The sequence below is a fragment of the Engystomops pustulosus genome, chromosome 4, assembly GCF_040894005.1.
Source record: "Engystomops pustulosus chromosome 4, aEngPut4.maternal, whole genome shotgun sequence".
Lineage (NCBI taxonomy): Eukaryota > Metazoa > Chordata > Amphibia > Anura > Leptodactylidae > Engystomops > Engystomops pustulosus.
The window spans coordinates 39,400,339-39,544,517 of record NC_092414.1 but is presented as its reverse complement, the minus strand read 5'-3'; the positions used below and the strand labels follow the sequence as shown (position 1 = coordinate 39,544,517).

The 144,179-nt window shown below is 41.5% G+C and overlaps 4 protein-coding genes across 6 annotated transcripts; 1 reads left to right on the top strand and 3 right to left on the bottom strand.

Annotated features, from left to right (window-relative positions):
- Positions 1–36,139: 36,139 nt before the first annotated feature.
- LOC140128942 (securin-like) lies at positions 36,140–45,489 on the bottom strand. 2 transcript variants are annotated; one of them, XM_072150621.1, is made up of 6 exons: positions 45,374–45,489; positions 43,644–43,720; positions 43,441–43,565; positions 37,042–37,123; positions 36,695–36,844; positions 36,140–36,249 (listed from the first exon to the last, which is right to left on the bottom strand). In XM_072150621.1, exons 2-6 carry the CDS (start codon positions 43,714–43,716, stop codon positions 36,182–36,184), a joined length of 498 nt encoding a protein of 165 aa, XP_072006722.1. In that variant the 5' UTR covers positions 43,717–43,720; positions 45,374–45,489; the 3' UTR covers positions 36,140–36,181. The 2 variants fall into 2 exon arrangements, with proteins under 2 accessions (XP_072006722.1, XP_072006723.1); XM_072150622.1 differs by having other exon boundaries at positions 43,450–43,565.
- A 40,947-nt stretch (positions 45,490–86,436) lies between these two features.
- SLU7 (SLU7 homolog, splicing factor) lies at positions 86,437–104,606 on the bottom strand. The gene is made up of 16 exons (XM_072145769.1): positions 104,455–104,606; positions 101,367–101,539; positions 100,494–100,647; positions 98,281–98,361; positions 97,717–97,881; positions 97,542–97,610; positions 96,485–96,532; positions 95,267–95,398; positions 95,084–95,181; positions 92,996–93,063; positions 91,801–91,940; positions 90,874–91,035; positions 89,522–89,626; positions 87,606–87,674; positions 86,998–87,099; positions 86,437–86,786 (listed from the first exon to the last, which is right to left on the bottom strand). The coding sequence occupies exons 2-16, from the start codon at positions 101,525–101,527 to the stop codon at positions 86,607–86,609; spliced, it is 1,734 nt and encodes a 577-aa protein (XP_072001870.1). The 5' UTR covers positions 101,528–101,539; positions 104,455–104,606; the 3' UTR covers positions 86,437–86,606.
- A 3,654-nt stretch (positions 104,607–108,260) lies between these two features.
- C1QTNF2 (C1q and TNF related 2) lies at positions 108,261–122,390 on the top strand. 2 transcript variants are annotated; one of them, XM_072145767.1, is made up of 3 exons: positions 108,261–108,405; positions 118,338–118,595; positions 120,192–122,387. In XM_072145767.1, exons 2-3 carry the CDS (start codon positions 118,346–118,348, stop codon positions 120,842–120,844), a joined length of 903 nt encoding a protein of 300 aa, XP_072001868.1. In that variant the 5' UTR covers positions 108,261–108,405; positions 118,338–118,345; the 3' UTR covers positions 120,845–122,387. The 2 variants fall into 2 exon arrangements, with proteins under 2 accessions (XP_072001868.1, XP_072001867.1); XM_072145766.1 differs by lacking the exon at positions 108,261–108,405 and adding an exon at positions 111,470–111,586 and having other exon boundaries at positions 120,192–122,390.
- A 2,145-nt stretch (positions 122,391–124,535) lies between these two features.
- On the bottom strand, positions 124,536–132,529 carry SRA1 (steroid receptor RNA activator 1). Its single transcript, XM_072145768.1, has 5 exons — positions 132,425–132,529; positions 131,616–131,738; positions 130,028–130,239; positions 127,444–127,552; positions 124,536–127,087 (listed from the first exon to the last, which is right to left on the bottom strand). The coding sequence occupies exons 1-5, from the start codon at positions 132,447–132,449 to the stop codon at positions 126,888–126,890; spliced, it is 669 nt and encodes a 222-aa protein (XP_072001869.1). The 5' UTR covers positions 132,450–132,529; the 3' UTR covers positions 124,536–126,887.
- Positions 132,530–144,179: the final 11,650 nt, after the last annotated feature.

Here is a 144,179-nt window from a genome sequence, read left to right as displayed (position 1 = left end):
AGTCTCTCCTTCAAAACAAAAACACTGTACAGACTTTGTTTATGAAAAGACTATTGTTATGCATATTAAGTTTCTAGCACTTTTTGATAATTGAATTCGTCCACCCATTGGGACACAAAACCACATTAAGTATTCTTATGTTAGGGAAATGAAGGGAGGGGCACAAGACATATGATTGGTTTCAAGTTTTGTGGTTCAGCCATATAAATAGAGTTGCATTTCCTGATAATCAGTCACTTACAAGAGGGAAACCTGAAGGATCATATCTTTACATCAATGTAGGTAAGCCAGAATTTATATGCTTCGTGTTTGGTGAATGCAAAAGGCTGCTGTTTATGACACTGTGGGTTAAATTCTTAAAATGCTATAATGTCTTAGAATGGGCATTATGGATTTTGGTTATTTAACTTTAGATAGTAGAATTCTTTTTGATATGCCTTTGAGATGAGTAATATGGATACAGACTGACCAAGCTGGGGCACTCACTGTGACTTGAATTTGGGTAAGTGCTTCCTCTTTGGTCAGTCTGCATTTCGTGAATCTTCTTCGATTTAGACCTATTGAATATTTGAGAGACTATACTTTTATAGAAGAAATGGGTGTAAGTATAGGCATTTGGTCTGCTAGGGTTTTTATCTAAAGTTTAAACATAGCAAGTATTTGTTAACATTGCTTTTATCCCAAGGAGAATATCTCAACTACAATCCTGCTTTAATAAGTGTTAAATGGCAACGGGCAGACTAAACTAAGGCATTTCCTTGAATTTTCAAAATCAGTAAGTGCTTTCTGTTTAGTTCCTCTGAACTCCATGAATCAGCATCGTCATCACCCTTATTCTAATGTTTATAAATCATTTCTCATCCGTTCAAACATTCTGTGTTACCGGAATAAAGACTCTGTATTCTACATTTGAGAAAAATGGATCCAAACAAGCCAAACTAAGCCACTCACTTTTGTTTAAAGTTTGTTAAGTGCTTTTAGTTTGGTTGGTCTGCATTGCGTGAATCTTCCTCAAAGCAGACATTTAAAATGTAGGGAAAATCAATTTTGTAAATGAAAGATGGTTTTGAATAGAGTTGATATGCCTTTGAGATGAGTAACATGGATACAGACTGACCAAGCTGGGGCACTCACTGTGATTTTAATTTGGGTAAGTGCTTCCTCTTTGGTTATTCTGCATTTCGTGAATCTTCTTCGATTTCGAGCTATTGAATATTTGCGAGACTATACTTTTATAGAAGAAATGGGTGTAAGTATAGGCATTTGGTCTGCTAGGGTTTTTATCTAAAGTTTAAACATAGCAAGTATTTGTTAACATTGCTTTTATCCCAAGAAGAATATCTCAACTAAAATCCTGCTTTAATAATTGTTAAATGGCAACGGGAAGACTAAACTAAGGCATTTCCTTGAATTTTCAAAATCAGTAAGTGCTTTCTGTTTAGTTCATCTAAAATCCATGAACCAGCATCATTATCACCTTTATTCTCATATTTTTTTAAATAATATTTGATCCTTTCACACATTCTGAAATAGCGGAACACAAAAGACTATGCTTTACGCGTTCTGTGTTTCTTTCAAATAAAATGGATCCAAGAAGCCAAACTAAGACACACAATTTTGTTTACAAGGTATCTTTACTAAGTACATGCCAAAACAGGTAGGCCAAACCTAGACACTCACTTTTTACTGCAACACAGTAAGTCCTCCCTGTTTGGTTCATCGGAAAAATGCCATTCCTTTTCGGTTATGCCTTGATTCACTGCAATACACAAGGTGCCATTGTCAAGATCCAAGCAAAGAGCTCTAGTACTGTTTATTTCCTACTCTATTGTGCATTAATATCATTAAATCATAAAATAAAATACAGTGAAAATTAGAAAGGATGCTATACTGTAGCTGACATTACAAAATATGTTAAGAACCTTACAGTCTCTCCTTCAAAACAAAAACACTGTACAGACTTTGTTTATGAAAAGACTATTGTTATGCATATTAAGTTTCTAGCACTTTTTGATAATTGAATTCGTCCACCCATTGGGACACAAAACCACATTAAGTATTCTTATGTTAGGGAAATGAAGGGAGGGGCACAAGACATATGATTGGTTTCAAGTTTTGTGGTTCAGCCATATAAATAGAGTTGCATTTCCTGATAATCAGTCACTTACAAGAGGGAAACCTGAAGGATCATATCTTTACATCAATGTAGGTAAGCCAGAATTTATATGCTTCGTGTTTGGTGAATGCAAAAGGCTGCTGTTTATGACACTGTGGGTTAAATTCTTAAAATGCTATAATGTCTTAGAATGGGCATTATGGATTTTGGTTATTTAACTTTAGATAGTAGAATTCTTTTTGATATGCCTTTGAGATGAGTAATATGGATACAGACTGACCAAGCTGGGGCACTCACTGTGACTTGAATTTGGGTAAGTGCTTCCTCTTTGGTCAGTCTGCATTTCGTGAATCTTCTTCGATTTAGACCTATTGAATATTTGAGAGACTATACTTTTATAGAAGAAATGGGTGTAAGTATAGGCATTTGGTCTGCTAGGGTTTTTATCTAAAGTTTAAACATAGCAAGTATTTGTTAACATTGCTTTTATCCCAAGGAGAATATCTCAACTACAATCCTGCTTTAATAAGTGTTAAATGGCAACGGGCAGACTAAACTAAGGCATTTCCTTGAATTTTCAAAATCAGTAAGTGCTTTCTGTTTAGTTCCTCTGAACTCCATGAATCAGCATCGTCATCACCCTTATTCTAATGTTTATAAATCATTTCTCATCCGTTCAAACATTCTGTGTTACCGGAATAAAGACTCTGTATTCTACATTTGAGAAAAATGGATCCAAACAAGCCAAACTAAGCCACTCACTTTTGTTTAAAGTTTGTTAAGTGCTTTTAGTTTGGTTGGTCTGCATTGCGTGAATCTTCCTCAAAGCAGACATTTAAAATGTAGGGAAAATCAATTTTGTAAATGAAAGATGGTTTTGAATAGAGTTGATATGCCTTTGAGATGAGTAACATGGATACAGACTGACCAAGCTGGGGCACTCACTGTGATTTTAATTTGGGTAAGTGCTTCCTCTTTGGTTATTCTGCATTTCGTGAATCTTCTTCGATTTCGAGCTATTGAATATTTGCGAGACTATACTTTTATAGAAGAAATGGGTGTAAGTATAGGCATTTGGTCTGCTAGGGTTTTTATCTAAAGTTTAAACATAGCAAGTATTTGTTAACATTGCTTTTATCCCAAGAAGAATATCTCAACTAAAATCCTGCTTTAATAATTGTTAAATGGCAACGGGAAGACTAAACTAAGGCATTTCCTTGAATTTTCAAAATCAGTAAGTGCTTTCTGTTTAGTTCATCTAAAATCCATGAACCAGCATCATTATCACCTTTATTCTCATATTTTTTTAAATAATATTTGATCCTTTCACACATTCTGAAATAGCGGAACACAAAAGACTATGCTTTACGCGTTCTGTGTTTCTTTCAAATAAAATGGATCCAAGAAGCCAAACTAAGACACACAATTTTGTTTACAAGGTATCTTTACTAAGTACATGCCAAAACAGGTAGGCCAAACCTAGACACTCACTTTTTACTGCAACACAGTAAGTCCTCCCTGTTTGGTTCATCGGAAAAATGCCATTCCTTTTCGGTTATGCCTTGATTCACTGCAATACACAAGGTGCCATTGTCAAGATCCAAGCAAAGAGCTCTAGTACTGTTTATTTCCTACTCTATTGTGCATTAATATCATTAAATCATAAAATAAAATACAGTGAAAATTAGAAAGGATGACATTACAAAATATGTTAAGAACCTTACAGTCTCTCCTTCAAAACAAAAACACTGTACAGACTTTGTTTATGAAAAGACTATTGTTATGCATATTAAGTTTCTAGCACTTTTTGATAATTGAATTCGTCCACCCATTGGGACACAAAACCACATTAAGTATTCTTATGTTAGGGAAATGAAGGGAGGGGCACAAGACATATGATTGGTTTCAAGTTTTGTGGTTCAGCCATATAAATAGAGTTGCATTTCCTGATAATCAGTCACTTACAAGAGGGAAACCTGAAGGATCATATCTTTACATCAATGTAGGTAAGCCAGAATTTATATGCTTCGTGTTTGGTGAATGCAAAAGGCTGCTGTTTATGACACTGTGGGTTAAATTCTTAAAATGCTATAATGTCTTAGAATGGGCATTATGGATTTTGGTTATTTAACTTTAGATAGTAGAATTCTTTTTGATATGCCTTTGAGATGAGTAATATGGATACAGACTGACCAAGCTGGGGCACTCACTGTGACTTGAATTTGGGTAAGTGCTTCCTCTTTGGTCAGTCTGCATTTCGTGAATCTTCTTCGATTTAGACCTATTGAATATTTGAGAGACTATACTTTTATAGAAGAAATGGGTGTAAGTATAGGCATTTGGTCTGCTAGGGTTTTTATCTAAAGTTTAAACATAGCAAGTATTTGTTAACATTGCTTTTATCCCAAGGAGAATATCTCAACTACAATCCTGCTTTAAGAAGTGTTAAATGGCAACGGGCAGACTAAACTAAGGCATTTCCTTGAATTTTCAAAATCAGTAAGTGCTTTCTGTTTAGTTCCTCTGAACTCCATGAATCAGCATCGTCATCACCCTTATTCTAATGTTTACAAATCATTTATTATCCGTTCAAACATTCTGTGTTACCGGAATAAAGACTCTGTATTCTACATTTGAGAAAAATGGATCCAAACAAGCCAAACTAAGCCACTCACTTTTGTTTAAAGTTTGTTAAGTGCTTTTAGTTTGGTTGGTCTGCATTGCGTGAATCTTCCTCAAAGCAGACATTTAAAATGTAGGGAAAATCAATTTTGTAAATGAAAGATGGTTTTGAATAGAGTTGATATGCCTTTGAGATGAGTAACATGGATACAGACTGACCAAGCTGGGGCACTCACTGTGATTTTAATTTGGGTAAGTGCTTCCTCTTTGGTTATTCTGCATTTCGTGAATCTTCTTCGATTTCGAGCTATTGAATATTTGCGAGACTATACTTTTATAGAAGAAATGGGTGTAAGTATAGGCATTTGGTCTGCTAGAGTTTTTATCTAAAGTTTAAACATAGCAAGTATTTGTTAACATTGCTTTTATCCCAAGAAGAATATCTCAACTAAAATCCTGCTTTAATAATTGTTAAATGGCAACGGGAAGACTAAACTAAGGCATTTCCTTGAATTTTCAAAATCAGTAAGTGCTTTCTGTTTAGTTCATCTAAAATCCATGAACCAGCATCATTATCACCTTTATTCTCATATTTTTTTAAATAATATTTGATCCTTTCACACATTCTGAAATAGCGGAACACAAAAGACTATGCTTTACGCGTTCTGTGTTTCTTTCAAATAAAATGGATCCAAGAAGCCAAACTAAGACACACAATTTTGTTTACAAGGTATCTTTACTAAGTACATGCCAAAACAGGTAGGCCAAACCTAGACACTCACTTTTTACTGCAACACAGTAAGTCCTCCCTGTTTGGTTCATCGGAAAAATGCCATTCCTTTTCAGTTATGCCTTGATTCACTGCAATACACAAGGTGCCATTGTCAAGATCCAAGCAAAGAGCTCTAGTACTGTTTATTTCCTACTTTATTGTGCATTAATATCATTAAATCATAAAATAAAATACAGTGAAAATTAGAAAGGATGCTATACTGTAGCTGACATTACAAAATATGTTAAGAACCTTACAGTCTCTCCTTCAAAACAAAAACACTGTACAGACTTTGTTTATGAAAAGACTATTGTTATGCATATTAAGTTTCTAGCACTTTTTGATAATTGAATTCGTCCACCCATTGGGACACAAAACCACATTAAGTATTCTTATGTTAGGGAAATGAAGGGAGGGGCAGAAGACATATGATTGGTTTCAAGTTTTGTGGTTCAGCCATATAAATAGAGTTGCATTTCCTGATAATCAGTCACTTACAAGAGGGAAACCTGAAGGATCATATCTTTACATCAATGTAGGTAAGCCAGAATTTATATGCTTCGTGTTTGGTGAATGCAAAAGGCTGCTGTTTATGACACTGTGGGTTAAATTCTTAAAATGCTATAATGTCTTAGAATGGGCATTATGGATTTTGGTTATTTAACTTTAGATAGTAGAATTCTTTTTGATATGCCTTTGAGATGAGTAATATGGATACAGACTGACCAAGCTGGGGCACTCACTGTGACTTGAATTTGGGTAAGTGCTTCCTCTTTGGTCAGTCTGCATTTCGTGAATCTTCTTCGATTTAGACCTATTGAATATTTGAGAGACTATACTTTTATAGAAGAAATGGGTATAAGTATAGGCATTTGGTCTGCTAGGGTTTTTATCTAAAGTTTAAACATAGCAAGTATTTGTTAACATTGCTTTTATCCCAAGGAGAATATCTCAACTACAATCCTGCTTTAATAAGTGTTAAATGGCAACGGGCAGACTAAACTAAGGCATTTCCTTGAATTTTCAAAATCAGTAAGTGCTTTCTGTTTAGTTCCTCTGAACTCCATGAATCAGCATCGTCATCACCCTTATTCTAATGTTTATAAATCATTTCTCATCCGTTCAAACATTCTGTGTTACCGGAATAAAGACTCTGTATTCTACATTTGAGAAAAATGGATCCAAACAAGCCAAACTAAGCCACTCACTTTTGTTTAAAGTTTGTTAAGTGCTTTTAGTTTGGTTGGTCTGCATTGCGTGAATCTTCCTCAAAGCAGACATTTAAAATGTAGGGAAAATCAATTTTGTAAATGAAAGATGGTTTTGAATAGAGTTGATATGCCTTTGAGATGAGTAACATGGATACAGACTGACCAAGCTGGGGCACTCACTGTGATTTTAATTTGGGTAAGTGCTTCCTCTTTGGTTATTCTGCATTTCGTGAATCTTCTTCGATTTCGAGCTATTGAATATTTGCGAGACTATACTTTTATAGAAGAAATGGGTGTAAGTATAGGCATTTGGTCTGCTAGGGTTTTTATCTAAAGTTTAAACATAGCAAGTATTTGTTAACATTGCTTTTATCCCAAGAAGAATATCTCAACTAAAATCCTGCTTTAATAATTGTTAAATGGCAACGGGAAGACTAAACTAAGGCATTTCCTTGAATTTTCAAAATCAGTAAGTGCTTTCTGTTTAGTTCATCTAAAATCCATGAACCAGCATCATTATCACCTTTATTCTCATATTTTTTTAAATAATATTTGATCCTTTCACACATTCTGAAATAGCGGAACACAAAAGACTATGCTTTACGCGTTCTGTGTTTCTTTCAAATAAAATGGATCCAAGAAGCCAAACTAAGACACACAATTTTGTTTACAAGGTATCTTTACTAAGTACATGCCAAAACAGGTAGGCCAAACCTAGACACTCACTTTTTACTGCAACACAGTAAGTCCTCCCTGTTTGGTTCATCGGAAAAATGCCATTCCTTTTCGGTTATGCCTTGATTCACTGCAATACACAAGGTGCCATTGTCAAGATCCAAGCAAAGAGCTCTAGTACTGTTTATTTCCTACTCTATTGTGCATTAATATCATTAAATCATAAAATAAAATACAGTGAAAATTAGAAAGGATGCTATACTGTAGCTGACATTACAAAATATGTTAAGAACCTTACAGTCTCTCCTTCAAAACAAAAACACTGTACAGACTTTGTTTATGAAAAGACTATTGTTATGCATATTAAGTTTCTAGCACTTTTTGATAATTGAATTCGTCCACCCATTGGGACACAAAACCACATTAAGTATTCTTATGTTAGGGAAATGAAGGGAGGGGCACAAGACATATGATTGGTTTCAAGTTTTGTGGTTCAGCCATATAAATAGAGTTGCATTTCCTGATAATCAGTCACTTACAAGAGGGAAACCTGAAGGATCATATCTTTACATCAATGTAGGTAAGCCAGAATTTATATGCTTCGTGTTTGGTGAATGCAAAAGGCTGCTGTTTATGACACTGTGGGTTAAATTCTTAAAATGCTATAATGTCTTAGAATGGGCATTATGGATTTTGGTTATTTAACTTTAGATAGTAGAATTCTTTTTGATATGCCTTTGAGATGAGTAATATGGATACAGACTGACCAAGCTGGGGCACTCACTGTGACTTGAATTTGGGTAAGTGCTTCCTCTTTGGTCAGTCTGCATTTCGTGAATCTTCTTCGATTTAGACCTATTGAATATTTGAGAGACTATACTTTTATAGAAGAAATGGGTGTAAGTATAGGCATTTGGTCTGCTAGGGTTTTTATCTAAAGTTTAAACATAGCAAGTATTTGTTAACATTGCTTTTATCCCAAGGAGAATATCTCAACTACAATCCTGCTTTAAGAAGTGTTAAATGGCAACGGGCAGACTAAACTAAGGCATTTCCTTGAATTTTCAAAATCAGTAAGTGCTTTCTGTTTAGTTCCTCTGAACTCCATGAATCAGCATCGTCATCACCCTTATTCTAATGTTTATAAATCATTTCCTATCCGTTCAAACATTCTGTGTTACCGGAATAAAGACTCTGTATTCTACATTTGAGAAAAATGGATCCAAACAAGCCAAACTAAGCCACTCACTTTTGTTTAAAGTTTGTTAAGTGCTTTTAGTTTGGTTGGTCTGCATTGCGTGAATCTTCCTCAAAGCAGACATTTAAAATGTAGGGAAAATCAATTTTGTAAATGAAAGATGGTTTTGAATAGAGTTGATATGCCTTTGAGATGAGTAACATGGATACAGACTGACCAAGCTGGGGCACTCACTGTGATTTTAATTTGGGTAAGTGCTTCCTCTTTGGTTATTCTGCATTTCGTGAATCTTCTTCGATTTCGAGCTATTGAATATTTGCGAGACTATACTTTTATAGAAGAAATGGGTGTAAGTATAGGCATTTGGTCTGCTAGGGTTTTTATCTAAAGTTTAAACATAGCAAGTATTTGTTAACATTGCTTTTATCCCAAGAAGAATATCTCAACTAAAATCCTGCTTTAATAATTGTTAAATGGCAACGGGAAGACTAAACTAAGGCATTTCCTTGAATTTTCAAAATCAGTAAGTGCTTTCTGTTTAGTTCATCTAAAATCCATGAACCAGCATCATTATCACCTTTATTCTCATATTTTTTTAAATAATATTTGATCCTTTCACACATTCTGAAATAGCGGAACACAAAAGACTATGCTTTCCGCGTTCTGTGTTTCTTTCAAATAAAATGGATCCAAGAAGCCAAACTAAGACACACAATTTTGTTTACAAGGTATCTTTACTAAGTACATGCCAAAACAGGTAGGCCAAACCTAGACACTCACTTTTTACTGCAACACAGTAAGTCCTCCCTGTTTGGTTCATCGGAAAAATGCCATTCCTTTTCGGTTATGCCTTGATTCACTGCAATACACAAGGTGCCATTGTCAAGATCCAAGCAAAGAGCTCTAGTACTGTTTATTTCCTACTCTATTGTGCATTAATATCATTAAATCATAAAATAAAATACAGTGAAAATTAGAAAGGATGCTATACTGTAGCTGACATTACAAAATATGTTAAGAACCTTACAGTCTCTCCTTCAAAACAAAAACACTGTACAGACTTTGTTTATGAAAAGACTATTGTTATGCATATTAAGTTTCTAGCACTTTTTGATAATTGAATTCGTCCACCCATTGGGACACAAAACCACATTAAGTATTCTTATGTTAGGGAAATGAAGGGAGGGGCACAAGACATATGATTGGTTTCAAGTTTTGTGGTTCAGCCATATAAATAGAGTTGCATTTCCTGATAATCAGTCACTTACAAGAGGGAAACCTGAAGGATCATATCTTTACATCAATGTAGGTAAGCCAGAATTTATATGCTTCGTGTTTGGTGAATGCAAAAGGCTGCTGTTTATGACACTGTGGGTTAAATTCTTAAAATGCTATAATGTCTTAGAATGGGCATTATGGATTTTGGTTATTTAACTTTAGATAGTAGAATTCTTTTTGATATGCCTTTGAGATGAGTAATATGGATACAGACTGACCAAGCTGGGGCACTCACTGTGACTTGAATTTGGGTAAGTGCTTCCTCTTTGGTCAGTCTGCATTTCGTGAATCTTCTTCGATTTAGACCTATTGAATATTTGAGAGACTATACTTTTATAGAAGAAATGGGTGTAAGTATAGGCATTTGGTCTGCTAGGGTTTTTATCTAAAGTTTAAACATAGCAAGTATTTGTTAACATTGCTTTTATCCCAAGGAGAATATCTCAACTACAATCCTGCTTTAATAAGTGTTAAATGGCAACGGGCAGACTAAACTAAGGCATTTCCTTGAATTTTCAAAATCAGTAAGTGCTTTCTGTTTAGTTCCTCTGAACTCCATGAATCAGCATCGTCATCACCCTTATTCTAATGTTTATAAATCATTTCTCATCCGTTCAAACATTCTGTGTTACCGGAATAAAGACTCTGTATTCTACATTTGAGAAAAATGGATCCAAACAAGCCAAACTAAGCCACTCACTTTTGTTTAAAGTTTGTTAAGTGCTTTTAGTTTGGTTGGTCTGCATTGCGTGAATCTTCCTCAAAGCAGACATTTAAAATGTAGGGAAAATCAATTTTGTAAATGAAAGATGGTTTTGAATAGAGTTGATATGCCTTTGAGATGAGTAACATGGATACAGACTGACCAAGCTGGGGCACTCACTGTGATTTTAATTTGGGTAAGTGCTTCCTCTTTGGTTATTCTGCATTTCGTGAATCTTCTTCGATTTCGAGCTATTGAATATTTGCGAGACTATACTTTTATAGAAGAAATGGGTGTAAGTATAGGCATTTGGTCTGCTAGGGTTTTTATCTAAAGTTTAAACATAGCAAGTATTTGTTAACATTGCTTTTATCCCAAGAAGAATATCTCAACTAAAATCCTGCTTTAATAATTGTTAAATGGCAACGGGAAGACTAAACTAAGGCATTTCCTTGAATTTTCAAAATCAGTAAGTGCTTTCTGTTTAGTTCATCTAAAATCCATGAACCAGCATCATTATCACCTTTATTCTCATATTTTTTTAAATAATATTTGATCCTTTCACACATTCTGAAATAGCGGAACACAAAAGACTATGCTTTACGCGTTCTGTGTTTCTTTCAAATAAAATGGATCCAAGAAGCCAAACTAAGACACACAATTTTGTTTACAAGGTATCTTTACTAAGTACATGCCAAAACAGGTAAGCCAAACCTAGACACTCACTTTTTACTGCAACACAGTAAGTCCTCCCTGTTTGGTTCATCGGAAAAATGCCATTCCTTTTCGGTTATGCCTTGATTCACTGCAATACACAAGGTGCCATTGTCAAGATCCAAGCAAAGAGCTCTAGTACTGTTTATTTCCTACTCTATTGTGCATTAATATCATTAAATCATAAAATAAAATACAGTGAAAATTAGAAAGGATGCTATACTGTAGCTGACATTACAAAATATGTTAAGAACCTTACAGTCTCTCCTTCAAAACAAAAACACTGTACAGACTTTGTTTATGAAAAGACTATTGTTATGCATATTAAGTTTCTAGCACTTTTTGATAATTGAATTCGTCCACCCATTGGGACACAAAACCACATTAAGTATTCTTATGTTAGGGAAATGAAGGGAGGGGCACAAGACATATGATTGGTTTCAAGTTTTGTGGTTCAGCCATATAAATAGAGTTGCATTTCCTGATAATCAGTCACTTACAAGAGGGAAACCTGAAGGATCATATCTTTACATCAATGTAGGTAAGCCAGAATTTATATGCTTCGTGTTTGGTGAATGCAAAAGGCTGCTGTTTATGACACTGTGGGTTAAATTCTTAAAATGCTATAATGTCTTAGAATGGGCATTATGGATTTTGGTTATTTAACTTTAGATAGTAGAATTCTTTTTGATATGCCTTTGAGATGAGTAATATGGATACAGACTGACCAAGCTGGGGCACTCACTGTGACTTGAATTTGGGTAAGTGCTTCCTCTTTGGTCAGTCTGCATTTCGTGAATCTTCTTCGATTTAGACCTATTGAATATTTGAGAGACTATACTTTTATAGAAGAAATGGGTGTAAGTATAGGCATTTGGTCTGCTAGGGTTTTTATCTAAAGTTTAAACATAGCAAGTATTTGTTAACATTGCTTTTATCCCAAGGAGAATATCTCAACTACAATCCTGCTTTAATAAGTGTTAAATGGCAACGGGCAGACTAAACTAAGGCATTTCCTTGAATTTTCAAAATCAGTAAGTGCTTTCTGTTTAGTTCCTCTGAACTCCATGAATCAGCATCGTCATCACCCTTATTCTAATGTTTATAAATCATTTCTCATCCGTTCAAACATTCTGTGTTACCGGAATAAAGACTCTGTATTCTACATTTGAGAAAAATGGATCCAAACAAGCCAAACTAAGCCACTCACTTTTGTTTAAAGTTTGTTAAGTGCTTTTAGTTTGGTTGGTCTGCATTGCGTGAATCTTCCTCAAAGCAGACATTTAAAATGTAGGGAAAATCAATTTTGTAAATGAAAGATGGTATTGAATAGAGTTGATATGCCTTTGAGATGAGTAACATGGATACAGACTGACCAAGCTGGGGCACTCACTGTGATTTTAATTTGGGTAAGTGGTTCCTCTTTGGTTATTCTGCATTTCATGAATCTTCTTCGATTTAGACCTATTGAATATTTGCGAGACTATACTTTTATAGAAGAAATGGGTGTAAGTATAGGCATTTGGTCTGCTAGGGTTTTTATCTAAAGTTTAAACATAGCAAGTATTTGTTAACATTGCTTTTATCCCAAGAAGAATATCTCAACTAAAATCCTGCTTTAATAATTGTTAAATGGCAACGGGAAGACTAAACTAAGGCATTTCCTTGAATTTTCAAAATCAGTAAGTGCTTTCTGTTTAGTTCATCTAAAATCCATGAACCAGCATCATTATCACCTTTATTCTCATATTTTTTTAAATAATATTGGATCCTTTCACACATTCTGAAATAGCGGGACACAAAAGACTATGCTTTACGCGTTCTGTGTTTCTTTCAAATAAAATGGATCCAAGAAGCCAAACTAAGACACACAATTTTGTTTACAAGGTATCTTTACTAAGTACATGCCAAAACAGGTAGGCCAAACCTAGACACTCACTTTTTACTGCAACACAGTAAGTCCTCCCTGTTTGTTTCATCGGAAAAATGCCATTCCTTTTCGGTTATGCCTTGATTCACTGCAATACACAAGGTGCCATTGTCAAGATCCAAGCAAAGAGCTCTAGTACTGTTTATTTCCTACTCTATTGTGCATTAATATCATTAAATCATAAAATAAAATACAGTGAAAATTAGAAAGGATGCTATACTGTAGCTGACATTACAAAATATGTTAAGAACCTTACAGTCTCTCCTTCAAAACAAAAACACTGTACAGATGTTGTTTATGAAAAGACTATTGTTATGCATATGAAGTTTCTAGCGCTTTTTGATAATTGAATTCGTCCACCTATTGGGACACAAAACCAGATTAAGTATTCTTATGTTAGGGAAATGAAGAGAGGGGCACAAGACATATGATTGGTTTCAAGTTTTGTGGTTCAGCCATATAAATAGAGTTGCATTTCCTGATAATCAGTCACTTACAAGAGGGAAACCTGAAGGATCATATCTTTACATCAATGTAGGTAAGCCAGAATTTATATGCTTCGTGTTTGGTGAATGCAAAAGGCTGCTGTTTATGACACTGTGGGTTAAATTCTTAAAATGCTATAATGTCTTAGAATGGGCATCATGGATTTTGGTTATTTAACTTTAGATAGTAGATTTCTTTTTGATATGCCTTTGAGATGAGTAATATGGATACAGACTGACCAAGCTGGGGCACTCACTGTGACTTGAATTTGGGTAAGTGCTTCCTCTTTGGTCAGTCTGCATTTCGTGAATCTTCTTCGATTTAGACCTATTGAATATTTGAGAGACTATACTTTTATAGAAGAAATGGGTGTAAGTATAGGCATTTGGTCTGCTAGGGTTTTTATCTAAAGTTTAAACATAGCAAGTATTTTGTTAACATTATAGATTTTGGTTATTTAACTTTAGATAGTAGATTTTTTTTTTTTTTTTTCTTTCTTCATAAATTTTATTTAAAGAAAAAGAAAGCATTACAGTTCAGAGAAACAACATTGACAATCATAAACATGCCATGTTTAAACATCTGGTCTGACAGGTGAAGCAGTTAGTATTCATGTTGCCGTGGTAGATCTGTTGGAAGTTGAACATTGATGGTCAGTCCGCCTGTTATGTTAAGTTTCCACTGCTTTGGTGTTATAGTAGATAATCAGATCAAGTAAATTTAAATCATAATATAACATGTAACAAATAAAAACATAACCCAAAACAACCTGTGTCAGTAGGGAGTCTAATCGACTAATTATGTACTTAGGGGTGGTGTGCTTTTTAGCCAAATGTTTTGTTAGGCCAGATAAAGCTAATATCTTTGGTGCCAAACCGAATTTAGGGAATCATTGTCGTTGTTCCCTAGGGTACAGAGAAGGGGCTGTTTATCCAGCTCTGCCATGTATCTAAATATATGTTGTGCTTGTTAGTTTGAAGTGATATTTTTTCAAATGTGTTTGTAGTGTTTATGGTGTCAAGAACTTCCTTGAAGGGAGGGGCGGCCAACTCCTTCCAGTGCCTGGCAATGACTAGTTTAGTTGTCATCAACAAGTGTGCCACTACTACTCTCTGGGACATGGGGATGGACTCAATACCAGTAAGTAAGAGAGCCAGTTGAGGAGTGATACGAATGCTTTTTTGCATAATTTTCCCTATGACATTTCTAGTGGATTCCCATAAAGGGCCTAATACTGGGCAACCCCATAATACATGTAGCGTGGTGACTTTTGCTCCACATTCTCTCCAACAGTTTGGGGAAGCTGAAGGGTAAATATCTGTGCTAGTCGAGCTGGGGAGAAGTACCATCTCATTGTGGTTTTTATGATAGCTTCTTGATAAGCCGTACATCTGAATATGGAGTGGGTGTTGGCAAAGGCTTTATGCCATTGTTTCATGTCAAAAGTCTTGTTTAGCTCTACTTCCCATTTTAACATGCTGGAGGTTTTGCACAAATTGTCCTTTGTACCTAGTAGTTTGTAGAAATATGATATACCTTTTTTTGTCTTATCAGCGTTATCAAACCACTGGAGAATGGGGGAGGGAATTTTGGGTGTTGTATACAAATTCTTTAAAAGGAAATCTCTAATTTTAAGGTAAGAGTAAATTTCTTGAGTAGGAAGATCATATTTCTCTTTGAGTAGGGAGAGGGCTACTGGTTGATCATTTAAGACTAAGTCTTGAATAGATGTGAGACCTTTCTTGTGCCACTCTCTAAGGTTTAGATTGGGTAATTGACTTTAAGAATTCCATGGTCAGGTTCTCTAGTGGTATCTGAGCCATCTCTTGCTTATATTTTGTCAGTAATTGTTTCCATGCCCACTCTGAAGTTGAGAGTGCAGAGAAGCGTGCTGGGGGAGGGGTTAGCTGCCATATCTGGGCAAGAAGCCTATTTTTTAATGAAGTGTTCTTGTTGAGTATTCTTTCTAAGGAAACCCACGCCTTGTCCGAGTTGTCCCTCCACCAATACATTAATTGGTCTACAATTGCTCCAATATAGTAATCTGAAAGATCGGGTATTCCCAAACCACCTTTCTCTCGTTGTCTAGTAAGAACATGTAAAGCTACCCTGGGGTGTTTACCCTGCCAGATAAATTTGCGGAGTTGGGCATTGGCAGATGTAAAAAATGACCTGGGGATTTTGATTGGGAGGGTCCTTAAGAGATATAAAAATCTCGGTAGAATACACATTTTATAGGCAGCAATTCTTCCATACCATGATAGAGTTGCTTTAGAAAAGGATTCAAGCTCTTTGTTTATGTTAGAAAGTAAAGGGAGGAAGTTCTTTTCGTATAGGCTGGAGGTAGGAGTGGTGAGTTGCAGCCCTAGATATGTTATAGAGGAAGATTGACAGTCAAGAGGGAATAGTTTAAGGTGTAGTGACTGTTTTGAAGGAATAGCTATTTAAAGAGCTTGGGACTTGGTAGAGTTCATTTTATAGTAAGATATGTCTCTGTATTCTTTAACTATTGTGAAGATTGAAGTCAGGGAGGTTTGAGGGTTGGTGGTCATTAAAATAATATAGTCTGCAAACAACGCTATTTTGTGTTGGGCCTATATTGATTCCTGATATGGTAGGGTCGGATCTTATAAGTTCAGCAAGGGGCTCAATGGATAATATAAAGAAAAGAGGGGACAGGGGACATCCTTGTCTGGTGCCATTTGTCAAGACAAATTCCTCAGATAGTAAGCCGTTTGTGAAAACTCTTGCCGTGGGGTTTGAGTATAGGGATTTGATAGCTGTTTGGATGTTTCCCACTATTCCAAATTTAGTTAAAACTGAATAAAGATAAAGGTTGTTCACCTCTCTAGTTTTTGTTAATTCACTGAAATTGGGGAAAAGAGAGTGTCAAAAGAAAAATAAAATTTAACTTTTATTAGATAAGGATTAAAACGATTTTTTTCGAATGTGTTGAGGTAAAAAAGACCTCCGCCACAAAAGTGTATGTCTAAAACAATTATTTTCAACAAGTCTGGCCCCAGCTCAAGCAAAAATGTAGGCTGATCTAGACTGGGGACAAAACCGTCCGATAATCTCGGGGATTAATAGCTTGACTCAAAACATCAGTATATACGTGGACCAGATCCTCAGACCTTTCGTGACGAGCCTCCCCTCATATGTCCGTGATACTATGGATGTACTGAAACAACTCGAAGGGATTACCCTGGATGATAATACCTACCTTGCCAGTTTGGATGTGGAGGCTCTCTACTCCTCCATCCCTCATGCAAAGGGATGTGAGGCGGTGGAAGCCTTCCTGAGTATGAGAGGCACCCAATTCCGGAGTCATAATCAGCTAGTGGTGGACCTCCTTAAATTCATCCGGGAAAAAAATGTCTTCCTGTTCGGCAATAAGCTCTTCCACCAGCTGAGGGGTACCGCTATGGGGAGCCCAATGGCCCCCAGCTATGCGAATTTATACCTCGGCTGGTGGGAGGACCGAATAGTTTTCTCGGAGGAATATGCCAGATGGACCAGTCATCTTTCCATCTGGCTTCGTTATATAGACGATATTTTGATTTTGTGGTCATCTACCCCCTCGGAGTTCTATGACTTTGTCCAGGCTCTGAATGTCAATAATCTTGGCTTGAGGTTCACCAGTGAGATCCATGAGAGCTCTATTGCATTCCTGGATCTGCGCATTTCAAAAACTTCAGCTGGGCAACTCCAAACCAAAGTACACAGAAAAGAAACGGCTACGAACAGTCTCTTGTCGTGGGATAGCTGTCACCCTGTTCCTCTTAAAAGAGGAATACCAAAGGGACAGTTTCTCAGAATCCGCCGGAATTGTAGCCATACGGAGGATTTCCTGTCACAAGCGAAAGACCTGAGTGACAGGTTTGCACAGCGAGGATTTCCTAAAAAGACAGTCAAAAGGGCATTTCAACATGCTGCCTCCTCAAGAAGAGAAGACCTTCTTAATCCAAAAATGAGGGAGACTGATAACACCATACGTCTAATTGGAACCTTCGATACGAATGCTGAGGCTATCAAACAAAAACTTCATAAATACTGGCGGATCCTCAGACAAGACCAGGACCTGACTGAATTTCTATCACCCTATCCTGCAGTTACCTATCGGAGGGGGAAGAACCTGAGAGATAGGCTTGTTCATAGTCATCATGAACCCTCTCGGTCCCCCTCAACATGGCTCCCAGCGGGTCCAGGCACCTTTAGGTGCGGTAACTGCAACGTTTGCTCACTGGTTCTATTGGGCAACAGTTTCCAGGGCGCTAGCACTGGTGCAGTATACTCCATAAGGGAATATACCAACTGTAGGACAGTAGGAGCAGTGTATCTACTATCCTGCCCCTGTCCCTTAAACTATGTGGGCAAAACGTTTCGTCAGGTCAAGATCAGAATCCAGGAGCACGTCGGCGACATCAGGAATAGGAGGGATACCTCAGTGGCAAGACATTTTGCCAGATTCCATAATGGTGACCCTAACCACCTACGGTATCAGGTGATAGAGAGAATCAGACCCCCCAAACGAGGAGGCAATTGGGATAGACTGATACAACAAAAGGAGACCAGATGGATTTACACCTTGAATTCGATGGAACCCAATGGTCTCAATGAAAAGTTGTCATTTACCAGTTTTTTGTAATCTCCACCTATGGAAAAGTCTGCCACTATACACCCCAAGCACTGGGGGCTAGTACTATTACCACTAGGTACCTGCTCCTCATTCTAACTTACCATACATTTTGTTCCACCTCATTATGGCACTTTATTGAATGTCGCCTTTGTTCTACTCCAATTGACGTTTCTTTTTCCTCTTTATTTTCTTTATTGGACTTCCTAGTCCTATGTAATTTCTAATTCTCATGTCTCTCTCATTTACCTATGTGCTTTCATACTTGACCTTCCGTCCATGATGGCGTTAAGCTTCTTACAGATCTGACCTAGGATGCCAGGTGACGAGCATCCCCTTTTATTTCCCCTTTCTATATCTATGCCGACATATCCCCCGTATTCATGTCTTATTCTAGGGGGGAGTGGCTCCATATTGGTGTATCGCTACTTTCCTCCAGTCTACCTATTGCCACACACAGGGGCGCGGCCTGGGCGGTCCTTAGGCTCTCTCGGATTTCGCAACCACGTGACCTGCAGTCTGGGGGCGTGGTTCGCCCTCATACTCACGTGATCCGTGCCGTGATCACGTGACGGTGGGCGGCCCTTCGCCCCCGGCTCTGTCAGTGGCCGGATCATCGGTGTGACTGGGGGCGTTTCCTCTCTGTGAGGGCCTGACTCGTTCCGGTCCTCACGATTGGTCTCGAGCCACTCCTGCGTCATGAAGAGGTGGGACTTAGGCTTTAAATACCTAGCGTTCCCTCGCGCGCGCTGCCATCAATGCGGGGACACGCTATGTGAATGTGTACTCACACGCAATTAGTGTACAATCATTACTATTACATCTGATCCCTGATGAATGTGAAATAGTCAGGAAACGCGTTGGGTTCTATTATCTTAGGAGTGCGAGCTCAGGATAGTGTTATTATGACAGCTTGAGGGGTTGACTAGCTAGGAGTAACCAATTCAGACTCCAGTTAGACCTATTAGCAGTCCTCTATCCGTCATCATTATGAGCAGTTAGCCTCCGATACATCATAAAATGACTCCAGGTCAGGCCGTACACACGGCGGCAATACTGGTGTCAATCTTCTAGTTTTTCTGCATACTATCAATCCATCTGTGAGAGGGTTGGTTCTGTTACATAGGTCTGACATCAGCTATCAGCAGGACTTTTGCAAATAATTAGTAGCCTATACCCCCGTTTTTGTCTGTGGTTCTGTCCCCAGTCTAGATCAGCCTACATTTTTGCTTGAGCTGGGGCCAGACTTGTTGAAAATAACTGTTTTAGACATACACTTTTGTGGCGGAGGTCTTTTTTACCTCAACACATTCGAAAAAACTCGTTTTAATCCTTATCTAATAAAAGTTAAATTTTATTTTTCTTTTGACACTCTTTTCCCCAATTTCAGTGAATTAGTTAAAACCGAGAAGGCATAAGACCAATTAACTCGGTCAAACACCTTCTCGGCATCGACTGTTACAAATGTAGATGGTAAATTTCTTCTTTCATAGTATTGCATGAGGGTAAGTATACGGAGGGTGTTATCTGGCGCTTGTCTGCCCAAGGTAAATCCCACTTGATAATTTTTGATCAGGGAGGGAATGAGTTTCTGTAACCTTTGGGCTAATATTTTTGCATAGAGCTTCACGCCGAAATTAAGGAGGGAAATTGGCCTAAAGTTGGAAGGGGAGTTGGGAGGTTTCCCTGGCTTGGGGATAGTGACAATCAGTGCGGATAACATATCTTTGGGAAAGACACCTGTGGAAAAAGCTAAGTTGAATGCATTCTGCATGTGGGGTAGAACATTATCTATAAATTTTTTTAAATACACAGCTGGAAGGCCATCCGGTCCTGAAGAGGTAGATTTAATAGCATGTTTTATTTCTTCCTGAGTGATGGGTGTGTTAAGAGTATTTAGCTGCTCTGCTGAAAGAGTAGGTAGGTTAATTTTGCTTAGAAAATTGTCTATCATTTGTTGGGTGGGTTGTACCGTGTTGGGTCTTTTTTGAGGTTGTATAAATCCTCATAATACGTTTTGAATGCATCAGTTATCCCTCTGGGGGCTTGTATTTTTTTTCCAGAATGGGGATGTATTATATATGGGATCTTTCTTTTTTTGGTCCTTTGTTTAAGACTATGGGCTAGCAATGCACCGGCCTTTTGTCCTTGTGCATAATATTTGTTATTTAATATTCTATGCGTATGTGCATATTTTTGTTGTAGAAGGCTGCGCAAACGATCCCTCTCTTGTTGTAGCATTTTAGACAGATCAGGAGTTGTCTGGAGCTTATTTTGTTGTTCCAGAGTGTGTATCTTTTTATGGGATGAGAGAATCTCACGTTCCCTTTCTTTCGTGGCCATTATGTGCAGCTTGGTTAGTTCTCCGCCTATAAATACTTTGTGTGCTATCCACACTGATAACAGGCTAAGTTGTTCTTTGGTATTAAAGGCAAAAAATTCTGTCAATGCTCTTTTGATTCTGTCTGTGTATTTCGTGTGGTTTATAATGGAACAATTGGCTCTCCATACATAATCGCTGTGAGAGGATAATTTGTCAGACCATATCAAAGATACAGTTGAGTGGTCTGACCAGCTAATATCGCCAATATGTGTGCTAGTAGCCCTATCTCGAAGGGTTTTGTCCATAAGAATAAGATCAATTCTTGAATATGTTTTGTGTCTAGCTGAGAAAAAGGAATAGTCCCTTTCACCGCCATGTTGGAGCCTCCAAATTTCGTATAAACCATAGGACCATAATAGGGAGTTGAGAGTAAAAGTTCTATGTTTGGAGGTAGACAGTGAAGTAGTGTCAAGAGAGGGATCGTTTATTGCATTGAAGTCACCTGCTAGCAGTAGTGAACCTTTTTTTTCTTTGGCTATTAATTTTAGGAGTTTTTTCATAAATAGCCTTTGATTTGCATTAGGAGCATAGACTGATACAATAGTATAGTGTAGATTGTTTATGGTGCAGACTAGAATGATATAGCGACTTTCTGGGTCAATGATTTGTTTGTCTACCGTTACAGCTAAGGAGGAGTTGAATGCGATCATGACTCCTCTCTGCTTTTTATTGAAGGTGGAGTGTATGATGAAGGGAAATTTTTTGTGTGATATTTTTGGGAGATGTTTGCTGGAGAAATGGGTCTCTTGGACACATAGAATATCTGCCTTTTGTAGGATCACCTCTCTCCACAGCAAAGATCTTTTGTAGGGACTATTTAGACCCTTAGCATTAATTGATACCAGTTTAATCCCCATCTATATTGTAGTGACAGGTGCTGAGTTCACTATTGTAGAGGGAATATTTGTAGGGAACATGAGGAGTTGTGGGACAGCAACAGATGCCCTCACCTATTCCATTACTTGATGCATAAAACCTACTGATCACATAAAAAAACAGTTTAACAGTAACAATAGAAAAAAAACTGGTAAGGGTGACGTCGTTGGGACGCCCCTAGTAAGGTTAACCAGTGCACCCTGTGCATTCAACACTATAGGTGCAGTATTGGTGAGAAAATACACATTTGTGGACATGGAGAGTTTGGATAGTCTGTCACGTGTCAATATTATATCACATTAAGTATACATTACCACTTGGTTATAATAATTAAGGGTCCCCTACAGTGCGCCATTCACGGTCTATGCGCCGAGGAGGTCCTTTACAGATGGCAGTGACTTGATCGGTTATGGGTATTTGCCATGATGATAGTAGATCAAATCCTTCTGTAATTGATTTCACTGCATGGATGGTATTGTTCTTTCGAATAAGGATTTTCGTGGGGAATCCCCACCTGCAGGGAATTTCGTGTTCTCAATGCCGCAGTCAGGGGGCTGAAGGCTTTTCTAGCTTGAAGTGTTGCAGTGGAGAGGTCCACAAATAATTTTATATCTTCGTATGGAGGTGGAAGGACTTGCAGTTTCCTGGCTTGCGTAAGAAGCTGTTCTTTAACGTGAAAAAAAGTGAAGCGAGCAAGCACATCCCTGGGAACAGATTCAGGTAAGTTAGCCGGTTTGGGCACTCTGTGAGCTCTGTCTATACAGAGTTCATAATCTGTTAGATTCGGGAGTAAATGTCCAGGGACTAGTTCTGATATTCCTCTGATTTTTACATTATTTCTCCTGTCTCCATCTTCCGAATCTACTAATTTCGCTTGAATGGCTTGTATTTTTTCTTCCAAAACTTGGTGGGAATCCACTAGTTCATTGTGGGCAACAGTGATCTCCTCCATTTTTGTTTCTGAGTGCGACACACTCTCGCCAATGTCATTTATTGTTTTGTGCAGAGGCGCAATGAGACAGGAGTGGTCTTTATGTAGGGAGGAGCGGAGAGCTTCTAGCATAGCTTTTAACATGTCTTGAGACACAGCTTTGTTGGAGGTCTGAAATGTGGCAAATGCATCTTGATCTTCTGGTGATGCAGAAGCACTATCATTATGGACAGAGAGCTGGTCTGTTACTCTTTGACGCTGTTTTGCTGGGTTTGTAGAAGGGGATAAGGAGCTGTTGGTCGCCCTCTGCTGGTATAAAGTGGAATATGAGTTCTCCTGTAGCTGTAATGCTAATGGAGGCATGGTGTATTCTTCCTGCACTAATGGGGGAGACGGTTGGGGATTGCTGTGGGATTCATGTGCAGGTGAGTTTTCCCATCTGGTGGGGATTTGAAAGGGGGATCTCTCTTTGTGTGGCTGAGTGGGCTTACCTAGCCTTGGTGAGTACCCTGGAGTCTTAGAAGTGCTGCTTCTTTGCCTCTGTGTCAGAGCTTTGCTGGAGGTGCAGGGCTGTGATAATGAATCGTCGCCATCTTTGTGTCTTGCATCATCTCCATGAAAAAAAGCTTTAATAAGCATATTACCGGCTCCTCCGCCATTTCTCTTCCTCCCCACGGTGTTTACCGATGTTCCAGGCATGGTGGGGAACATCAGGGTTAGCTAGAAGTGTGGTATGCTGCTGTTATTCACGCTGGTGAGACAGAGCTCCTCTCTCATGCAGCCATTTCTCTCAGCGGCCAAGCCACGCCCCCCGTAGATTTCTTTTTGATATGCCTTTGAGATGAGTAATATGGATACAGACTGACCAAGCTGGGGCACTCACTGTGACTTGAATTTGGGTAAGTGCTTCCTCTTTGGTCAGTCTGCATTTCATGAATCTTCTTCGATTTAGACCTATTGAATATTTGAGAGACTATACTTTTATAGAAGAAATGGGTGTAAGTATAGGCATTTGGTCTGCTAGGGTTTTTATCTAAAGTTTAAACATAGCAAGTATTTGTTAGCATTGCTTTTATCCCAAGGAGAATATCTCAACTAAAATCCTGCTTTAATAAGTCTTAAATGGCAAAGGGCAGACTAAACTAAGGCATTTCCTTGAACTTTCAAAATAAGTGGGGGGCGTGGCCTGACTGTGCTCCGAGACGGACCCATGTGAGTTAGCTCCGTCTCTAGACTTGCCAGCAATTTCTCCTAGCGACTAAAAAAAAGCACCAGTTCCCTCTTAAACATCCACCAAAATACCCCATAACATGCTTACCAGGGGTAAGAGAGCGAAAGGTGGTCCTAAACGGCTCACAGACTTCTTTGCGGCCCGATCATATGGCCCGAGCATGCCACATGGTGGCGTCCCACCGCGATCAAATGTAGCTTCTCCTGGCTCGCGCGGCTCATCACCGGGGTCCCCCTCATCCAGGACGGGATCAGAAGAAATAGCAGAAACACCTGGTAAAAGCCCAGAGGCTGTTGTACTCCCACCCAGAGGACACGCTAATACCCCCAAGAAGAGGGATGGAGGATCTAAGATGGCGGCCGTCAGATCTAGGGAGCCCTGTACTCCAGGACAGAGCCCAGACAAACAGAGGCAGAGACTGTCTAATATACCGGAAGGTATGCTGTGCACAGGGAGGGAAACTTATAATTAAGCAGAGAACCGGCTAGAAGATCTTCCCTCTTCAGACCAACCTGCTTCTGAATCCTTTATAAAAGGCATTATATACTGGCACTCAAAGGGTCCCTACAGAAGGACGTAACCCAGCTTACCTCAGCCATACATACCACCATAGATGACCTAGGTGGTAGAGTTGATCACTTGGAAAATAGGATGTCTGAGCTGACTAGCTCTCACAACGAGCGAATTGATGCCCATTATGGTTTGGAGCAAATGGTGGAATCGCTGAAACTTAAGTTAGCTGATATGGACGACAGGGGAAGGATAAATAATATCAAATTTCGTGGTATCCCTGAATCAGTCGCCCCCTCTGAATTGAGAGACTATCTGAACCAATTAATAACCTCCACTCTACCAGATACTCAGTCTCCAGAATGCTTAATGGATAGAGCCCATAGGCTTCCTAAGCCCAAGAATATCCCTGAGGACCTACCACGTGATGTGATAGCAAGGCTACATTTCTGCCATGTGAAAGAGGCATTGATGCTCGCATCCAGAAAAAATCCATCACTTCCAGAGCCATTTTCAGAAATAAAGCTTTTCCCGGACCTGTCACAAGCAACTTTGCAAGCTAGGAAAAGATTTGGATCGATTACTGCAGCTCTACATGACCAAAAAATCACTTATAAATGGGGGTTCCCACTGAAATTATTGGTCCGTAAAGATGGGACGGCTCATGTTCTCACATGCCCAGAAGATGGACTGTCTTTACTAGCAAAATGGGGCATCGAAGAGATGGAGCCACCGAGGATAAAACATGCTCAGCAGCAGAAGAAGGTCCAAAAGGATTGGGATACGGTATGATTTCAAACAATGGGAGGAAAGGTTGATACCATATGTTAGCTGTTTGGTTGCAAGTCGAAAAGCTGCAGGCGGACTGTTACCCCCCATGTACCATCATGTTTTGTATTTTCCTGTATTTCTGATTTTGATAAACACACTGATTACTAGCAACTTATTAGCATATTCTAGGCAATGGCAGTAGGATCAACGTGTCCCCTCCATTGCCACCATGTTAGTTTGTTTAAAAGTTAATATTGTTTTAATTTTTATGGGCCATAGATATGTATATATCAGAGGTGAGCAGGCTAACCTTTACAAGATTCAAGGGTTAAAAATAGCATTTCACAAATAATTAAATGTCTCTTAAAATTCTATCATTAAACGTAAAGGGGCTCAACTCTCCGTTTAAAAGATCCTCCGTTTGGAGAGATGCGAACAAGGTAAAGGCCTCCAAGAGACGCACTTTGCTAAAAACAATTGGCCAAAATTCTCTAATAACTAATATCCGACGTGTTATCAAGCTAATGCAGACACAAAAGTAGCGGGGGTCCTTATTGCAATAAGGGATAATGTAAATCTTTGTGTACATGAGGTGTTAATGGATGATGGGGGAAGGTTCCTTGTTCTGGTTTGTTCCATCAATTCGGTGACTTTCACACTGGTAAACATTTACTGCCCGGACTCATCACAAAAGAGGTTTTTAAATAAATTGATGAAAAAGATACGTCGTATACAGAAAGGCAACTTGATCTTATGTGGCGATTTCAATCTCGTCCCAGACCCCCAGGTTGACTCGACTAACCAGAGCAGGGTAGCTCCTCCATCTTTGGGTCCATGGCTTATAAATGAGGGTTTGTTTGACTGCTTTAGGTGCTGTAACACAACATCTAGGGAATTTTCATACTTTTCTAATAGACAGGAGAGAATAGAGAGCTATGCTGGAATTCTTTAAGACAAATAACACAGAGGGCATAACTCCAGAAAAATTATGGGTTGCCCACAAAATAGGAATTAGAGGCATATTAATGCAAATAATCGCTCAGATGAATAAGGCTGAAGATAGGAAATTCAATGAGAGCATTAAGAAACTTCAATTCCTGGAAAAAGAACTCCAGAGGGGTTTTGATGCAAACAAATATACTGAGCTAGGGGCAGCTAGACAAAATTTAAGATCGGCCCTTATGAGTAGCTATAATAAGCAGTTGACTTCTAATAAAGCATCATACTACTCATCATTTAACAAGCCTAGCAGACTTATGGCCATAAAATCCAAACCCCGAAGAATAAAAACTTCTATTCCTTTCCTATATAGGTCCAAAAACCCTCCTATAAAAGAAACTCACCCTCAAGAAATAGGCAATTTGTTTAAAGCATTTTATGAAAAATTATACAAATCTAGAAGCCACAGAGGATACTCACGTTTCAAATCAGAAAGAAATAGATGAGTTTTTGTTGAAAGTCAAACTCCCATCAATATCTGAATCCCAATTAGAGGAATTAAACTCCCCCATCACTATGTCGGAACTGACCGATACAATAAAAGCAGCTAAAAAAGGCAAGGCACCAGGGGCTGATGGGTTCGGTAATGAATATTATCAAACTTTTTACCAAATATTGGGACCCTATTTGTTGGAGGTTTTTAACAGAGCTATGACAGTGGGTATATTGCCCGCTGAAATGTTAGAAGCTACTATTGTCATTCTCCCAAAACCGGGAAAAGAGCCTACTTCTCCCCCAAATTTTAGACCCATTTCCCTATTAAACTGTGACACCAAACTATACGCAAAAATATTAGCCAACAGGATACTTAAGATCCTCCCTAGTATAATTCACAATGATCAGGTAGGGTTCACCAGGGGTCGCCAGACCTCCGATGGTACGCGGAGGATAATAGATATAGTATCTGTGATGGAGTCCTCTCGGATGCCTTCTCTGCTCCTAACTTTGGACGCAGAGTAGGCATTCGACAGGGTCCATTGGGGGTTCGCCTTTTCCACTTTAAGGAAATTTGGATTTGATGGTAATATCCTGAGAGCTATTCAAGCTTTATATTCATCCCCGACAACAAGGATTCTAGCCAATGGGTACTTGTCTCATACGCTGAAAATAACCAATGGCACCCGGCAGGGCTGCCCCCTGTACCTTTTAATTTTTGTTATGCTGATGGAACCGATGGCATCCTTAATAAGAGAAAAGGAATTTATTAAAGGGATTAAGACTCCAAAATGCCAACACAAAATTGGCCTTTTCGCTGACGATGTAGTACTTATGCTGTCAGACCCTTTAAGGTTGTTACAAGAGGTTATGCAGATTTTGGATGACTTTGGAAAGGTCTCTTTCTATAAAGTCAATGCAGACAAATGCCTTATATTGGGTGTCAACATTCCCAAACTCCTTCGTCAACAACTAATGGAGAAATTCCCATTCAAATGAGTTGATGACGCAATCACTTATTTAGGGGTAAAAATATGCTCCCCCATCACTAGCTTAGCAAAGACTAATTTCCTCCCCCTCCTAAATGAGTTACAAAGAGAAGTAGATGCATTAAGCAACACTGAACCTTCGTGGCTTGGAAGAATAATTCTGTATAAAATGCTGGTCCTCCCGAGGATCTTGTATTTTCTGAGGGCTTTGATCATTCCTATCCCTAAATCTTTACTACAAAAATTTCAAAAGCAGATGTTGAGATTCATTTGGAAGGACCAGAAACCTAGAGTTGCCCAAGAAATCCTTTATTCTCCTAAATTTGAGGGAGGTATGGGGGTTCCAAATTTATGGTTATACCACAAAACAATAGTGACAACAATTAAGAGCATGGGGTGGATCCTTTCCCCACTCTAGTTGGCCAGAGATAGAAGAATATTTAGCAGGAAATCACTTGCTCATTCTATAAGGAATGATATTCCCCTTCCCCTAAAAAATACACCTACAATAAGAACATCAGTAGAAGCCTGGAAATCACTTCTTTCTCTTCAACCTATCTCCCATGCAACCAAAGTTAACAATATCCAATTGGAAGTCGTGAATATAATTAATCCTAGCTTAAAAGTTAAACACTGGGTTCTTAAAGGCATCCATACATTTAGCGACCTATACGAAGATGAAACTACATCCCCATTTCAAACATTAAAAGGGAAATGAGCTGATGCTGGAGCTTATTTTTGTTAGCGTTTTAAACTTTATAGCCGAAGCTGCTTTGGCGACCGTGTGCGCTGCTCTCCTTCACTTCCTATGCAGTCGCGCGCATGGTGCACCGAGCACGTACCTCCGTGCGCCGAAGCAGCTTCAGCTTTAAAATTTAAAAAGTGTTTTAAAACACTAACAAAAATAAGCTCCGGCACTAGCTCACCCTGAGCTGGTGCTCAGTATTTTCTTCTTACACCTACCACTTCAAGTGGTAGGCTTCCTTTAAGCTTCCTGCATCCATAAGGGGTTAACCGGTTAAGGACCATGCCTTTTGTTTTTCATTCCCCACAATCTATAACTTTGTTTTTACATGTAAAGAGCTAGGAGGGGGCTTGTTTTCTGCAAAGCAAAATACACTTTTTAGTGATGGTATTGAATATTCCATGCTGTGCACTGGTAAGTGGGAAAAAAAAATTCCAAATGCAGTGAAAATTGTGAAAAACCGTTTCTTGCAGGCTTGGATTTTACGGCTTTCACTGTGCGTCACAAATAACAAGTCTACTTTGTTATTTCTGTTGGTATGATTACGGGAATTCTAATTTGTATAGGTTTTAGAATGCTTAAATACATTTACAAAAATTAAAACATCCTGTACAAATTTTTAAATTTTTTTTTATTTTGCCATCTTCTGGCTCTAATAACATTTGCATACTTCGGGGAAAGGAGCTCCGGGTGATTTTTGACGCAGTTTTCAAGTTTTAGGACTGTATGACCTTTTGATCACTTTTTATATTTTTTAAAAATGGCAAAAAAGTGCCATTTTTTAATTTGGGCACCATTTTCTGTTAGGGGGTTAAATGGCATTTTCAGACAGGGTGATACCTAATGCGTTTATGATTTTTACTGTTTATATTTATATCAGTTCTAGGGAAAGGGGGTGATTTGAAGTATTAGGTTTTTTATTATAATTTTAAAAAATATTTATTTTTACTGTTTTTCAGACTCCCTATGGTACTTTAACCCTAGGTTGTCTGATCGATCCTACAGTATGGCAGTATATGGGGATTTTCCTTCTCATTAATTACTATGTGCTATTAGGGTTAAAACAAGAGCTTTGGGTCCAGAAGATAATAGGGAGTGACGATCCTTGACAAGATGGCAGTGCCCATGCACCGCCATCTTTTTGAAGCCGCCAGTAGCATTACTGACACAGATTGCGGTAGTTACCGTTAAGTCTTTGCTGCTATATGCAGCAAAGTCTTAATAGCTATGGAGAGGGCTCAGCCCCTGAGCCTTCACCATGCACCGGGACCCGACGCACTGCATGAATACATGACGGGTGGTCGGGAACCGGTTAAATCAATTTCTTTTACATAACATGTGCCTAGTATGTTCCACTAACTTTAACCCACTTACCAGTGGTTCAAATGGTAGGAAATATACCATTTTGCTTTAATGTATTATAAACCAATTATACCTTGAGAATGCTGTAGCTACACTGGTAAAGAAACATACCTTGTGTAATCCCTGAACCGAGTTGTTTTGCAGAAAAAGATGATGCTAATGCTCCTGTGGCAGCCTAAGTGCTCTCCTCTTATCCCAATTAAGCACTGCACAAGCCTCAAACACTAGTCACTGGCAAAAGTAATTAATGGCTGCACCTTCCCCAGCTGCTGTGTTGAGTCATCCAGCTCATGTTATTGTTGCCTGGACAGTGCAGGAAGCTCCGTGTATGTGGAAGTAATGGGGTACATTTACCAAGGGCCATCTGCCAGTTTGTCGAACTTTGCATGTTCTTTCTAGTGCAAACTGCTTGCTCAGTTAGATGACTGCAGCACATGACCCTTTTGTGGCACAGCTACACTAATCGTCATGTGATTTCTGCACTGAAGGGGCATTCCACTGCTCAGTCGGCACGTGCGCCAGATTTAACATGCAAAGTCCAAAAGAATTGTGTTACAGGTGCACCAGAAAAAGAAAAGAATAAAAATAAAAGAAGTTCACTTTGATGAGACAGGGAGCACTAGAAATGCATAATGGTTCACATTGCATAAAAACAAGTTGTACATTTACTTTTACGCACCCTCCTAAAATTTGTGCATAATAAAAGGAATGGGTTAGAATTAGAGGTTACTAATGTTCCCAAAAATTGCTATGACCCCTTAAGACTTTAACAGTCCTTCCTGACCCATGTTAGTGGGAACGCACACAGAGAAGGTGGAAAAAGCAATAGGCAGTCATAGCCTGTAGTTCATCCTTATGGGAAAAAAATAAAAACTACATAATGCTGCCACCCCCCCAAAAAAAAAAAAAAAAACACATTTAATAAACTTTTGAATATCTGACCATTTAATTTTTATTACTCTTTCCACAGCCTGCAGTTTTCTAACAAAAAGCTCAATAGCAAAATTCACAACAATTGACATTAAAACATGCATTCCATTATGAGATCAAGACCACACTTCGCTACTTTGAGGTGCAATTGTCAAATAGTTTTCATTAAACCATATAAACTAACAATTGCTATATATGTTCTGCATTAATTCCTCCAGATTTTGTAAATGTTTGCTGTTGAACAGGACGTTTCTTTATATACCAATTGTTAATAAAAAAAAATGGTCCAAGATCAAGTGATGGCTATTTAGAGCCATACCCATGGCCTATGTAGAGCCATACTCAGTGATCTGAGGGTCACCCTTTAAAAAGACTTGTCCACAGCATGCATTGTTAAGCTGTAATGGATGTGCAAGGCCGCATGACAAAGGAAACCACCTTTACAAGGATCAAATTTAAGGGTACAATTTCATGTTATGCTTTAAAAGAATGAAACAATATTTTACGTAAAAACCATTTATATCCAACTGTCTCACTTGTCAAAGGCTACCAATGTTTAAAGTTAGATTAACCCCCTTAATTCTCCGTGACGTACATGTACGGCACAGCTACGATTGCGGTATGAAAAGGTGGGGTTTGCATATTCAGCAAAAACCCACCATTAATATCCGCGATTGGTGCTAGTACCGATTGTGAGCATTAACCCCTTGATTACTAGTGGCACATGGCAGCAATTGGTTGCCATGACAGGCACAGGTTTTCAAGGCTGTATGGCTTCTGCAGATATGTCAGTGTGCCAATGGTGCATTGTAATGAATCCTATGTAAAAGCACCATATACTGCAATACAGTAGTATTGCAATATAGATAGGAATGATCAAACCAACCAAAAGAGAAGAGTGGTTTACCTGTCAGTCAACACCATAACGGAAAAAAGCTCCCAAATTGTCAGACACACTAAATATATATATTTTAGTATCTGTACACCAAAGTATAAAAATATGGCAAAACAGATTAGTACAAATTATTTGAATTTGATTAGTGGATTAAAACCTTTATCAATTTGACATCAACGCAATCGTTAAAAAAAAAAAAAAAAAAAAAAAAAAAAAAAAAAAACGAAATGTAGAATAAAGTAGACATATCATTTGGGAGTGCACAGTGAATGTTGTAAAACTGAGCCAAAGAAAGTGACGTTTCTTGCAAATTATACTGCTTTTTACCAGCTGTCCTGTACACACAGTATGGAATAAATGTCACTGAGAAGTATAATTTGTTATGGAGAAAATAAGCCTGCTCCGTACACAGAAAAATATTTGCGTCCTTAAGTGGTTAATGATTTATAAGTCTACATTGGAGTTTCTGCATAGCAAATCTGTACACTAAAAGGTTATAGTTAGAGATGGGCGATTCTAACTTTGCCTAGCATTTCCAGAAAAATTCTATTTGTCACGAATCCGAAGTTAAGGGTGATTCATGGGAACAAAGTTTTTATTTTCCTCCTTTATTTCTAAAATGGGCATGAATATGTGTTACATGGGGCAGAGAACTCTGGGAAGGAGAAAGGAACACCCTCGATCACATGTGCAGACCTGTAAGCCTATCAGCGACCGGCAGGCTTTTGTGATGTCACACATACTATAAAAAAAAGGCAGCCATTTTCAAATCTGGGCACTTCACATTGCATGTGCTGCCTGTAGCGTCCAGATGCTTCTACTGTACTGTAGTGATTTTTGCTCCAAGGGTGTCCGTTTTGGTGGATCTGTATACCCCCAATAGCAAATAGCAAACAATTTTCTTGTTTCTTAAGTGAAGAGGAAAAAAAAAAAAAAAAAGTGTAAAAACCACATTCTTTCTGTAGTGATTTCTGCTCCAATCCCAGGGTGTCAGTTGTTGTGCTTCTGTATACCCCAAATACCAGTTCTTTTTTGTTCCTGAAGTGAATAGGAAGAATTCTGTGTAAAATCAACACTCTATAGTAATGTCTGTTCTTTTTCCTCAGTGTCAGTTCTTGTGCTTTGTTAAAAAAAAAAAAAGTAGATCCGTGCCAAATCTTCAAATCTTGGCAGTGAAGAGGTGGGGCAGACATCCGCTGCTTTGTGCAGTAGGCGGGAAATTAGAGATGTGGAGAGTGGTACGGGATGTTATGTGCATACTTAGACCGTTGAGGATAGCAGTGACAGGCAAACACAAATCGATGAGGATTTAGCCGATCACACTTGGGAGCCAGGGATTCATCATGATCGTCATGAAAAGAGGGTGTCAGCTTGCGTGTCAGGCAGCGAGTCGCTGCTGTGGCCGCGAGTCAGCAGGGTGGCAGTGGGATGACGGGAGCCAAATGGCCATGGGCGGGGTACAAAATCCGCTTTGGGGGTCCAAGTAAGCAGTGGTACACGGGCTCAGCGAGGCATCGGCATTAGTAGTCACTCAGTGCAGAGTGATAGCAGTAAAATCACCACCTCGGCGGTGTGGCAGTTTTTTGTTAAGACACCAGAGTAGCCGAGCATGTGTATATGTAGATTCTGCAGGCAGAAAGTGAAGAGTGGCCAGGGAGCCAACATTAGCAACATGGCCCTGCATCAAAACATGCAGCGTGGGAGAAACCTGTAACAGATGTGGAGGTCCATCCTGCCACCGCAGCACCTAGTGGCACACATGCCATTTCAACCAGTCAAGGCTGCAGCAGCTCTGCCAAAGGGAGCTGTTGGTCTTTGACAGTACAGATGCTCCTGCTCCTCTCTACGGATGGTGCCAGCTAACGTTGAAAGAGGCGATTACAAAGAGACAACTGTATGCGTCCAACCATCCTAAGGTGCAGAAGCTGACCACGCTCCAAGTTTTTGGTACGGCAGTCCCTCCCTTTCCAAGTCGTGGACTCTGCACCCTACAGAGAACTAATGGCTTGTGCCGAACCAAGGTGGAGAGTTCCAAGCCGCAATTTTTTTTTTCCAAAAAGGCACCACCTGCCCTTCTCCAATATGTACAACAGAAGGTGGGCCAGCCCTCGAGCTTATCAGTTTTTTCCAAGGTGCATGGCAGCAAGGAGGTGTGGAGCTGTTACTATGATCTGGGCCAGTACCTTTACAGCCCACTGGGTGAATGTGCTTCCCGCCAAGACACCAACTTAGCGCTCCTGCGACATTCTAAAAATGGCCAGGAAACTGCATGCACTTCAGCCAGCCTTTCTTACAAAGCCAAATCCTCCTTGAGTTGCAGCGTCAGAACGGCCTACCCCAACATAGTCTGATATGCAATGTTTCCACCCGTTGGAATTCCAGCCTCCATATGTTAGACTGCCTGTATGAACAGAGAAAACACAGAAAAACCTTTTTTTTTTTTTTTTTTTAATGATGCAAGCAGAAAGGAGTACTCCCCTGTTTAACATTGATGTCAGCCACTGGCAGCTCATGCGTGACACCTGCCGTTTGCTCAGGCCCTTTGAAGAGGCCATGTTATTTGTCAGTCGCCAGGACTCCAGAATGAATAAAGTCATTCCACTGCTTTATGTCCTGGAACTCATGCTGCATAATCTGTCTGGTCAGGGGACTGGAGAAGTAGAGACTACATCTCATGGCCACATGAATCTGGTGAGGGAATCAACTGGAGAAGGACGACATTTGAGCACAAGCAGAGTCTGGAGAAATCAGTTTTTCCAATCATGTGACTAGGAGGAGCAAGAGCATCTGGCAGAGGTAGAAGATGAGGCAGGTGACCCAGAAGTACCGTGGCAGTATACAGTGAAGATGTAGGCCAGGAGTCCCTCAGTCAGTCACTTGCGCAGATGGCCCGCAGCAAGCTGCTTTGCCCAACTAGTGACAGCCAAAATCCAGCATAAGGATGACTTTTGACTCTCCACCCTCTTGGATCCTCACTACCAGGAAAAAATGAATGACGTTTTTCCAGCTGCTGGAGGAATAACTGGCATACTATAGAGAAATACTGTGCACACAGTTGGCCGCTGCCTATGTGCGCCATTGTCCATCCTTTATGAAGTCTGACAGGGGGATTTCTGACAGTCATCTCTCACGTACTACTGCCACTGCTTCTCTGGGGAGGGGTCTAGGAGCAGTAGTAGCTCCATAAGCAGCAGCTCAAGTCTGGATTCCTTATGGGCAACTTCCGTTACCCGCCTAGTGAGTAGAGTAGCAGCCAGCAGCAGGACATTGAGCAGAACCTGCAACAGCAGGTGGTGGCCTACTTAGACAGCACTTTACCACCTGAGCTAGATGATCCAATGGACTAGTGGGCAGCCAAACTTAAGAGTGGCTGCAACTTGAGGACATTTCAGTAGAAATACTATCCTGCGGGCCTGTAGTGTGGCAAAAAAGCGGGTGCTCAGTGCAGCAGGGCCATCGTTACCCCAAGGAGAACCCGGTTGTCCACCCGTAATGTGGAGAGACTGACCTTTCAAGATTTCAGGCTTGGATCGGCTAGGATTTCAACTCACCAATGCATCAGATTAGATCAGCCATGACGCCTCCCCCAAATGTTGAGAAATGAGTCTGGGTTCTAACTACCTGCCTCAGCCACTATTCTGATGCTGTCACCCACCTGATGCCACACATCTGCTACCAGTTGCTTCATCTGCCTCCTACCATCTTTACCAGGGACCAGGGTCTGCCAACTGCACACTATATCATTGTGCCACTCTGACCTCATGCTGCCGCCACCTTTCCAGTTCTTTGGCAAAGACAAACATTGTGCCACAATGTGGCCTCCTCTGCTGTGGGCTCTTGCCGCCACCCCCCCCCCACACTCTTTTTCCACTGTGGCTTTCCATATTGCTGCCACCTGTGAGCTCCTGCTGCTTCCATGCTCTGTATGTAGGTGGCAGCAACCTGGTAGGCCACTCTGCAGCCTTCTCATGCTCCTGCCCTTCTGACTGCTGTATCCCTGGAACAACGATTCTGATAACCCTGTTTTCTCCCTCCACTGCTCTATGACGTTACCACTATGTTTAGTTTTACCTTCATTTCATCTGCCAGGAGTAATTAAAAGCAGGAGTGGATACAGAACAGTGGACATGCAAATTTCCCATTTACTGGTCATCTCTGTTTAGGATCAACTCCGGTTTGTTTTTGGCTTTAGCAATACTGATGGATTATTGACCAATTGAAAGCGGACACTGACAGATGAAATGAAGGGCAAAATGATCAGTGATGTCAGTGTAAAATTACTGCCGACACCATCTGCACTCTGTAGGGTTTTTAACATGTATCCGCGTTTAACAGAACAGGTTGTCGTAATCTATGGAATCATATGTCAGTGTAAACAGAGTGCACTCTGATGTTAGTGGGATTTTAGCCCTCAGCTCGGTCCTTTTGAGCTGGCACAGACATTACCTTGCCAGGCTGCGTTCCGGCTTCGCTTATTTGGAGAAGTTGGCCTTTGCAAGTGCACATGGAATTGAAGCGATTCTAAGAGTGGCAGCTGTCATGTACGTGTCATACCAAACCACGCTCCCTATGCATATTTAATCATGGCACAAAGTTCTACAACACCCTACAGGCTCTGCAGCTGGGAAATACCCGTTTTAAATGTGATTCATCAAGATTATATTTAAAAAAAAAAACCTCCAGACAAATTGGGACAAGCTGAATTTGCCCATCTCTAGTTATAACAAATTAAAAGCCTGGATATGTTAAAATCAGCCTTTATTTAAATAAAACAGTTGAATATTTAGATGCAACATAGAGGCAAGTCAATTGTAAAGTCTTCAAATTGAGGGATTGAGGGTTCAAAGGAATCTGCGGGGGAAAAAAAAAAAAAGTTAGGTGGCTAACATTCCAGCTAAGGAGGATTGAATTCCTTAAAAAGCAGTAGTCCCTCAAAACAACCAAGCTTTAGCAGGACAGTCCCACATTTCAGGCTCTGCTGCAGTAGATAGGGTCACAGAACATAAACTATAGGAATTTAGAATTGCAGACATTATAGAGAGACATCAACTCTCAATTTTTAATGCGTGTAACTGAAGCTGGAAGGGTCAAAGCTATGACTCAATATGAGCAATTATATATTTAAATTCTGCAGCAGTAGACCCCATAGTTATCACAATAAGGGCCCCTAATGACACTGCACATAAAATTTATGCTGAACTCAGTCTGCATAGACAATTATGCTGAAAAAAAAAAAAAAAACAGAACATACTGTTCCTGAAATACTTAGGCCCTTCCCATGCTATAATGTACTTGCCATAATTTATTGCAGAACTTTCCATTGGTGAAAAAACAGGACTGACAAGCAAAACAAGTTTCATGTCATCTTTTGAAACAAAGAGTGGGACTCCAGCAAGATTCAGATCACTTAGTTTATGTTCTTGAGGTAAATTGCAGTTCTCAAAGTCTATTCAAATTCAGAAAGGAAGGTTATAAAAAGAGTAAAGTCAGCAACAGCAATTCATAATTTTCAAGATTAGAAACCTGGGGGAGGTGGTGGATGACTCGGCATATAATGTCTAACTGAAATAACGGAATTTTCAGATCTATACTTTGTTTGGGGAGGGATATATTAAAAAAATTAAAAAACCACACACTTTTTACCTAAAGGGTTATATGGAATGAAGGTCTCAACTTCAGGATACTCCTCACAAGTTTGTTTCACCGAATTGTTCCTTTTGGCCGGCTGTGGATACGTAGAAAGAAGCAAAATAAAATTTCCAGGTGAGACCAAGGGGCGAGATTGCGGTAGGACCATTTGTCATTTTTAGATTTCTCACCAACTTTCAGTCCTTTCCCGGCCAAGACTTAGAAAAGTGTGTCTAATAGTACATGGTGAACAACATGTATGCCAGATTTAAAAATTGTGCCAATGCTGGCTTTTTAAGTCCTAGTTCAGTATTAATGCCACATTTGTCAATTTAAAAAGTTAATTGACATTAATAAAAATATGCATTCTTGCAGAATTACATGACCAGCGAGAGATAAGTGACAGAATGGATATCTACACCAAGACTAAGCCAAGTTCACATCTGCTTTTGGCAGGTTCTGTTAGAAGTTGGGAAGGGAGAAAGAGCCAAGCAGTCTTTCCTGTTGCAAGTAACAAGTTGTCTTTTGAAGTCTGGTTTAAAAAAGTTATATATGCTTATGCACCGTTTCCTTGTGATCCAACCTCCTTTTGCATTTTGGGTTGCTGCAATTACAGGAATACCAAGTTTATATAGGTTTTTAAAAAAATAAATAAATAAAATTCTTCATTTTGCCATATCCTGACGCTAATAATTTTCATACTTGGTGTATTGAGCCATGCATGGCATAATTTTTAATTGCTACCATTTTGGTGACTGACATTTTGATCACTTGTCATTTTGCAACCCGTAAAAAGAATTAAAAAAATAAAGTGGCGCTGGACATTTAGGTCATAAGAACACTGCCTGAACACATACTGCAAAATTACACTTTTGCAGAATCTGCCATGACAGCCATGGCACCCTTTATATGGTTCCGGGCTGTCAGAGCAACAAGTCGATGAACACCAATCTCAGATTGCATTTTATGATGGCGGATAAATGGTTAATGCAGCTAGCACCTATATCACATGATGGTAGGGGTTAATTACACAGATAAAATCACTTCCAAGGTTTAGAAACCTATATCTGCAGGGGGATTAACAATACCCAGCAACATCACTTATGTGCCCTATATTGCCCTCAACATACAGGGCAGCCATCATGCATTATGTTAACTGTCGAAGTTGAACACAAAAGTCCTTCTCTCCAGCATGGTGCCATCCATCTGCACTTGTATAGAGAGGCTCGGCGGTGGCACCATGGAGACAGTGTGCTCCAGGCTCAACACTAACACCATTGTGCCTCAGACAAGCAGTGCCCTGCTGACCAGAACAAGTCGATATGTGGTATAACGCCCCAGGAGCCCATAGTATAAAATCAAATACTTAATAGCTTGCAACATTCTAAAATTAGTTGACTGGCACATTGTATCATCTCATTTTGCAGGGAAATAACGCCCACATGTTTTGTATACAGTACGTAACCACAATTTTTTTGGATAGTGTCAATTTGCATTAAAGTTTACATTTCACCTTAGCGTGATTGATACCTTGTACAACAATATATAGTAGTTTTGAAATCTTCCTACTAAACCCCACAGGTGATCAGAAGAAGCACCCTTACCCGGTTCATAACAGTTTTGCAGGGTCTGTTACATGTCCCATCAATAAAGAAAAAATAAATAAAAATATTGGGCTTCTGCACTGATGTGTAAAGCCTACGGGGAATGAAGTGAATGGTAGAACTCTTGATCATCCGTCACTTGACTAAGGCCACATACACACAATTTCTACAGCAAATAACACTTACAAAACAGTTGTGTGAAGGAGGTCTAAAGTAAAGCAGGGCCTAACTACATTGTTAGAAGCCACTATGGGGCCAGCCACTCAACTGGATACAATGATGAAATCACTCAAAGCTTTTCTGGTAAGACACCCCAAACTATGAAGTTCAATAGGAGTCAGTCAGGGCCGGCGCTATGGGTAGGAAAAGTTGGCAATTGCCCCCTGAAAGGAGAGAATCTCTTCTTTCAAATGAATCTAGAATTGGGTTTCTAGGTGCTATGGATCCAGAGATATTCAGGTTTAAAGGGAGAATATCAGGTGCCATTTTTATTCATAAAAAAAAAAAAAAAGTAGTGAGGTTCTATGTGTCACAGAGCCAGAGATATAGCCCCCTGAATTGTGCCTCCTCCAGATGCTCCCATCAGGCTACTGGGAGAATTTGCTGCACACAGGAGCTGCTGCACCTCACAGATAACGGAAATATTCACTTTACATGTTACTACATTCTGATAAGGAATAAAGTCAAACTAAATGTTCATGTGTTCAACCCTTCATGCATATCTAAGAGCACACTTTCTCTCTTCTTGCCCTTTATTTCGTGATTTTTATATTTCGTATAATTGACTGATACGATGAACATTCGATCCTCTTCGCCTAATGTGGTGACACATCAACCCAGAACATGTCCATAAAGTTATATGTAACACCAAAACCACACACACGTTCCAGAATAAAGTTTTTATTTACCACCATCCTCCATTGTTATGACGTTCTCACTCAATTCTTATGAAGCGCGGAGGGTTCTGTTATTGTGAGGATATTACAATGGCGGACATCTAAAAGTGACTCATTAGCTTGGTTTACAGATATATAGCAATTTGTGTTACCATTGTGTAAGGGAGTGCACAATGATAGATCTGGGTGACGCTCAGTGCAATTTTCTGCAACAACAACATTCCCTTTGCTGCATATTTTGGTGAATATACACATGTGGGGTTTGTGTTCTGGATTTGTACATTTTAGAGAAAATTGTTAATTGCCAAATGCATCGCCTGGTTGCCCTCTTTCAAAATGCTATAGGTTTTATGGCGCCTTTACTTTTTATTCTGTTTTATTGCTATATTTTTCAAGTTGTGATGGTCTTAAAATTTCTAGCTGAAAAGCAGATATCTAGATATTACAGTAGTAGTGATTTTATGTGGATTTATTCGTGTGAACATATCAATATGGGACATTTGTGGACTCTACACTTGTCAAACTGTTACATTTAGGAGATGTGAAGGTAAATATTTTCTGTTTGGGGAACATTTTTTGCCAAAGTCAAATTTAAGTATTTTTTTTTTATAAAAGGTTTCAGTTTGAATCAAAAATTGCATGAAGGTGCCTATGTCTATAAACTCTAATGCAATTTTGAAAATGGGGCACGTGTCTGCTTTCAGAAAATATATGGTTTGTTAGGTTTACTTTAATTCTTTTTGCTCCAATGTAGATTTTATTTTTAAACCTCAAAATTGTAAAAATTGCTCTGGTCAATAATGCGACAAATGCCGGGAGGTGAAAGTGTTAATACCCCTTTGTAGAATTCCCGGGTGACAATGCTTATCATCTACCATCTGTCTATATCCATCTCCTATACTCAGAAGATTAGTAAATAGAAAAAAAGAGAGATATACAAATGGTCACTCTCTCATATCCATCTACTGTATACACTCACCGGCCACTTTATTAGGTACACCATGCTAGTAACGGGTTGAACCCCCTTTTGCCTTCAGAGCTGCCTCAATTCTTCGTGGCATAGATTCAACAAGGTGCTGGAAGCATTCCTCAGAGATTTTGGTCCATATTGACATGATGGCATCACACAGTTGCCGCAGAATTGTCGGCTGCACATCCATGATGCGAATGTCCCGTTCCACCACATCCTTATGATGCTCTATTGGATTGAGATCTGGTGACTGTGGAGGCCATTTGAGTACAGTGAACTCATTGTCATGTTCAAGAAACCAGTCTGAGATGATTCCAGCTTTATGACATGGCGCATTATCCTGCTGAAAGTAGCCATCAGATGTTGGGTACATTGTGGTTATAAAGGGATGGACATGGTCGGCAACCCACACAAACACAGAGAGAACATACAAACTATGCAGATGTTTATCAGCGCTGCAAGGCTGTAGCCACCGAGCTGCCCATCAATCTCCCCATCATATTTCCATCTCCTATAAAATTCTCCCATATTACACTTTGTTTTACCATACTAAAGGGAGCCTCTTGCAGACTGACTGGTCATAAAAAAGTTTTATTTTGGGGCCCCATTTTTAGTTTTGCCCAGGGCCCCACTTTATCTAGAACCAGCCCTGGAGTCAGTTGGTAGAAAATATAACTTTAGTCATTAAAATCCCCCCAATGTGTGAACATGTATTAGATCTGAGAGCATCAGGTTTAGAAAAGCTCACATAATTTGGGACTGAGTTGTCCAGGTAGATAGCGTCACCTGTACAAGTATTTCAGCTCCCTAGACAAGTAATTATGCATGGCACTTACAAATTATTTAGAAGGACCCCATGTGTTGCCAACATGGGCAGTTAAATTATCACTGTCTGTAGCAATGCACTTCTAGTGAGTATGGGACTTCTCATATCTGTACTTTAACAGAGGATGTGCACCATTCTATACATAATATGCTACACATTGTGTGAAATCTGCCAGACAGCGAGTCTCTACAGGTAGTCCCCGGGTTACGTACAAGACCGGTTCTGTAGGTTTGTTCTAAAGATTAATTTGTATGCAATTTGGAACTGTATATTTTAGGATTGTAACCCCAAACTACAAAATGTTTTTGGTCTGACCGTTGAATTTAAAAATGTTGGATTCTCATAAGAACCAGGATTAACAATAAAGCTTCATTGCAGACACCTCTGATAACAGTTATAGCCGTTTGTTGTAGACTAAGGCTAAATTACAGTAAGTTACCAACATCCAGCGGTCCGTTTGTAATGGGGATTGTCTGCAAGTTGGGTGTTCTTAAGTAATGTACTGCCTGAACATGTTTGCGAGTTTGAAGTGCATCGAGTGTATGGATGTGCATACGGTATGTATTTATGCGATGTGTGTGCATATGTTAAATGGTACATATATACTGTAGATATATGCATATACAAACTATTGATATGCAAACACTGTTAGTATGTGGGTATAAGATGTGTATATATGGTATAGTGTATTGGTGTATAAAGGCATACATGAGTGCATAAATGCATGTGTGTAACAGTGCGAGTGTGCACAAATATGTATATTATCTAAGAGGGAAGGGGGACCCCTTCCCCATGAAAAGTCTGCTATGGGGCCCCGCCTCTCCTAGTTATAAGCTGCAGCACGAAACACATGTTGAGGTGATCCCGTCTTCTGCATGTTCCAATATGCTAACAGGATAACGCAAGGTATACACAGGATATCATCCAGATATAAAAAAAAAAAAAAAAAACCACTGTTTCCAAGCATGACCCATCTCTAGGAGGTGGCTTATCTTGTAGAGCCCCTTGATATCACTTTAATATCCATTTGTGATCACAAGTCTTACACACTGCTGCTATCTATGCAATTTAGGTTATTTTTTATATTGATCTCCTTTAGCTCCATATTGGTTACTCAGGGGACATTTATGGAGACACGTTATAACTGGTATTGCCTCCATTCATTCCTTGGCCATCCATTATTGATTTATGCTGGGGAAGGTTTTGCTCTCTCCCACCTAGTCATTGTTAATGTTATATTCCTGACTTACTCTCCATGTGACAGGCCCTTACACTTATTCTATGTACTATTGTAATGAAGTCAAGTATTATCAAGCTGCTTTGTAGTTGTACACTCTCGCCTTTGTTTTCGTTGAGATCTCCCAATTATACCCCTGAAGCAAAGAGTGTAGCAGAACCCCCTGATGAAAGGCATGAACTAGGCCTAACATTTAAAATGGTGTATGACTAGTTGATATAAATCTGTCCATGGCCATTACTCTGCAATATACCTAGCCATGCACCTGTGTGACCAAGAACAGATTTTGTATCAAATGTAAGCATTGAAGCAAGCAGAGGTACAGAAAACTCCTCCACTACAAAATATACAACCCCTTTAATTGCTAACAGATGCAAAACAATTTAATTTCTTCCAAGTAAGAGAAGAGTATACACCACCTTACCTTTCTTAGTATAGAAGTGAAGAGGTTTTTGGACATCACTTATGTAGAAAATAAAATAGACGGCACAGTTTTAATACAAAAAGTCCTCCAGCTCACCTGGATCATGCGGCAACTTAGTCCGCTAGCACGGATCCACCCCGCTGCTGGGCAATGTAGTCCACAAAAAAGAAATTTCCGGATCCAGCTAGGTGCAGATTAAAATCGCCTTTATTCGATTTTCAGGGCATCCATCAGATAAAATACAGGTGGCATGGTATAATCGTCAACGCGTTTCTAGCACATACAAGTGCTCTTAGTCATGACTAAGAGCACTTGTATGTGCTAGAAACGCGTTGACGATTATACCATGCCACCTGTATTTTATCTGATGGATGCCCTGAAAATCGAATAAAGGCGATTTTAATCTGCACCTAGCTGGATCCGGAAATTTCTTTTTTGTGGGGCACAGTTTTAATACCTTTAGTACCTTTGTAGTAGACGGCACTTGTTGGTTAACGTTTCCCAGCGCCTTCCTCCGTGCTTGCGGTCTGGACAAGTTTTTTGCATTACGAGCTGGTAATGCGCCTTTGGTAAGCTGTGCAACTGCAGGAAAGTTACATAAAGCCATTCAGTGCAATGAGCCTCAAACCCATCAGAATAGCCCAGAAAATAACTACTTACAAAGCCCTTTATTGGTCATGGTTGGAAGATAATGGCCATCATTTTCTTTTTCAAACAGCATGAAGGCTTCCATGTTCCTGTTCAGAGGTGAAAGTACAGACAAAAAAAATTTAAAGGACTTCTAAGTTATTCCAGCAAAGATTCATGCACCAGTAACAGAATATTAAAAACTATTAAACCTTTACCTAGGATTAAACAGGGCATAACTTGCAGAGTTCAAACTAACTGCTCTCAAAAAAAAAAAAAAAAAATTAGGCTTAAGGTACTGTCACTGCATTCTAAGGGTGACGGCACACGTGGCATTTTGAACGAGTTTTTGGGGCAGTTTTAAGCAGTCCGTTAAAAAATGCATGGGTTTTTGACCAGTTTGAACTAAGGTAATTGGTCAAACACAGATGAGTCTTCAAAAAACTCATGCGTTTTTCAACGGACTGCTTAAAAACGACCTCACCCTTAGTTTTGAAATGGACTGAAAACGCATGCATCTATGTTTAGCATGCGCTAGGCTGGTTACAGGGTGCGGTCACAGGTTGCGTTTTGAAACACATTACTAAAGCTGTGGAGAGGCGATTTGCCTAAATACATTACTGTTTACATTTGTGTTAACAAAAGGTAGTGTAAACATGATGTCAACACATGTGTTAACAAAAAACTTTAAAGCATTGTTAAAGAATCAACTTCACATTCACACTTTTAAACACAAATGTTAACAGTAATAAAAAAAAAAAAAAAAAAAAAAACCACACTGACAGCACCCTGAATGTGCATCCAAACACAGTTATTCGGATGCAGTTTGATGCCCAAACCAGGAATGGAGTAACAGTAGGAGGAGGAGTGGCACCTTTCAATTATTTGTCTCAAGCAATTATCATATTCAGGCACTGTGCTCAGATGGACACATAAGGGCTTCTATGACAATGCAAGTGATCAGTAACCAGATCCTACACCCTGAAGCTGCATGTACACTTTGGATTGGAGTTGTCTTTAGAAACGCAAATTAATGTATGGCATATACCATTACATTGACACGGTGCTACGGATCAAATGCATTTCAATAGAAGGCTTCAGGCCAAGCCCCGCCCACATAGCATTTATAAACTTGATGAAAAACCTACATGTGAGGGCACTTTCATATTGAGGTTCAAAACAAAAATAGGAAATTTGCCCACTTACAAAACACTATGTTAACATTAAAACTTTAGTGTAATTATCACAATTTAATTAAGCAAATCTCCTCTACTGATGTTGTAAGTTGTTTGAAGGGAGGAGAAATTATAGAAAATAATTTTGCAAGCAATACTATTGTCAGTGAGGCTGCATTGCCACATTCAGTTTTTGATGTCCAAAAACAGTGGAGTGAAAAATAGCAGAGCAGCAGCTGATATCATTTCAATTATAACGCACACCTGCTTTTGGCTTCAAAAATTGCATCAAACACTGAACAGTGTAACGCAGCCAGAGCCCTGGTTAGAGCTTTACATATTTATCACTATTCTGACAATTTTTTCCCCCACCCTGTTAAGACTATATAGAACCCAGACCCTTAAAATCAATACCACTGGACACCTAGGGAATTGCTTACATTTTCCCAGAATACTTAACCACATTAATAACACAACAAAAAAAAAAAAAAAATCTGACACTAAGTATTCCCCACCATAACATACACTGTATCATGGCATATGATGCACCAAAGGAGCAGGAACCTAATCTATTGCTATACAGCTTACCTACGCTCAAAATCCTCACAACCTGGATCACCTCCTCAGCAATAGTCAAAGCAAAAAGTGTTCCAACCAGTCACTAGCTACAGCTGTGATCACCTTTGACCTTTTATGCTAAGTATCAGCTGACTAATTAATCTGTTTCATCTGATTAACCCCTTCCAATGCTCTCTGTTTAAGCCTGCATTCACATGTGGCATGTACACTGGGGGACATTTACTATGGTGTTTCCGCCAGTTTTGTGGCGCTTTCACCGCATCTTCTGCTCTCCTACCTATTTATTAGCTGAAAAAAAATAACTCTTTCCGCCTGCTCCGACTCTTCTCTGAAAAGGGGCGTGGCTTTGGCGGAGTGGAAACTCAGACACAATTAATAAGTGTCGCAGCCATTTTTGGACGCTGTAAACTGGCGTAAAGTAGACCAAAAGAAATTTGGTCTAGCAGGGACACAAAACAGTGCTATTGCACTGTTGCCTGTTCTCAGACTGTTGGACACATTTCTGGTGCTCGGGACAGATTTTGGTCCCAGGGACAGAAAATTATCTCGGTGCCAGTACTGTATCTGCACAGCTCCACAATATTAAATGTGTATCTTCTTTCCGAGACCAAGTCAGTAACAAAGCCAATGCAGACACCGACACTTTATGTAAATGTCCCCCACTGTGTTTTGAAACACATTGCAACAGCTGAGGAGACAAGATTTGCCTAATTACATTGTTGTTAACATTTTCATTTACAAAACGCAATGTTAACACAACATCCGCAACGCATCCAAAACGCAAGGTTTGGCCGAAACGCATATGCGTTTGCAATGAAACGCATGCGTTTAAGGCAGACCCCCCCCTTTCACTTGTGTTTTGGATGCGTTTAAAAACCCAACGAAAACAGTACATGGAAAGGCGCCCTTAGGGCGCGGTCCCACGTTGCGTTTGCAAACGCAGACGCAGACCAAACCGCGCCCACCGGGCGGTCCGCGGTCCAATCGCATCGGCGTTTTCAATAGAAACATAGAGAAACGCCGATGCGATTGGACCGCGGACCGCCCGGTGGGCGCGGTTTGGTCTGCGTCTGCGTTTGCAAACGCAACGTGGGACCGCGCCCTGAGGGCGAGTTCACACGCTGTGTTTTGGTCGCGGTTTCATTACGTTTGAAACGCACATACAACAGCTGATGAGAGGTGATTTGCCTAATTACATTACCGTTTACGTTTGTAAACGCAATGTTAACGCATGCGTTTGTTAACACAATGTTAACGCATGGGTTTCATTGCGTTTGAAACGCACATACAACAGCTGATGAGAGGTGATTTGCCTAATTACATTACCGTTTATGTTTGTAAACGCAATGTTAACGCATGCGTTAACATCGCGTTTACGATGCGTTTTGTAAACGTTAATCTTAACAGTGATGTAATTAGGCAAATCACCCCTCCTCAGCTGTTGTATATGCGTTTCAAACGCAATGAAAACGCAGGTCAAAACACAATGGGGGTCATTTATTAAGGGCCCGATTCGCGTTTTCCCGACGTGTTACCCGAATATTTCCGTTTTGCGCCGCTTGTACTTAAATTGCCCCGGGATTTTGGCGCACGCGATCGGATTGTGGCGCATCGGCGCTGGCATGCGCGCGACGGAAATCGGGGGGCGTGGCCGAACGAAAACCCGACGTATTCGGAAAAACCGCCGCATTTAAAAACCGAAAATGTGTCGCATAAGGACCGCTTACCTTCACCTGGTCCAGCTCGGTGCATTCCGGCGCGATGAGTTTACTTTCAGCGCAGCAGCGCCACCTGGTGGACGGCGGAAGAACTACCTTATTAAATCCCGGCCGGACCCGAATCCAGAGCGGAGAAGCCGCCGCTGGAACGCGAATGGACCGGGTAAGTAAATTTGCCCCAATGGGTAAGCGGTCCTTATGCGACACATTTTCGGTTTTTAAATGCGGCGGTTTTTCCGAATACGTCGGGTTTTCGTTCGGCCACGCCCCCCGATTTCCGTCGCGCGCATGCCAGCGCCGATGCGCCACAATCCGATCGCGTGCGCCAAAATCCCGGGGCAATTTAAGTACAAGCGGCGCAAAACGGAAATATTCGGGTAACACGTCGGGAAAACGCGAATCGGGCCCTTAATAAATGACCCCCAATGGGGCAAATTTACTTACCCGGTCCATTCGCGTTCCAGCGGCGGCTTCTCCGCTCTGGATTCGGGTCCGGCCGGGATTTAATAAGGTAGTTCTTCCGCCGTCCACCAGGTGGCGCTGCTGCGCTGAAAGTAAACTCATCGCGCCGGAATGCACCGAGCTGGACCAGGTGAAGGTAAGCGGTCCTTATGCGACACATTTTCGGTTTTTAAATGCGGCGGTTTTTCCGAATACGTTGGGTTTTCGTTCGGCCACGCCCCCCGATTTCCGTCGCGCGCATGCCAGCGCCGATGCGCCACAATCCGATCGCGTGCGCCAAAATCCCGGGGCAATTTAAGTACAAGCAGCGCAAAACGGAAATATTCGGGTAACACGTCGGGAAAACGCGAATCGGGCCCTTAATAAATGACCCCCAATGTGTGAACGCGCCCTGAGGCTCATTTATCAAACTTTTTTCATTTGTCTCTCTCTTTATTACAACTTTTTAGTGTAACTGCGACAAAATGTGCAAATTTTATGGCAATTTTGCAAAGTTCACTGTGAGGCCGCGGTCACACGCACCGCTAGGCGTCCGTCATAACGCAACGCTAGCACACAGGGGGTGGTCCTCGGCCCGATCGCAGCAACGTTTCTATGGAACGCCTGCGATCGGGAACGAGCCGCCGGTGTTTTGCGTTAATTTAACGCATCCAAAACGGAAGATGGGGGTTTGGCAAACCCACTTGCCGTTTGGATGCGTTTAAAATGCAGCAAAAACGCCAGGGGAACCGTCTTTAAATCAGTCAGGGCGCGTTCACACGTTGCGCTTTGGTTGCGTTTTCATTGCGTTTTAAAACGCATTAAAACAGCAGAGGAGAGGTGATTTGACTAATTACATTACTATTTACATTTGTACATTTGTTAACGCTATGTTAACATCGCGTTTACAATGAGTTTTGTGAACTCAAATATTTACAGTAATTATATTAGGGTGAAGACACACATGCCGTTTTTGGGCCGTTTTTGGGCCGTTTTTACTAAGTGCGTTTTCAGATCGTTAAAAACGCATGCATTAAAAACGCATCCGTTTTTTTTAAAACACATGCGTTTTTTGAAAACGCATGCGTTTTTGTCCGTTTTTCATTGCGCAATTTCGGAAAAACTGACAAAAACGCATGCGTTTTTAAAAAACGGATGCGTTTTTTAACGCATGCGTTTTTAACGATCTGAAAACGTACTTAGTAAAAACGGCCCAAAAACGCCATGTGTGTCTTCACCCTTAGGCAAATCACCTCTCCTCAGCTGTTGTAATGCGTTTTAAAATGCAATGAAAACGCAACCAAAGTGCAACATGTGAACGCGCCCTGAGGCTGCATTCACAATCCAACAGTTACTAGGTAGTAATCAAAAGAACCCATTGATCAAATAAAACTTTACCTTCATTAATAAATGTTTAATACACAATTGTTTGTGTTTGTGTCTTTGCTCATTTTTATACAAGGAATATTTACTTGGGGTATTTAAAAACAGACAGTAGGAATGGCTATGATGAAAATACAGTACTGTCCCTTCCTTATAATTGAGGCCTAAGTGACAATTTACTTTGCACGTTATCTTTGGATGATACCATTAGAGATGGGTGAATCGATTCGAACGAAGTGGAATTCGATACAAATTTCACGGAAAATTTGGAAAAAGTTTATGCTGATTTGTGGGAACTAAGGCAGTTGTGTTAGTAGTCACTCAGTGCAGAGTTTTGGCAGTAAAATCACCACCTCGGCGGTGTGGCAGTTTTTTGTTAAGACACAAAACACATGTAGCGTCAACATCCAATGGCCTGGGGGAAACGTGGAACAGATGCGGAGGTCCATCCTCCCGCCGCAGCAACAGCAGGAGCACCTAGTGGCACGCATGCCATTTCAGCCAGTCAAGGCTCCAGCATCTCTGCCGAAGGGAGCTGTTTGTCTTTGACATTACCTCCCCGTCCAGATGCTCCTCGCTAGCACCGCGAGGCGATTACAAAGAGACAACTCTATGCGTCCAGCCATCATAAGGTGCAGAAGCTTACCATGCTCTTATCCAAGTTACTGCAGTCCCTCCCTTTCCAAGTCGTGGACTCCGCACCCTTCAGAGAACTAATGGCTTTAGCCGAACCGAGTTCCAAACTGCAATTTTTTTTACAAAAAGGCACTGCCAGCCCTTCACAAATATGTAGAACAGAAGGTGGGCCAGTCCTTGAGCTTATCGGTTACTTCCAAGGTGCACAGTAGCGCAGATGTGTGGAGCTGTAACTATGGTCAGGGCCAGTACAAGTCCTTTATGGCCCACTGGGTGAATGTGCTTCCTGCCCAGCCACACCAACAACTTGAACAAGAGACGTCGCTTTCTCCTACACGTTGTCAAACTGCTGCTCCTACGCCTGTGTCCGCCTCCTCCTTCTCCACCACCACCTCAGCCTCCACAAGTCTAAATGCTACTCCATCATACCACATGTGTCATGCAGTTCTACACCTGGTTTGCCTGGGCGAACAAAGTCACACAGGGGAGGAACTGCTCCACGTCATGCAACAAGAAATAAATCTGTTGCTTTCTCAGTGACAACTGAAAATCGGAACCATGGTGACAGACAATGAAAGGAACATGGTGTCCGCGATGCATGGAGGAGGGATGGCCCATGCGCCCTGCATGGCACATCTGTCCAATCTGCTTGTCAACGGGTTCCTCACGTTTTCCACCCATGTGCAAGACATTTTAAAAATGGCCAGGAAACTGTGCATGCACTTCAGCCATTCTTACAAAGCCTCCTCGAGTTGCAGCTTCAGAACAGCCTCCCCCAATATAGTCTGATATGAGATGTTTACACCCGTTGAAATTCCAGATTCCATATGTTAGACCGCCTGTATAAACAGAGAAAAGCCATTAATGATTTTTTTGATGATGCAAGCGGACGGGAGTACTGCCCTGTGTAACTTTGATGTCAGCCACTGGCAGCTCATGCGTGACACCTGCCATTTGCTCAGGCCCTTTGAAGAGGCCATGTTATTTGTCATTTGCCAGGACTGCAGAATGAACAACGTCATTCCACTGCTTCATGTCCTGGAACTCATGCTGCAAAATCTGTCTGGTCATGGCACTGGAGAAGTGGAGACTACATCTCACGGCCACATGAGTCCGGTGGGGGCTGAACTGGAGGAGGAGGGCATTGGAGCACAAGCAGAGTCAGGTGAAATCAGAGGAGCCGGAGCTTCCGGAGGAGGTAGAAGACGAGGCAGATGACCCAGAAACACCGTGGCGGTATACAGTGGAGATGGAGGCCTGGAGTCCCTCAGAGTCACTTGCACAGATGGCCCGCAGCATGCTGCTTTACCTAACTAGTGACAGACAAATAGTCAACATCCGGCATAGCGATGACTTTTGGCTCTCCACCCTCTTGTACCCTCGCTACCGGTCTGCCGAGAGGGAGGAACACCTGACGTACTATAGAAAAAATACTGAAAAGACAGTTGGCCACTGCCCTTGTGCGCCATTGTCAATCCTCTGTCAGGTCTGACCGAGAGATTTCTGGCAGTTATCGCTCACATGCTACTGCCATGGCTGCTGTGAGGAGATGTGGGGAGGGGGTAGGAGCAAGAGCAGCTCCATGAGCAGCAGCTTAAGTCTGGAGTCCTTAATGAGCAACTTCCTTCGCCCGCCTAGTGAGGAGTGTAGCTGCAACCAGCAGCAGCAGGACATGGAGCAGACCCTGCACCAGCAGGTGGTGGCCTACTTGGTGGCCCCCAGGTAGAGGATCCCATGGACTACTGGGCAGCCAAACTTGATGTATTGCCGCAACTTGCGAAGTTTGCAGTAGAGAAGCTGTCCTGCCCAGCCAGTAGTGTGGCATCAGAGCGGGTTTTCAGTACCTCAAGGAGAACCCGCTTGTCCACCCGTAATGTGGAAAGACTGACCTTTGTCAAGATGAATCAGGCTTGGATCGGCCCATATTTCCACTTGCCTCCCCCAAACGTTAAGAAATGAGTCTGGATTCTAACTACCTGACTCAGCCACTATTCTGATGTCGCCACCCACCTGATGCCACACATATGCTGCCAGTTGCTCCATTTGCCTCCTACCATCTTTACCAGGGACTGGAATTGTCCACCACCTACACAATTTGTCATTGTGCCACTCTGTGGCTTTCCATGTTGCTGCCACCTCCACACTCTATCATTGTGCCACTCTGTGGGCTCCTGCTGCTGCTGCTGCCACCTCCACGCTCTATCATTGTGCCACTCTGTGGGTTACCAGGTTGCTGCCACCTCCACACTCTATCATTGTGTGGGCCCCTACTGCTGCTGCTGATGCCACCTCCCCACTCTATTATTGTGCCACTCTGTGGCTTACTGGGTTGCCTCACCTCCACATTCTATCATATTTTACTTGCATAATCTGTATATTGTGTGGGGGGGTATAGGGAGGCATTCACCTTGCTTATCTAGACAGTGTGAAAGCAAATTATTAATTGTGAATACAATATTGCCAATTATACCACTTCAACAGTTGTCCATTGACCTTCAGATGCAAATAAATCTGATCCCAGGTTGGTAAAAGATTTTATGGCACTGACAGGACCCTAGAGCAGCTCCACTACCCCACACCGTCTCAAGAGTAGACTAGAATCATCTAGAGATAGCCTAGGAGCTCCGCTAGTTAAAATAGACAAGGATTATCCCCCCATTATGTTTCGCCGGATAACCGGCTTCATCAGGGGTTGGGCTAATAATGCATGTCGGCATGTGGACCAACTGAATCGCAATTACATTGGGATGCAATTTAAATCTGAGATCAATACTAGCCAGATCAATTTTCTGGATCTTACGATCTCTATAGATTCATTAAGATGTCTGAAGACCGATATCTATCGCAAGCCCACATCTACCAATAACTTTTTACAGTGGCAAAGCTGGCACCCACAGCCTCTTAAATCAGGAATCCCGGTAGGACATTCCTGAGGGCGCGCAGAAATTGCTCTGATGATATTTCTTTTAAAAAAGAATGTGATAACTTGTATCAGAGGTTCAGGAATCGCAGGTATCCCAAAAAATGCTTATACAAAGCGTATGCAAGGGCCAAAAACACCGATAGGGAAACACTCTTCCGCAACAAAGACCATCAACCATCAAAACAGATTATCAGGTGTATTGGGACATTTGACGCATATGCTGACACCATGAAGAGGATCATGTCACGCTATTGGCCGATCCTGACTGCTGACCCTGATTTGAAAGAAAGGCTGACGGATAGACCTACCATTACGTTCCACAGGGGTCCAAATCTGCGGAACTTCTTAGTACACAGCCATTTTAAAGGAGAATCAGAAGCTACCGTTAGACCAAGAGATCACATCCAAGGCTTCTTTCCCTGTGGAACATGTTCATTCTGTTCTTATATGCCTAAAGCCAAAACGTTTGTTAACCCTGTGGATAAAAAAACATTTACAATTAGACACTTCATGAATTGCAAAAGTACAGCCATGGTTTATGTGGCACAATGTGCCTGCCCGCGGCTGTACGTAGCCAAGACTATTCAACAACTTTGTAGGAGGATATCTAGTCATATCAGCTCCATTACGACAGGCAAGGACACCCCCATTTCAAGACATGTGAGATTATATCATAGCGGAGAGAGGTAAGCACCCTCCGGTTCTGGGCCATCGATCAGGTACAAATTGGACCCCGTCAGGGGAATGCTGACCGTAGACTGTTACAACTGGAAGCCAGGTGGATACACCGACTAAAATCCCTGAGTCCAGCTGGCCTTAATGAAGGATTTACCTTCACTGCATACCTTTAACTTTTATTTTACACACATTTCTATACTATTAATATTTTCTATTTCCTTTGTAGTGTATAGGCCGTTTGGTCCTACAGTATTTTTACGCTCATACTGTGAGAGAGCATTTGTCCATCTGTGAATGTGACCAGCCTCATATGAAGGAACAGACCTGGTCCCTGTCCTCCCTTTTAGTTCACGAATGCCGCTGTGAACAAGGGTTTAATACTCAGTAATGGTACTGTTTTAGGTAAATGTAGCCCCCTTTATAGTCTAATAATCTCACACCCCGTTATGACCATTTAGTCCAAATAATTTATTCACAAAACAGCGGTGTGACACTCATAATGAAGACGCATACACAAGTCTTTTTTCAATATGTTTATTAAAATACTTACCCTTGGTCCTGTGAGGGTATTGCCACGTTTGCAGTAACAGTGACAGGACAGCATGATGCCATTAAGAATAGCGGGGCACCATCGGTGCACTTGTCATCGTCTGCTACTGGTGCAATCCTCCAAGATGTCTAGACATCCGCACCTGTCTGTACCTGTTTGGAGGACGCGGCCTCCCCAAGTTGGTTGACGGCCATGTGCTTACAATGGGTGTGTGGCCGGGGACTATACCTACAAACGATTTGTGCCAATTACTACACTATGATCTTGTGTCTATACTCACACAAAGTGGATGGGCATGCGCAGACATCGAGACTTCCGTGCCCGCATTGAGTCACCTGACATGCGCAGATAAGACGATCGGGTTACGTACCTCCTGCTGATAGAAGGCGAACAGCTGATCAGGCCTATTCAATTTCCATTGGCCTCTCCGGACCAATCAGTGTGCTGCATTCCGGAGGCTGGTCACCATTCCACACTGCAGGTTGGCTACTGACCTATATGTGGAGGGGCTCTCTATATATGTAGGGGCTTTCTCTTTGGCGAAACATGTCGGGGGGGATAATCCTTGTCTATTTTAACTTGAGGAGCGCCTAGGCTATCTCTAGATAATTCTAGTCTACTCTTGAGATGGTGTGGGGTAGTGGAGCTGCTCTAGGGTCCTGTCAGTGCCTTAAAATCTTTTACCAACCTGGGATCAGATAATGATATTTTCTTTAGATGGTGCTGTGTATACTTAAACCTCTGTACGTGAGCATATAGGTATCTTAAGCAGAGTGCTATGGTTTGGTATGTAATGGGATCATACCTGATCTCACACTACCGAACCTAATGTACTGGATTTAAAAGATAATAACCCTTTACATTATCGACTACATGCTACATTGTGTCAGGATCAGTGGATCCTCTGGACCACCGCAGGAGATGGAACTAGCCGACACCTGGGACCGGAATCCAAGTGGCACCTGTTTTTCACCAGAGCCCGCCGCAAAGCGGGTTGGACTTGCTGCGGCAGGATACCACCAGGTCGTTCTTAGGCGCGACCAGCCCGCAGTGGCAGCCGAGGTCGAGGTACCTTAGCAGAAGACAGTCTCGTAGTCAGGTCCAGGCTTTGGGTCAGGGCAGGCGGCAGAGATGCGAGGTCAAGTCCAAATCCGGGGTCAGCAACGGGAGGTCCAGGCAGGTGGGAACGGGAACACAGACACGAAACACAGCAACACGGAGGAACTCGGGTAACACGGCTACACAGGACTCGGGAGCGGAGACACACAGGAACGCAGGAATACACAGGAACGCAGGAATACACAGGAACGCAGGAATAATCACCAGGAAGCTTTCTCTTAGGCTGTGAGGCACAAAGATCCGGCAGGGGACACAGAAAGAGGCAGGATTCTTAAAGGTGAGGTGTTCAGCCAGTGCACCAATTAGCGGTGCGCTGGCCCTTTAAATTTTCGGCAGGAGCCGCGCGCGCCCTAGGAGGCGGGGACGTGCGCGCACGGCAGTCCGGGGAAGAGCAACAGCTGGGAGAGTTAAGTGAGGAGACCGGGCTGCAGCCGGGGCACACGGAGGAACATGGATGCACCCATGATCCGAGACAGGAATCGCGGGAGCAGCCGTGACACATTGTTCACTCTGCTTACTAGGTTAAATTCTCTAGCACTCTTATCTAAGATATACACTACCGTAGTGAGGCACATGTAGGGGCATCTTGAGCAGTCCTACTCCTTGATCTCTTAAGGTTTGGGTCCTGTTCATACGGCTTTTGTCTACAGCTTGATCTCAGGTCCTTACTGCAAAACTCGTTAGCATTAGGCACCTGTGTTTTTAACGTTTTTTTTTCTCAAGTTGAGCAGTTAGTAGTGTTTCTACTGCCACTTTTTACATCTAAACAATATTAAAAGTGACGTTTTATAATTTCATTATCCGTCCGTCTGTGGGTTTGCGTGTATGTGTAAATTCTAGGAAAGCTGACTAAGTGAGTGAGTGAGTGACGTGTGATTGAGATAAGGGAGCGCTTGAATTGTGATCTCAAGAAACACACCCCTGAAAAGATTCTTTACTCACTTCCATGCAGTACGTTCAGGCGCAGTGAGTCTAGTGCCTTTTCATGTGTGTTGAGATCAGAAGGCAAGTTGTTCCTTGTAGAAGTGACAGAAACCTGTTGATAGTGTTGAGAGTAAAGGGAAAAGACACAGGTTTTCTGCCCCATGAGTCGGTTTAGTTCCCTCGTGGTATGTGGAGCCTGGCCCATGTGAGACTTGCCCAGCCGGGGAAAAGATAGACTTTGTGTGTAATTGTGAAAGTGATACAGGTTATTAAGAACTAGCTTTGAGTCGTAATTAGGAAAGTATCTAGGGGCCATTCTAGTTCAGAAATATAAGGTTGAGATGAAAGATCAGCAAGTGTTCTATTATAATCTATAAGAAGATGAGGAACACACAGCTGCTGGGATTGTTGGGAGATAGATGGTACACCTAGCTCCAACCACCCCCCCCCCCCCCCAGAAAGTGGAGGTCTCTAGTACATTACCTTCACCCCCCCTTCTACAGCTCCTATTACATCTCAAATTCCATCTGCTCCCACACCTAACCTGTATCCCGAAATACCTTTGAGTCCTAGCGTTAGTGATACGACAACCTCTGTGACCCCTGTGTCTCTTCCACCTCCTTATATAGATACACCACATAGAAGGACAGCCTTAAAATTAGGCAGATGTATAGGTTGTTATCAAGTTAAGTACTTGAGATTTGATCACCATTGTGTACAATGTAGGTTTGGACACATATTACAGCAAATAGGGAACAGATCAGGAGGAATTAGTGGGAATGTTGTATCTGCCTTAGAATCATCTGTACCAGTGACTCCAGTTACAGGACACCCAGTGGTTATACAAACTACAATGGGTCCACAGGGGGCTACTTCCCAAACTACTTGGTATCGTCCGTGGTCCCTTTCTGAACAAATAAATATTGCAGGATCACTCCCAGATCCTAGCAAGGACCCTATGGGCTTTTTTTGGAAATAACATACCTTGTGCACTACTTTCAAATGCACTTGGGCAGATTTGGCTGGTCTTACATCTGCGGCCAGAGGCACTCCCTTCCTTAGGCAGATTGAACAATTTAAGGAAGAGCAGGAAGGGACAGTGATAGATGATGAGTTTTCAGGTCAGGAGTTTATAAACGTACTCCAGAGATGGGTAAATAAGAAGATTGAGGGGGGTAGCTATAGTGTTCAGAATGTTAAACAAGATTCTGATGAGACAACCCACAACTTTTTTACTAGATTACAGATGGCCTTCACTGATCAAGGTCATGACTTAGATTTATCCAGAGACAAGGGACTATTTAGGACTTGTTTCATTCATGGGTTACGGAGTACATTAAAGGAAGAACTACTAAAACTTAGACCAGAATGTTTTGAGACTGATGTTAACCAGATGCTTTTAGTGGTTAAAGGGATTGAGGAACAGCAACAGAGAAAGAAAAAGTAACCAGTGAATATGGTCATGGTAGTAAGGGAACAGGATGAGGGTCAATTACAGAGAAGGAGTAAAAAATGGAATAGGTATCATTCTCGTATAGATGAGGAATTTGTTTCAACTGTGGGAAGAAAGGACATTTTAAAGCAAATTGTCCAGAACCTCCATTACCCTATTCCCAGAGATTTGTTAGGCAGGGGGCTGAAAATACCCCTCCCCTGCAATAAGAAATAGGCAGCCCCTTATCCCCCTCTATCCCTATAGCCGCCCTACAGGTACCCAATGAGACAGGTCAATCTGCTATGATTGATGTTACCATGCCCTGGGGGAGGCACATTGACTGTATAGTGGATACTGGGGCCAGCCGTTCCATATTATCATCAGGGATAGTTCTACCTGAATTCATGACTTCTACTAAGATGCCTGGAACAGGTCTCTCAGGCACTACGATTACCTTGCAAGAGACTAAACCAATCACAGTGACACTACATGACACACAGCAGTTAGTGACACAATTTTTGGTCTCAGACATCTGTCCTGTCAACTTACTAGGAGCTGATGTCCTCTCTCAGGCAGTTATTCAGTATGGCTCAGATGGACAGATTACAGTTAGCAGCCCACTTAGTGATGATATTCTAAATTCAATGTGTGCAATTCTTTTTGGTGGTTTGCACCATGATGGGGAAACTGTGGACAGTGAATTATTGGCTGCAGCACCTTCATCCTTCTGGGCAGTTGACAAGACAGATGTTGGTAGAATGTCAGTAACTCCTGTTAAAGTAAAAGTGCTGCCTGGGACTGCTAAGCCAAAGTTGAAACAATACCCCCTCAGTTTGCCTCAAATGCAAAGTTTAGACATCCAGTTTCAGCAGTATTTGAAGGCAGGGGTCTTGTGTAAATGTGTTTCCCCATATAACACACCTCTGTTCCCAGTTAAGAAAAAGACAGTCAAAGGCCAACCTGTAACATATAGGATGGTTCATGACCTTAGGGCAATAAATGACATAACAGAAGCCGACACTCCAGTTGTCCCAAATCCTCATACCTTGCTTTCTCAAATTCCATACATAGCAGTCTGGTTTACTGTGATTGATTTAGCTAATGCTTTCTTCTCAGTACTACTAGAGGAGGAGAGTCAGCTGCTTTTTCCCTTTACACACAATTTTGAACAGCTTTGTTGGACATACCTTCCACAAGGAGGAAAGAATCCCCCTAATCAGTATAATCAGGCTTTGCATCAAGTCCACCAAGGGTGGGCTCCTAAACATGACACCACTGTCCTGCTTCAGTATGTTGATGATTTACTACTTTTTTTTTTATATAATTTTATTTTTAGTGTAGTTTTTCCAAACAATGTAACAACAAATATCAGCATAAGAAAAAGCAGTAGAAAAAATGTTTCAATATAAACACACAAATACAGATCTTATCGGGTCCGGAAACAATGCCCACATCAATCCCATGTTCTGGCTAGGAATTACCCACCCAGCCAATACAATGAATACAGAGCAATCCTCAGGCGCGTAACCACGCAATAGAAGATATGGACAATGGTTGAGACCTATATATAAACAAGCATGTATCCCATAGAGCTAACGGAATTGTTGGGCTCACTACCAATGCCTGTGATTATGCGCACCACATTAGATACTAATACCTTCTTAGTAAAGACCCAGATAAATTAATAAAGAAGAAAGACCAGTAATAGAAACACAGGGGTAACATTCATACTAACAATGACGACAAACAACATGCGGGAGTAAACAAAAAGGTGGGTGTCCACGTCACTCTTCCTCTCGCCTCAACTCCTCTGCCCAGAAGATCCCATACTTTATCAAATGCTAAGGTGCGGTCATTCAGGGAGGCGGTCAGGGATTCCATCGTGCGGATTCCCCTTATTCTAGAGAAAAGGTCCAGGCGGGAGGGGGGAGCTTGCCGTTTCCAGAATTGCGATATCAGACACCTTGCTGCAGTGAGTATGTGTAAACACACAGTATGCAGAGTATGTGTAAACACATCTTGGTGGTTGCCTTGGCCAAAGGCTGGGGGGAAACGTTTAGCAGGTAGAAGAGGGGGGAAATTGGGACGTCCACTGCTGTGACCGCTTGGATAAGCGTCCTCATCTCTTGCCAAAAGGGCTGAAAAAATGGGCAGCACCAGAAAATATACTGGAGGGTCCCGCCAGCGAGGCCACAACGCCAACAAGTGTCAGGTGTATCCGGGAATAGTTTCTGGAGTAAGGAGGGTGTATGGTACCACTGCAACATTAATTTGTACTGGTTTTCCTTGTGTGTAGCACAATGAGAAGTCTCTGCAGCCCTCCGCCAAATCAACTGCCACGTCTCTTGAGTTATTGTCTCTCCCACTATGCCCTTCCACTTGGCCATATATGGATGCGTGACCGGTTCTTTCGGATCTGGGTGTAATAACACCATGTAGATGTCTGATATGAGACCAGCAGTGTGAGTGGCATTTTTGCAAATGTGCTCAAAAACCGTGGGTGTCGAAACAGTCTCAGTGCTCTCCAGAGATTGCAACAGGTGCCTAACCCGCATGTAGTAGAGGTTGGCGGAGGGCGGGAGATGGAACTTGTCTTGCAAAATGTCAAAAGGTAAAATCTTCCTATCTCGGTAGTCTACAATATCTGCAAACCTAAATAATCCCTTCTGATGCCATGGCTTGGAGTCCTGTCCGGTTCCCACATAATGCAAAGAAGGGGTGTGCAAAAAGGACTGCATTGGAGAACACTGTGACACCAAGGGGAATCTACTTGTGCAGGCTCTCCAGATCTTAATTGTAAAGGCGATGGGACCTAGTAGGGAACTAGAAAAAAGAGAAAAGGACAGCAATCCTGGATACTCCTAGAAGGTTTGGGTGGTGCTCGCAGCTGGGGATCCGGTGTTCAGAGTCCCATAAACAGCATAAGAGTGGAGAGAGCCACAGCACTCGGTACGGTTCAATTCCAAATCGTCTTTATTATAACATCATCAGGCATAAAATAGCAACGTTTCGATTCCAGATGAATCTTTCTCAAGCATAAATTTCATTACATGAGTGAACATATATATAGAAAGAGTGATAGTGACATCATTTCCTATGAAGCCTGAACAGCCAATAGGATTCATGATCAGATTTTAAATACATATAATATGTGCATCAGAACAGTAGTATACAATATATAATACATATCTTAAAGTATTCAATACCCCGTAGTAGTCGATTTGATTGACAAAAAACTCCATTCTTTTTTATTAATATCGCACCCTATCACACCTGTGCTATACCTTTTGCCAAAAATCCATAAGGACCTTAAAAATCCCCCGGGAAGACCTATAGTGGCGGGCATGGGTTCTATCCTTTCCCCATTATCCAGGTTCCTAGATAAAATATTGAGAAAAGCGGCCATTTCTACCCGCTCATACGTTAGAGACACCACCGATTTTATCAATAAATTGAGCACCCTGGAGGTAGGGGAAGACGATATATTAGTATCGTTTGATGTGGTCAGTCTCTATACGAGCATAGATCATGAGAAAGGGACTTTGGCAGTGGCTGATGCCATACAGGACTGGCAGTTAGAGGATAACGAAAAGGAATTTATTATTTCCCTCTTGGAAATTGTATTACAATGCAATTATTTTTTGTTCCAGTCAGACTTCTATGTGCAAAAATGTGGCGTGGCCATGGGCTCTAATGTCGCACCAACATATGCGAATATCTTTATGGCCTGGTTTGAGGAAAAATTTGTGTACCCATCCAGCCATTTCCACAAGGTGGTAGGCTGGATGAGGTACATAGATGATATCTTCTTTCTTTGGAAGGGGAATGAGGAAGACCTGTTTAATTTTGCCCACAAAATTAATCTCCATGTCCCGGAATTACAGTTCACTATGGTAAAATCTAAAGACTGTTTACAATTTCTTGACACTGGTCAGTATCAGTGGTAATCAACTAGTGACTGATTTATACTCGAAAATGACAGATAGGAATAGTCTCTTGCTATATAGCAGTAACCATCCTAACAATATGCTAAATTCTCTCCTATATAGCCAACTGCTACGAGTAAGGAGGATAGTCGCTGATGAAAATGAAGTAGATGCACGATTGGATGCAATGTGTGCAAAATTTGAGCAAAGAGGCTACCCCCAACGGTTACTCAAACATACAAAAAATCGAGTCAGCGCCAATGATAGGAAAACACTTCTGCAACCTGTCCACAAAAACACAGGAGGTACAAATAGAATCCCCTTTGTATCAACTTACTGCCCAGTAAGCACAAAAGTAGCCAAGATCCTTAGAGATAGTTGGCCATTAGTTCGTGACTCATTTCCTGGTATTACTGAGTTTCATGACCCCCCGATTATGGCATACAGAAGACCGAAGAATTTGAGTGTTTGGGTGATCGCTTGGTACACGCCGATACACAAACAGAGGTAAAAAAAAGTACCTAAAAGATGTGGTTGTTTTCCCTGCCTAGGTTGCTGTAACTGTAATAATATGCTTAAGGGTGATACCTTTTACCACCCACAAACAGGTAAAAAATACCATATTAAACAACATTACACTTGCTCCTCAATGTACATCATTTATTTAATCCAATGTCCATGCGGCCTCCTGTACGTGGGAGAGACCACCCAAGAGTGTCGCCTACGTATAAACCAACATAAATCCACAATTCGTACTGGAAAAATGGACCTTCCCCTCCCAGACCACTTTCACAAATACCATCACAATGTGTCCCAACTTAGATTTCGAATCATTGATGGGGTACAAAGGCATCGTAGAGGAGGTGATAGAGAAAGAACACTAAAACGACTTGAACTGAAGTGGATTTTTGAGCTCAATACTCTTGAACCTTCTGGGCTTAACAGGGAATTTAAAATGGGAGGTGTCATCTAGATCTCCTGTTGGGATACCTAGCATCAATTGTTTTTTGAATAATGTGTAGTGACATCGCTCACTTGTTTTTTGTTGATGTTTTTTAACGATATGATATCAGTGACTGTATGGATTAATTATTATTCTCACTCTTTTCACAGATACATGCACAAATGGCCCTAATTTATCACTGCACTTATACTTACCCATTCCTATCGATTAGACTCACCTCCGGCTTCAAGATGGGGATTATTACAATGAATAAGCACGACGACACTTTGTCCATTGGACACGTATATGGGTCTATTTTTCTATAGCTTGGAGTTGTGTATATGGTCCTCTCCGAAATGTTATTGGATCTGTGTTTTACATATATTATTGGACAAATACGTGGGCATGAATAACCTGACTCATAATATGCCTCTACTTGGCAGGTTTGAGTGGATGGTAGTGCCCCTCACGTCCGGTCCATTTAGCCCATACAAAGTACCGTATGAGGGTAGGGGCAAGAATCGGACATTACCAGTTCTTGGTTTTGTTAACCCTTTCTAGTCCACCCCCGAGGTACCAAACTAGAGGCTACAGAATGTTTAATCTATAAAGAATGTATGTTCCAGATGAATGTTTGGACCTCTGAATTTTCCCCCCTTGTGGCCCTCTTTTTTGGCCTTTTTTAAGAAAACTGTTTTTTTACCCATTAGACACGTCTGTGTCAGGATCCATATGGACGGAGTGTCTTCTAATATCTTACCATCAAATAACCAACTCTGTATACCCCTTCTTTTAAAGGTTGTATTTAAACTTACCTCCGATAGATCCATACTTCTGCGCTTGAAAGATAAGGTTGTTACTGTAGCTCAATGTATCAGCGCTGCTATGGCACGCCTATTGAGAGATCACATGATCGGAGTAGCGGTCACATGACCGAAGCCGGTGTTTGAATTACGAGGCTCCACTAGTCGGATTGTGTAATCTGACTACCATGACAATGGCAATAGCTACGCACGCGCCGTGGAGCCCTCGGACCTCTGACAATAGGATGGAAGTAATCACTTTAATGATACACATGTGTGGGGCCGTGACACGCGATGTTGTTTGTCTATATTAATGTATTTTCTTTTCTGGTGGTTGATCGACTACTACGGGGTATTGAATACTTTAAGACAGTGATGGCTCACCTATGGCACTGGTGCCGGAGGTGGCACTCAGAGCCCTTTCTGTGGGCACTCAGGCCATCACCAGAGATGACTCCAGGTATCTTCCTGCAGTCCCAGACAGCCCAGGACTTGCTGTGCACAGAGCTATTTTAAAGTGACAGCTCTACCTGGGACTATTTTCTGCTTTATTTGTGTCCTCAGGCGCTGGTATCAATGAAAACTGTGACACAGAAGGGAGTATAAATCACAAATTAAATTTCTGTGTTGGCACTTTGCGATAAATAAGCGGGTCTTTGTTGTAGTTTGGGCACTCGGTCTCTAAAAGGTTCCCCATCACTGCTTTAAGATATGTATTATATATTGTATACTACTGTTCTGATGCACATATTATATGTATTTAAAATCTGATCATGAATCCTATTGGCTGTTCAGGCTTCATAGGAAATGATGTCACTATCACTCTTTCTATATATATGTTCACTCATGTAATGAAATTTATGCTTGAGAAAGATTCATCTGGAATCGAAACGTTGCTATTTTATGCCTGATGATGTTATAATAAAGACGATTTGGAATTGAACCGTACCGAGTGCTGTGGCTCTCTCCACTCTTATGCTAGTAGGGAGCTAGACATCAGGGGTGGCTTTTTAGACCAGAGGTAGGAGTTGGGGTGAAATGGGGCTAACCACAATTTCTCAATCTCCATCCATTTGGAGAGATGATTTACTACTTTGCTGTGAAACAGCTGATGCTTGCCGGGGAGATTCCACCTCCCTTATGTGCTATATAGCCCACAATGGTTGCAAGGCTTCAAAGGACAAGCTTCAGTTCTGTTCAAGTAAAGTTATATTTCTTGGTCATTGTATCACCCAGGGGAAAAAGCATTTGTCACAGGATCACAGGGATGCCATACTTTCTTCCCCTTTGCCCAACTGAGAACCTTCCTTGGTCTTGTGGGGTACTGTAGAGAGTGGTTGATGCAGCCTCTATATGATGCTCTTAGTTGCCAGCCTTTTATGCTTACCCCTGAGGATGAGGATGCCATAACACAGCTTAAGGAAGCTATTGTGTCAGCACCAGCTCTAGGCCTCTCAAATTACAATAAACCATTTTTCTTATTTCGTCATAAGTCTGCTGGACATGCTCAGGGTGTTCTTACCCAGTTGCATGGTGGGAAACAACGGCCAGTGGCATACTACTCTGGGAGTCTTGATCCTGTCATGAGGGGGTCCCCTTCATGTATCAGGGCAATAGCAGCAACTGCTTTGTTAAAGGACAAGGCAACAAATATTGGGGCACATTTACTTATTTGTTTTTTTAAATGCAGCGTTTTTTCCAAATCCGTCGGGTTTTCGTTCGACCAAACCCCCCGATTTCTGTCGCTTGCATGCCAGCGCCGATGCGCCACAATCCAGTCGCGTGCGCCAAAATCCCAGGGCAATACAGGGAAAATTGGCGCAAATCGGAAATATTCGGGTAACACGTCGGGAAAACGGGAATTATCACCTGGTCCTGATGGTACCACATGCTGTCAGTGAGATACTTAATCAGACCCATACAAACACATGTCAGCCTCTCGTCTCACTAAGTATGAAACAAGCCTTCTCACACCTTCCAATCTTACCATTAAACGCTGTACTGTGTTGAATCCTGCTACATTACATCTTCAGGCTTCAACAAAGGAGGAAGAGGTTATACAGCTACATGAGCAGTGGCAGAGGTTTGACAAAGAATGGGAGAGGGTACAGGCAGAGTCAGACAAGGAAGGCCCCTTTCTGTGGGAGGACAAATTTCCTGAACATATGATCCCACAGTACTCAGGGGAACAACATGATTGTGCTGAATTGATGAAAATAGAGACACGGACGGTAGATGGTTCCAGATACCACCATGATGGGGTCTACAAGACCAGATATGCAATTACCACCCTGACAGAGGTAATAAAGAAAGAACCACTCCAGCCCTCTATGTCAGCGCAAGAGGCGGAGCTGAAGGCACTCACTGAGGCATGTAAGCTGACAAAAGGTAAAACTGCTAACATTTACACAGATTCACGTTATGCCTTTGGTATTGCGCAAGATTATGGCCCTATCTGGAGGAGCAGGGACTTTGTTGAGTCCACGGGGAAATCTATTAAGAATGCCGAAAGTGTGAAAGAACTGTTTGAGGCTCTGACACCGGAGGTAGGTATTATCAAAGTACAGACACACACTAGAGAAAACACTCCTGAGGCTAAGGGAAATAGAATGGCTGATGAGGCAGCTAAGGCTGCAGCCCTACTCCCTCTCTCACAAAAAGAAGTCCTTAACATAATTGTTGAGGATAAGGGCCCTGTAGATTTGGAAGTGCTGGAAAAGTTTCAGAAACAGGCCCCGCAATCTGAAAAGAAACAGTGGGAAGCCTTAAGAACAGCACCAAAGGATGGAATTTGGCAATCAGGAAGAAAGTGGTGCCTGCCTAGAACCTTGTTTCCTATGATGGCTCAGTTGGTACATGGAGGGACACATGTGTCCAGAGAGGGAATGTGTGAGACAGTGGCTAAATGGTGGGTGGCCCTGGGATTCAGCAATGCTGCTGCCAGATTTGTGCAAGGCTGTATGATATATGCCTGCCATAATCCTGGCAAAACTGTGCGAGTTGCAAAAAGGCATATGGTTATAGCAGCCTATCCATTTCAGCAACTACAAATTGATTACATTCAACTGCCAAGGTTGGTCAAGTAAGAGGATGTCTTGGTCTGTGTAGATCTCTTTTCAAGGTTGGTGAGAGGCTTGGCCAGTTGCTAGGGCAATTGCCAAAAATACAGCAAAGAAAATCCTCTCAGAAGTTGTCTCCAGATACGGTGTGCCAGAAACTATTGAGAGCGATAGAGGTATCCATTTTACAGGACAGGTGCTACAAGAGGTTTTAAAAGCCCTGGGGATAGATCAGGCTTTCCACACTCCCTACAGGCCACAGAGTAGTGGGAAGGTGGAAAGATTTAATGGAACCATCAAGTTAAAAATTCAAAAAGCAATGAGAGAAACTGGGAAATCATGGGTAGAGTGTCTCCCTTTGGCCTTCTATTCTGTACGAACAACTCCTTGTGGAAAGGAGGGACTAAGTCCCTATGAGATTTTGTTTGGACAGGCACCAAGGACAGGGTTATATTTCCCTCAGCAGGCACAATTGAAACACTCCGATTTAACTGCATATGTAGGGGCACTTCAGAAACATCTGACATGTCTGCATAAACGAGTCTTTGATTCTATTCCAGATCCTGACTCAGTGGAAGGCGGGCACTCATTGCAACCAGGTGATTGGGTGAGCGTAAAGAGACACGTTTGGAAGGCATTGGATCCCAGATTTGACGGACCATACCTGATCCAGTTAATCACCCCCACATCAGTGAAGCTGGAAGGAAAGTCCTCTTGGATACACGCCAGTCATTGTAAAAAGGTTTTAAACCAGGAGGACCAGTTATGATGAGCCTCCTGGTCAGGTGTTGTGTTATTGTTTGTATAACATCTTTTAACCATGTCCTAAAGGATGAATGGGACAATAAGCTTGTTGGACATCATGTGGCCATAGCAAAAGTAACTAATTTGACCGATTGTTGGCTATGCACACACTCACCAATAGCGGCCAAAAGTATGCCCTATCTAGCTATACCTTAAGTCAGAATGTTGGGAATTAGAATTGTATGATTATAATAAGTGGACAGATGTTGGTGTCCCACTTCCAATAGTGGGGCATGTTTTTGATCCTTGGTGGGTGGCAAACCTAACTAAAAGGGATAATTAAAAAATTATGGATTATAGGCAAGGGATCCCAGGGAATTGGAAAAGGGTCGAGGTTCCTGCATTAAAATTAGGAGAAACAGTGGAAAAATTAAAATTAGTTTCCAAAAGGCTCCAGATCCACTGGGTTGTAACAAGCCATATTCAAAAGATTGTTTAGGACGATATATACATGATCCAGCTTGGGCATGGGCTTCTAATTTTACAGGTGGGGATAATATAACTTGTGTCCAGAAAGGAGCCATTGCTGATCCTGGAACTGAGTATAATCAGATTGATGGTTCAGCATGTAGAAGGGAAAGATATCATAGCCCCATGGGAAATAAGACAGGTAAACCTTGGTGCCTTTTTGACAATTCCCTGAGGTTAGTAGAACTTGCAGATATGTTGGTGCATTACAGAAGCAGCGCCTTTGAGCTACCCAAAAATGTCTATATTGTGTGTGGTCATAATGCATACAAGTGGATACCTTTGGGAGCAGAAGGTTCCTGTAACCTTGCTAGAATAACTTCTGCTACCTGGGTATGGGAGAGTAAAGACTTCCCATATGGTACTGTACCCAAGCACATGCTGTATAAACGAAAAAGTAAGGCAAAAGAACTTATGCATATACCCTGGCATGAGAAATTTGGCCTATCATTAACACTTATGGGCATGCCAGTGCGGAATGCTCATAACATTGAGAAACTTGCTGAGTTATTTGATAATGTTACAGAATATATATTTGATTCCCTGAATGTAACATCAACACTTACAGGGCAGCTGGCATTGGTAAGTAATCCGCATACTCTAGTCCTTGACTATTTGACAGCAGCGCAAGGTGGTATGTGTCAGGTGGTGAGTCCAGCTTGTTGCCATTACATTGATCCCTCAGGTGTTTTGCAGGTCAAACATGATAACGAACAAGCTAAAAGGTTAAAGCAAGAGTTTAGAAAGGTTAACTCTTTAGAGGACTGGAATTTCCAGTGGCCAAGTTGGCTTACCTGCCTGAACCCAGCTAACTGGTTTAAGGGCCTGGGGGGATGGATCGTAGGAATAATACATGTGATATTACAAGTCTTAATATGTATGATCGTTCTTTATGTTGGCATTAAAACTTTATTCTTTTTAGTTAAAAGGTTTTTCGAAAATCGTGTAAAAAGGATGCCAAGCCAGTACAAGTCTGCTGATGTCTGGCTTTAAAGAAGATGATCCATTTTTTTAAAATGAATATCGTATGTGTTTAATTTTATAAATAAAGTGAAAATCCTAGCTTAGTAGTAGGTCCAAGCCACTAGCAGAAAACCTATGTCTGGTCAGGGCCCCATGTTGGTGAACGGCATCATAATGTGTCCTGGTACAGGGGAGCTGGTCAGAAGTAGCTAATACGGGTCCAATGACTGACATAAGGGGGCAATATTGTGTTCAAAAGGAGGAAAATGTGAAAGCAAATTATTAATTGTGAATACAATATTGTCAATTATACCACTTCAGCAGTTGTCAGATGTAAATAGACATATGTAGTCACTGTGAGATACAGCTACTGACTCGGACACTCCTACCTTGCTTTAACACATTTTGCTAGACAAACAAAGGAATGTGTGTAGAACACTGTACTTAGCCTGTAAGGGGGAGAAACCAAGAAATTCCTATAAATAAAGGTCTGAAGGACAGGGCTAAGATACCCTTTTGAACACCTGCTACGTGTGTGCTTCTTGTGTCTCTTCCCGGCCGGTCACTCTCTCTGCTGTCCCCTTTAAGAGAGGATATAACTTTAATTTGGTGCCCACAGACAATGATAATTATCCTAACTGTAAGGATACCAAAATAATTGCAGTAACAACAGTATAGTCACAGGTGCTGCCTAATTAATAGCAGCCTTTATATACTTCTGTGGTCAGTTTGTTTGGTGGTTTGCAGCCAGATCTTGTTGCAGTGAGTTCAGCAGATTTTTGTAGCACCTAACCTTTTAAAGAGCATTCAGAAAAGTGAGTGTGGGAGCTTGGTGGCAAATGTGCATTGATCCTAAGTGTGTGCAGTGTCCAAAGTGGGACTTAGGATTAAGGGACTTAGGTTTGAGGGACTTAAGCAGGTAACTGCTGTATTTTGTGTTACTTTTACTGTGAATTCTTCTTTTCTTCCATATTTCTCTTGTAATCCCCATTAAAACAATGGACTCCATAAGTGGCATTGCTGCACAGTGTACATCCTGTGCCGAACAGCCGTTCGAGGGGGAATACTGCTGTGTGTGATCTGTGAAAATTGCTCATCTGGAAGCCCAGATTCTGGATCTAAATGAGCAAGTTTCAAGGCTGTGGGCAATTGACAATATGGAGCGAAGTTTGCTGCTCCTGGAGCACAAACTCTCTGCGGAACATGGGTGTGGGGATGGAAGTATGGAGCTGCAGAGTGTGGGGGCAGCTAGTTGGGTAACATGTAGAAGGCAGGGTAGAGGGAAGAGTTGTAGGGAGTCTAGTCCGGATCTGGTGCACCCCAATAAGTTTGCCAGGCTGACGGGTGAGGGGGATATCACCTCTGGGGTAGCAATGCTGCAGCAAGACGTGGCCTCTAGCAACCAGGGGACTGTCTGCTCCAGTAAGAAGGGTAATGGGAACACAGGAAAGGTCAGACATGTGCTGGTAGTGGGAGATTCGATTATTAGGGGAACAGACAGGACAATCTGTTACAAAGACCGTGCGTACCGAACAGTGTGTTGTTTGCCGGGTCCTAGGGTTCGGCATGTTGCGGATCGGGTTGGCTGGTGAGGAACCAGCGGACATAGTCCACATTGGCACTAATGACAAAGTAAGAAGTAAGTGGAAGGTCCTTAAAAATGATTTCAGGGATTTAGGCCCCCGAAGGTAGTTTTCTCCGAAATACTACCTGTACCACGTGCCACACCAGAAAGGCAGCAGGAGATGAGGGAGGTAAATAAGAGGCTCATAAGTTGGTGAAGGAAGGATGGCTTTGGGTTCATGGAGAACTGGGCTGACTTTTCTGTCGGCTACAGGCTCTACAGTAGGGATGGGCTGCACCTCAATGGGGAGGGTGCAGCTTTTTGGGGGGGAAAATGGCTAGAAGGTTGGAGGAGTGTTTAAACTAGAGACCTGGGGGGAAGGGAAACTATACTTGTGCAGGGCAAATAGACAGTGTAGATAGAGAGCTGGAAAGAGTCACAGTCCATGGGGGAGAAATGGGGGCTGGATTAAGATTGGGGAATAAGAACAAAAGGAATATGGACAGGGAAAACCATATAAAGTGTATGTACACAAATGCCAGAAGCCTCACAAACAAAATGGAGTAACTGGAACTCTTAATGTTGGAGCGCAAATATGATATAGTGGGTATCAGCGAGACATGGCTGGACAGTAGCTAGGACTGGGCTGTCACTATAGATGGTTTTAGAAATGATCATATAACTAAAAAAGGGGGAGGGGTTTGTTTATATGTTAATTCTTGCCTCAAGCCTGTCCTGCGAGATGACATCAGTGACGCAAATGCAAATGTGGAGTACCTATGGGTGGAGATAAGGGGAGGGAAAAAGAATAATAAAATATTACTAGGGGTTTGTTATAAGGCTCCACATATAATGGAGGCAGCAGAGGAAATGTTGATAAGTGAAATGGATGCGGCTTCAAAGTATGGTGAAGTACTTATTATGGGGGACTTCAATTACCCAGATATTGACTGGGGGGCAGAAACCTGCAGGTCATTCAAAGGCAGCAGGTTCTTGTCAACAACAAAAGACAATTACCTGTTGCAACTAGTCCTGGAGCCAACAAGAAGGGGGGCACTGCTGGACCTTATCCTAACCAACAGACCTGATAGAGTATCAAAACTACAGGTTGGGGGGAACCTGGGTAATAGTGATCATAATATCATTGATTTTGTGTTACACTTTACTAAGAGCGTTAGTGGAGGGGCAATGAACCCCCCAAAAATGGGACTATTTCTCATATATTCTAAAAAAGTCCTGTGAGAAACACATACCTAATGGAAAAAGCATAAGAGAAACAAGAAAAAGACAATGTGGCTAACTAGTCTTGCAAGAAAAGCAATAAGAAAGAAACATAAGGCATTAAGGTGCTAAAACGTGAAGGTATCTATGAGGCATTACAGGATTATAGAGAGAAAAATAAATCCTGTAAAAAGCAGATAAAGAGACTGAGAGAAATATTGCCAGGGAGAGCAAAAATAATCCCAAATTATTTTTCAAGTATATTAATGATAAGAAACTAAAAACGGAGATTGTGGGCCGTCTTAGGAATAACATGGGGGTCATGGTGGAAGGAGATGAGGAAAGGGCCAATCTGCTGAATGTCGCCTTCTCGACTGTCCTTACTAAGGAAAACCCCCTGGTGGAAGACACAATGAGGAATGATGTAAATTCTCTTTGGAGTGACAACAGTTTAACGCAGGAAGAGGTACGGCGCCGCCTAACAACCACTAAGATAAATAAGATAAATCACAAGGGCCAAATGGCATACACCCCCGGGTTCTACATGAACTATGTACCGTGATAGACAGACCGTTATTTTTAATATGTGAAGATTCACTGAGGACTGGTTATGTTCCACAGGACTGGCGCATAGCAAATGTGGTACCAATATACAAAAAAGGATCAAAAAGCGATCCTGGAAATTGCAGACCTGTGAGTCTAACTTCTGTGGTGGGGTTTGTTAGAGATGCTATCCTGGAGTATGTCACTATGCATAACCTTATAACCCAGTGTCAGCATGGGTTTATGAGAGATCTGTCCTGTCAGACTAATCTGATTGGTTTCTACGAGGAGGTAAGTTCCAGACTGGACCTGGGGGACGCTGTAGATGTTGTATATCTGGACTTTTCAAAGGCATTTTACACAGTGCCGCATAAAAGGTTGGTATATAAAATGAGACTGCTGGGACTAGGGGAAAATCTGTGTATTTGTGTAAGTAATTGGCTTAGTGAAAACAGAGGGTCGTCATTGATGGCACATTCTCAGATTGGGTTGACGTTACCAGTGGAGTGCCACAGGGGTCAGTATTGGGGCCACTTCTTTTTAATATTTTTATTAATGACCTTGTAGTGGGTTTACACAGTCAAGTTTCAATATTTGCAGATGATACTAAGCTGTGTAAAGTAATAAATACTGAGGTTGATAGTTTAGCATTACAGGGGGATCTGTGGAAGCTTGAGGAGTGGGCAGAGAAATGGTTTGATGAGGTTTAATGTAGATAAATGTAAAGTTATATTAAGTATAATTATGTTCTAAACAATCAATTACTTGGTAAAACTGGAGCTGAAAAGGACTTGGGGATATTGGTGGATGGTAAACTTAATTTTAGTGACCAGAACCAGGCGGCTGCTGCCAAAGCAAATAAAATTATGGAATGTATCAAGAGAGGAATAGATTCTCATGATAAAGACATAATTTTGCCCTCATACAAATCACTGGTCAGACCGCACATGGAATATTGTGTGCAGTTTTGGGCACCAGTGTATAAAAAGGACATAGTAGAGCTGGAACGGGTGAAGAGGAGAGCAACCAAGGTTATTGGGGGAATGGGGGGATTAGAATACAATGACAGATTACAAAATTTGGGATTATTCAGTTTAGAAAAAAGACTACTGAGGGGAGAAATAATTACAATATACAAATACCTGAACGGACAGTACAAGGATCTCTCCAAAGATCTTTTTATACCTAGGCCTGTGACCAGGACAAGGGGGCATCCTCTACACCTAAAGGAGAGGTGATTCTACCATCAAAGGTTCTTTACTTTAAGAGCAGTGAGACTATGGAACTCTCTACCGCAGGAGGTTGTTATGGCGGACTCTATGTACATGTTCAACAGAGGCCTGGATGCCTTTCTGGAGAGAAAAAATATCAAGGGTTATGGGGATAAAACATTTATTTGATTAAAGGTTGGACTTGGTGGACTTGCGTCTTTTTCCGGCCTTATATACTATGATACTATGATACTGGTGTAGTTATTTGGTAAACACTGGTGGGAGGTTGTGGGAGGTGCCCTAAATACTCTCAATTTCCTGTCCCTACAGAGGAAGGGGAAGCAACCTCCAGGAGGCCGTCATGGTGGACTTATGGAAACCGAATTACCGGTGAGGACTAATTCCTTTTTTCCAGCAGAGCTGAGTGGTCAGACTGTCTAAAGCTCTTCAACATCTACATCAATGAGCAGGCTGGAGCTCTGGAGTCCTCCTCCGCACCAGGACTCACCCTTTATGACACTGAGGTGAAATTTCTCCTATATGCAGATTACCTTACAGCACATGCTAAAACATCCTGGAGAACTTCAGCATCATCAGGACACTACCCATCAATCTGAAGAAAACCAACATAATGGTGTTTCAGAGGAGAAGCACAAGAGCAGCAAGGCTTCCCTCCTTCACACTGAACAGCTGCCTAAAACAGTAACTGACAACTACAACTACGTATGACTGAGAATCCACCAATTGGAAAGCTTCAAGCAAACCATCCAGGTACTCAGAGACAAGGCATGCAGAACTTTCCAAGCAATTAGAAGATAATTTTACCTCCAGTGATGTCCAGATCTGGACAAAAATCTTTGACTGCATCATATCCCCCATTCTTCTCTATGGTATTAAAGTATGGAGTCCACACACATACCCAGACTGGTCAAGTTAGGACTCCAGTATAACATAAATATTCCAAGTATACTGAAGCACCTCAAACAGCGGATGTAGAGGAGAACTGGGCAGATTTCCTCTATTAATCACAGTGCAGAAGAGGGCGTTTTCATTTCTGGCTCACCTACAGAGCAGCAGCCTGGATTACTTCCACCAGAAAGCCTGGCAGGAGCTGGGGGAACCCAGCAACCTAGGAATCCAAACACAGGTGACCAAAGCTAAAATCATGAAAAATTATGGTGATGATAAGCAAGGCCCAGGAGGAATATATCAGTGAGTGGAGGACCATAGCGTCCTCCCAGAAGCTGACCACCTACCAGAGTTAGGAACTAAGAGTTCTTCTCATGGATTGGGAGGGACACATGACGGCATGACGTGAGGTGCTCGTCAGTGCCGCACGCTCCGCCCCTTCCGGCTTTCCGGCACCCACGCGATACAACGGGGATGCGAGTGGCGTCTATGGGCGCCAGGAATTACCACTGTGCACCGATGGCTGTGGCTGCTGGTGCCGAGGGCAGCCCCTCTTTTTGAGGCTGACAAAGCACAGTCTGTTTGCAGGGTATCGAAGGATGAGGAGACCGCAGGAGGAGTGCGCAGGGCTATTTGGTCCAGGGCTATAAGGTCCAGCAACGCCAAGCCGGGTTGAAAACTATGAAGGTGCATTAGCAACTGCTGCCAACATTCTGCCAAGGTCGGTTTGTGGTTCGCAGTTTCTCAGCGTCAGGAAGCTCTGAAGACCCGGTGGGGGAAGAGTATGGTGAGACCCTGGTCTAATCCTGATATACACCGATGTTGAACCTGCAATTTCTTTTTGGAAATCCATTTTGGCAGTAGAGGAGTCTTGTTGGGCGAGGAGGACTGTGTTAAGCTAATTATTAATACTTGATCTGCTTCTGCTGTGGACATAACCCCTGACTATCGTTCAGGCTGAACTAATAAGTACTTTTTTATCCTGCTTATCTAACGCTAACTTGCACTAACATCTAGGGCAGGCTACGGCTTTCATATCGTAGCGGTTTCCCCTCCGGGGCGCCGCTCTTTGAGGTCTTGGACTGGCTTATATGGGCTCCTGCTGTAGTCTGCCGCTGGTTCTTTGATCAGTCTGTAGTCTGGACTAACAAGCACCTTTTTTTTCTGCCTATCTAACATTATCAGCTCCGTGCATTGAAACAGTTTCTATTTTTGAGGTGTCGCTCCTTGAGACCTGGTGGTTTAAGCTGTCTATCATTACGTCAGCTCAATATGCATGCCTAACCACCATACACTGGACTAACAACTAAACCTGTTTGATTCGTAAAACAGCTTATTGTCACTGTTACCTCTTATGCTGTGGCTGTATGCTCACTGTGTTATTTTTGCTAGTACTGCCCTTTTTTCCTCTAGGGGTTATTGTTGACTTAATGCATTGAAGCAATCTTTATTTTTGAGGTGTCGCTCCTTGAGACCTGGCGGTTCAAGCTGTCTATCACTACGTCAGCTCAATATGCATGCCTAAACATCCTACACTGGACTAACAACTAAACCTGTTTGATTCGTAAAACAGCTTACTGTCACTGTTACCTCTTATGTTGTGGCTGTATGCCCACTGTGTTAGTTTTTGGTAGTACTGCCTTTTTTTCCTCTAGGGACTACTGTTGATAATAAGGCTTTGGGGGTAATTAATGTATTGAAGCAAATCTTATTTTTGAGGTGTCACTCTTTGAGGCCCGGAGGTCTAAGCTGTCTATTACTACGGCAGCTCAATAAGTACGCTTAACCACCTCATACTGAGCCAACAACTAAACCTGCTTGATTCGTAGAACAGCTCACTGTTACTGTTATTGCTTACGCTGTGGCTGTACGCTCACTGTGTTATTTTTGCTAGTAAAGAGTCAGCAATGCCTCCCAAAGCAAATGTGAGGAAATCTGGAGGGAGTCTGGATAAAAATGGAAATCACCCCCCTCTAAAACTAAGCAAGGGGCAAAGGACACAGTGAGAGATGGGGCGACAGGAGGGGAGGGGTGTCTCACCCTGGAGACCGTGCATAGGGAAGGTCTCCCTCAAGAATTAAATGTGCTGTTGACTGAAATTTTGACAACGGTTAGAGACACTAAAAGCTCAGTGGATGAATCAAAGGTTGCGATAGAAAGTGTCAACGAACAGATCAGCAGTTTAAATATAGATATCAAATTGATTCGTGAAGAAATTAATAAAATAAAGGAAAAGAGCAAAGACATGGTCCACAGCTATAAGAAATTGGAGGTACAGGTTAAAGATCTTAAAGCTGACCTGGATATAGTTAAAAAGGATAATATAGGCCTACAGTCAAAACTAATAGATCTGGAGGATAGGTCAAGGAGGTCGAATATAAGAATAGCGGGTTATCCGGAAGGAGATGAACCTAGGGACCTATCCAAAACGATACAGAAATGGCTGGAGGACACCTTTGGGAAAGGAGGCTTTTCTTCAGTCTTCGGTGTTGAGAGGGCACACAGGATCCCTTTTAAAAAATTGGCGCCAGGCTCTCCTCCTAGAGCTATACTGGCCAAGTTAATTAGCTCTCAAGACCGTGACTTGATCATGAAAAAAGGTAGGGAAAAACAGGGACTAACCGTTAATGGACAGAAAATATATATTTACCCCGATTTCTCTAGAGAGACTCAGAAGGCAAGGGCAAACTTTAAAACAGTTAAGAAAAGACTGGCAGAGGCTGAGATACAATATGCTCTTTTGTTCCCCTCCAAATTAAAAGTCATTTTTAAGGAACGTACCTGGTTCTTTACTAGCCCAGAGGAAACATCTGAATGGTTAGACAGACAAGGCATTCGAAGTTAAGGAGACATCAACATGCTGGGAGGTTGGAAGGGTGCGGGAGGAAGGCGTCGAGGTGTAAAGAGACCCATTGAGAAGATGTTAGATGGGTCATGGTGGGGGATATGGGAAAAGGGATGGGGGGGGTTTCCTCAGCAGGAGAGGGACGGGGTTTTTTTTTTTTTTTGTTTTGTTTTGTTTGCTTTTGAATGGCTGACACTTTTAGGATAGTGGCGTGGAATATCCGGGGAGCCAGTGACAGGGTCAAAAGATGTCAAATTTTTGATATGGTGAATAAACACTTGCCGGCTATTATTTGTCTACTAGAAACACACCTAATTAAAAAATATTCGTATAGATTTAAGAAGAAATGGGCAATTCGCGAATTTCACTCCTTTGGTAGTATTTACTCCAGAGGGGTCACAGTCTTGATCCATGCAAGCATTGATTTTGACATATATCAGCAAAGGGTGGACAAAGAGGGTAGATATATCTTTTTGTTTGGGAAACTTTATGGTAGTATGGTTATATTGGCATTTATTTATATTCCGCCCCCCTTTTCCTTTAACGTGCTAAAAGATCTTCTGGGATTTATTGAAGACAAAGGGAATTGTGCCCTAATGATCATGGGTGATTTTAATGCCGTTATGGATAAAAGTCGAGATAAGTTATCACTGGATAGTCGGTTAACTACTGGGATTGAGAGTAGGGCGCCACTGGCTCGGTTTTGTGACGAGTTGGAGTGGATAGATGATTGAAAATGTCATATGAAACCTGCCCTATATCAGATCACAGCCCCGTTATGATTTCCGTTAAGACACATGAAGGAGATAAAGTACGTAGTTTTAGGTTGAATCCTTATTGGATCCCGATTCTGGAATCACAGATAGATATGGAGACCATCACCCAGGAATTCTGGTCCAGGAACTCTCAAGAGCAGGACAGCAGAGTAGTATGGGATGCTTTCAAAGCATATATTAGGGGAGTGTATAGCAATAAGATCAGCTACGCCAGGAAGACCTTTGGAGCTAAGGAAAAAAGATTAAAGGAAGCTCTGGCGGTGGCAGAACAAGCGGTTATCTATCTACCTGGGGAAGTAAATAGAGTAAAGGTTAACGAGGCAAGGGCGCAACTACAGGAGTTTTTGGACCAAAAAGCCCAGCACAGAACCTTTTTCCAGGGCCAAAAATATTTTGTGGATGGAAGTAGACCCGGTAAATTACTGGCAAATATGGTGCAAGCCTCTGGGGCTGGTGGCAGAGTTATTACGGCTATCAGGGATCAGGATGGCACCATAAAGAATGCCTCGGGACAGATTGCACGGGTGTTCAGTGGGTTCTATTCTAACTTATATACTACACAGACATCAGCACAAGGGACAAAAATAGACAACTTTTTAGGGAAGCTGTCATTTCCATCAATAACCCAAGCCCAAAGGGACTATTTGGACTCTGAGTTAACGCTGGGGGAGATCTCTGCGGCATTAAATTTATGCATCAGAGATTCTACCCCAGGCCCCGACGGGCTCCCTTTTAGTTTCTATAGGAAACATGAGAAAGCACTGCTCCCAGGGTTGCTGGATACCTTCAAGGCAGGGTTTCTTTCTGGTTCAGTATCTAGGACGATGACGGAGGCCAATATTATATTAATTCCCAAGAAGGGCAAAGATGAGCTGGAAGTGGGCTCGTTTCGTCCAATATCGTTATTAAATACTGACTTGAAAATACTGGCGAAGGCCTTGGATGCAGATTACAGAAGGTAGTCCAGGATATTGTTCACACCGACCAGAAGGGGTTTATCCCCAATAGAAGGATCAGTGAATGCATGCTTAGGATTTTCTCAGCTATAGAAATGGGCCGGGGGGATCTCCGCTCCATCCTGTCTTTAGACGCGGTTAAGGCGTTCGACAGGGTGGAGTGGAGTTTCCTCTGGAAGGTGTTGGCCAGGTTTGGCATAGGGGGAGGCTTCATTGGGTTCGTTAAAAGCATGTACTGTTGTCCTGTAGCCAGAATAAAAGTGGGGGATTTTTTTTCTGATTTTTTTTCGCTATCTAGGGGCACCCGTCAGGGGTGCCCGCTATCCCCACTCTTGTTCGCTTTGTATATAGAACCCCTGGCAATTATGATTAGGGAGGATCCTGGGATTAAGGGGGGTGGGGCTTGTGGCATAAAGGACAAAATTTGTCTTTATGCAGACGATATGGTATTATATCTGAGTGACTCGTTGCGGTCGGTCCCGAGAGTATTCGATTTAATTAAAGAATTTGGCAGATATTCAGGGTTGGATATTAATTGGCAGAAGTCGATACTCCTGCCACTAAGCCCAGAGGTCCAGGAATATTTTTCCAGCAATAAGTTATTACTGTGCAGGGAACAGTTTAAATACTTGGGCGTGATGGTTACCAGAAGATTAAGAGACTTTGAGGGTTCCAACCTTGGGCCTTTACTTCAGGAGGTTAGGCGCAAGGTTGGGACCTGGAGTAAAATGCCATTTACCAAAGCCGACAAGATAGGCTTAATTAAGATGATTTTGCTCCCCAAGATCTTGTTTACACTTACTGCCTGTCCAATTTGGATAGATGAAAGTTTTTTTAAGCTACTGGAGGCCATATTGAATGATCTGATGTGGGGCAGGAAACGAGTTAGGATAAAGATGTGCTATCTATATAAAGCTATAGGAGAAGGGGGTTTAGGCCTCCCGTTCTTTAAGGGATATTATTTGTCAGCCCAGTTAGCCAATTTCGTCAAATGGGAGAAGAGTTCTACTTTGGCGAATTTGGTAGACCTGACGGAGGGTAAAGCTGGCAGCATTTTTGAGCTACTGGAGTCCTCTTTGTTTCTTGAGGCACCGTTTTCTAAATGGGATATCTGTAGTTCTTTTTACAAATCTTGGGTCTCAGTAAAAGAGATGCTAGGCATCCAAGGCTTTCTAGATGAATCACCATTGTGGCTCAATAACAATTTGCCAGAGTTGAAATCTCTACCGGATAGTGGGTTCTGGGTTAAAAGAGGTGTGAAGCACATATCACAAGTAGTACTTGAAGATAAAATGATTACGTTTGAAGAATTAAAAATTAAACACGGGTTGCAAGGGAATCATATATTTAGGTATATGCAGATGGCTCATGCACTTAAGAGGGGTAAACACGGGATTAAACTAAGGAAACAAACACACGAGTGTTTAGAGTTGATTAGAACAGCCACGAGCACTAGTAAAATAGTATCTAAAATTTATAGGCACGTCATTAAGGAGTATTCAAATAAATTTGTTCATGGGTCGAGAGTAAAATGGCAGAAGGAGATTGGGACACTTGAATGCACTGATTGGGCGAGGATTTATAGGAACATGAAGGGTTGTTCACTCAATTGGAATTTTAGGGTGATACAGTTCAGTATGGTTTATAGAATTTACTACACTCCGAGGTTACTACACCGAATGAAAGTTCGTGAAGATTCAGGCTGCTATAAGTGTAATGGGCTGGACGCTGGTTTCCTTCATGTCGCTTGGGAATGCCCAGTGATGAGGGTATTTTGGCTAGAAGTCTTTGAACATACATCTGCTAACTTGGGCTGGCAATGTGTTCCATCAGTCAGGACCGCTATGCTAGGGGTAATTGACCACGAGGGGGTCGACAGCGCCGAGAGAAATTTAATTGCGAAGGTGATGAATCTAGCACTAGTTTGTGTAGCCCGTGGGGAGCCAAGCAACCTCCTTCCAAAACTCTTTGGTACAATTTAACATTAAGAGTGGCTCAATACGAGAAAATATGGTGTAAGGTCGAAGGTCGGAGAACCAAATGGGAAAAAACTTGGTCCAAGTGGCATTAGATTTTTTTTTTTCTCGTTTGTTTGCTTTGTTTTACTTTGCTTTTTTCCTCTCCTGCTGTAGGGTGGGGAGGGGGGTTGTGGGGGGTTAGAGGAGTTACGGTTGCACAAGGTTGTGTCCTCTGTCGTTGATAACCCGGGGGACAAGCCGTCTTAAGCGGTTTTTGTATCACTATTTTGGGTAAAAATACAGATAGGTAATGTGAACTGTTGATAGGATAAATTGTCTGTATGAGAAATATTTGAGGAAAATTTTTTGTACAAGCAACGGTTTAACAATCAGCGGAAGTTATATTGTACGGATGTTTTATGTTTTTATGTAACATGTTAACTATTGAATAAAGAATTTCTCTTCTAGAAGAAAAAAAAAAAGAGTTCTTCTCATGGAGACTGCAAATTAAGGCCACCGTGTAGGCATGGGAAAACTTATACTAGGAGGGTTCTGGGAAAATATGCATAGTTTTCCAGGATGGGATAAGGAAAACCATGCCTCTTTAACCTACCTTGAAATGCAGCTCCCTTGATATTAAGCATGATCCTCAGGAATCCTTATTACATGATGTGGGAAACCAAACCAGTATATCTATTCCAGAAGAAACTGTAGACTCCCAACTGTAGACAGCACTGTTTCGTCCTGGTTGGGTCTCTTCAGTACAGCGTAGAAAACTGGTTTGGCTGAGTAAGAGGCTTGTAACTAGGGTCAGGAAGGAAGAGTTCTACTTATGGAGACTGCAAATTAAAGAGGTATTCTCGTCTGGGCATTCACATTTAGTTTCATAAATCTGCCATATATAAACATTTCTTCAATTAGATGTTATTAAAAAAAATTCCTGTGTCAAAATAATTTCTCATAAACATGGTGATATGGTCCCTTAGAAACAAGACTGACTCCCTGCATACGACCACCTCTGCTAGAGTGATTGCTTAAAGAAACAATGGCTACATTTATGAGAAATTATCTTCACACAGGAACATTTTTTTAATAACATCCAATTGAATAAATATTTACATATGGCAAATGAATGTAATGAAATGTGAATGCCCAGATGGGAATAGGCTTTTAAGGCCACCATGATACCTACCAGAGTCTACAGAGAGACTACAGACTGACCCTGTACCTGGAGAAACTACAGTACCCAAGAGGATTTTGAAAGACAGGCAGGAGAATTAAAAACGAGACTGCTGGGAAGAGGCTATCCCGAGGAGCTCATAGATAAAGCGTATGAAGAGGTAAAAAATAAAAAGCCAAAAAGATCTATTGAGGAGTAAGGATAGAAAAAAAGGACAGGAAAGATTCTCTTTTACTTTTGTATTTTCTCCTATGGCAGATGTGGTTAAAAAAGCAATAAGAGATAACCGGCATCTTATAAAAAACTATAGGGATCTAGCCACTTATCAGCTTTCGGAGGAGTAAAATAAGATCTGAATTGGTAAGGAGTTCCTTTAGTTCCAGGAATAGGAATGTGCTAGAAAGGGGTTGCACTATGGGCAATTTCAAGTGCGGCCGGTGTAGGTGTTGCTGCCATAATCTAGGCAGAAAAATTGTTGCATTTGGGGGCATGAAAGTAGAAGTTAAGCACTTTATTTATTGTAAAACCAGCTTCATTGTATATGTTCTAATATGTGACTACCACAGATTTTATGTTGGTAAAACTATAAGAAGCTTGAACTCAAGAATAAATGAACATCTAAAATCTTTAGAGACAGGAGCAGGGCCCCCCCCCCCCCCCCCCCCCCGTTTAATACAACATGTTAGAGTGGCACATGGAGGAAATTTAGAGGCTTTAAAATGTGCAGGAATTGAGGTGATACAGGTCCCTGAAAAAGGAGGAGACAGGCAGCGCCTCTTGCTGTACGGGGGTATGTATTCCCGATTGTAGAATTTATGGTATTCTAAATACACACATTACAGCTCATCATCCATGGACAATGTTTTCCAAAAGATCTTTGTTTATATCAGGCTTCGTATCGCCCACAAAGTCCGATAAGTTTGCCCACTGCTTACCTGGTTCATCGCTTTCCACGTTCCCTGCAATAAGATGGCGCGTTGTCCGTTGCTACGGTAACGCACCACGTGACTAGTTGAGTAGGGAGACGGGGACCTTATCACGTGATGCGCCCCACGTGGGCTACATGGAGGGGGTGCGGGGCTACCGTCCTGTGCATACTGTGCTCTGGAGGTTCCACCTACATTGTGAGGACACCACACTTTGGCAGGTGAAGCGAAAGCGGACTTGGGTGAGTTTAGCCAATCTTGGTTTGCAGTAGGATGAGTTAAATATGATTGGTTTAGGAATACGTGTGAATATATATATGCACCACCTATGGAAAAGGCCCAAAACCTCATGGAGAGGTGTGCTCCGTATCTTCTACGGGAATAGAACCCCCCCCCCCCTAATTTTTTAAATCACTTACACGGAGGTCGGAAGAAGCGCTTTGTTGTGTGAAACGGCCGTTGCCTTCTTGTGCGCATTCCACGATCACTCCCTCCCTTGTATGTCCCATGTGAGTATTTTGTACAATAAAGAAGAAAAGAATATTAACAGAAGATTGGTGAGTGAAGTCCATTCCTTATATCTCCGGCCTTGCATATTCACATTTCTCTTAATCAGGGTTTACTTAGCATCATTTTCATGCATTTCATTGTTCCTATTTTATGAGCATGTATTCACTTAGTCACATGGATTTTGTATTGATTAAGTCATATAAATAAAAAAAAAATAAAGGGAACACTAGACCAACACAACATAACTCCAAGTGAATCAAACTTCTGTAAAATCAAACAGTCCAGGTAGGAAGCATTATTAATTTATGGTCAATTTCACAGGCAATTAGCAAGACAAATACAATAAAGGGGTGGTTCTGCAAGTGAGGACCACAGACCCCCTTTCAGTACCAAAGCTTTCTGTCTGATGTTTTAGTCAATTTTAAACCCAGCAGCAGGACCTTACCTCAACCTTTGTGTAAGGAGGAACCCTGCCAGGACCCTGAAAAATTACCTCCAGCCGCCACAAATGTGAATGTGTCTGTACAAGTGGTTAGAAACTGACTCCATGAGGCTGGTATGTGCGCCCAACATCCACAGATGGGGGTTGTGCTCACAGCCCAACAATGTGCAGAAAGCTTGGCAGACCGGGATTGGACCGCCACTGGTGCCCTGTGCTCAGAAGAAAGCAGGTTCACACTGAACACGTGACAGACTTCAAAGAGTCTGGAGACGAAATGGAGAGTGATCTGTCTGCAACTTCCTTCAGCAGGCCCAGTTTGGCAGTGGGTCAGTAATAGCACAGATGGAATAGCACGCTGCTTCAAGATGCTGTGGTAACCATGCTGGTTCAGTATACATGAAATTTTTAGTAAATCCCCAACAGTGTCACCATTGAAGTACCCCCACACCCTCTCCTCCAAGCTTCACGGTGGGAACCAGGCATGTGGAGTCCATTTGTTCCCTTTTATTGCGTCACACAAAGACACAGAGGTTGGAACCAAAGATCTCCAATGTAAACTCATCAGACCAAAGCACAGATTTCCCCTAGTCTAATGTCCTTTCCTTATGTTCTCTTCTGCTTGTTGTCTGTCCGTAGCAGTGGTTTTCTAGCAGGTATGATACCATGAAGGCTGCTGCACACAGTCTCCTCTTACCCGTTGTTGTAGAGATGTATCTGGTACTAGGACTCTGTGTGGCAATGACCTGGTCTCTAATCTGAGCTGCTGTTACACTGCGATTTCTGAGGCTGTTGACTCGGATGAACTAATCCTCTGCAGCAGAGGTGACTCTTGGTCTTTCTTTCCTGGTGCAGTCCTCATGTCAGCAATTTTTCTTGTAGAGCTTGATCAATTTTGCAACTGCACTTGGGGACACTCCCAAAGTTTTCCTAATTTTTGGGGCTGACTGACTTTTATTTCGTAAAGTAATGATGGCTGCTCATTTCTCTTTCTTAGACTAATGGTCCACACCCCATTTATAAGGCAAGAAATTCTATTTATTTAAAGGGGTTTTCCCACAAACAAAAGTTAGGGTCTAACTTGCCGAAACCCCCACAGATCGCAAAAACCCCTCCTTCAGACTAATGGAGCAGATGGGCACACATGACCATTCTGCTCAATTGATCTTTATGGAGATGACAAATTGCAGGGCGCCGCACTCACCAATCTCCATCAGCTCCATAGAGAATAATGGACGGACCCCTCATTTTCGGAATCTGTAGGGGTCTCAGCACTGAGACCCCCACTGATCATCAAGTTAAGTCCTATCCTGTCCTGTGTATCCTGTGTTCCTGTCTGCAATATAATCAGGCTTTAAAGGCCATCTACCACCAGGATGAAGGACTGCATGCAAATGAGCTCAAGGGGCTCCATAGGAGTTAATGGAGCCTGGAACCCCTCAGGCTCATTTGCATACAGTCTTTCATCCTGGTGGTAGATGCCTTTTAGGCCTGCACACTGCTAAGCACAAGGGAGCATATGTCTTGTACTTTTGTATTTACTATTTTTATCATTAAACAGTAATAATACAAAGTAAAAGTTTGTTTAAAAAAACATGTGCAGTGAATACTTATGATATAATATTCATAATCAGGAACGGTCACAGAGAAAGTACGAATGAATGGGACCAAGTGGCAGTAAATAGAATGACAGTAGTGGTGTGGTTTGGTGGGGGATGAAAAACCTTTAAGGGGTAATTCCACAAATTAGTATAATTCAAATGTGTCATTAAAATAACTAATTGCATATTAGCTTATAAAACTTTGCTCCTCTTTGCAGGAAAACTGTTGGGACATACAGTACAATGAAGAATAAAAATGCTACCGGCCCTTTAACGCCTTAGAACTCCACATCCGATAAAACGTACGCGAGTGTTCCTGCATCTCTGACGTCACCCTGCTGAGTGTAAGGGGCGGGTTGGGATCGCAAGGAAACCCTCTGATGGCACATTACCAATTAGATTTGGTGGTGTTGGAGAGATACATGTGATCTGTCCTGTAAGTACTGTTGCACAAGCACTATTACACTCCCCATCGTCAGTTTTTCCTTGCATTATACCACCTATTTTCCTCTCTCCCGCCCCCCCCCCAACCGCACTTGTAAGTGCATTGTGATAGTAGAAATAGGAGTAGTGCACGTAGTTTGTGGAGGAGGAAGTAGTGCAGGTAATTTGAGAACTTGCTCCTAAAACTATAAACCTTCTAAAATTCATAAAAAATTAGCAAACATAAAAAAAGATAATGGAGATAAGACAAATGGCAAAAGTTTTCTACAATTTGTGATATGACTTTTTGTCAAAAAAAATAGAACATTTGAAGGTTAGAAGATTGTAATTTTATTTCACATTTTTCCTAAAATGTAGAATTTTTACCCCCAAAAAACCTGACCAATCAGCAAAATTATACTACTAATATAAACTACAATGGGGCTTATTTACCAAGGGTCCGCAGATCGCATATCCATCTGACTTATCTGACTAATTTTTCGGGATTTGCGCTGCTTTGGCAGGTATTTAGAAGGGGATTGTGTCGCATGCGAACGGATTTTGGCGCAGAGGTGCTGGCTTTCATGCGACAGAAATCAGGGGAGGGCCTTCGAAAGATCCGACTGAGCACAGGATGCAAGATTAAAATTACATGCTCCAGGAAGGTGAACTCCTGCAGAACTGAGCGGGAAAGCAATACATGCAGGATATCGGGCGCACAATCTTAGTGAATCGCTGCACAGTCCATTGTCGTCAAACAATGCACTTTCAGGAACCCCTCCAGACGGGCAAGTAAACGTGCCCCAACGTGTCACAAGAAAACCATTTCAAAATCAGTTTGACAAGCTAAAAAGCTAAAACGGGCTGAGCCTTAATGTACAACTGGCTGTATTTGCACACACCATTACTATGGTAACAGAGCAAGACAGTCTGTTAGATCATCACTAGGAGCAAAGCATGAGGAGAAGCTGTTACAGATTACTGAGGGAACATGGGAGTTGTAGTTGGCATTTGCCTACTTTAGAAAGCCCATAACATTTTGTGATCATTACAGCAAACTAAGCTCCATTTTGTGATTAATGACATTAGGGTCTGTTGAATTCATCTTTTTATATCATTATAGGTTTTTGTATCAGATATCCATATTCCCGCACTATTCCTTTACGAAGTGTATGTTGTCCCACTACACTTGTAACAGCAGCCAACCAAAGACAATTACAAATATAAGCAGACTCACTAATTTTAAATATTTATCAGATAATACAATTAATCATTATACATAGTATAATGTAGGTGCATGGCAATAAAGACATCTATTTTTCCACATCTGTATATTGAGAAATACAAGCTACAATTGAGAAATATTGCATGCCTGGGGGGCAAGTTTGGGTACTTTTCTTAGGTTGGTCACTGTCCAAGGAATGAGGCCATAGGGTCATCGGGCCTTTTCCTTTTCATTCTGTACGCCTCCATCTCTTCCTCTGTTGGCTCTCTTGTCTCGTATAAGTTGTTATATGCCCTCTTCCTCTCGTCCACTTGGAGCAATTCTTCTACTTGTTTAAGACGTGCCTCCTCAGCATTCAGTGCCTGCAATGAAAAAAAAAGTGATATATATGTACTAAAAAATATATATTATTCAGTTTTTGTATTTTAATAGAGACTACTGTTCTGCATTTTAACTTTATTGCCAGAATAAAAATAAATAAAATTATATATAATGCAACTGCTGACCAACGCATAACACTACATATATACTCCTTGGCATTCACTATAATAATAATAAATACATTTCCCATACCTTCTTTAGTTTTTCCTGCTTTTTCTTCTCATCCCCTTCACTATCAGAGCCGCCACTTTTACGGTGCTTTTTCTTCTTTTTCTTCATTTTTTCTTGATGAATCTATCAACAGAACATATTTACATTTATCCCTAATTTATTAGCAAGGATGATATGATTGAAGCAGATGTAAACAACTCAACAAGTTTTCAAACTATTTCTGTGGACTGGAGAATCGGCATCCTCCATATGCGTTGTTGGAGGTATTAATGCTAACCTGCAAACATCACACCATTCACCATAATAATACTTCCCTGCATCACAGCTCAGAAACTAAACCTTGTGCATGTGTCTAAAATAGTGTGAAGCAAATGATGGGCCAGATTTACCAGGGCTTGTACCCCTGAAATCTGGTGATCATCATATACTGGCACACTCCGCTCCAGGATATAATAAATGTGCCCCAATGTCTTTGAGTCAGCAGATTCAACACCAAAAGCCTTAACAGTAATCCACAGTTAAAACCTTGAACATTAATTTCCATGGATATGTCTTTTAACATACATGGTTTGATATAATGTCTCAACATAATGTAATGCACTGCAGTCATTCAATGACATTTCACTTACCTCCACTAAGGTTTTGGGTAGTGACATCTCCGCAACTTCTGCCAGTTCCTCTTCGCAAAGATCAATATTCTAGGCAAGAATAAAAAAAAAAATAGTTCATATTTTAATAAACTCTTACGTTTTGTCTGAGTAAGCCCTAAAGGATCATTGTTATAGTGTTATAGAGAGTTCTCAGATTCCTATTGAACCACCCCTCAATACTTAGAGGTATTACGGGAATATGAAAGTCTGACAAAAACGAATAATGCTAAAAATAAATTTATACAAGAAATTTGTTAACCAAACAGAGATTAAATAGCTTACTTTTTGAATTTAAAACATTTTATGGGCTTTCTAAAGTAGGTGTAGTTATCTCCAAGATGGCCAACACAGGATACTTCAACTCCCATGAGCCCTCAGTTGTCAGTAACAGCTCCTCCCTCTCAGTCTCTGCTCCCAGTGATGATCTATCCTGCTCTGTTAGCATAGTAGTGGCAACAGTTTATAGTATCTGCCATCACTGCACATTACCTGAGCCCCACTGAGATGATGTCTTACCACAACACTGACCATACTGGATGTGTATCACATACTTTACTGGTGTACCATGCACCAGCGTGTCATAGACCCCCCCTATATCAGTATTACCTGCTATGGACCGATGTGCCTCCATGTACATCATCATCCAGTCACAACACACCTGCCCAACATACAAATCACTACTCTCAATCCCTCCAACATAGACCCATAAAAATGCATCCTTCCTTCCCACCGTCTCCTAAATGCAGTTCCATATAAATATATCCAGCTTTAGGCTGCAGTGCCATGTAGCAAAAACATCCCTCCTGCCCCTAACCTGCAGCCCATGTAAATACACTCCTCTTGCCCCTCCCGCCCCAATAAATAACATCACTATTGTCCATTCACTATTGCACAAGTCCTGTCCTGCCTCACACACCACTACTTCTCTCCTCCATTAACGGATCTGCCTGTGCAGATAAAGGAGGGTTCTCTGCTCATTGATGATGGCCCTATCCCTTAACCCCTTCCCTTTTTGCCTTTTTCATTTTTGCTTTTCCGTTTCATCATTCCGCTTCCTGTAAAATATTTTCCGTTACTTGGTTCAATGCCGGGAATAACAGTTTTATATATTGATAGAACATGGTAGTTATTGATAAACCTGATCTTACAGTTCTAGGGAAACTTTCTTGTTCATTTTTTTTTTTTTTAATACACCTTTTTTTTTTACTGCATTGCTAGTTTCCCTAGCAGGGCTGGTCACTAATACAATATACAGGCAGTCCCCGGGTTACATACAAGATAGGGTCTGTAGATTTCTTCTTAAGTTGAATTTGTATGTAAGTCGGAACTGTATATTTTATTATTGTAATCCCAGACAGAACATTTTTGGACTCTGACAATTGGATTTTAAAAGTGTTGGGTTGTCATAAGAATCAATATTAACACTAAAGCTTCACCAGACACATTTGATAACTGGTATAGCTGTTTATTGTAGCCTAGGAATAAAGTAGAATAAATTACCAATATCCAGAGGTCCGTTTGTAACTAGGGGTCGTATGTAAGTTGAGTGTTCTTAAGTAAGGGACCGCCTGTACTGCAACAGTACAGTATTGCAGTACATTGTAAATTCACTGGATCTGTGAAGGAGCCTGTTGACAGCCAACTCCTTTACAGAACCTGCTATAACAGCTGTGGAACCCTGCCAGGGTTGTTATACACATTTACAAATTGTATGAAAAGGGGGCGATGGAATTGCATGTAATAAAGCAGTGTGCCCAAAGTGTTTTGGGGCAATAATCTGACATGAACCAAGCCAGCAAATAGAAGGTATACATACTTAGCACTAGATACTTTATAATCTTGCACATGTAAATGTACTTGTATACAGTCAATGGGTACCATACTTGGATACTTACGCTGTTTACTTTCCCAGCTTCACCTGTGCAATAAGACATCTTGACAAAGGAATGGCAGCACTTGTATCCCCATCTTCCATCTTTCCAATATGAGCCCCAAATACACTAGAACAGAGACAACATTATGAACACATATATAAACTACTTGATTCATCAAATCAGTAAGTGCATAAGGTAAACCACCGCCAAGCCCAATTATATACCAAATTTTTACTCTTACCAAAAAGTCTGAAAAATTAACCTCTTACTGTCTATGCCCTTTTTCATTTTTGGGTTTCAGTTTTTTGCTCATGTCAATTAAAATCCATAACATTTTTATTTTTAAATGTATAAGGGCTTACTTTCTGAATGTACTCATGTTATGTTTCAATGTCATTGCACCATTTTCTTACAAACTCCAGTTTCACTGTGTGGTCCAAGTGACACCTCCCCTTTATTCTTTGGGTTGGTACAATCACTGAGATACCAAATGTATAGGTTTCATTTTGTTTGACTACAACATTTTTCTACTTTTTATTCTTTTTTGCTACCATTTTGGGGACTGTACAACATTTTGATCATTTATTAGAATTTTAAGTATGAAATATGAACAGTATTTTCCATTACAGTGTCCACCGCAGGGAATTATAGTTTTGGTAGACCAAGCATTTTGGGAAACATGGATATCCAAAATCTTTATATTTCTGATCTATGGAAAGGGGGACCATTTGAACTTATTTTTTGTAAAATAAAAAATTCTGCAGGTTTTTTTAAATGTGTATTTTTGGTCCCTCTAGGAGAGTAGAATTCTTACAGATTCGACTGAAAGATAGGCCTGGAAGTCTCAGACACTTCAGCAAATATGCACTTCAGCTATCAGCACATTGTAATGAATGAGGAGTAAAATCCCCATATACTGCCATATTGCAGTATGGCAGTATATGGTAGGATTGATCAGACAACCCAGGGTTACCCTAGGGAGAACATGTGACCTTTTCAAATATATGAATAACTCCCCACACTCGGGATTGGCTGTAGAGGAGCAGGGGGCGTCGGTAAGCCAAGTGATGGGTGTTTTCATATATTTGGAAAGGTCACACACCCCCCCAAGGGTGGGGGGGAACTGCTCCTTTCCAGCCCCTCCCATTTGGCAACTGCCTAGTCACACAGCAGATGCTAATGAAAGGTACAATATAAACATATCTTTTTTTCTGTAAAACCAATTTTTAATACAAAAACATTTTGGCAGTGTATGTACTATGCTCTGTGGGGACTGGGGGAGTGCTAAAAATGGGTCTCCTGGTGACAGGTTCCCTTTAATGCAGTTGAGTGATCAGATGCAGACACTCACACACTAGTGCCTGGTCACTTACCGTGTGGTTATTTATCAGTACATCTTCCTCATACTTGGAACGGGCAACAGCTTTCTCCTGTCCCTTAATTACAGTGCCATGTCTGGAGTATTCCACATAATCCTCTGTCTGAGCTAGAAGCAGCTCCGCAGGGGGAACGTCCAAATGTTCCTGTCCCCCATACTGTAAAATACAGCAAAACCAGCATTAAAGCAAACTAGGCAGATCAATTTTGTCCATATGGTTCTACCAAATATTTTAATAATCCATAATAGAAGTTTCATTTCATTCAAGTCTATTATTGGCGCCATTAAATGAAGGCTAGCCCAGATGTAGGTGCAAACACCTGGTGTGTATGAAGAGTGCTCAGCCCTCTCCATACACCCCTTGTTAAAGGAAACCTACCATTGAGAATGGTAGGGGTAAGCTGTAAGTACCGAGCACCAGCTCAGGGTGAGCTGATGCCGGTACTTACTTTCGTTAGTGTTATAAACCACAGTATCGCGGTTTTAACACTTTTTAAACTTTAGAGCAGAAGGGGCTTCGACCGTGCGCGCGCAACATCTCCACTATTTCCTATGTAGACGTGCGCACGCAGCGCCGAAGCGTCTTCTGCTCTAAAGTTTAAAAAGTGTTAAAACCGCGATACCGCCGATTATAACACTAACGAAAGTAAGTACCGGCACCAGCTCACCCTGAGCTGGTGCTCGGTACTTACAGCTTACCCCTGCCATTCTAAGTGCTAGGTTTCCTTTAAGGGTTGACATACTATTAAAATGGATTGGTGGCAAACTGATATGACATATGTTAAAAGCCAATCTTCTAGTTTCATGTTGGTAGATCAAGATTTATCAGCAAATTAAATATTAGTTACTTATTTATTGCTTTACATTGTATACAAAGTATATATGCAGGACTTTATCATCTGTCTACTTGAAAAGTACTTACTCTTTCCAGAATACTCTTTTTTTGGTCTTCCTTGAAGTCTTCTTTCTTAACTTTGAATGATTTGTATAAAACTTCCAATTTAGTTGGATCGGCCTGAAGGTGTACCTCTGAACCCTTCTCATAGGCTTCCCATGCAAATACTGTGCAGAATAAAAAAAATATCTTTAGTACACTGCAATAAGAATTATATATTTAAATGTGTCTGTTCTAAAAATCACTATCCATATGCCCTATTAGGACACAGGGGGGAGATTTATCAGAAGAGTGAGATAAAACGGTTGTAGGATGCCCATGAAAACCAATCAGAGCTCAGCTTTGATTTTAAAAACAGCTGTGGGAAGATGAAAATTGAGCTCTGATTGGTCGTTATGGGCAACTTAACAGTTCTGCTCTCACTGGCAATGGTCACTCATGGTTTGCACTAAATGATTAAATCACTTTATAGGCACATTGAAGAAATATTACTCAAACCATATATAGCCACCTATATTTAGTTTTGTAATGTGTAACAGTAAAAGGATTTCAAACTTATTCTACATCACACCATCCTTCTGTCAAGCACATTATATGCTCGGAAAACCTCTAATTGTCGGCTATGGGCGTTTCTACGTTCATGTAATTGTTCATATAGAGACAATTTTGTCACTAGATGTTTGTTTGCTGCCAGAGAATGTATCCAACTGTGAGGATTTCCAGCATAACCTAACAACGATGTATTCTTACAACTAAGTGAATAAACAAGATGTGAGTGTAGCCTTACTAAAGCCCAGTTCAGCTGCAACACACAGAAGGAAGCAATCTGCATCTTATTTTGTTGTGTTAGGTGTTCTGAGCCTGCTCTGGAACAAAGTGATGAGTGTTCAGTGTCAAATTAACCTATCTCAATCAAATTCTAACAACCGGCACATTGTAACAGATCTTCAGAGAGGACAATGCCTTGAGTCTCATGTAGACTCGTACACACTCATATTACACAGCCAAAGTCAGCTTTTCTCTGTTGTGAATGTTCAGGGAGAGAGATACCCTATAACAGCTCCATAATGGTCTAAAATGGATTATATGTGGGAAGTTTTTAATGCCAATGAACTACGAAATCAAAAAGTTACAATATTACCCTCTTCAATAAAGGTTACAAATGGTATCTATACACATACACGTTATAACGTAATTAATAAACACAAAACCTTTTACTTACGCTGTGTCTGCGCCATTGAAATTGTATCTCCAGTATATCTGACAAAATTATCTCCAGCGTAGCTGACCCTGTAAAAGAAACATACGTCAGGCAAGCAGCAAAATATGTATCCTCACATTTTCAATATCATTCCCCTAAACCTCTAATAGAGCAGCAGCACAACCATAATAAGAGTGGACGCAGGAGCCACATTTTCACGATGGACAAGGTCCCAGACGCTGAACCTTCAGCATTAAGTACAAAGCTCAGATAAGTTTATAAGATTTTTTTTTTCACATTTGTAGTAATTTTTTAGCTAATTTTATAAATGAAAGACACCAATCGTATTACCTGGGGAAATGCAGGAGCAGACTTCTTATACTTAACATGGACTTTTGCAGAAATCCACAACTTTAGAACAGAGATACTCGAGTTTGTAGCCCAAACACATTTTAGTCTATTAGATGCAAACAATATTTGCTCTTATTGTATTGGAAATTTGATTACAAGAGCCGTGAATGCAACGTGTGCTTTACCTTTACTGCCAAGAAGTGCTGTACACATCTAGTAAACATGGGCATGAACTTTAACAGAAATTTTCACATTGTTTAATTTGTAGGGTTTCTAATTGAAGGTGGTAAGAGAAGTGGAAGAAATGTATGAGGGAAATTGTAATAGGCAAACAAAATTATAAAAAATATTATCATTGCTTTTTGGGGGGTGGCAACCCTTACACATTGGGAAGATGTTGGGGGAAGTGAGTGTATTATAGTGTAATTTATTTTATGTCATATGTATAAAAGTCTAATATGTCAGCATTTTTTGGTTTTGTTCTTGCCGTAATATAAAAAAAATGATTCATTCGGGGGTTGTAGCTGTATTCCAGCTACAACCCTGGAATAATAAGCGTTTTTAACCACCCTGCTGGTACTAACACCACACAAAAGTTGCAGAGTGCAACCCTGTGTAACCCTGACACACTCTGCAGCTTTGTATGACCAAACGGTTTCATTAAATATTAAGATTTATAACATAATTTTGGAGCAAGTCTTAGGGCTCTGCATCAAGATGTACTGGGAGGTGCTGGAAAACCTACGCGGGGATGGATGTGAAGGGACATAAATTCAAGGAATGTTTTTCATGGGACAACTTTATGCTTTTTTTCCCCCAAGATAAAAAGTGTAGGATAATGGGGTGATGGACCGGTGTCTTTATTCCAAACTATGCAAGAAAAAGAAGCATGCAAAATAGGTCAAAAGTAATGAAATCCTTAGAATAATTACACCACACAAAAAGACAATAAAAACTGAACCTACGTCACCAATGAATCAACCCTCAGGGCAGTGCATAGCACATGATAATGCCCACTGTCCTGGTACTCCAGCTCCCCCTGCTGGCCAAATTCAAATATGTCAAAATCAATGCAATACAATTTGTAGGCTGAAAAATACAGCTCATCAAGCTCCTCGCTTCTGTGGCCCTGTTAACAGGTATATAGTTATCTTATACATTTGTTGTGGCATGGCTTTCATATGGACTTTCATCTAGGGATTTCTCGTGAATGTTAGTATCACCATATGATACAACTTGTATACCATGGTGGGGCATATTTTTCAGCCTACAAATTGTATTGCATTGATTTTGACATATTTGAATTTGGCCAGCAGGGGGAACTGGAGTACCAGGACAGTGTGCATTATCATGTGCATTGCAGGTGGATTGGTTCATTGGTGACGTACGTTCAGTTTTTAAATGTTTTTATTGTGTCTTTTTGTGTGGTGTAATTATTCTTATAAAGGATTTCATTACTTTAGTATGCTTCTTTTTCTTGCATTGTTTAGTGTTGTTTTTTTGCCATGTTATGGTTGTTGTATTCATATGTGGTGCAGTGTTGGTCCGTTTTCTTCATTTTCGGTGTCTTTACAGTATTCCAACTTATCTATTGTGATACTGACACATGAAAGTCTTATCCTATGGAGGAACACAGAGGATAGTTTAACCCATCTGTGTTCCTCTCCCTGAAGAGGTCAGACAGGGATATCCCGTGGTGCAGGTGAATGGAATGTACAGAAAATCCATAAATGAAAACATAAAAAAATGTGAACTTACTCATCAGCATTCCTGCCCGCATCAGAATATGGATTTTCCCTCATGGCTCTCGTTTTTGGATCGTAGTATGCAGAATTTGGATTTAAGTTTCTTAAGTACTGTAGTAAGAACAAAAAGATGTATGAACCACATTTCAAACAAATTCCCCAAATACTGCACATCTCCAATGAATAATCATCTCACCTTGGCAGTGTCTTCTCGGATACGCAGATTTCTGACTGTGATGCGTCTCTTGGAATCAAAGTTCTGTCCTGGCATATCAATGTCATCTGCATATTTATCCTCGTCCTCATCCTCACTGTTGCGATCCCTCTCCTGAAAAATTGGCAAATGTAAGCTTATGCAGAGTACAACATTACACTACAAGCATTTCTAGATCTCAACTATCAATTTGAACATATCCGGCAAAAAAAAAGTTGCAATAATATTAAACAAAAACAGTAATCACCTAAAGCACAGCTAAAATACATATTCTCCTTTGGTCCCCTACCAGCCTTTGCTTACTAGATGTAAGTGGCCTGCAATCTTTAAAGGGAACTTTTGCATAGCCTAGCTTAAAGGGGTTTTCCCAGGAACTGAAGTTAGGCCCTATCCACCGGATAGGGACCAACTTGCTGATCAGTGGGGGTCTCAGTGATGAGAGCAAAACTGTGCTAGCAGCTCAGGGCAACCAATCAAAGCTCAGCTTTCATTTTTCCATTGCAGTTTAGAAAATGAAAATTGAGCTACGATTGTTTACCATAAGCAAATTGAGAGTAAATCTGTTCTGGCTTTTCTGATATATGATGCTCTACTATGTCAAAGTGGGTTGGCCACATTAAAGGACATCCATCTACCACCGCGATCAAGGATTGTAAATCAAGCACACTGCATACTGGTGTGTGCTCCATGTGGCAGGATCCGCTTTTCTTAACAAGGGGTTTTCCGGAAATATGAACGTCTGACACAAAACGCAACAATGCTCTAAATAAATGAATATAACAAAACTAAAATGTCATTTAATAGTTTGATTTTATGATTCCCAAAATGTTATGGGCTTTCTAAAGTAGGCAGAGTTACCATCAATGCACATTATGTCACATAGATGACGTCTCACACAACACTGGCCGTATTAACAGATGATACGCAGATGATACGCACACTCTAACCTTCCAGGAGAATTTAGTCTCATCACCATCAATCCCCCGTAATACAGACAGGGGGAACCTTGTGACTCAGTTTATTAATCTACTCCCTTCTTCCCTATAATCTAGGGCATTGACATCATCATTATGGTCCTGCAAGGTAGATCATGCACTCACACAAACAGGAATGGCTTACTGAGGTGGTAAAAAGTATTCCTGAACTAGGGAACTTTACTTCACGTTTAATCCAATACATGTAGAACACAGAATGGCTTACTGTTTGAGCATTCTGATCCTCTTCTCCCCAATGGTGCCTTGGTGAGCTCTAATTGACGAAAGTGAAATAGGTCACAATAGAAAGACAAATCATGTTCAAAGAAGAAAAACAACAGTATTTCCTTGGAAAGATCCAAAATAAGATATGCATGTTTAGAAGTCAGCCTGAGACTAGCGTTTGGCTTTTATTTTGTTTTGTTTTTTTAAACCAAAAGTTCATTTAAAAAAAGTAAATAAATTCTTAAGCCCTTAACAACCCTAAACATGCATGTTCTTCCTAATAAGGGGACAGGTCACACCCCAGCACGAACATGCACGTCCTGGTGATCATTGGCTGTATGCACTTGATTAGCAGTAGGAGAAGGACTATAAAACCAATTAATGATGACTGCAGCAGATAAGGAGACTTCTTCTGTAACCCCCACACAAAACAATGGAGTGCTGCTAGAGGGTTGTTAAGGCACCCAGAGGCCTTATCAAGGCATCAGAGACCGTCAACAACAGTAGCCAATTAGGCTTAAAGGGAACCCATCACCACATTTTTCACAAATACAGCTAGTCTCAAGAGCCATATTCACGAAATACCAACCTTCTCATAGCTAAACATTGTTTCAGTCACATCCCTATAAAATCAACTTTGTAATTTTATCTTGCACCAATCCAGATGTAGATTGAATCAAAGGGTCATGCCCTGCTAGGCCAAGTCCAGCAGCTCCTTTCCATTGCTTCTAACTATTCAGCACTTAATGTCACGTGGCCAGGGTGATGTTATCTAAAGTCCTTTTATCCCCTTACATTTGCAAACTGTACCCCATGCAGGTATCTTATCACATTAAATCACAGCATGCCTCAATGGAGATATGATAAGGAGTAGAAGTCCATAGAGGCTTGCTGTGATTTCTTGTGATCAGATACATACATAGGGTACACTTTGCAATTGTTAAGGTGTAAAAGAACCTTAGATGACGCGAGTTAAAAGATATGGCCAGAAAACACATTCAAGAAAACAAACAAGTAAATAAAGGTCTAGCAATATATTATATAAAATGTTTGCTTACCACTTGTTCTGACAGTTTTCCTGAAGCCAATTCTTCTTGCAGTTTTTGAGCCTTTAATGTACGTTTTGCCTTTAAAAAAATAAAAAATGTAGAAAAAGGAGCAATTTTAGTTTGATTATTTCTGGTATAGTATTCCTAGAGAGCGAATATATGACACAAGATGGCATCAACAAACCAGGTCAACTTTGGCATGCTCTTCAACAATTTTCATGTGCTCCTCGGGGTTGTAACCATTCCAGCGATCTCTCTTGCCATCATAATCGAGCATAAGTTGGGGTTGTTCAAACTCATCTGGGGCAATGTTAGCTCCATTGAACTTTGCGCCAATTCTCCGAGGTCTCTGGAAAAGGGAATTCATGATGAGTAGCCAAACATATATTTTAAAGTATACAGGCAGATTGTACTTAAGTTGAATTTGTATGCAAGTCAGAACTGTATATTTTATAAGTGTAGCTCCAGACAAACATTTTCAGATTTTCAATATTTTTTGTAGTAATGGGACCAAGGTTTATCAATAAAACTTCATTACAGACACCATACAGCTGATCATTACAGTCTGGGACTAAAGTATCCGGAGATCTTCACAAGAGCTCACAGTGGGCAGAGGGGTCTGTCTTTAACTAGAGGTCGTCTATAAATCGGGTGTCCTTATGTAGGGGACCACCTGTATTACAGAAAAGCTTAAAGAGATCTAATAAACCAGCAAAGAACAATAAAAAGAAATATATAGTGGTCTCACCTCAAAACAGTCTTTTTTCTTATGAGTCATGGCACCACAATTCTCACAAGCCCCTTGCCGATATTTTGTTGCAATTGTGCCCTAAAAATGTAAAAAGAAAGCTCTGTGGAAAAGCTACATACAATGTCCCAAATATAATTATCCAGCCAATCTTAATTTGCCATCAATCCTTAGGTCAACTTCTAGTATAAAGAAAATTTTATGAAATGCATAAAATCTATTTTCTTTCATACATACTATCCAAAAATTATCAAGTATTTGTGTAGTATAAACAAAATTGTTTGTGCTTATCCAAATTTTTTGACTGTTACTTGGCCAACACATGATAATGCTTTGATTTAAACCATTATTTAGTAGCTATGGCTAGATGTTTAGGGTCATTGCCCTGCAGAACCTAAAGCTGACTGCAGACATACATGCTTGGTTGATCGAAATGGACCGATGGGCAGGTTATATTCCATGGACCATATTCCACGGACCAAATACAGTGCAATGGACGGAAGTCCTTGCATTATAGAGAGATACAATTCAAGGTCTGCAAGCCTGTGGGCCAAATCGCAGCTACGGCACAGTGTTAACACTACTGTTTGGCCAGCAGGCATGGACTTCTTGGATCATTGCTCTGTGCTTGGTTCCTGGAATCTGACTAGGGTCCGTTTCCATGGGCTAAGCATATCTGTTTGCAATCAGCCTAAGCCCTAGTCTCAAATCTTTTGCAAGACTAACAGATTTCCTACAAGATTGCACTGCTTTCCATTCATCTCCCACCTACTCCAACCAGCTTACCCAGTATGATGTTGCGGGCTCCACCATGCTTCTTAAGTGGATGGACTGTGAAGCAGCTGGGAATATTTTATGGGAAGATGGATGGAGCCAGATACAGGAAAATCTGTAGGAGGCTCCAGAAGACTTGAGACCCCAAACATACATCCATAAGCTACAATGGAGTAGTTTAAATTGAAGCAAATGGCTCACAGTCATGACCTAAATTTCATTGATAATCTGCAGTGTGACTTGAAAAGTGCTGTTCAGTGTGCTCTATACAGTCTGAATGAGCAAGAGCAAAACGTGGACAAATAGCCTCTAGATATTAAAAAGCGGTTTGATACTCACTGGTGATACCTCACCAGACTTGCAGCTTTATTGCAACCAAAAGTGGCTCTACATGGTATTAAATTTGTGGTAAATAAGATATTATTCATTCACAAAAAAAATAACACATTTTTTGCTCCCTTTTCAAACTCCAGGCAGGAGAACTGCACGGGAGCATTGAGCTCAACCATGGAGTCAAGCTGTCTTTCCACCTCCATACGGCGGCTCTGCATCGAAGAGCAGTACAAGCAAAATTATAGGCGCATGCCCAAGACTTCAGAAGAAACCGATTATTAGGGTAATAAGGATTAGAATTTTATTACTAAGTGGCCATATGCAGGCAGAAAGAGCTTGACTGCACGGCTGAGCTCCACAGCCTTGACGTTAACCACTTCTCAACAGATCTATGCTGTATTATCCTACATGATACACATATATATACACATATATATATATATATATATATATATACATATATATATATATATATATATATATATAGCCTACATTCATCTCTAATCCACTGACAGATTTATCCCAATACTGAGCACAGTAAGCAAGCTGTATACAAGATCTGTAACAGGTCAAAAACACACTCATTCCTGAAGGCCTGCAGCCTTGGCTCCCACTGCAGTTACAGCGCACACTGTAAAGTTGCGTCTAGCAACTTTCTGTATAGCGACCAGCCAAAGGAAGCTGCGCATGCACAAAGATGCAACTCCTCTACACTGTGCATATAAAAACGAGAGAGATGACCACGCAAGTGCAGGAGTTACTTTGAGTGGTCAGGTGCATCAGCCATGACTCAATGACTTGGCGCATTCATATGGATGCCCACAAATGCTGGTGGGGAATAAAGTAAACTTTTGATATAGCTTTTTACGTGACAGGCACTAGGTATAAATACACTAAAAGAACCCACAGGATTTGTTGTCTATTCCAACAGCCAGACAAAAATGTGGAAAAAGATAAAACATTTATTTTATGGTAACATTTCAAGGTTTGAAAAATGATGAAATAAATTGAGGTTTCATCTTACCAGGCTGGAATATACAACGGACACTGTGGATTCTATTCACTGCTCCAGCTCAGTTTTCTATATACTGGCACAAACTGCTCACCTCTTTAACCCCTTTCTTGTACCAATCTCCCATTAACGTGTATTCTTTCTGCTTCTCATCCTGGGGACGCTGATGCTTTAGAGTCGGCCTCTTAGATGGATCCACATACCATGGGACAGAAGAAATGTACTGAGGGATGTGAGGATTGATGTCCCTGGAAAATAATGATAAAAAATGTAAAATACGTACGTGAATAAAACATTAACGTGTCCCTCCGATGCTACCTTCACAACAATTTATTTTGCACCAATGAATAGGGGCTTAAATTACAATGATTCCTCTACCATGCATTTAGCCTTTACCTAGCCGGAGGTCTAGGTTGATATATCTATGAGGAATACACAACACACATTGGAGGAGCTTAATCGTGAGCCCCGGCATTATAAAATCCCTGGCCATCCAGTGGCACCAGATGCATGAAGAAGCTTAGGCCTCCAGATGAATCCAGCAAGACTGCAGAACTACATATTTTCTACTCCAGGTCCTTAGTAACGCACTGCAGTGTGCAAACTTTCCTAATGCTGCCAGTGCTGGTGTCTGAGCTTGTCTTGTAATGAAGGAGGGAAGGGCTGAATGCAGAGTTCACTGCAGTGTGTAGACAGTGGAAGCTTTCAATGAGAAGAATCTGCTATGCCCAACCATAATCAGAAGGATTACGGTTGGATCCCGGGACAACAGAAATTGTATAGAACAGGACGGAGAGAGACAGGTTGGAATTATCTCTGTGAAATGCAGAATTTTTGTTAATAACATTGAAATAGAGAATGTGTTATTTGTTAACCTGAGTATATTTAAGAATCTTGTCTTTATTGGAATATCGTATTATGACCGTGTCACTAGAAAACTTACTCTGTACCAGAGAACACCACTTACTTTCCTTCTTCATCCACCTCAGCTGGAGCATTTCCCAACTTTCTCTGTTCTTCAAGCTCCTTCTTCTTTCTCCAGTCTTCCCTGGTCATCTTTTTGGGTTCATCCATCCCAGATGGATCTACACCTCCTCCGCCAGAGATAAGATCTGTACCTCCAGACATTTCCAAGTTGCACTTCAAAGAAAAATTGTATTTTCAGTGAATTTATATAAGCCGTCATATGTTCATAAGTAATACCAATACTTACAGTTATTATGTGTATTCTGAATTTATCACCAGTTTTTCCTACTTCTGTATAAGCTTTATAAAGAGAGGAGAGACATCAGAGGGATAAGATAATCCCCCTCCCAGTCATATATGCTTGGCAGTATGAAGGACATTCTAGATCAGCGTTGAATGGAGTAGTTGCAGATACAGCACTGGGGGAAAACAGTTGCAGACTCACTAGAAGCTGCAGCAGTGTCTGCATTCGTACCTCTCTTAGCGTATAAAAATCCTTCATATACACTTAGCGTATACATCGGCAAATAGTGGCAGACGGAGGAATAGTAGTTGCCTCAGTCTGCTACTAAACATCCTGTACGTCCCAAAATGCAGGATGGAAAGAAAGACGTAGCAAGCTATATCCTTTCATCCTGCAGCTTCCTATTGAGCAACGTATTCGCTTAGAGGAGGCAATAGACAGCTATGATGCACAGATGCAGCGTATTGCATCTCTTCCCACAGCCCCGCCAGGCACATTTCTTGCTTGGCAGTAGGGAGGACCCAGTGTCACAGTCCATACAAGAACAGTGACATCACTTGGAGAAGACCCAGGCTTCGCAGGCCGCTGCCAATGTACACTCCTCCGCCCACATTCAGGGGAGAGGGGATCCCCGTGGGGACGTATCTCACTGTATACGGATACATGACATATATGTGGGATACATATATATACGGATATATATATACGGATACATGACGTATATGTGCCATACATTGTAATGACATGTCGGATGACAAACCTATGGCAAAAAATAAGCCTAAAACTGAACCCAGCCTAAAACTGCTTCTATCCTCTCTGTAGGGGCTATTTGTGACAGTCGAATGCCCAGTCCTGCTCTGGAAATTAGCACAGGAGCAAGAAAAACTGCACTGACATGGAAAGATGTTGCTGTAGACTCAAGTCCTGCACTAGCTCATTTTTTTTTTTTTGTCATCGGGCATGTGAACCCTGAACTGAATGTACAGCACGAGGAATTAACAGTGCTCTATAACTAAAAATAATACATTGTACTGGACCTGAGGAAGAAAGTGGAACGATCTGCGCGGTCCACAAAAATAAAAATCATTAAATGTCAGTACAGTCTGAATAATTTTGGTATCATGTCAAAAACCACTGAAAGCAGGAGGAGAAATGAATATTGGCAGTAGGCAGTGATTTGCTGCTGCTGCCTGTATTCGGAGAGTCCCTATATGGCAGTGATGGCGAACCTTTTGGAGACAGAGTGCCCAAGCTACAACCAAAATCTACTTGTAAGTCGCAAAGTGCCAACATGACAATTTAAGCAGTAACTTATTGATCCCTACTTTAATCGTATTAAATTAATTAGGGTTTTAATCGTATTGGTGTCCTGAGTTCACCAATACAATAGAAAGATGGAGAAATTTGGATTGTAGCTTCCCTCCAGCGTCCCCTGAAGAGGTAGAATCAGGAGACCCAGAGCAGGAGCTCAAATGACAATCCATCTCTATCCAGCCCTTCCTGCTCCTCCTGTAGTCCTGGCAGCCAAGGATGTTGCTTTAAAATTGTGCTGAGCATGGTGCGCCCTGGGCTGTATTGGATCACAGGAGAAGGCCTTGAGTCCTAACTGGAAAACTCTGTGTTGGGGTAAAGGCCTGGGTGCCCACAGAAAGGGCTCCGAGTGCCACCTCTGGCACCCGTGCCATAGGTTCGCCACCACTGCTATATGGAGTTTACAGCACTGCAGAGACACCAACAATGTGTGCTCAGTGGAGGCTGGGGATAGAGGCCATACAGGGGTACATGACCCCATAGACTATCAAGGCCACAGTTGAACATTCAGCAGGATGACATGGCACCTACTACTACTTTATCCCATACCATGTTTCCTGCAGGATGCAACACATAATTAACGGATGAGAAACAAAAGGGGCCTCTGCCTGCCAATATATGTGTATGGCCATGTGCCAGGTGCACGCTGGAAACTTTCATGCTAAATATGTCCAGAAAACAAGGTATGAATGTAGGCTGTAAACATTATTATTTATTTATAGAGCACCATTAAGTCCACGGTGCTGTACAATCAGTATGGGGTTCACATACATTACATTAAGAAAAAGAGGTGCAAGTACAAAATACAAAACTACAGTGATCAAGATACAAGTGGGAGGAGGACCCTGCCAGTGAGGCCTCACAATCTATATGGGAAGGGGGGGGGGGGGGGGCATGTAGGATGGGCGCCACTACTATGCTTTAAAAAAAAAAATATATATGTATACATATTACTAGTATATTACCACAGAGAGTGTGTATAAAAACACATATAATGCAATACAATTAAATGTAACCACAGACGACACACAAGGCGCAGATATCCACAAACCACCCAAACTATAGTGAAGAGCAAATAACCAAAAATGCTGAAATGCTGAAGGTAGCACCAAAAATGAAATAAAAAAAGGGTTACTTTCCAGAGCACCACAGGGGTCACCGCTGAGGATATGTGATCTGTATATTCCACATGTAATGGATCAGGGCTGGAGAGGTGAAAGCATTGTCCAGCATAGACACAGGTATAACAATCCCAATACACGTGTGTCCTAGTGTAGAAGCGGAGCCCCCGGGCTGCTCCCGCCATGAGAGTGCGCGCACATCACATTACACTCAACTGTGACCACAAGTCGCAGATATCACAGGGATATTACACTAACACCTCACACACTGTACAGCAGTATAACCGCGCGTGTTCCTCTATATGAACGGACATTCTCAGTCTGTCTGGTCACCAGCGCATAACCTATCCGGAGCGGGGAGCACAATATACACCTCCGGCACAGCGGGAGTACAAGCTCCGGGCACCACTTACCGCGCACCAGACGATATTCACCGGAAAAACGCGACTACGGCAGAAGCGAGCGAAAACCGGAAGTAAACAAGTGATCCCGGACGTGACGCAGGGCAAGTCGTCATCTGGATAGTGGGTGGAGCGTAGAGCAGGAGACTGGGATGGAGTTATGATAAGTAGCCCCGCCTTCTGGAGTACGTGTGCCAGTGTAGTGTACAGGGCAGGAGTCCAGAATGGAGGGTAGCAGGAGGAGCTCTCTCTGGAATTCATATTCTAGCCTGATCTCCACAGACCATACTAAAAATGTAGACACTACAGCCTTGCAGCGCTGGGGTCCTGGGTTTAGTCCCAGGGTCAGCATCTGCAAAGAGTTTGTATGTTCTCTCCATGTTTGCATAGGTTTCCTCCGGGTCCTCTGGTTTCCTTCCACACTCCAAAACATACTGGTAGGTTGATTAGATTGTGATCCCCATTGGGGCAGGGACTGATTTGGCAAGCTCTGTGCAGCGCTGTGTAATCTGTGTTTGCTATATAAATAAAGGAATTATTATTATTATTATTAGACATCAGAAGTCCCTCCTCTTGGTGTCTGTCTGTTTTCAAAAGGACATTTGCCATGAAATAAATGGATTTTTGAGTTATTAAGATGTGATATATTGAAACAAAACTACAATAATAATTATAATTCCTTTATTTATATAGTGCACACAGATTACACAGCGCTGCACAGATCTTGCCAAATCAGTCCCTGTCCCCAAAACCAGAGGACCTGTAGAAAAGCCATGCAAACATGGAGAGAACATACAATCTCTTTGCAGATGTTGACACTGGGACTTGAACCCCTGACCCCATTGCTGCAAGGCTGTACATTAAAAATAAATATTCAGCAATATTTTTGCTACGGTCAATAAAGAATTTCCTTGACAGTCTGCCAATATATATGTATAGAAAAAACAGATAACCACATTCAACTAGTATCATAAAAATCTTCTTTTGTCTTCAATTAAAGACATGGAATAGAAAATAATTTTCTTCATCATATTAAAAATCAGCCTGGTCACATGACACAGAGGCGAAGGATTTCCCTCCGTCTCCCTGACCTTGGCTGTGAAGCTAGAGACAATGACGTACAATTTCCCCAGGGGACTCGGCTACAGGAAGAACATAACAGCGTTGCCAGTGGGTGCCGCCATCTCGGATGGCAGATCCCCGGCTCCAATTGGTTGCAATGGCAGCCTGCAGTGTCATAAAGTCTCATAGCCTGTCATGGACACTGGTCTCTTATATCCTGCCATAAGCTGGTTAACAGTAAAATTGCAATATACTGCAATACAGTAGTATTGCCGCATATTGTATGAGCAACCAGACACTCCATGGTTAAAGAACCCCAGGGTATGAAAAAAAATGTTTCCCCAAGAACACATACAAAAATAAATGATGATAAACGTATGCCAAAAAATGACACCTTACACGGGTCTGTTCACGGAAGTATGAAAAAGTTATTGGCCTCAGAATTTGCCAAAGACACAAATTTTTATTTGTATTAAACATTTTAATTTTCTTAAATCTACTAAAACTTAATAAAACCTGAATAAATTTAGTATCCCTGATGGATTTTTATCCAGGGCTCCAACAACCCTTCTCAGTTGTAAGGTGATCTCCAAATTAATCATTACAGGAGGGGATAAGATGGCTGCTGGTACCGGGATAGAAAGTATAATAGAAAGATACAGACACTCAAATCTCTCTTTATTCCAGGCACGTAGCCGTGTATATGGAAACCAAATATGCTTTGCAGAGGACGTGAAAGGTAATAAAATACTGAAATGCTATAGGTTAGCTCGAAAATACTTTGTGTAACTCCCAGAAATACCCTTTAGCTACTTTTTCCTAAAATAATGTTGATGGAATCTATGTACTGTTTCTTCTAGATGTGCTTGTGAAGGCTCCCACTAGTCAAAACACGACCTTCAGGCAGGAGCTGCAGAGAAAGACAAGACTCAGGGACAAATACTGGGGCTCATTTACTAAGGGTCCCAACGCCGCACTTTAGTCGGGTTTCCCAAATATTTCCGTTTTGCACCGAAATGCCACTGGTTTTTGGCTCATTGGCGCCGGCTTTCACGCGACAGAAATCAGGGGGCGTGGCCGGCGGACAACTGACGGATTTGGAAAAACCGCAGAATTTCAGAAACGATTTGTATCGCAAGATCAAGCACTTACATGCACCAGGAAGAAGAAGGTGAACTCCGGCGGACCTCGGCGCAGCAGTCACACCTGCTGGATATCGGGCGCACGACCTTAGTGAATCCCGGCAGACCCGATTCCTCGCCAGACAACGCGTCGCGGGATCGTAACAGGACCGGGTAAGTAAATGTGCCCCACTATCTTGAAACAGATGACAGTACACAAGATGGTGTCTGAATCATGAGATGGCTGAAAGTTTACAAGATGGCGTCTAGAGAGAAATATGATATCTCTCACAGTATCAACCCAAAGAATAAAGGAGAGGTGTCATTTGGAGCGCACAAAAAACGTATAAACAGAGCACTAAAAAAAAAGCTGCAATTCTGTTTTTTTGTCAATTTCACCGAAATTAGAGGGTTTATTTTAGCTTTCCAGTACATTGCATGGCAAAGTAAATAGTGCCACTCAAAAGTAAAATGTGTCCCACAGATGACAAGTCCTCACACATCTTTGTAAAAGTAAAAATAAAAAAGTTATAGCTATTACAAAGTAAGGAGTAAAAAAATAGAAAAGCAAAAACTGAGTGCTAAAAGAGTAAAATATAATAATGAAATGCTAGTTTGAAGTGTCTATGTTTTCCAGATTTCTTGCATCAGGAGACCAATTTTCTACCATTCATTTGACTTTGCGTAGGTGTAATGAAAATATTAACATTCATTTAAAATGCACAGTTATGGATTCCTAGCCCCACTAACCCTAAACCTGCTAACTCTAGGACACTTATCTTTTTCCTGCTAACCTTATGACACTAACCCTAGCCCTGCTAACTCTGCTAGTACACTAATATTAACCCTGCTAACCTTACCATTTTTTTTGGGGGGGGGGGGAGTAAAAAAATTTTTCTACTATTTCATTTTGAATACAACAGCCACTTTAGCCCCCCCTGTTTACATTCCAGATGTTCCAGTACTTTACAGAAGGAGCCCATTTCCTCCTTAGATCTTTCAATCCTGTAGTGGTGACTATGGACCACAGCATCTAAGGGGTTAACTGTCGAATATCAGAGACTCAGCCACAGTAACAGCACACTGTTCCAGCTAGTGATGGGAATTCTTCTTAGTGAGCTGGCTCATTAAGCTCTGCTCACTAAGAAGAGCCGGCTCTTCTGGCTTCTGAACGGCTTCCTATTAAATACATAATAGGGAGCCGCAGACCAGTAAGTCCCCCCACACCACTCCACTTTTAAAGGGGGCGCGTTGAGCCGGGCGGGGTTTAGTGAGCCGGCTCATGTCGTTCATGTGAATGAGCTGGCTCGTTGGTGAACGACCCATCACTAGTTTCAGCTCCCCTGACCGAGAAGCTAGAAATCGGAGATTGTAACTAAGCTTTGTGTCATTCCCATTTAATAAAAGAAATATGGCTTCAACAAAAATAGTTTCTAATACTATAAGTCCCAGTAAAAACGTGCATTGCTAACGTACACTGGTTTTGCTGCTCCTTTGTGCTGGAATGTGTATCTGAACTCTAGTAGTATTGTAGGGGTCAGCATACTCCAAGCATCTGTTTAGAAGTCTGATTTCCTCTGTGACGTAACATGTACAGAGCCAAAGCCAATTACTACATGAGAAAAATATGTTTTGGCAGGGGCGAATGAAAAAGTTCAGACTGAGGGAAAGCTGAGAGAATATGAGCAGATGGGGCGACGGTACACATCATACCCAATGCCAGGCCCACTCCTCAGCTGAAGGATCTCACCAGCTCCATGAGTGACTGACACCAGGACCAGTAAGTAGGACACCTATCCATACAGAGCCTGGGAAAGGGAGGGGGCAGTCTGTACTTAATAGGAACCTCGAGAGAGTAAAAGAATCAGATGAAAAACAATAACTTTTTCCTTGTCTGTTCTCATACAAGTACTTTGACTTTAACCCCTTAAGACCCCAGCATTTACTTTTTTCGTTTTTCCATCCTCATTTCATGAACACAGGAAAACAAAGGCTCGTTTTCTGTTTTCACATTTGTCATAATTAACAACATTCATTAACTCTTGATTGGGTGGTGAATGAAACAAAAATGCAGCCGGTCGATCACTGTACCTTATTATTCACTTGCAAACAATTTTCTGTGGGTCGGTATGATCACTTTCTAACAGAAACAGTGGCCCTCCCCTCTTTTCGCCGGTTATATCTACTTTTCACCTCAAATGATTGTGCTGCAACCTGAAGCATGTGGGGAGCTTCAAAATATACAAAATAGAAAATCCAAGGTAATAAGAAAACGAGGACGCTCCTTCTCTTTTTACCTTGGATTTGTCCGTATGATTACTGCATAAGATATACTTATGTTATATCCGCGAATCGAACTTTTGTCGGATTTTAGACATTTTCAGGATTTGCGCCGCTGTGACAGGCATTTAACTGGGGATTGTGTCGCACGGATTGTGGCGGAATTGCGCTGGCTTTCATGTGACAGAAATAGGGGGCGGGTCATCGGACGATCCGACTGATTCGGACTGAGCACGGGAGTTAGTATTCAAATTGTGTCGCAACCAATGCACTTACAAGCACCTGAACTCTGGCGGACCTGAGCGGGGGAAGCGTCAGATACAGGAAATCGGGCGCACAATATTTGTGAATCGCGACATAGTGCATTGAAGTCAGACAATGCAGTTCATGGGACTCCGTCAGCCGGGTAAGTAAATGTGCCCCAATGTATATGTTACCGAATGAGAGAAAAGCTCATTTGGTTTTTTATACCACCACATTTGGAGAGCTCTAGCTTTTTTCCTATAAAAGAGTGGCATAGTGGCTTGTTTTTTGTTGGCTGAGATGTATTATTTTTAGGTATCCTTTCTTTTTTATTTGTATTGCTTTGTGGTGTACAAAAACAAAAGTGTCATTTTCAGCATTTGTTTTACTTTCTAATTCCGTTCACTGTAAAGATAAATTAATTGCATATTATATTAGCCTGAATGATTCCAAACATGGTGATAAATAGTTTTTTAGGTCTTTTTTGTTTACTAGATATTTTGGAACATAATATAATTTAAGACTAAGATTAAGCCTATTTAGGACCCAGCTACTGTAGTTAGCAAACTCAAAGGCCTCAACAACCCCATGACATTCTGCAATTATGTGATACAGGGTCATGGAAGCAACAGAGGGAATCCACTTTCCCTCTACCTGGGGAGGAGATGCAGCACAGGAACTAGGCCGTGTGTAACAAGGACATGCATGTTCTTCTTGGGGCATAATCTGTCCCTTAATTAGGAGGGACATGCATGTCCTAGGATGTTAAGAGGTTAATGGGTAAAGCTTGTCACGCCAAAAATCTAAAGAATGTGCATATTTCTATCATAGCTGCTGATTTGAGATTCAGGCTCTGAGTGATGACTCTGAGATCCAGGGACCTTCAATAATCTTTTCCTAATCTTAAAGCATTTATATATTGCCATGCTTTGTGCAGCGCTGCGTAATCTGTGTGCGCTATATAAATAAAGAATTATTATTATATATTGATTGATTGATTGAAATGTAGATGTCACTACTTTGAGGTCCATATAATGTTTTGTTCTGATTAATGTTTTTTGGCAGAATAAAAAACAGCAGTTAAATATTTTTTGTAAATTTAATTTTCATGACATTCACTCTATGGTAAAAGTGACATTGTAGCTTTGCAGCGCACCAACACCAAAAATATGTTGATTTGGCTGTATTAAAATTAGCTGATTGTGAGGTGAGCTGTAATATTTATTAATACCAGTTTGAGTTGAGTACAACTCCAGGCTAATTTTTTAATTTTTGGAGGGGGGTGAGGTCACAAAAAAAATAACAATTCTGTTTTTTAATAAAGGAGTTCACTATTGTAGGTTATTGTAGGTAATAAAAAACATTATATTTTGATAGTTTGGGACAAATATGTAATGTTTATAAAGTGGGGGGAAATAATTCAGAAAATGGAATGGAAACCAGCTCACCTGCCAGCAACATAGAGTGTCCTAGTATGGCGCGGATCGCCCCTCTGCTCAGGCAGTGTAAACGATAAAAAAGACTCCATTATCCAGCCTTGTCATGAGCAACTCTGTTTCTTTATTTAGGCAATTAATAAAAATCCATAGCAGGTAATCTTTGCCGACGCGCTTCGAACGGGCTAGCCGTTAGTCATGTTGTCAGAGATTTTAAGCTTTTAGACTTGGCAACTACCAATGGAAAATGTCATATTAAATCCAGACAGTAAAAGTCATAGGTTTCAATAATTGTCTAATTGTCTTTTTAATGACAGAAATAGATTTCCCACACTTGGATCGCTGCCTCACACATACTGAATGTGCCTGGTGAATCAGAATATTAATCTGCAAACCTATTCATTGTTTATAAAATGTTCCAAAAACTACACATGGCTATATCTTGGATTTGATTAATTCAGAGCAAGCATTCAGTTTTCCAAACTAGCTCTGGCCAAGACTAAGTAACCACACACTGACTAGAACCTTGAATTGGTGCTCACCATTATATGTTATGAGAAGTAGGCATAGGATGCTCTGACCATTGTACTTTCTGTCAGATGCTTAAAGGGGTATTCCAGGTATCAGCATAATTCATATACAAATGGGCACTCAAAATATAAGCTAATATGTAATTAGTAAAATTTTGCTCCCCTTAGCAAAAAATGCTGATGACATAGACTGTAATGAAGAATTAAAATGCTACTGGCCCTTTAATCAGTCCGTTAATTTCCTCCGCGCAGTCCGTGCAAGAGCAGACACAGGACAGAAGATGGCCACTGGTCACATGTCCACATCACAAGGCCTTGGCAGGTCATGTGATCAGCACTATGTTTGGCTGTAGTCGGTTGGTTGCAGTGCATCCAGTATGGCCAGTGTTGTGGTGATGGCAGTTACACATCATTACTATGGTAACAGAGCAGGAAAGTCTGTTATATCATCACTGGGAGCAGAGCATAAGAGGTAGGAGGAGTTACTGAGAACTACAGGATCATGGAACTTGTAGTTTCCGGTGGCAGCCATCTTAGTGATAACTCCACCTACTTTAGAGAGGTCATAAATTTTGTAAATCATAAAATCAAACTATTTAAGCTCTGTTTTGTGACTAATGACACTGAGTATTGTTGTATTCAATTATTTATATCACCATGGGTTTTTGTGTCAGATGTTCATATTCCCGGAATACCCCTTTAAAGGAAATCTACAATTTGATTTCATGCCTTATTAACCAAATATACCTTGAGAATGCTGTAGCTACACTGATGCAGACACATATCTTGTTTAATCCCTTTCTGAACAGTCTCATATCGTGGGTGCACCTGTGCACTGCTCGGCCCTGGTTCAGAGTCATGGCACGGGTGCCCCCGCAATCCATGTTGCGGATCGCGGGTGCACCCGTGCTCCTCTGCTGCTGACCCCGCTCCCCCAGGTCCATACTCACCTCACCTGGCTCCGGACTCCATGACGATCTCGTCCTGGTCCCACGCCGGCTTCCTCCTAGGCTGCGCGCTCCCGATGCTAGAGTGCGCACGCCCGACTCTTCAGGAATTTAAAGGGCCAGCGTCCTCCTTATTGGTGCTGGCATCCCGGCTCTGCTATATAAACTGGCGACTCCCAGCATCTTCTGCCGGATCTTCAGGTCATTCTACTGAAGAGAAAGCCTCCTGAGCGTTTCCAGATGCCTCTGTGATTCCTAAGTGTTTCCAGACGCCTCCGAGTTCCCGTGTTCCTGTGGCGGTCCGGTTATCCTGCGGTGGTCCGGTTATCCTGTGGTCTTCCGAGGTTCTGCCAGCCGTTTTTCTGAGGTCAGGCTAGCCATCCTTCCGAGGTCCTGCCAGCCGTCCTTCCGAGGTCCTGCCAGCCGTCCTTCCGAGGTCCTGCCTTTCCGTGGTCCTGCCTGCCCTGTGTCCCTACCTTGGCTGCCACCGCGGGCCCAGTCTCACCCGTGGAGAGACCTGGTGGCTCCCTGCCACAGCAAGACCATCCCGCTTTGCGGCGGGCTCTGGCGAAGACCAGGAGAGCACTTACACTCTGCTCCCGGGTTGTGGCTAGTATCGTTATTCCCCGCAGCGGTCCAGGGAATCCACAGACTTTGGCCCCAGAGACTCTCCCTGCACCCCACTGCGTGACAAGCTGGATCACTAATACATAGCAGCTGGAGGATAGTGCAGCAATTGATTACTTCTGCCTCTCAGGGATAACACAATGATTACATCATTCACTGGTGCAGTGCATAGCTAGGGGGGAAAGCACCAATCCAGACAAAGGAGTGAGTGAGCTTCATTATCATAATTTTATAATTATTTTTTCAGCAAAACCACTCAGGACAGAGAACAAACAAGCTATGTTTCTGCATCAGCGAAGCTACAGCATTCTCAATGTATGCAGGGGCGGACTGGCCATTGTACCCACCGGGAATTTTCCCGGTGGGCCGGTCGGTCGTGGGCCGGTGTGGGGCCGGTCCGGAGCTGGTGCGGGGCCGGTCCGCACTCCCTCCCTACAACTTTTCATCTAATCTATAGTACCTGCATCGTACGATGCAGGTACTATTGATTAGTACACAGACGCAGCGCAGCACCGTTGCTTCTGCGTCTGTGTATAACGGGCAGCTACACAGGTCGCTCAATTGACGTCATTGCGCGACCTGTGTAGCGTGGAGGAGGCTGGCACTTACCAGGTCAGCTGTCCTGCCCTCCCTGCAGCTCCGCGGCTTGGTGTGGAGGCGCAGGGCAGTGACGTCACTATCCCGCGCCTCTACACCAAGACACAGAAGACCGAGGGAAGAAACCTGTGCTTAGAAGGGTGAGTATGATGTTTTTTTTTTTTTTTTTGATGATAGAATGGGGACAATAATTATTTCTGGGGCGGGAGGGGGTGCATTAAGGCTGGCAGGGGGCATAAATTATATGTCTGGGGCAGGGGGGGGCATTAATTATATGTCTGGGGCGGGGGGGGCATTAAGGCTGGCAGGGGGCATAAATTATATGTCTGGGGCAGGGGGGGCATTAATTATATGTCTGGGGCAGGGGGGGCATTAGGGCTGGCAGGGTTCATAAATTATATGTCTGGGGCAGGGGGAGGGCATTATTCTATATCTGGGGCTGGTAGGGGGCATAAATGATATGTCTGGGGCGGGGGGGGGGCATTAATTATATGTCTGGGGCAGGGGGCATTATTGTATATCTAGGGCTGGCATGGGGCATACATTATATGTCTGGGGCGGGGGGAGGCATTAATTATATGTCTGGGGCAGGGGGCATTATTGTATATCTAGGGCTGGCAGGGGGCATACATTATATGTCTGGGGTGGGGGGAGGGCATTATTCTATATCTGGGGCAGGCTGGGGCCATTATTCTATGTCTGGGGTAGGCTGGGGGTATTAATTCTATGTCTGGGGCAGGCTGGGGCCATTAATTCTATGTCTGGGGCGGGCTGGGGCATTAGTTCTATGTCTGGGGCAGGCTGGGGCCATTAATTCTATGTCTGGGGCAGGCTGGGGCCATTAATTCTATGTCTGGGGCAGGCTGGGGCCAATAATTCTATGTCTGGGGCAGGCTGGGGCCATTAATTCTATGTCTGGGGCAGGCTGGGGCCATTAATTCTATGTCTGGGGCAGGCTGGGGCCATTAATTTTATGGCTGGGGCCATTAATTATATGTCTGGGGTAGGCTGGGGCCATTAATTCTATGTCTGGGGCGGGCTGGGGGCATAAATTCTATGTCTGGGGTAGGCTGGGGGCATTAATTTTATGACTGGGGAAGGCTGGGGCCATGAATTCTATGTCTGGGGTAGGCTGGGGCCATTAATTCTATGTCTGGGGCCATTAATTCTATGTCTGGGGCAGGCTGGGGCCATTAATTCTATGGCTGGGGCCATTAATTCTATGTCTGGGGCCATTAATTCTATGTCTGGGGCAGGCTGGGGCCATTAATTCTATGGCTGGGGCCATTAATTCTATGTCTGGGGCAGGCTGGGGCCATTAATTCTATGTCTGGGGTAGGCTGGGGCCATTAATTCTATGTCTGGGGCAGGCTGGGGCCATTAATTCTATGTCTGGGGCAGGCTGGGGCCATTAATTCTATGGCTGGGGCAGGCTGGGGCCATTAATTCTATGGCTGGGGCCATTAATTCTATGTCTGGGGTAGGCTGGGGCCATTAATTCTATGTCTGGGGAAGGCTGGGGGCATAAATTCTATGTCTGGGGTAGGCTGGGGCCATTAATTCTATGTCTGGGGAAAGCTGGGGGCATAAATTCTATGTCTGGGGTAGGCTGGGGCCATTAATTCTATGTCTGGGGCAGGCTGGGGCTATTAATTCTATGTCTGGGGCAGGCTGGGGCCATTAATTCTATGGCTGGGGCCATTAATTCTATGTCTGGGGTAGGCTGGGGTGATTAATTCTATGTCTGGGGCGGGCTGGGGGCATAAATTCTATGTCTGGGGTAGGCTGGGGGCATTAATTTTATGACTGGGGAAGGCTGGGGCCATTCAATTTATGTCTGGGGCAGTCTGTGGCATTGATTCTGTGTCTGGGGCAGGCTGGGGGCATTAATTTTATGACTGGGGTAGTCCGGGACCATTATTATTACACCTGGGTGATAGTCGGAGCTCTATCAATACTGGGGTGGAAGTGGGGGGTTAAGGAGGTTAAAGGAGAGAAAGAAGAAATACATTATCCTTACATTATGGGGCACTATTTGTGTGGTACTAATATTTTAGGGGGCTCTATTACAGTATTTGGGGCACAGTATTGGTGGTAGCAGAAGAAGGGACAATGGGAAAGTGCAGAACATAAGACGTCTGTGTGGTAAACTCTGCAGGAAAGCTGTGTACCTGGAGGAAGAGACAAGGTGATGGTGGAACTAATGGAGAAGATGAGGAACGAGAACAATCCGAGGAGACGTCACCTGATGTCACTGGATGCAATAGGTGAGGATATCATGTGTTTTCTGTAGCTGTATATGATAAAGTAGATAGTAGTTATATTCCTGTACATAGGGGGCAGTATTATAGTAGTTATATTCTTGTACACAGGGGGCAGTATTATAGTAGTTATATTCTTGTACATAGGGGGCAGTATTATTGTAGTTATATTCTTGTACATATGGGGCAGTATTATAGTAGTTATATTCTTGTACATAGGGGGCAGTATTATAGTAGTTATATTCTTGTACACAGGGGGCAGTATTATAGTAGTTATATTCTTGTACATAGGGGGCAGTATTATAGTAGTTATATTCTTGTACATAGGAGGCAGTATTATAGTAGTTATATTCTTGTACATAGGGGGCAGTATTATAGTAGTTATATTCTTGTACATAGGGGGCAGTATTATAGTAGTTATATTCCTGTACATAGAGGGCAGTATTATAGTAGTTATATTCTTGTACATAGGGGGCAGTATTATAGTAGTTATATTCTTGTACATAGGGGGCAGTATTATAGTAGTTATATTCTTGTACATAGGGGGCAGTATTATAGTAGTTATATTCTTGTACATAGGGGGCAGTATTATAGTAGTTATATTCTTGTACATAGGGGGCAGTATTATAGTAGTTATATTCCTGTACATAGGGGGCAGTATTATAGTAGTTATATTCCTGTACATAGGGGGCAGTATTATAGTAGTTATATTCTTGTACATAGGGGGCAGTATTATAGTAGTTATATTCTTGTACATAGGGGTCAGTATTATAGTAGTAATATTCTTGTACATAGGGGGCAGTATTATAGTAGTTATATTCCTGTACATAGGGGGCAGTATTATAGTAGTTATATTCTTGTACATAGGGGGCAGTATTATAGTAATTATACTCCTGTACATAGGAGAAAGGTATATAAGGCTTACCGGGTCGTGTTTTTGCATCATTTACTGATCGACAGGTCACATTCTTTGCACATTAGATTCACTTACTAGTAAAAGATGTTCTTGTTTTGCGTTAAGGCCATCTACCAACAATTTGTCTGTTATAACCCCACCCACATTATCTGACCACACCCACTTGTTTTGACTCCGCCCATAAAATGGGGCCACTTTTACAGTTTTTTCCAGGGCCATTTTAAATTCCCAGTCCGCCCCTGAATGTATGTTTGTTTCATAATGCATGCAATCAAATGGTAGGTTTCCTTTAAACAGCTAACCATTTGACTGCCCCTATGAGAAGATATTTGTTTTTTTGATTATTGATATATGATTATTTCTACGTACTGTAGATACATACTGAGATGACATCTAAATGGAATGTCGAGGCAAAAAGTATTATTCCTCTCCGGGAGTCGTGCTGTGGGACCACAATTACCAATTATTTTGCTGCTGCCTATGGCCTGCTTCTGTGTGGGCATCTATTCCTGGCTTACAGAACTAAGAAGGCGCGCATTCAGGGCAGGAGCCAATCAGCAAGATACTGACAGGGATCCAAGGACCATAACAGTCTGAGGCAAAAGACGGGAAGCTTATGCTTTTTGCTACATTTTAGGAATTTGTAAATAGGTGTTAGGTAAAATGTGCATTTGGCTGTGCATGGGTGGGCACCAAAAACTGATTTTATTGGTGAGCCCTTATCACCACAGTCTATATAAACTGTCTGTATTTCTGTTTAGAATTCCTCAGAGGTAAAAAAACCTATTTCCTTCCCTAGACCCATTGTTATCATTTTGGACATGTGTTCAGAATTACTTCTCAATAGGTTCTCCTTGAATATATTTGCACATAGTAAATCGAAGACATGTCTGTGCCTCTGCTTTCAATTTACTCACTCAAAAAATGTATGTTTCCAGTTATGACCAGTCTATAAAGCTTAAGCAAGAATCCATGCAAACTACAACTGAACGTTAGTGTAATAGTACAGGGTCTTGTGTCAAAACTGTAGTATACTTTATAATTGTAGCTCCAGGCTAATTTTTTGGGTCTGTATGACTATTGGATGTTAACAATGTTGGGTTATCATTAGAACCAGGATTAACAATAAATCTTAATTACAGACACCTCTGATAACTGGTATAGCTGATTATTGTAGCCTAGGGCTAAAGTACAGTAAATTACCAACATCCAAAGGTCCGTTACTAGGGGTCGTCTGTAAGTCGGGTGTTCTTAAATAGGGGAACGCCTGTATTTGTATAATATATTTTGAACATCAAATAAAAGCTATTGTAAAGAATATTATATTAACCTTAAAGGACTCAGCACTATTTCATTTTTGTGTTTGTTTTTTACACCTTTCATTCCAAAAGCGATAACTTATTATATTTTTTTATTATACGGAAATGTATATGGGCCTCGCTATCTGCCGGAAAATTTGTACTTTTTTTGGCACCATATCATATTCCATGCAATGTACTGGAAAGCTGGAAAAATTTTCTTTCTTTTTTTTTTTTTTTTTGTGGGTTCTATTTTTATGGCTTTAATTTAGCACTATAAATGACACTTTCACTTTATTCCTTGGGTCAGTACAATCACAGGGATACCAAATTCATATAGGTTTTATCAAATCAATTTGGGACCTATATGTCTGTTTGCTCATATTTTATTCAAATATTCATGGATGGGAAAAAAATAGCAAAAAAGTTGCAATTCCGACAGCCTGTGCCCCTATCCTTAGGATGAAAAACTAGAATATAAGGAGCTACATGAATGAAAAGACATCTAAAAAGATCTTTAGATTATTATACTTGAACTATATGATTAATATCTCTTTTCTCTGTCTTCATTACACAGGGTTCAAAATGATGTCTCTGATGCTTCTAGTTTGGGCTGTGCAATGCTCCGCAGATAACCTTGTCAGCAGCAGTGTTCGTGGAGAGTCTCATTACATGAAAGGCAGCTCTCAGCTATTCTGTAGTTTACCAGGACCTCCAGGACCACCAGGCGTGCCAGGACATCCAGGATCAACTGGCACTATTGGAAGGATGGGGTTTCCAGGAAAAGATGGGAAAGATGGAAAAGATGGTGAAAAGGGAGATAAAGGAGATGAAGGTAAATGCTGCTTGTTATAAAAATGCAGTCACAAAACTGTGGTACATCATCGTAATAAACGTACTGTTACAGTACACAGACACAGGAAGGTACCTGGGAGTACCAGGGAGGAAAGTCCCTGTGGGAGATGGTGATGGTACTAGCCGCAACCTGGGACCGGAGTCTAAGTGGCACCTGGTCTTCACCAGAGCCCACCGCAAAGCGGTGCGAGTAGGCAGGTGGCGGTAGCCAGGGAATCAGGGGAGCTGGCACAGGACCCAAGCGGGCTGGAACGGAGAGGGTGAGCTGGATTAGCCAGCGACAATAAAGAGGACGCTAACCCTTTAAGTCTTGAAGAGCCGGTGCGCTGGATCACGGCCTTGTCAAGAAGCAGAAACGTTGGAGAGCTAAGTCCGGGCCGGGGGTTGCCGCGCCATACGAAAGGGCACGGGTGTACCCGCGATCCGTACTGAGGATCGCGGGTGCAGCCGTGACACTTATCACGCATGTCAGATGACAAACTAACAAAATCATAGGAGGACTGAGGAAAGTAGAATTCTTGGAATGGGTTTACAATATACTGTTCACACATTACAGGGATTTTTGCCACACGTTACTTATTAAATGTATAGTATGGCAATTTACCATAGATATGGGCACATAGGACAGTAAAAAAATACATATTTCAATGATGTTCAACCATGTGAAAAGGCAAGGGTCAGTGATGAGAAGAAGAGATGTGTTGAGAAAGCATTCTACAGTTATAACGTTTTCATATAACTGTGCAGTTATTTTTGCAGCTGTCTGCTATTCCTGCTGTGACCAGCTCCTGAGGCTAGCTATTCCTTATAGAATGAAGCCTTGTTTATATGAACCAGTTTTTCATTATATATTTTCTACAGGATATACAATAAATATATAAATGAATAATGACACTTCTTATGACTAAAACAAAAGTCTCATCAAGACGGAGATTCTTCCCTTTTGTGACTCTGGTCTGGTAATTTAACTGGTGCTGAGAGGTGTCCTTTTCTAGAGGTCGTTTAACCGAAGGGGCCGTGGAGCATGCTAAAAGTTTCACACATCTTAAAAAAAAAGTGAAAGTGTGAAAAAAATGCAAGTTTCTCAAAAAACCATTGACTTCAAGTTCTATATGTCAAAAACACGCCTCAGGCCTCTTTCACACTAGCATTTTTTCATGTGTGAGTTCTCTATGCTTTTTGACATGCAGAACTATTTTTAACACGTCTATGGAGACATATCAAGTGTAATGGGTTTTTAAGAGTTGGGTTGCTAAGTAAGAAAAAGGAAGTTGCATGTGTGTACCAATAGAAGAACTCTGTGATTTGAAATATGCTCTTGAAAAACGCACCGAAAATGCAGTAAAATACAACATGCGCGCAAAAAACTCAGAAACCCTGATTCCTAGCAAAAAACGACTCTCTGACCCCTCTGCTGGAACTTCTACCCGAGCGACCTCTTAGGTCCTCCATAAAGTTGAGCTGAGTTTTTTATAGTTCCAGCTTGGACCTGAGACCCCCAGGGTTTGCAATAAAGGTGTCTGAGGGTTTAGTGGCTCAAAGCTTGGTTTAAACAACTGTATGTTATCTTCCATAGGTACCCCTGGAAGAGTGGGGAATCCAGGAAAACAAGGAAGCAAGGGCAAGCAGGGTGCTATAGGAAGAGCAGGTCCAAGAGGACTCAAAGGTTTCCGTGGAGATCCTGGAATACTAGGGGAAGTAGGAGCAAAGGGTCCAAAAGGGAAAAAAGGTGATACAGGAATGCCTGGACCGTGTAGTTGTGGATCCAAAAAAGCAAAGTCAGCTTTCTCTGTAGCAGTTACAAAGAGTTACCCAAAAGAACGGTTACCCATTAAATTTGACAAAATCCTCATGAATGAAGGAGGACATTATAATGCAACAAGTGGAAAATTCATATGTAACATACCCGGTGTTTATTTTTTCACTTATGACATTACTTTGGCTAATAAACACTTGGCCATTGGTCTGGTCCACAACGGTCAGTACAAAATAAAAACTTTTGATGCCAATACTGGGAACCATGACATTGCCTCAGGCTCTACCATACTTCCACTGAAAGCTGGAGATGAAGTGTGGCTTCAGATATTTTACTCTGAACAGAATGGACTTTTCTATGACCCCTACTGGACGGACAGTTTATTTACAGGATTTCTAATTTACCCTGACCAAGAGTATTTTGATGAAATAAAGAAGAAGATCAAGGTCATGGAAATGAAGGACACAAGCTGAGATTCTGCTACTAAACAATTATGATCGAAAACTTCTTCAGAACTGGATAATATTATTGCATAGTATATTTTTTCCCTTTTTGCAAAACTGTACAATATATTGACTTGTAAGTCTGTAGTTGTCTATAGGGTGGTTTCCCAGTTACTAGAAAGGTGATATACCATGCATGTAAGCTGACCTCCTCTGCCATAAATGAAGACCAATGCTCTAGATTTCAGGATAAGTGGCTGGATACATGTCAATTGTTCTACTTATTTCTTTTTTAGTGGTCCCTATAAACTTGTGCCAGTAACATAATCAAATTGTTTGCAATGTAATAATAAAAGTTCTACCAATTTTGCCTTACAATAACATTGCATGTAAACTGTTTCCATTCATCTGTCTATTGAAATCATTGCTGGAATCTAGCTAAATGTTTATGGAAGGTTTTTATTAATTTAATTTTTAATCAAAAAAGCATTATTTTTTCCTTTATCTTTGGATCTTATGCTGGCTTCAGTTCATCACAAATTAAGGGTAGTTTCGCACTGGCGTTTATTTTCACATCAGTGATTTTTTTATTGAACTCATTTTGGCCCATGGACACATACAGGTGGGTTTTCTCTTCCTGGCTTCAGTGGTTTTCACTGATACCTTACTGCACCATTCTTTTTAATGTGCTTTTTCACACTACACTTTTTTTTCACTGATCAGTTGATGTCAGTGACCTAAAAAATAACAGGTTGTAACTGACCAGTGAAAAAAACTGAAGTGTGAAAGAGAAAACCCATCTGTATGTGTCCATAAATCAAAATGGATCCAGTGAAAAATCACTGATGTGAAACCACCCTTAGGGCTCATTTACACACCCGTGTGCTCACCCGGACCGGATCCAGCACGAGCACGAGGCAGGGACGAGGAGGTGGGAGTGGTGTGCACTTGTCACCCCTCCTCCCTCCATTACTTTGTGTTGTGGCTGCCCAACACAGTCAGGGTGCAGTGATGCACCGTGTGCTAATTGTGCCACGACCAGGAACCACCGCAATCTATGGGGCTGTGTGAATGAGGCCCAAAGGTGTGACACAAATGTGCTTGATCCATGGAAAAAAAAAACCATGTGCTGATTTTATCCCAAGAACCAAGCAAAGTGCAGTCCACTGCGCTCAGTCCAAGGGATCTGCCTTCTACAAGGGTCCTTTTTAATGGACTTCGCATGTTCATGTGCAGTTAGCCTTAACTGCACATAAACTTTTATGAACCCCTTCAATGCACGTATTAAAAATTTACTATAAAATTTTGCAGTGAAATGTAAATAACATAAAAATCCCTCCTTATCCACAACATTCACAATGGAGAGGACCCAAAAACTTAAAAGTTTAGAACGTCCTCTCCCACCCCAGATGAGATTTCCCGTAAGAGGCAGGAGCTGTATTACACAGCTCCAGGGAAGTGGGATCAGAAATTTAGGTGGGATCCTTCACGGAGAGAATTCTCAAAGGTGAGTTACATAAATCTCAGCTGTCCACCGTGATCTTCGAAAGGTGGGTAATTGTATTACTGAAATAGCAAATAAACTGGATGATACAATACAGTGGGTGAACCAGAATAGCAAACAGGTATCAAATCTCCAGACCCAGCTACGGTACACACTGAGAAAATAGGTCCCAGAGATATATTTTCCGTATCAGGGGTCTCCCCATTCCCAAACTGATGCCCATAATGTCGCTGGTAACCTCATTAGGCAGCTGATACCAGATGTTTCATGAGCAGGTCTAGAGATATACTGCACCAGGCAGCAAGGTCCACTTATACTCCATCACAGAAGCAGTCGTGGAAGCTGCCAGAAAACCCCCCAAGCCGATCTTTATGGACCCGGAGATTCAGATTTTTGTGGACATTGCACCATCTACTATACAGAAGAGGAAAGCACTACATCCCTGGTGCAGATCCTGCAATCCAATTCTATCCCATACCGTTGGCCTTTACTCTTAAAACTGCTGTTCCAGTATAAGAATAGACAACAGTCCTCTACTTTCCAGGAGGGAGAGAAAATAATGGCACAATTAAATCTACTTTAAAAAATCCACCAATATCGCCTATTTTGGCATACTTACAAGAAACCCATATCAACCACAACCCCATCTGAGGACGCCTGAACAAGCCAGGACATCACTTTAGGTGGAAATTGTTACCGTTCTCCCATGTTCTACTGGTTCTTCTATATATGGGCTTATGGCCTAGTCCCCTCCAAGGTCTGCCCCCACTACATACAGTCTTTGTGACTGCTAGGTCATGTGACCTTTCCTATGTGTAGTAGGCTTAGGTCTCTTATTTGAATTCTCTCAGTTTGCCTTTATGGTATTTTTTGCCATTTAATGCATAAATAAATTATATTTTGTTGTTTTATCTTATGTGCCAACCAGGTACTATTTTTTACTAAAATGTGGAGACATTTGCCCCCCTTAAAACAGGGTCCATTGATTGTGGCAAATGGTGAATAATGTTGCCCTAGGGCCTAGATAGTCCCATAGCGAAATTTCCCTAAATTGTGAATAATAAATTATATGTTCATCTCTAAAGACAATATAAATATTTTGGTGCACTGTAATGAATGATCATCAGTTGTCCACAAAACAAAGAATCATTGTAGACGCCTTCGACAACTCTTACAGTTGATTATTTCAGCCTGTGGCTAAAGTTCAATAAATTACCAGCAGTCGGAACCCCATAGATGTCACCGTTCACAGTGTAGTGAGCAAACACAGCCTCACCACACTGTTCTGCATGGAAAGACATAGGACATGTCCTCTATTTTGCTGTATTATAGCGGCGGCCGCTCGGCTTTTAATGGAGAGGGGAAGAGATGACAAGCGCTCCCCTCCTCTCTTCTGTACCCGGCTGTATGCTCACCCAGGTGAACATCGGTTAGTGTGCATAAGGCCTTACGGTGTTCTTAGGTCAGGAAGACTCCCTGCATTGTTAGAGCATCAAGCGATATTGTCCACAGATGGCATCACAGGAAAAGCTAGAAGCATAAATGTTCACCTTAATGTATGTTTGGGAGAAGAACTTTAAATAATTAAATTGTATATTCATGTACTCTAAATAGCAATCGAAAGTTGTAGAATCCCTGAAATGGTAACTAAACATTAGCTGTCCTTCATAATAATGACACCATACACAGCCATATCCGCAGAAGTGTGAGCACGGGTAATCAACATGACGTAACTGTACATCACGGGTCGGTGACTACCCACACCTTATGAGAGTTACGTCAGGGTAATAACACCACCTTAGGGGTCACATAGAAGAGGAAAGAATGTACTGTATATATCAATATCACCATAAAACATCTCCTCAATTTAACCCCTTCTATTCTGATTGGCTATTATTTAACATGGATAATGTGATATCCTGATGTGATGGTTCCTTATTTCCACTCCCATGTATACCTGCAGATATATTTTTTGTATTTTTTTTGTATTTTTGCCTGGTTTATAATTTAATAATGATTAGATTATTTCATTTACTGTTGTGAGTAAATTGGCTGAGTTTCTAAATAGGTGCAAGTTACGTCAGGGTGCAGGAAGGGGTTCACTGGTAAAAATTAAAAAATAAAAAGTGAGACACAGAATATCACAGTAGATAATTGATGTTACATGTAAACTGTTAGTTTTTGTCTGGAGCGTCTGTTTAAATAAAAGGAAATAGAAACTGTAACCAAGTTTTAATAAAAATAACCACAAAGCTCAACAGTCCAACGCCAAACTGATTTCAATCAATAGCATTACAATATCTCTAATGGCCGTCACATGGGAGAATACTACGCAGGTGATCTACAGGGCCAATGTTGTGGGCAGATGTCAGTCACATGTTCAAATAACACTGTGATGCTAGAAATCTTCTCTATCCGCCTCTTCAATAAGATTTCTTCGTCACTTCATTGCCTTTAAATGTGTTGACCACTTTTCGATAAACCTCTTCTATTAGGCATGCCTCTGCATGTATATGTACCTGTGTTTTTTTGTCTATTTTGAGAGCTTTAGCCTTATCCTACTCTTACCATACTGCCCTCTGCATACATACAGAACCTCCCATTTCTCACTCCTTCCATCTGTCCTAATGGCATCACCCATTGGGCCTCTTACTCTCACAGTCCATCTCACTAAGGCCCCTCCCACACTTGCAAGTGTGATGCGCGAGTGCTGCCTGGATCTCCCGGCCCGAACACTGCAAACCGGAAACTGAACACAGCATGTTCAGCGCATCACACTCGCCTGACCGACACAAGGAGTTGGGAGGGAGCAGGATGAGTCATAACTGTGCTCAGGCATGTAAACAAAGATCCATGTGTGCAAAAGAGGCAGGAATTTTGGAGATGTAATAGTGTAGTGTAGAATAGTAGAGTGTCAGAAAACTGTGGCCCAGATTAATTAAAGCCACCAGTTAATTTGCACATTCTTTCAGTGCAAACTGCACTATACTGCACTGAAATAGGCATTCCTGTGCTTAGACGGACCGTGCCGCACATTTATCATGCAAAGTCCAACAAAAATGTGTCGTATGCCCCATGCTAAAGGTGCATAAAAAAAAAGTGGTGCACTCTGTCGGAGCAGTGCAGAGGGCGCCAGATTCATGAAGAATGTGCGGAAGAATTCCTTAATCTGGCGCCCTCTGCACGCTACACATAGAGCAGTTTGCACTGTTTTTAGTAAATGTGGGTCCATATATCCAAGAGAATAGTGATATCACAAACAATGTGTATGCCTAGATACAAACCTTACAGTAACAAATATAGAAACAATGGGGCAAATTGAATAATACTGTGTAAGAATTAAAGGGGAATTCTCGTCTGGGCATTCACATCCGGATTAATTAATCTGCCATATATAAACATTTCTTCAATTAGATGTTATTAAAAAAATGTTCCTGTGTGAAGATAATTTCTCATAAATGTAGTAATATGGTCCCTTAGAAACAAGATTGTGTCCCTAGATACGACCACGTCTGCTGGAGGGATTGAACAAATAAACAAAAAGTTTTTGTACGTGAAATGTCCGGGAGTTCCTGCGTGTTCCGCAGCTATCCTGTAGTAATGATTGCTGAAGCCAGGTGGTCAGATAGTACTGAAAAGCACATGTCTGGCCACTGCTCCTGGAATGTGACGTGGTCGTAACCGAGGAAGCTATCTCGTTTCTAAGGGACAACATAGCTACATTAATGAGAAATTTTCTTCACACAGGAACATTTTTTTTAATAACATCCAATTGAAGAAATGTTTATATATGGCAGATTAATGAAACTGAATGCGAATGCCCAGATGAGAATACCCCTTTAAGTGGCAACTTAAACAATTCATCAGATTTATCACAGTGGCCGATGTTGGGTAATAAGTCTGATCCTCTAGTAGGGTTACTATGCAATAGAAATTTGTAGCAGACATTGCTGTGTCTTAGGGTATACGTCACAGATCACTAAGAGGCTGAAAGTTGCTTTATAATAAAGTGCTGAGATGAATAAGTGACCATCGCGCTATTCATTTCACAAGACAGGGAGCGTCCAACAGAGTAAAAGGAGCTTTGCTCCCACTTTTTCCCCATTAGCGGAAAATTCCAGAAGTCCGGCCCAAGCTATTTATAACTTATGCCCTATCTGGTGGTTAGGGAATACGTTTGAGCCCTAATCTATCGAATAAGCCCCATAATAAGTCAGAAAATGTGTACAAAAAACACATCATAGATGTGATGCACAGTATGTGGGCTTTGGCAATAGCTATTTTAGAAAACAGGCCCCAATGTTCCAGAAACCCTAAAGATCATTTGTAAAGGTTCAATTGGGGCCTGCATGTAATACAAGTTAAAACCTTATTGCCCAAATCTTTATTCTAATGCACTCTTGTTTGTTCAGAAACCAGTTAAAATGTGAATGTAAAAGTTAGTGTTTCCTTATCCGTGGGAAGAATAGAAAAGCAGAATCCTGGAATACCAGACCGGTGATGGTTACATGACCATTTTGACTATATACACTGCATAGCAATGTTCCCCAGCACCAATGACCAGTCCTCTTAACTCTCCTGCGGAGCCGTCTCTGTACTGCTTTCTGTTACAGTCCCATCTGTTGTTGGCGATGCTTCCTGAGGTAGGTTTCTGGTTTCAGCAATTAAACGTTTTACTCCCACCATCCACTGGCTGACTTCATTGACATGGTCAACCATGAGAGATCGATGGATTTCATCAGCTGAATCCCAGTTCTGGCTTTGAAGCTCTAAAATTTAATAAAAACATGTATTGGAGACCAGAAATTATTAAAAAAAGGCATTGCACTTTATCTGCAGTTTTTTTGGTGGTTTCTTCAAATAGAAACATTTTTTGATCTTATCTTGTGTTATTAGGTTACACAGTTCAGAGGGTATAGCAGTTTGAAACTATAGCTTATTTTCAGGGTAGGTCTTTTTTTCAGAGAAACACAGTATATGCTGTAGTTGCCAACATTTTACTATAAAAGTTTGACCGGTAATGGAGGGAATTGGAAAATAAATATTTGCCGCTCAATCAATTGCTGAAGATCCGCCAAGAACAGAAAATAATTGTAGGAATTTGATTGACAGAAGATGTGCTTACCTTTTACCAACAAACTCATCCTCTTGCGTACAGATGCAGACAGTTTTCCACTATTCCACATTTCTTCTAACACAGTCAACCTCCGTCCAATGTCAGTAAGGACTTGAGCCTGGTGACACAAGAAAAAAAAAAAAAAAAAATCACCATTAAAGGGGCACAAAAATAAAATGTTTACCATTTTTCATGCTTGAAATCATAGGAAATCTACCATCAAAATCCATCATAATAAATCAGGGACAGTTACATCCAGGCAGCGTGACTGTGGTATTCTTCTTATATTTGTTATCCATGGCCTCCTTCCTTCTAAAATCAGCTTGTAAAATTATATTAGGGCTCTGTAAGTTTTACCAGAGCCCCTTCCTCGTGCTCATAATTTTAAGAGAAAGGAGACCAACGATACCAAAATATAAAAAGGATTACCACAGTCACGGTGCCTGGATCTAGGAGGAAGTGTCCCTGGTATATCAGGGTGGATTATGATGGTAGATTAACTTTAAATAGGTGAAAATTATTTAATTTTCTGAGGGGCCCAGGGCTGAAGGTAGAAAGAAAAAATGTATCTATTTACACCAAACCCTCTCCTCCATGGCTTAGCCTGATTACATTGTCCAAATTGCCCAAATTTCCTGCTGCGACCAGTAAGTGCCCTTAGTGGTCAAAAGAAAGGGATTGGGGATGTAACTTATGGGGCCTCCAGTACAGGGTTACTTTTGTTAAAGTTTAGACAGCAAGTACCCGCTACAAAAATGGCACAGTTACATACCCCAACCAATAACCAGACGTTTACAGACTAAGACATAACAATACCGGAGCAAAAGCCCTTATAGCTGCACTGTGCCACTTCTTTGCATTGTCCTTTGTGGAGCTATGTAAATAAGTATACAATTGGGTTTTCACATAAATCTGGTGAAAGGTATGTGTCATTATATGTTCCAATCAATGCTGGTAACATCAGACACTCAGTTCTCTACTTACAGTATTACACATTTCTGATTGCAGACATCTGCAGGTCATCATAAAGCAAAATTACAAGTCAAAATCTGCAGCAGACCTTCAAACCAATCAGCCACAATAGCCTCTAAGGCTTTAGACTCCATTATACCGTATGAAAGTCTACAAAAGTGGACAATCCAGCTCTCCAAATCTTGGCTTTCATAATAAACATGAACTTCACAGGAGGAAATCAATGCGTTGGGTGTCCACCTTTTACTCATGAATAAGGTGAAACGCGTGGATTTCCTCCTGCGATGTTCATATCTTATGAGTCTCTTGATGCCAACACAAAGAAGTTTATCACAAATGCCAAGATCTGGAGTGCTGGATTGGACATTTTTGTATTTGCTCAAGACCATGCCTCTAGGTTTCCATGCACCACTTCTAAAACACAGCTCAACAGGGAGAGCACATGAAATAAATTTTTAAATTTGTAGAATTATGCCCACGTGCCTATGATGGCTACACATAAGCAGCTCTATGTAAATATGAGACCAACAAGAACTTAAAGAGGACCTGTCAGCTATAAAGACGGCACTAGGAGCTCACTACAGTAAGCAGCTACAGTGGCAAAAACAGACGGAAACCTCCGATAACGCTAGCTGACACTGCCGCAATGTACACTAGAAACGCCTGACCGCACTGGAAGTGGTCCGGCATATTCATGAGGGGCACTCCATAGGCCAGCGGTGACTGCCGAGCGTTATGCGGCAGTCACAACCCCCTCATTCCAGGGCAGTCAGCATTTCTAGTGTACATTGCAGCAGTGTCTGCTAGTGTTATCTGAGGTTTCCGATAACGCTAGCAGTGTTTTAGCACTAGGAGCTGCTTACTTTAGTAAGTTGCTACTAGTGACATTTTTAGAGGTGACAGGTTCGCTTTAAGGATTTGCTCCAGATTTTCATTGTGTAAAATAAAAAAACACTGCAAGCTAAGGCTAGGCGCCCACTAGCCCTGGAGGCTTCAGTTGTTTTACTATATTACAAGAGCAGTAACCCCCCCCCCCAAAAAAAATGCACCTCCATGCTTTGTTATAAGATACCAATGGTGACCGCCTAGATATGGGGTATGTTTGGCTTCCTTTAACATACAGGTTATTTTACTGGATGAACAATTCCCACAGGAGGACTTTTTAGTCCATCCTTATTATCAGAATCGGTGACTCCAGCCTCCACCAAAGATGAAAACAAAGGTGGATATTTATTGTGCGCCGGCGTATGATAGCCCTGCCGCTGCTCTTGCCCGGCCCGATGAAGCCACTTTGATGTATCCAGTGGGGTTCTGCAGTGTTTATTTCTACGCCAGGACTTGCCTGGCAAAGAAATAAGTGCAGCTGGCGAATTTTCACATTTAACACCGCATGCCAGCCCACTCCCGGATGGCCGCGTCACCCTTCACACCCCACTGGCGTGAAGGTGGCAGATTTGGGTAAATATTTGCAAGTGCTAGCAATAAGGCACAGAGGCCCTAATAAATATCCCCCATAGACTTACTGAAGCTTTTACAAATGTGAAATGCATATAAATATTATACCCAAATATCACACCCAGACCTGCGGTAGTTAAAGTAAATCAACCCCAACATTATTCACCTTAACTGAAGCTTTGCAGGCCTCTAGAGTTTGATTCAATGGGGTCAAAATGTCCTGTAGATCAATAGAAACTTCTTCTTGACTGGAACACTGCATGGAGTTAGCTATTCTAAGGGGAGACCCTCCTACAGAAGGAGGACCAATATTACCGATAGGAAGAGGGGGTGGTATCATTGGTGGGGTGGACGATGGCACTGCTTGCACTGGAGGAACTGAAATAGAAGAAAGACTGAATTTGAGATTCTATTCTGATAATATAAGAAAATAATAATATTTCAACATATTTTCATTCTAAAAAACATGTAGCAAGTGAAAGGGGTTCACACATAAAGGTAACATGACAACTCACCAGGACATGGTACAACTACCAATAGATACAATGAATATTCTAATATTTTTTTGTCCACTTTAAGCACATTCCAGTAAATACTTGATATTGTTTGATTAATGATACAAACTTCCAATATACTTTCTGTATCAATTCTAAATGGTTTTTCTAGATCTCTGCTTGCTGTCATAGAACAGGAAACTTCATTTTTTTATTTCATGTAGATAAATACCAAGTGATGTCACACAGGTGCACGGCTCATTATATCACAGAGTGTAATCAGGGCTGTGCGGTACCAACAAGCTGGCTGCCTAGGTGGCATCACATGGCCGTGGACCATGACCTGAAGGCTGCCTGTGGGTGGTATTGAAAGAGGCTCCTGGAGTATGGAGTAGCCATACCTCAAGATGCACGGCACGGCTACTCCATGCCGAGAAAATGAGCATATTTATAAAATAAACTTTTTATATATTTCAGGGGGACTAAAGGTTTTAATAAAAAAAAAAAAAAAAACCATCAGGCTACCCATAAATACAGGAACCTGTCACCGGGTCTACCTTATTAGGTAGATCTGTGATGGTAGGTTTCTTTTAAGTTAATTTACATACAGAAATATAATTGTAGGCACTACTAAATAAAAATTAAATAAAACTTTTTCACAAAAGAGAGTATAAACATGAGAACACTCAGGACGCGTTCACACGTGGGGGTGGGGGGTTGGGCCGATCGCATATGTGTTTCCCGGGAAGAACGCGCCCTGAAGATCCAACCTTTGGACCCCATGGCACAGCATTTATTTCTATTTGGATGCTGGGACAGCAAACTTGTGGCACTCCATTACAGTGATTGGAGCACTGCCAAGACATGAGCATCATTCCAAGGGAGGACTCCATAGGACATTTCATCTTGGGAATGCGAAGGATCTACAGCAAATTAACACTTCAATTTTGGAAATGGGGCTAAATTTCTTTGGAGGGACAACCCCTTTAAGTGGGGTTTACAGTACAGGATAAAGCTGCATCATGCATCTGAAAAACGTGTGGACGCACCCTCAAGCCCCATATAGTTTAGGAGCTCCATCTAGTTTAGGAGCAGCTCCATCTTCTTCTAGAATTCCATCTGCTTCCAGACTTTTCTAGAATTGTCAGCTGAGTCACGAGTCTCCTACAGTCACTAACCTTTCTCACTATGTCTCAATCATGACTCATTCTGTACTAACAACGCTCCAGGATGAGGATACACTGGCAGCATGTGACCTACCTGTCGGACTACCCTGTAACGGAGCAGGAACCCTCTTATTCAGAGGTGTACGTTTACCACCTCCAGCAGTCTGCAAGCCATAGGAAAACTGAGGAGGGTCATTCCATCCCCGCTCTTTGTTGCCTGTTAAAAAAAAAAAAATCACAAATAATCACAGTCTTCTGTATACACATCACATAGTGATAACCCTCTTCTACATGATGGTGTTATCACCCTGCTGTGCCTATGGGGGGCGCTGCACCCACTGGGGAAGGGTATGGACTGCTGTACCACTACACAAGGGTGGGATGTTGTGGCTGCTGCAAGGATGGAAGGAGAGGGGGTGCTGTGCCCAATAAGAAAGTGAAAAGGGGAGCACTTCATTAATTTGTCTTCCCCCAGTGGCTCAGACTGATCTCCGGTGCCCATCATCTCTAGTAGGTGTCTAAGAGAGACCAGTGGGTCAGAGCCTTGTGAGGTGGCGGTGGACTACTACACACTATTGTTACATCTCTGCAGCCCACCAGGGATATAACTTATAACCCAGCAGCCATGACAGCATATACATAATGTCCTAACAGCTTCTTCCAGACAATTGCTCATAAGGCAATTCCCTAACATTTTAGTGACCAATGAAACTGCCTGTAACTGATGACGGGCCACAGCTCTACAAATGTAAACAGTGACCTGAATAGTAGAATGCTCGTGCCCCCAGCAGGTTTACCTCAATATGGGAGGACAAATCCATCAGCCCCCGGGACCACCGAGAAGAAGCCCCCGGGACAGAAGCTGCCATGCCCCATAGCCCCCTATGTAGCCCCCGCTCTTACCCGGCTTCACATACAGCTCAGCCATCTCTCCCTCTGCCAGACAGGAAGCCCTGCACTGTCACAGCTGCTTCGTGGCTAACTTTTTTTTTTCAGTCTTCAAAGCTTTATTAGTTCACAGCCTGACAATACATCAGTCAGTCCCAGAACAGGCTGTGTGTCTATCATGTCACCTCCACAGTGTCACTATATGTAGTCACATTGCTGCCCTGGATGGACAGGAAAATCCCCTGGATATTGTACTCCATAGTGATGGTTTTTAACCCCTTAAGGACGCAGCCATTTTACAGCTTAAGGCTCAGTCCCATTTTTTGGATTCTGACCTGCGTCTCTTTATATGGTTATAACTTTTGAACACTTTTACTTATCAAAGCGATCCTGAGATTGTTTTTTCCCCACATGTTGTACTTCATTTTAATGGTAAATTTTGGCTGATAAGTTTTGCGTTTATTTACAAAAAAAGGAAAAAAATGATGAATTTTTAGAAAAATTTGCCATTTTCGAAATTCAAAATCACCGCGTTTTCAGGCAGATAGATTTACCACCTAAATAACTTGCCGAATAACATTTCCCATTTGTCTACTTTACTTTTTTATAATTTTTGCAATGTTTGGATAATTTATTTTGACGTCATACCGAATAGCGATTTTCCGTATTTTCAGAATTGACTATTTTGGGGATAAATACTGTTTGAAATTAAATTTTACATATTTAGCATCAAAAACCCCCTATATAACCAACCCATTTTCAAATCTGCACCCCACAAACTATCAGAAACAGGATTTACAAAGATTTTTAACCCCTTGAGATCTTCATAGTAATTGAATCAAAATGGTGGTGAAATTTAGAATGGTCAAATTTTGTCAGTTATACGTTCATTTAGCCCTAAAATTTACACATTTCCAAAAGATAAAAAGAGAAAACCCACCATAAAATTTGTTCTACAATTTCTCCTGAGTGTAGCAACCCCCCACATGTGGACATTACTTGTGTTATGGGGGCACAGCAAGGCGCAGAAGGGAAGGAGCACCCTGCAGCTGCCAGGATTTTAGTTTTCTCGTTGCCCCCTTTTGAAGGCTAAAAAATTTTCACTTTTCCGTTATTTGGGCCATTTTACGGCATTTTTTTTTGCGCGATGAAATGCTTTTTCCAGTGTTACCATTTTGGGGTTGGTATCACCTATTGTTGAAAATTTAGGAACTTTTTTTGAGGTCATGAGTAGAAAAGCATCAATTCTGTACTGGATTTTTAACTTTTTTTTTTCGTGTTCACCGTATAGACTAATAATCCTGTTATCTTTATTCTATGGTCGATACAATTACGGGGATACCAGACATGAATATTTTTTCTTACGTTTTACTAAATTTGCCAAATAAAACCCTAATGTGGGGAAAAATCTATCATTTTTGCATCACTGTTTTCCAACTGGCATAACATTGTTACGTTTTTGGCTACAGAGCTGGTTGATGGCTTGTTTTTTGCGGGACATGTTGTTCTTTGCAACAGTATCATTCTGGAGTACATATGTTTTGTTGATCACTTTTTATTGCATTTTTAGTGGGATATAATAGGTAAAAATCATAATTTTTGGCGTGTTTTTAACGTTTTTTTTACGGCGTTCATCATATGGGTTCAATAGTTATTTAGTTTTATTCTATGGATTGTTACGGACGCGGTGATACTATATATGTGGGGTTTGTGTTATGATTTAGACTTTTTTGAGCGTTATATGTCTCTTTATATGTTTTGGGGCTTATGGGCATTTTTAGTGATTTATAAAGTTATTTTTTATTGAAAAACATTTTTTTTTACATTTTTTACTTTATCCACCATGGGATAGGAACAAGCAATCATCTGATTGCTTGTTCATGATAATACTCTGCAATACTGATGTATTGCAGGGTATTAGCAGTGCCAGCCTATGCAGATGCATAGGCTGACACTTTGCCTTTAAGATGACGTCACAGACGCCATCTTAAAGGCACTGCCTTCAGGCTTCTCTGGGGTCCCGATCGGACCCCAGAGCAGCAATCAGCCCCCCCGAAAACGGTGCGGGGGGGACGATCGTGGGGTAAAGACCCCCGGAAGGCATGTTAAATGCCGCGGTCGCGTTGACCGTGGCATTTAACGAGTTAAACGCCCGCGATCGGAGCCCACTCCGACCGCAGGTGTTAGCCGGGGATGTCAGCGGTAGATTACCGTTGAAATCCCGCGGCTAACGATGCCGGTTTGGCTGCTATGCAGCGCTGAACCTGCATCGTCTCTGCGCAGTAGCTGTACTGCGCTGAACGCTACTCGCGGGACTCAGCGCAGTACAGCTACGGCGCAGAGCGCTAAGGGGTTAATATTCCATGCTGTGTACTGGGAAGCAGGAAATAAAGTCCAAATGCATTGAAATTGGTGGAAAAATGCATTGGCGATATTTTCTTGTGGGCTTCATTTTTACAACTTTCGCTGTACACCCCAAATGACATGTCTACTTTATTCTTTGCGTCGATACAATCACGGGGATATTACATTAAGTCACAGTGCAACTGTTTGCACATTCTTTTCAGTGCACGTCAGCCAGTTTAATAAATGTGGCTCTTTTTGCTGTTGAGTAACTGCTTTTTTTTGCAGATAATGGGGCACATTTACTTACCCGTCTCATTGATGCCGCTGATGCGGAATGTCCGACCGGGAATTCGGAGCTGCCGTGATTCACTAAAATCGTGCGTCCAATTTCCTGAATGTGTTCCTTCCCCTTCTGACGTCCGCCGGAGTTCACCTTTTTCTTCCTGGTGCATGTGAGTGCTGATCTTGCAACACAATTTGAATGTTAAATTCCACGGTTTGTCTGAATCAGTCGGGTTGTCTGACGTCCATGCCCCCCATCTGTGTCGAATGTGTTGCCGGAGCCACAATCCGATGGCGTGTGCCAAAAACCCGGGGCAATTCAAGGCAAACCAGAAAAAATCGTGAAACCGGAAAATGGAAATGGGTCCAACAGACCCAACGGACCCTTAGTAAATGTGCCCCAACATGTCTGTATGTACACATTCATTGTTCCATCACAATCCCCTTGTTAATTTTGATGCGAACCGGGTTTGGGCATATTATAATTACTCACATATTCGACTGATAAAGGTGGGACCCCCCCCCCCCCCTCACCAAACTGAAATATACAGTATTTTATACAAAGTTTATTTGCATACATGACTACTCTGACACTGATGACATTTGGAGCTCCTGTCAAGTGGCTGAGACACCACACAGAGAATGTCATGCAGGAACCCAGTCACATGACTAAAACCCAGGATTAAACATGGGACCGCTTAGTTTGAGATAAGAGAGTGGAACAATAATTTAAATACCATTACAAACCTGTGCCAGTGCCCCATCATAGCACCACGCTGTAACATGTGGCCCAAGTATTTAATCCCTTGAGTAAGTATTTCCCTAACCCTATGGGTTATCTTCTAGCTGTTTGGAAACTTAACCACCACTGGGACCAGAACCTATAGCTAGCATTACCCTCATGAATACATGGTGGGGGTGACCCTACAAACCTTCAAGGATTCTCTGATGAGTCACTTAAAGAGGACCTGTCACCAGATTTTGACCACCCTGACTAACAATGCCTGCTGATAAAGGGTTATAAGTCCTCCCCATATCTCCTAAAATTAGCTGCCAGTGGGGCACTGTACTTTAGTTACAGATGTTTTTCTGATATGCAAATTAGCTTTTGTGACTCATGCCTAGTACCTGTAACTCTTCTCTCTCTCAGGCTGGCAGTGGACCACAATCCATTATTTGGACAGATCTGTGACTCTACAAATCATTTCCCTGTCTCCTTGTACTTAGGGACAGTATGCTAATATTCAACTACAAACATATAAAGCTCTATGTACAGATGGGAAATATAGCGTCAATTTTTTTACACGGTGCCTTGTGTTACATTAATGACATGTTACCAGTGGCATCATCACAGGTCCTCAGCCTTCTAAGAATAGCAAACTGTACACTATGTATGTGATCACATGAAATTACAACAGCCTCCATGGAGGATGGAGAGGAGTAGAAGTCCATGGAGGCTGCTGTGACTTCATGTTGTCAGATACATGCATGGGGTACAGTTTGCTTTTATTAAGAGGCTAAAGTACCTGAGATGATGTCCCTCTAGTCACATGAGATGAACTGATCAGTAAGGAGGTATAAGGCATGGGGAGAAATAGATGGGAGGGGCCGTCCGAGCAGGACACGCCCCCTCTGATGACAGGTAATATAAGATAAAAGGTGATTTATGTGGATGTAAGCAAAACAATTTTTAGCTAAAATCGCTAAAGGTGTCAGTCAGTTAATAGAGCTCTTTAGGAACCTGTCACTGGATGTATATGTGCAAATGTGGTGACAGGTTCCCTTTAAGTGTGTTGAAACACATAGGGAGCATGGCTAATAACATCATAGGGCCAGTGTAGCCACTTAAAGCAAATCTGTCAACAGGGACCAAATTTTCACTAAAGACATATTCCAAAAGCCCTTTAAACCTGCATTCCAAAGATGCCTTTGTCCTTTCTTTGAGCATTTTCATTTCTTTATAATTGTATATTTTAACTTACCTGGATCCTTGCCAGAATGCCGTGCTGAGTCGCAGGGGAAGGGGAAGGGGTTTGGATGCATTTCAAAACTTGCCTTGTGCTACTCAATCCCTTCTCCCTTCATCCAGTCTCCTCAGCTCTCAGCTCTCTACTTTATGCTCGATTAAAACACCTACCTCCTCCACTGATGTTAGCTCACCTCAGCAAGCAATTCTCAAGGTGAGCTCTGTCCCTGTGTGAGTGAAGGAGCAGAAGGGAGGAGTTTTGAGCGAGAAGGAAGGAGGGAGCTGAGAGCTGAGGAACACGGATTAAGGCAGAAGGGATTAAGCAGAACAAGAAACAACTAGTGTATTTGTTGTTTTGTCTTTTTTATCATTTAAGTCCTTTATTTTAAATATACCTAGTAACTTTTCTAGAAATGAGAACATGTGACAGGAAGTTAAGGGGTGTGGTTTGCTGGGAGCTAGGAGAAAAACTAGGGCCAAAGTTTTCTCTCCGGCACGAGGCACAAAGATCTGGCAGGGTATAAGGGAAGAGGCTGGCCATTTATAGACCGCCAGGTGGCCAGCGCCAATGGTGCTTTAAATCTTAGATAGCCGGCGTGCGCGCCTTAGGAGGCAGGGACATACGTGCTGGAGTGAGGAGACCGTTGCTGGAGCGCAACGAGGTAAAAATCCCTGCTGATGGCGCAAGGGGGCACAGAGAGGCACAAGGATGCGCCTGCAACCCGGGACATGGGTCACAGGAGCACCTGTGCTACATGTCAAAATTGTAAAAACTGCTCTGGCCAATAACACAACAAAATTTCCAGAAAAGGGTTACACCTTTTACACTACAGCCATTTTCTGTTTTTCACGTTTTTGTTTTTTAATCCCCTCCTTCAAAAAGCTAAAACTTTTATATTTTCGCCTTTACACAAATTGCACTTCCTAGTGGCTCCATTTAATATTCCACGCAATGATTAATGGTTAGCTGGAGAAAATCCCAAATGCTGTGAAACTGACCAAAAAAATACATTTACACCATTTTCTAATGAACTTCATTTTACAGCTTTTATTGTGTGGTACAAATGACACTTCCCCTTTAATTGTGGCTAGGAATGATCTTTATAATCTTTATAAGCTTTATAGTTTTTATTATGTTTTAATAAAAAGGTTTCCACATTTTAGGGCTAATTGTTATCAGAGCAATGGTATTTTTGATGAAAGTCATTATCAGCGCTTTCTTAGTACTGTGGATGGTCTGAATTATTCTATCCAGCAGTAATTAAATTAAGTGCCCTTTTGCTCTCCATTAAACTGAACTATAATTTATCCAGTAAACTGCCAGATTAAATGAAGCATGGGTTGTGCTAGCATAGGCTGAATAAAGTGTTTTCTCCTAATGGCTTTCAATAACCACACTAACTTACAGCTTTAAGTATGGATGATCCACTCTGCTATATAAGCTTTCTGTACAAAAAAGCAACATCATCAAAGTTAGCAAAAAGGAAATGTAAACATTAGCCACTGCCTTTCATAAAAAATGTGTAATGATTTATTGGGATGCGATAGAAAAGTTTAATCCCATCTGTGTTCTTAAAGGGAACCAGTCATTAGATTTGCATAGTTCCTATCTCCAGAAAATGAACTTTGTAAACCTACCTGGCACCCTGCAGGGAATAACAAGAGGCGTTTGCTAATCATTTGAGTCACTGTTTGACTCGGCCGATGTCCTACGCATCTCCCTCTGCTCTCTCAACTCTGCTCCGCCAAAGGGAGGAGGGAAGAGGAAGAAGCAGTAGACATGGGCTAAATCACAAAGCGGGGCACATTTACTAAGGGCTTTGCACCGCACTTTTGTTGGACTGTGCACGTTCTTCAAGGCAAAAATGGCTTGCACAGGTATTTAAGTGTCTGTGCTGCTATTGTGTCACACACAACCCTTTTGTAGCACAGTTGTGCTGGCTTCCATGCGACACAAATTAGAGGGCTTGCCGTTAAAGGTATGTTAAAGGTGCACCACAAAAAAGATGTTGAACTCTGTCGGGCAAGTCCGGGGAAGCGTCAGATTCATGATTTCTGGCACACGATCTTAGTGAATCACTGCATGCAGCATTATACACGAAAATAGCACTTTTAGTGCATTTTCCGTCTTTCTAAGTAAATGTGCCTCAGTGACTCGCATATATAGCGCACGGCTCTAGTGCCTCGCTGCTCCTTCTGGCAGGTAGGCTTACAAAGTTAATTTTCTAAGGACAGTATGGATGCATTTTTTTGATAAAAACAGTGTGGACAATAGTTAGCAGAGTGCTATGGGAACCTAGGTTTTTTTGTGAAAATCTGATGACAGGGTCCCTTTAATTGCAGTTCCTTCTTTAATGTACATTGACTTTAAAAGCAATATTTAAGATTTCATATGGAATATTCAGATACCAGCAACATGCTGATTATGGGTATGCTGATGATGGGTATCATTACCAGCCCAGTTCACAATCTGGTGGGTTCAAGCAGTCAACCGGCCATGACATTTGTGCTATACTGTTGATAGGGGTAACAGAAATATGATGCAAGGACTCCCATCCACTGCAGTGTGCTCGGTCCATGGGATCTTATTAGCACACAGGTCCGATTCCACAGACCAAACACACTTTGGTGCACGGGGCCTTGCTCCCATTTGGCTCTCAAGATGTCTTCATTTACTAGCGGTAGGAACAATGTCTGCTATAGGCCAAACTGTGAAAAAAAACATATTCAATAAAGTGCAAGAAAAAGACTAAACACCAACAATGTTTTTACACCCCAAAATTTATTAATAACAAGTCCACTACGAAACTAGTGGTGCATTTATTTACAGTCATAGTATATTTTACAGTGCTGTACTGTAGACATGGGTCAGGATAAACATTTCTAGTATCTGTTTCACTGAACACAAGTTTACATTACATCTGCTTTTACATCAGGTAGGACCAACTTTCAGCTGGACTTATTTCTCTTAACTGGAGGCTGCCAATTTGTGTGCCTGGCATCATATAACATCTGTTATCTACTATTATAACCAGGGCATTTTGTATTTACTACTTACACAAGTAAATATACAAAATGGCTGATGTCTCTATAAGGTTCGCAGTCAGGGGTGCCATGGTGGGCACTTCCGGTGACTGAGAAAAGCATGCTACAGAAATCTGACTAGAAAACTATGGGAGGCACTTTCAATGTGTGTAGATAACTACAGGAAAACTTTTACTGTACTAAGTTGAGGGAACTAAAAGGAGATTTTCCTAGGAGGCACTTTTACTGTGTGTTGAGAGTATTATTACCATAGTGGACTATTACTATTCTAAGATATGAAGAGGACAGTATTATTGTGATGGAGCAGTAGGTTTGGGGTATAAAATAGGCATTTATAATATGGCAGGTTAGTGAGGGAGTCTATCACTTTGTGATATACAAGTAAAGACCATTAGTGTGTGGGGCATTTTGCTATCTGTTTAGCAGTATTGTGGTTATTTTTCTTAGATTTTGCCAGTCACTCTCTTCATCCTTATTTTCACTATATACCTCACTTTCTTTTACCTCACTAGAAGGGCTGGCTCCAGGTTTCAGTAGGCCCCTGGGCAACAGAGCCTCAGTAGGCCCATTTGCAGTGAACTCACATGGCAGTATAAAAAAATTAGAAACTAAAACAGTCTCCTGTTCCCTAAAATATTCCCTAGTTTATTATACCAAACATACCCACTCATAGTTATTTTATTTAAAGCCCCCTCAGACACTATGGATTCATTATGTACAGCCTTATGTGGGCCCTCCCAGCAGCTCTGGGCCCCGGGCTGTGTATGCCCAGCGCTGGCGCCGGCCCTGCTCACCAGTCAGGCTCCGTTATTAATCATAGCTTGTCTGCTCTAAACTATTATGATTGGTAAGATTTTACTTTCTACTGGGAATATAGAGTACAATTAATAAATTTTTTGGTATGGATTTAATTCACAAAATTCTGCAGATTTTCCTGCCAAAGAAAAACTGCACAAGGTGCATATTACTGACTTTGTACTGTAAATTGTTCTGTAAATGCCCGTTGCAATACAAAAGCCTTCTTCATCCTGTGCTATACAGAATGAAGACTGATCACTAGTACAGTCAATATATAATGGCTCCAATTTATAAATAGTGAGCCAAACTGCACTACGTGTGCAGACTGCACCTAATTAATGAAGACTTGCCTACATAAATGTGGGGAATGGTGCGAATCCACACCGAAACGCCCCCTTCGGTGCACAGCATGTTGCAGCATGCATAGTGCAGCCGCGACACAATACTGGCAGAAACAGTTCATAAATACATGCGCAGGTAGATGTGGAATCTACGGCAGAATACTGGCACAGATTGCTTAATAAATGTGGGCCATTGTCTGCACTCTTGCTGCTGATGCCTACATTTATATTTACAGGTTAATCTTTCCATGCACTTAGTAAACTATTTATTTGTTTAATTACACTGTCAACTCTGATAGCTGACATCGTCCAGTCACACACTAGCAATCTGCCCAGGAGAGAGGAGAGGCAGCCAGTGAGGTAACTGTTTATCACAGTCAGAAGGAAACTTCAGATTTACTATAAAAATAGTATTTTTTTTATATAAGTTCTTTGGATGGCATTGGCAACTGATATCACTGTAACATCTGTTTTGCTACTTGTATCCTTGTTCATATTTTATCTTACTTTCTGTCGCTCTGACGACTGGATTTCGAAAACTTTGATAACTCCTACAATTGTAGTGCTCTCTGGACATAAATACTGCAACTCATTTTAGCCTCAAGTTGCAGACAGTTGTAAACATTTTACTATATAGATAAAAAGAGAAGAAGGCGCTTCCTTGTGTGTTATCCTGGAATGCAATACAATTAATGGTCAATGGTACTTACCTGACATCCAGGATCAACTCTGCCTTGAGCTTTATATATTGATGTCCAATGCTGCATCTAGTCCATCCCCTGATCCATGTCTGGGCTGTTAGAAAGATTTTCCTAGTCAAACTGGGAACACACTACAACTACAGACACCTGTGCAAAATCACCCATGTGCTGGTCAAATCCCATATTTGTGTGCAGGAGGCCTAAGGCCTCATGCACATGACCTGGGGGGATGTATGTACTGCCGCAAGCTTGCGGCCTTACATACGTCCTCCTTAGACAGTTCTGGCGCCTGAGCTCGGTATGGTGAGTACAACAAGTGCTCAGTGTTCCGAGCAGTAGCCGGCTATTATTTTCTATGGAGAAGGCCATACTTTTGTGTGCATGAGGACTTAGTTTGAAAAAGGATACTCGAGAATAGCACTGTGTACTTCTCCAAGATACTCTTGATATGGTTCTATGTTGATGGAAAAATTGTGTTGAGAAATGTGTGTTTACCAATTTTATCCATTTATAAGGATATACCTTAAAAATAAACAAGATTTTATCAACTGTAGATAAAATGTAGAGATTTTGTATTTATTAAACAAGAAACTGTGAAATATCCCATGGTCATAACTATTCAGAGCCTTTGCTGTGAAACCCAAATAAAACTAACATGCTGTCCATGTCCTTCTGATCCTGCTTGAGATTGGTCTACCTCTTCATTGGAGTCCAGGTGTGTTTATTTAAAGTGATTGGACTTGATTAAGAAAGGCACAAACCTGTCTATATAAGACCTCACAGCTGACAGACCTCATGGCTCTCATGTGCCCTGACATGCACGAACTGCCCATGGAGCTCAGAGACAGAATCATGGCAAGGCACAGATCTGGATAAGGTTACAAAATAATTTATGCAGCACTCAAGATTCCTAAGAGCACATTGGCTACATAAAACCTCTTCCAGAGTGCTCTGGAACTCAGACTGGGCCAAAGGTTCATCTTCCAACAAGACAAAGACCCAGACCTTATGCACATTAAGCATAACAAAGCAGTGGCTTCAGGACAACTCTGTAACCATTCTTGACTGACCAGAGCCCTGACTTAAACCAATCTTTGGAGAGACTTGAAAATGGCTTGCACCAACATTCACCATCCAAACTGAGGGAACTGGAGATGATTTGCAATAATGAATGGCAAAGGATCCCCAAATCCAGGTGTGAAAAAAACTTGCTGCATCATCCCCAAGAAGACTATTGGCTTTACTAGCTCAAAACAGTAGTTCTACTCAATACTGAGTGAAGGGTATAAATACATGTGACCATTTAATATCTTAGTTTTTCTTGTTTTTAGAAGTTAGCAAAAATATCTACATTTCTGTTTTTTTCTGTCAAGATGAAGAGCAGTGTGTACATTAATGAGCAAAAAAATTACTTTTTTGATATTTCCAAAATGCTGCAATGAAAAGAGTTAAACATTTATACGGGTCCATATACTTTCAGTACTGTATGTTGGAGAAGTACACTGTGCAATTTTTCCCTTTTTACAAATGAAGTTGGACCAGGAAGTGCAAGGATGTATAGAACTGTGGCCTATAATAAATTACAAGCATCCAGAAAGCTTCACCAGAGGTCATCCTGAGCAGAGAAGTCGTGCGGTGTCCATTTAGAAACTATGAGTCGTTTATAATATGGATTTTCTTAAATTGGGGCTTCTTTTTATTCAAGTTTTTGTTTTTTTTATATACACTGCAGCAATTGTTTCCACATAAAATTTGACATCTTTGTCAAATTTTGAAAATCCTGAGTGTTCACATGTAAAATCTGCAGCAATTCATGCAGATTTTCATGAAAGTTATCCCCTGCATAACATATGCATCATATGAAGTGGATCTAAAATGATGAAATAGACAAATTGATCATGTAAATTAAAATGCTGCAGATCTTAAACCACCGCAGGTTATGTTCTGCTGCCGATTTAATCTACAGTGTATGGTTAAAATTCAGGAAAATCTTTTGGATATGCAGATGCTGTAATACGTTACAGCTTTCTTCATATTGATCATGTTATGCATGTTATTATAACAGAAAAAATATCTGCAACATAATGGCAAGCCCACTTCCCTGTCCCCTGGCCCATGCTCACCTCTCCACACTCCTGTTCCCGTCCCGGCTAGGCCGCTCACGCATCCCTGCTCCCTAGGGCGTACGCACTTGAAGATTTAAAGAGCCAGCGCACCGCGGATTGGCGCTGGCACTTCCGGGTTTCCCATAAAAAGCGGCATCTCCCATCACTCCTCACCGGATCTTTGAT

Coding starts and splice junctions, on each gene's coding strand:
- C1QTNF2 (XM_072145766.1), top strand. CDS start 111,532: ATGGTAACAGAGCAGGAAAGTCTGTTATATCATCACTGGGAGCAGAGC. Junction 111,587..118,337: donor CTGGGAGCAGAGCATAAGAG/GTAGGAGGAGTT, acceptor TTCATTACACAG/GGTTCAAAATGATGTCTCTG. Junction 118,596..120,191: donor GGGAGATAAAGGAGATGAAG/GTAAATGCTGCT, acceptor TATCTTCCATAG/GTACCCCTGGAAGAGTGGGG.
- SLU7 (XM_072145769.1), bottom strand. CDS start 101,527: ATGTCTGGAGGTACAGATCTTATCTCTGGCGGAGGAGGTGTAGATCCA. Junction 98,362..100,493: donor ACAAGAAAGGGGTTAAAGAG/GTGAGCAGTTTG, acceptor TTACATTTTTAG/GGCACAATTGCAACAAAATA. Junction 91,036..91,800: donor AAAAGAGTATTCTGGAAAGA/GTAAGTACTTTT, acceptor TGTATTTTACAG/TATGGGGGACAGGAACATTT.
- SRA1 (XM_072145768.1), bottom strand. CDS start 132,449: ATGGCTGAGCTGTATGTGAAGCCGG. Junction 131,739..132,424: donor TGAGCTGTATGTGAAGCCGG/GTAAGAGCGGGG, acceptor TTTTTTTAACAG/GCAACAAAGAGCGGGGATGG. Junction 127,088..127,443: donor GATGAGTTTGTTGGTAAAAG/GTAAGCACATCT, acceptor ATTAAATTTTAG/AGCTTCAAAGCCAGAACTGG.
- LOC140128942 (XM_072150621.1), bottom strand. CDS start 43,716: ATGGAAGCCTTCATGCTGTTTGAAAAAGAAAATGATGGCCATTATCTT. Junction 43,566..43,643: donor CATGACCAATAAAGGGCTTT/GTAAGTAGTTAT, acceptor ACTTTCCTGCAG/TTGCACAGCTTACCAAAGGC. Junction 37,124..43,440: donor CTACTACAAAGGTACTAAAG/GTATTAAAACTG, acceptor ACGTATCCACAG/CCGGCCAAAAGGAACAATTC.